This window comes from Pinus tabuliformis, chromosome Q (assembly GCF_031772625.1).
Source record: "Pinus tabuliformis cultivar Carrire ecotype Pingquan chromosome Q, CPIR1, whole genome shotgun sequence".
NCBI classification, from domain to species: domain Eukaryota; kingdom Viridiplantae; phylum Streptophyta; class Pinopsida; order Pinales; family Pinaceae; genus Pinus; species Pinus tabuliformis.
The window spans coordinates 107,841,853-107,986,031 of record NC_142296.1 but is presented as its reverse complement, the minus strand read 5'-3'; the positions used below and the strand labels follow the sequence as shown (position 1 = coordinate 107,986,031).

Genomic DNA, 144,179 nt, shown 5'->3' with positions numbered 1-144,179 from the left:
TATGAGGGAAATTATCCCTAGTACAGGATCCCTAGATTGTTGTATTATTAGTTGATTAATATAATGAATTTTTGTTATTGTATAAATTTGTAAAAAGTTGTGTATATTTTGTGCACTAGTAAATTTACCGTTGTATCTTATTTCGCTATGCAAAGTAGTCTTGTTGTGATAATTGGATTGGTAACATCAATGATTTAAGATTCTATCCTATACCCTAGTATCATGGAAAAAAACCATGGAATCAGAGCTACTTTGAAGGGCCAGTGAATCAGAGTGTGCACAACGAAGCAACGAAGAGGGAGTTGTGGGTGTCTAGATCATGGAGCGTAGGGTTCAGATGAAGACATGGATATGTAGTCTCGATAGAATACATGGTGAGATGGATTTGGAATTCTGGTGGATTGGTGGAGAGCCTATTGAACAACAATTTATTATAGGGAAGATTGTTGATCATGGAATTCCTATGTCTTTCCATGGACCGTTGGGACATCTTGAGGATTACTTTTCCATGGAAAATATTAGCGTGATCGAGTTTCCTTCATGTGATGGACTACATATTGGCAGCATAGTTTCTTCATTGGATCGTGATGTTTCATATCCGAGATTGGAGGGATGTGCAGGAGTAGTGTTTTCTCTAGGAGGATAAGTGATTGCAAGACTGGGTTGCGGTGATGATGGCACATGTTCAACCGCAACTCGGACTAACCTTAGAGGAAATGAGATCAATGAGAATTTGAGCCAGTGAAGATCATGTACACTTAGAGGGATTCTGACTTTAGAGGTAGAATCCCTATAGAAGTTTGAGGTCTTTAGGTTCAGATGAGATGAGGCAAATGCAATACCGAGATTGCAGGGTTAATTCTACAGAGTATGCTGCAGTGATGGATGATGATGATTTGAGATGATAGAGGACCTCGAACGAAGAAAGAGAAAGTGAAAATCAATCAAATCTGAGTTGTAGAACTTGAGATATTAATTTTTGAAATATAAGTGTGGGTTTGCACATCAAGAGTTCAAGTTAACCTAGTGTTAAGAGGCCTAATGAAAAATATTCAAGCCCTAAAGGGTAGACGTTTGAGCTGACCTTGAGGAAGAATTTAAATAAGTGTTGTGTGAAGGAGTCACTTCACATCATCCTTGAGCAACACAAGAGAGAAATTTGACTACTTTTGGATCTTTGTTTGGGCTGCAATTTAAGAGTAGCCAAGCTAAGGAGGAGAAACCTTGTTTTGGAGATTTTCTATAGGTGTTGAGTCAACCTTGTAGCAGGGCCGCATAGGAGAGAAGTGTTTGTGGGATATTTTTGGTGTGTTTTGTGGGACATTATTGTGCGGGCATACCTCTGCTAATTGAGCCACAAACCTGTACTGAAGCCTGAATTAGGGTCAAGCCCTAGATCCCTACTTGGAGAGAGGTCGTAAGATTATACAATTGGCTGGAAGGAGCCCTACCAACCAAGGAAGGATTGAGAAGCCACATAAGAGGGTAGTCGCAACTGTTAGAAGGGTATTTGTGCATAAGTTTAGAGCTGAAGTTGATTGTGATTATCCCTAACCAGGCTAAGACCAATAACAGAAGAAAGCAACCCCAAAATAGTGATGCATAAAGGTGTGTCATGATGTTTTGTAGTTGATTTGTTACCAAGTGTTGGATCCTAGTTTGGATTAGATTGGATGGAGGTCCTAGTTGGACAATGGCTGGCACTTCCTTAAGCAAATTCATCTACAATAGTCACATGTATGTCAAAAGGAGTAGCAGGAGGTTGTAGGATATTTTGGTCACCCTCTTGAGTTGATGAGATTTAGTAGGAGGATGGTGTCCTAGAAGAGGACAATTTGTGAATTCTATTAACAGCCAAGAGTAAGGGTGATCATGGTGGTTGGATGCCCTAATTAGTGAGGAGATGTTACAACAATGTATTGGATGCTCGTGGTCTATTAAAGGGAAGCATGAGAGTGGACAGAGAGTGGACCGAGTGTGGGACTAGAAAAGGTATAATTGGAGCAGCCTAAAGAACAACTTGGAGGATTATAGAGGCTTGCTTCAAGCCCTAAGAAACAAGTCCCTTGAAGGACTAAGGGATTATTATAAGTGGCAGAAGAAGAGCTCATATGTCTTATCCACCAGGAGCAATTTGTGTAGCCCTAGACTTGTCTTGTGGAGAAGGACATCTATAGCAAAAGTTGGGCAGTCCTCCTAGCCCATGTTCATTGTGGGATAAGGATATCGTGAAGTGATAGGTGGCAACCATCCCTACCCTACGTTACTCTTCATTGGAGCAGCGAAGGAATATATTACATTGAAGTCCCTAAGTAGCTGAGGAGTAGCAGTGGGCAGATGAGAGTCGTTCAAAAACAGAGTTGTGAACAACTCGACAAGAGTCTCGATGTGTTGATGCGTTGAAGGATTAACGATCAACGAGAGAGAAGATTGGAGCTGAGATTCAATGGCCAAATGGACTTGGTGCATTAATAGAGGTAGGAGTTACAGATCTGGCACCGAAGGACCAGGCATATGTGTATAGGTTATGACCAAGGCAACTGTGAGGATCTCTACATCAACTAAACAATCATAATATCTTGTTTAGGGTAGATTGGTGATCATCATGATAGACACCAGGCCCTAGTTGTTATTGTCTTGTATTAGTGGATGTATGAGGGCCATTATCCCTGGTACGGGAGCCCTAGATTGTTGTATTATCAGTTGATTAATATAACAAGTTGGGTTATTCTATACATTTGTAAAAAGTTGTGTATATTTTGTGCACTAGTAGATTTAATGTTGTATATTATTCCGTTGTGCAAAGTAGTCTTGTTGTGATTTGGATTGGTAGCGTCATTGATTTAAGATTTTATCCTAGACTCTAGTATCATGGAAAAACATAAAAAATATGCTTGCATAGACTCCCCTTTATCCATTTCGATATCCCTTAACTTGTTCTTGAGAAAGAGAATTTGATTTGTGTTGTTGACTTTGACCATCCCTATCAACTTATCATACATTTCCTTGGAAGTTCCCAGATCATAAATATAAGAGATTAAATGCTTTTGAATGGAGTTAACTAAGATTTTCTTAGCTTTGACTTCTCCTTTTCTATACTTTGTTCTAGTAGTAGCAGGTGCATTTGAAGGAGGCTTCATCACTTTCCCTTGCACATAATCCAACACTTCATGTTCCTCCAAGGTCAAATCAAGAGTCATCTTCCAGGCATGATAATCTGATTTTCATTGAGCTTATCCTTTGCCTTGAAATAAGAGTGAGTAACCATGGAGACTTTTTCCAACAGACATTGTTCAACAACAACAAATATTCAACAGTGATTGCTTTGCCTGTTCCTTAGGCTTGTTTTCACTTGGTCTCTCATACCATGTTAAATTTTATGGCATGTTTTATGCTTGCAACAATTACTTCAATATCTTAGTATCCCAATACCAACTTTACTTTAGATTCCAATAGCAAGCACAATAAAACTTCAGTAGCATTCACTTTAAATCATCATTGATCGTAATTGTAGATAGAAGATTAACAATAAGTGCAAGAATATATGAATGATATGTGAATTGTGTAAAATGAAAATTTTCAAGTGAATTTTATACTCAAGATGCCTAAGAGACATGTCCCTTTGTAAATTGGATCACATATCTTTGTAAATTAACTTCTAGTAAGTTTTCACGTTTATATTTTTACCCATTTAGTGTTGAAGAAACCATAAATAATGGTGGGAAATAAATCCTAATAAGTATATTTATTTACACCTTTTTCCTTATCCCATCTTTTATGCAAATACTTTCTTAAATTATGGTGGGTAGTAACTTATGGTAAATATGTTATTTACGTGAGTATGAGCTATTTTCAATGAATGGTCATGTCCTTAGAGACATGACTCTTTAACACTAATTATTAGTTAACTATATATATATATAATACTTCTAAGAAGAGTAATTAGCCCCCAGTTGCACTCTTTAACACTTTAGAAGAGAGGCATTGCAATAGGGTTGAGAAAAATCAGAGGAAGAGTGGCTTCATCATTAGTACAATGAGGGGTTTGACAGTTGAAGAAGATAGAAATGCGAATATAAAAGGTTTCACTTTGGCATGAGGATGTACCTTCTCATGAGTTGGGTGTGACTGGAGGATTAGCTACCCAATCATTCTAATGCATTGGGGAAGCTCAATATGAGGAGGCATGTCCAAGACATTTAGATTACAGATGCAGGAATATGTTTTCGGGGCTTGAATAGAATAACTTCTCAAATTTGAAGACTTGGCGTTAGATTTCCACCTATGATACTCTAGTTGGTGGACTTAGAGGAGCAGATTTACTAGTTAGAAGGTTATTGAGGATGGACACAAATTGGAGTGGAGGAAAAGGTAAGATTGTCAAGTTGAGCATGACGTGCAAACATGTGTAAATGCAAAATCACCACATTGTTGATTCACACCCTTGGCTACAACATGTGAAAGTAGTTGCACCTTGGTTGAGACCAAGGGGATTCACATGAAAGCATTACATGAGGCAGAGAGGCAAACATGTTATCTTAGGTGTGTAATCATGCCAAGGGAGCTTGCATAAGTATGAGCATGTGGACAAACATTGTGATGGATGGGAGATATATAAGGCAAATGATTTGTCGACTTGAGCTAAATGAGTTGCAAGATTGGGCGCCATGGAGTTGGCTTATAAGGCACAATGGGTTAGTTGATGAGTGTATGGACCAACACAAAAACGAGCAACGTGAAATGTGCAGGGTCAGCTAACTAAGGAATGAGCCCATGTGAGAGTGATAACACATACACGGATCAACGAAATAACATATGAGCATGTGTGAACTTGGAAGTGTGGGAATGTAGGTTGACTAAACACAGACTAGATGGAATGGAACCACCAAACGACATGATGATTGACTGGAAACTATTCCAAGAGGAGGGTGAGGAAAACATATAAATAAAAGTTCATTTGAGGGGTTATGAAACAAGACCAAAGGGTGGAAGCCGAGATAAGAAAAGAGGAAGTCACAAGATGAGTGGGTGAATAGGTTGCACAAGTGGAAGAGTCACATGGATGATTTCTACTATAACTAGTGGGTGAAGTTGCAAGGTGAGGAGTCTTGGGGAAAAACAAAGAGGAAGTCAAGGGTTCATAGGGATACCATTTTTTATATGTGTAACCACTTGATTCTAGAACCCATTTAGTTGGTTGAACAGGGTATGAGATGCCTTGGTACGATTTGTAAGCCAAGAAGTGGCACTAATTTTATATTAGGGAGTCACACAACTCTAGGGTAATTGCAATATTTGTACAAGCTCTTGTTCTTGTTGTATTATTTCTACTTGGTATTATAATTGGGTGTTAGGCAAGGTTGGCTTCTGTTGAAAATAGCAACAAGAAATGCTAAAAATAGAAATGTTAAAATTAGCATTGCTATAGATAGCATTTTAGGATATATTCCAATTTTAATTTGTCCTTGAATTAGAATTGTGAATTAAAATTCGAATTTAGTCTCACGAAAATAATTAATTAATTCATCTCGAGTTAATTAGTTGGAGAAATTCAAACATGAAGTCTTTGTGAAGACATGCAACAGTTATCCCTTTGATTGAGGAATTAATCCCTTAATTAAGGAGATAAGGATGAGTTGTATTTGAGTTGTAATTAGTTAGCTTAGTTAACTGAATTATGTCCAGTTAAATTAGTTCCAAACAGTTTGAGGAACTAATTGTGAGTTCAGTCAGTTAATGCATGCATGCATGAAACTAGTGTACTCCATATAACTGAATATTCTCTCATAAATAACTCATGCATGTCAGTTCAGAGAAAGACCCAGTTGAGATTAAAGACAGGGACATTGTACTATCAGTTGGAGGAATTTTCCTATAAATGAAACTCATCCATGCAGAAGGAACAAGGTTCCTTGAGGATTGCGCAGTTTTACAGGGTGTGAGATCAGTGTGAGTGATCAGTGTTACACTTGGTAACAGTAGGATCACCCAAGAGAAACAATGCAAGGAAATAGGAGGCTTGGAGGGTAGAGGAGAAGGCTTGTGAGAAGCTTTGATTGCCTATGAGCATCCAAGAGGATTGTACTGAGAGCTAGCTAGCTGTGAGAGCTAAGGCTTTGTGTAATCTTGATGTATTTCCACTTGTATGATAATACAGATAGCAGGGTTTTTAGCTGAGGCTTTCCCCAGAGTATTCTTCTGTGTTTCATGTGTGATTGATTCATCTTCTCTGTTATATGTGTTATGTTTGATCTTGCTCAAATCAATTAAGCTTCCGCAAGTTTGATAGTAGAAGTAGATCAAGTATTTTGCTTTAGTACATTGCATTATTAGGCGATCTACAGTGAGAATTTCTACATGGTATCGAAACAAAGGTGATCAAAGCAGAGAACAGTATACAAAGAAGGGAGAAGTTCGAAGTTTGAAGTTCTTGATTGTAGGTACAAAATCGATTTCTTATCACATCTCAAAGTTCACCAATGGCGTTCAATGGCTTGAGACTCGAGTATGCCCTGGATGGCAGCTCGAATTACATAGCATGGAAGGATCGCATGGAAGCGGTATTAGAAGACAATGGTTTGAAGGACTTCATTGATCAAGAAGTCCCCAAGCCAGCAGCAGCTAATGCCTAAGAATTGGCGGAATGGAAGAAATGTGTGGCAAGAGCGAGGAGGATTCTTCTGGAGGGAGTTCGAGACCATATTGTCTTGAGTCTCCATGGGAAGGAGACTCTGTTTTCAATGTGGAAGACATTGAAGGACCTATATCATAACAACAGCGACCAGAGGAAGCTGACGCTGAAGGACAAGCTTCGGAAAATCAAGTGTGAAAAGGGCGACACGATTTCTACATATTTGAACAAGCTCACCACTTGCAGAGATGAGCTTGGAAGTGTAGGAATCACGACAGCCAATGATGATATGGCGAGTCTTGCTCTCCTCGATCTTCATAAGAGCTGGCATAGCTACCATGACTCAGTGAATGGAAGAGAGAAACTATCGGATTTGGAACGACTATGGTCGGATCTGATGCAGGAGGAGCACCAGAGATGGTTCTTCATCTAAGCATGATGATGAAGAAAATCTAGCCTTAGCCAGTAAGGCAAGGAAAGGGAAGGAGAAGGATTCTCATCCCAAATCGAATTCTTCTCATGGAGGGAAGAAGGTTGACAAATCTAAAGTGAGATGCTTTAATTGTCACGAGATGGGTCATTATGCGACTAATTGCCCATCGAAGAAGTCCAAGAAGGGATCCTCGGATGGATCGGAAGGTGAGGCATTAGCCTCTCAGTTCAAAATGGACTTCACCCTCATCGCATGCATGGTGTCTTCGATGATGGGTTGTGGTTGGTTTCTTGACAGTGGAGCCTCATTCCACATGACCGGCGATAAAAGTTTATTCAGTACCTTGGAGGAGAAAGACCTCAAGATACTCATAGAGATGGGTGACGATGAAAGGTATAGTGTTTCAGGAGTGGGCACGGTTTCTTTTCAGAGGGAGCATGGAGCTTCTATCACCTTGACAGATGTGAAGTATGTGCCTGGACTGAAGAAGAACTTGGTATTGATCGCGATGTTGGAGGACAAAGGCTACGATGTTGTCTTCAGTAAGGGAAAGGTTTTCCTTAGACACATCACCACGGGACAGGTGAAACAGATCGGTTCACGGGTACAGAACCTGTATGCTCTTGAGGTTCAAGATGCATGCAAAGCCTTGAGGAGCAAGGCCAATGTTAGAGACTTGGTGGTTGAGAGGGAGAGTAAATTACCTCTCAACATGCAGCCCCAGAAGAAGTCTCAGACAATTGTGGAGGAGCCACAATTGGAGATGCTGAGAGGAGACTGAGTGGAGGCATCCACTCATGCAAAGACCTCCAGTAGGGGGGAATTTCGAGCCAAGTCAGTAGAGGGATCACATGCAACCATACCTCTAGGTGTGAGGTGGGGCGATGTGAAGTGATAGTCCCAAGAAGGCTGAAATTGGGAGGGTTCATTGAGAGGTTTCATCTCATGGATCATACCTCGCTACGGGAGCCCAAAGTACATAGTATCGAGAGGAATCAGTGGGATTGATGCAGTCAGAGATCAAAGTGACAAAGACTAGAGCAGTTAGATACTGAAGAGTGCAAAGAAGGATTGAAAACAGTGTAGAAAGGCAGAATCAGCCGAAGCACAGAGTTTTCAGTCGACAGAGGCAATAACAGTCAGAGACTTTGATGACAGATGCATCATACTGATTCTGGTTGGATATTTTTTTTGTTTCTGGAGTTGCTGGAGCTACAACACTAGAGAGAAGTGTTGCATGTAGAACATTCCAAAGGTTCAGGATCGGGATCAAGTTGAATTCCTTTCTTGTTGAGAGGGAGTGTTGAAAATAGCAACAAGAAATGCTAAAATTAGCATTGCTATAGATAGCATTTCAGGATATATTCCAAATTTAATTTGTCCTTGAATTAGAATTGTGAATTGAAATTCGAATTTAGTCTCACCAGCTGCTTGGAAAATAATTAATTAATTCATCCCGAGTTAATTAGTTGGAGAAATTCAAACATGAAGTCTTTGTGAAGACATGCAACAGTTATCCCTTTGATTGAGGAAGTTATCCCTTAATTAAGGAGATAAGGATGAGTTGTATTTGAGTTGTAATTAGTTAGCTCAGTTAACTGAGTTATGTCTAGTTAAATTAGTTCCAAACAGTTTGAGGAACTAATTGTGAGTTCAGTCAGTTAATGCATGCATGCATGAAACTAGTGTACTCCAGATAACTGAATATTCTCTCATAAATAACTCATGCATGTCAGTTTAGACAAAGACTCGATTGAGATTAAAGACAGGGACATTGTACTATCAGTTGGAGGAATTTTCCTATAAAGGAAACTCATCCATGCAGAAGGAACAAGGTTCCTTGAGGATTGCGCAGTTTTATAGGGTGTGAGATCAGTGTGAGTGATCAGTGTTACACTTGGTAACAGTAGGATCACCCAGGAGAAACAGCGCAAGGAAATAGGAGGCTTGGAGGGCAGAGGAGAAGGCTTGTGAGAAGCTTTGATTGCTTGTGAGCATCCAGGAGGATTGTACTGAGAACTGGCTAGCTGTGAGAGCTAAGGTTTTGTGTAATCTTGATGTATTTCCACTTGTATGATAACACATATAGCGGGGTTTTTGGCTAAGGCTTTCCCCAGAGTATTCTTTTGTGTTTCATTTGTGATTGATTCATCTTCTCTGTTATATGTGTTATGTTTGATCTTGTTCAAATCGATTAAGCTTCCGCAAGTTTGATAGTAGAAGTAGATCAAGTATTTTACTTTAGTACATTGCATTATCAGGTGATCTATAGTGAGAATTTCTACAACTTCCCAATTGTAAAAATACTTGCACACATATTCTTGTACTTGTGGTTGCATGGTGTAATTGTTATTCTTATACATAACTGCTAGTTAAAGAAAACACAAGTGTATAACATAATAATTGTGACAAGGCTAAGTGTGATAGAGTAGGCATAGTCTAGACTTGCAAAATCTTGGATGATATAATCCAACAAGACAAAATGACCCACGATGTCGCGTTTCCCACAATGATGAGTGACTTGGAAGTGCCCAAGTTGATTTGGGTATCGAGGAAACTATGGGGGCATGACACCCCCCTTCTTGACTTTATTAAACTAAATTTTGATAGGGCTTCCAAAGGATATTTTTGGCATGTTTCTTACAGTGGGGTCTTCTGCACTCACTCAAAAGAGATTATCTGGATTCATGTTGGCTCCCTTAGCATTGAAAGTAAAAATGATGCTAAGCTCTTTTCTTTTGAATATGGCCTTCACATTGCAACTTAGGAAGGATTCTCTAGATTAGTTGCAAAGGGAGACTCTTAGTTGATTATTCATATGCTTAGAAGATTACAAAATGGATCAATCATAAGAAAAATCTCAACCAGTTGGAGATTAGAAAGTGGCCTTGAATGCATTCAAAATTTCCTCCTCCAACTTCATATACTTATTCCCTCTCATCTCTAGTGTAAAGGCAACAAAATAGCAAGCATTGTTGGAAAATGAGGGTGTCCCTCTAACTAATAATTCATTGGATTGAAGATGGTTTACAACCAAATCTAAACCCTTATCCACCTAGTGTTTCTCGCTTTCTCAAGAGGATACCAAACCCTCAGATGGGGTGAGAAGGGACAAGTGACCCTGGACATGACCACAGACGACCACTGCTACAACCCACCTATTGAGCTCATGACGCAAAAACTAGAACCTCGACATTGCATTCAAGCTCCATGGCTTGGCATGATTTATGGCACGTACCAAGTTGAATTCAAGGAATTTATGGAAACAACACTTAATCATGTCCGTTTCCAAGCTATCCCAATATAGTATTGATTCTTTGAATCCATTCCAACCATCATCTGTCCACATGGAATTTTTGAGTGGACACTCATTGTAGGTTCTAGTTGACGCAACGTGGAAGGTATGTATTAATTGGGTCATTTTAGTTCATGGGTTTTCCATGAATTCAAAGGCATTTTATCCTCAAAACAATTGGTTGCATTCCACCCCATAATATCCATCTACTTTGGATATATACACTCCTTTTAGTCTTCTATTTATGGTCTATCCATCGTTGTTTTGGTTTATCTTTGTCTGTGTCACCATGCCTCAGGGAAAATATCTGCATCCAATTCAACGAGGAAGATCAAGGTTTATCAGTACCTGTGGAGCCCAAGCAAGTTCTTCCACCTTTCACATTCAACTCGAGGCTCAAAGACAAATTAATTCTTTCTGGGAGCAGGTTCCTTTACACATTCATGAGTAAATAGAATTGAATCTTGATGGAGACTAGAATACTATAGGAGAAAGGTACCATACATGACTAGGATATTGATGCAAAGTTGGGAAATAGATCCCTCACACAAAGAGTCCAAGGGCCCATGAAACAAAATAATAGAAGACGATGAATCGTTAATAGATCACGATGAAGCCAAGGAGGGAATTCGACTACAATTGGACGAAATTTAGCTTCAGCTTAAAGACATCAACTCCAAGTTGCCTGCCTCTACTTAGCTAGGTCCTATCCACCAGATCTTCAGGTACTACTATAATGTGTTGTTTTCTATATCATAGAATAATTTCTTTTATGACTAAACTTATAGTTAATTTTGTTTATAATATATAGGCCTTTTAGCTCCCTCTAAGTATGGGCTATTAAATCTGATTTTTTTTTTCCTCAAACTTCTTTATTTCAATATTACCGATTTAATTTTCCCAAATGGCGATTTTCTAAATAACAAGCTAAAAACACTGAAAATTTTGTATAATATTTCATCTTCCTAATCAATAAAATTCCTAATTTTAAAAAATAATATTAATAATGCAAAAATTAAAAAAAATATATATATATATATTCTAAATAGCTCTCGACAACCTAGTATAGGAGTGATTACACAGGAGTGATGTGTAGGTGTAATGTAAGAAAATTTGTCTAACATTTATAATACATAAAGGATTGGTAAACATTTACATGTCGGTTAAAAGTAATATAGAGCCCAATATAGCGGAGATGTTGTAGTGTTTGTAAAAAGTTAAAAATAATAAAATTCAATTTGTTACATTGTAATCTTGTTTTTATTAATAAAATTACAAATAATTTTTTAGATAAAAGAAAATCATAATATACATATTACATTTTAATATATAACTTATAAGTAATAACAATAAGTTTAGATCCATTTTACCTTATAAAATAAAATAATGATTCTGGAACCATATTTAAATTTAATTAATAAACACATCAAAAATTTAATACTTACAATATAACAATATGTTTAACCATTGGTATTATTAGCTTGTAGATAAATTCTTTTACAATACCATGGCTCATCAATACAACACGCCCAAAAATCATCCCTCATTTCACAATCAAAATATTTTATTTAAATTTATTTTTATAACATTATTTTGAGTAAATTTAAAAGAAAAAATTATAATTACTTTTGAGACATATCTATACCTCTATCACATTAAAATATATCAAATATAAATAATAGCTATAAATTAAGATCCATTTTACCATATAAATTAATAAAATAATTTTATAACATATATAAATTTCATTAATAAGCACATAAAACCTTAACACTTAAAATATAACAAGATATTTTAACCATAGATATTCACCCCCATAAAATATAACAAGATATTTTAATCATGGATATTCACCCCCACTTTACCATGGATATTATTAACCATACCATACCATGGGCCAATATGATGGCTCATCAATACCACATGCCCAAAAACCATCTCTTATTTCATAATCAAAATAATACTTACAATATAACAATATTTTTAACCATGAATACTCACCCCACTTTACCATGGATATTATTAACTATACCATACCATGGACCAATACCTTGGCTCATCAATACCACATGTCGATTTCACAATCAAAATATTTTATAAATGTGTATATTTTTTAATTTTATTTTATAACATTTTGGGCCGAGAGACACTCTCCATTTCAATGTTGTGATGCCCCATTATATTATGTTATCTAAACATTTTGACTTACATAAAAATAAAAAATAAAATTATTAATTAAAACATTTTCACCTAATGAAATTATATAAAAATAAAAATTAAATGAAAAAATAAAATTAATAATTAAACCAGTTTAGATCTATCTAACTGCAAGTCTATTAAGCTCTTAGAGAATTTAAATCTCTATTTACAAACCTTTTTTCAAATCTCTCGAAGCATGATAAATCCATTACTAAAATAAATCAAAACTGATTTTAAAATTTATATTAATATAATTATATCAAAAACTTAATTTTATGTATTTTTTTTTAATTTGTAAAATAATCAATTTTAAATATTTAGTTTTTTCTCTAGCAACATGCTACCATTCAATTGAAACGAAAACTATTTATGGCACCTATGAAATGTACAAACTTAAATGTTACGCATAGATGGTAAGTCGATATCTTTCCACGTGGAATTAAATAAAAGAAATGACGTCGAACGGTTAAATAAAAAATAGTCCCCCGCGAAGAATCACGTGAGATAATAAAACAACGCCATGGCGCTCGATTTTATCCAACTTCTTTTTTAAATTCAACTCCACGAACCCGGATAACTTGCTGGTTGTCCGTAAGGCGGCATGTTGGCATGTTTTTATTTTTCTCAGGGTCTTGGATCGTTAACCTATTAACTTACGTCCGAGGAAAACAGCGCTTAACCAAACATAAACAATTTTAAGGCATACTCCAAACCCACCGAAAACAACCCTTATGGTAATTAATTTTTTTCTGTTATATAAAATGTTTTTGTGAATATATAAATAGATAAATTTGTTAAAAGGTTATTTTACAAATATAGATAAGATAATATTTTTTATTTTATTTAAAATATGTTTTTGAATGTATAAATAAATTGGGCTGGGAGTTTTTTGCTTGGTTAAGAGTTCGTCTTTTTTGGATGTAAAGGAATAGGGTAAAGACTCAAGATCTATGTCATGAACGAGTAAATAGAAAAACTTATCATAACTCAATGGGGACAATCATCATTAACTATTTGCGAATACACGGTGACTCATCACTATTATTCAAAGAAAACCATGACACCTGAAATTACTGCAGTCAGAACAAGCTTTCACTTTTACCATATATCTCTAATTCATATAAACTTGCAATTCCTATAGGAGTTGTGTAATGAGGCGGAGGAATTGCGGAATGTCAAAAGTGGTGGGAATTTGGACAAAAAAATTCAAAAAATCTTGTAGAGACAGTGTTTGAATAGTGTTTTTGATAGTGGAAATGGATTCAGCACAATCAAAAATGTCAAAGACACCTAAAATTTTGAAATTTAACAACTATAACTTGGATTTACAAAAATCTTTGTTGATTTTCTCTAAATATAACTGAAATTTCCATAACTTTCCAAACAACTCCTCGCTCATTAGACTACGCGATTCCTATATATACCCACCCAATATTAAACCAAATTAATAAAACCATATAACAAAAGAACACCAAAACCTTAAACTGCGGCGGAAGTTGGGTGGTCACTGTCACTTGCATTTAATTCAATGTTCGCTTCAATGAAGTCATGCTGTATAGAATAGGCCGCCAAAATATATATAAATTTTGTTGCAGATTATGACTGGTTCTCGTTACGGTGGGTTAATCCACCGTGATTTTGAAAGATGGAATGAATATCCAGGAAGACCGTAAAATATCTTTAAAGAAGAGAATTTTAATGCATGGCATCTTCCTGAACGAATCTATTTTATTGGCACCATCACTGCCATGCCAGTTTCTCGATTTAACGTTGTTGGGCTTCCGAGGATTTCTTCATCTGGCTCCATCTCTATTTTGGAACCATTATGACCGCATGGTAGGTTTATACTTTTTAAAGCACAAAAATCTCAATGAGCCACTTGATAGGGAATTCTGTTTTTGACAAAACAGGGAGTGACTGCGTTTAGATGATTTGCAACAGAAACATTGGAGAGATTTATGAGATTTATGAGTAAATAGGAAATATGCTTGCAAAAGTGCAGTGATTTGTAAGATAAGTACACAGGAAATGTGCTTTCATGGTTTCCCACATATATAATATATATATATACATATTTTTATTTTAGATAATCTAATTTAATCTAATTTTTAATTTCAACTTCTTCTTACAATTTCAGGAGACTAAGTCCATCCAACTTGGACTATGATTTAATATTAATTTCATTTTATTTTTAACTTTAGTTTTTTTTTTAATTTTTAGGAAATTAAGTTTATTTAATTTGGGTTATGATTTATTTTGGTTTGCTTATTTTGAAATAGAGTTTTAAGAGTTTTAATTTAATTATCAGTAATTACTAGGTTAGATCAGTTTTAAATCTACCAAGCTTCCAGAATAATTAAATCTCTTGAAATGCAAACCTCTTTTAAAATGAAAAGAGATGGATCAAACATCTTTCAAAGTGAAATGCAAACCTCTTTTAAAGTGAAATGCAAACATCTTTTAAAATGAAAAGAGAATGATCAAATCTCTTGAAATGCAAACCTCTTTCAAAGTAAAAATAGATTTGATCCTTCTCAACCCTTTGTAGATCATGTTAAAAACAGAAGAATCAAATCTATTGAATTGAACTTGGGCAGCTCACAGGTGTGGAACACCACCTAGAGATTGCCTCTACAGAACACGCTCTGACATTACAATCATTACATGAGAAATATATAATTCACACACAATTAGGGAAGTTGAAACAACACCCTAGAAATCAGGAACAAACTCCTAATCTAAGGTTCGGTTGAACCGTCACTCCATTAATACATTTCATCATTAATCTCAACACTCCCCCTTAATGGAGAAATGGATTCACACATATGCCTAACACTTCCCTAAACAATTCAAACTTGATTCTACCAAGAGGTTTGGTAAAAATATCAACAACATTGTCACAACTATTACAATACTTAATATGGATCTCTTTTGACTAAACTTTATCCCTGACAAAATGAAAATGTGTATCGATATGCTTTGTGTTCTTATGAAATACTGAATTATTTGCAAGTTTGATGGAGCTCTGGTTGTCGCATTTGATCACTGTTGCAACTTTTTGTTCTTCTCTAGCATCAAGGAGAAGTCTCCTCAACCAAACTACTTCACATGTTGTTGCACACATAGCTTGATATTCAGCTTCCACAAAAGACAAGGATATTGTGCTCTGCTTTTTGCTACTCCATGTAATGACCCCGGATCCAATGCTAAATGCATAGCCTGTTATGGATCATCTGTCATTTACATTTCCAGCCCAATCGGAGTCTGAAAAACCTGTCAATTTAACATCACATGAATCAATATAAATAATACCAAAATCTAAGGTTCCTTGGAGATACCTTAAAACACCTTTTGCTGCAACCCAATGGCTCTCAAGGGGCTTTGACATAAATTTGCTCAATGCACTGACTGCATAAGCCAAATATGGCCTAGTTGTAGTCAAGTAGATTAGACTCCCAACCAACTGTCTATACAAAGTCGCATCTGCCTCCTTAGATCCATCATCATTCTGAAGTTTTATATTCTACTGTAAAGGTACTACTGCAACTTTGCACTGATCCATTCTGAACTTTTCTAGTAAGCTCCTGACATACTTACTTTGTGACAGAAAAGTTTGTCCAAAATCCCTCCAGACTTCCAGACCCAAACAATAATGTAGCTCTCCAAGGTCTTTCATCTCAAAGACTTGTGACATCTGCTCCTTGATTTCTTTAATGAGATTATCAGCATTCCCTGTAATGATTAGATCATCTACATATAAAGAAATCAAAACAATCCTTCCCTCTTTATCAAACACAGTATAAAGATTAGGGTCATTTTTACTTCTTTTATAACCATGCTGCAGGAAAAATGAATCAATTTTGTCATACCATGACCTGGGTGCCTGTTTTAGTCCATACAACGCTTTCTTCAACCTGCAAACTAAATGTTCTTCACCCTGTTTGACAAACCCCTTAGGTTGCACTAAGTAGACTTCTTCTTTTAAGTCCCCATTTAAAAAAGCAGATTTAACATCTAGCTGGTGAATCATCCAATGGTGTTTGGTAGCTAAAGCAATTATCATTCTGATTGTGTTTAGTTTAGCTACAGGGGCAAATGTTTCATCATAATCTATGCCTTCTTGCTGCGAATACCCCTTTGCAACTAGCCTAGCTTTATATTTATCTATGCTCCCATCTGCTTTAAATTTAGGCTTATACAACCATTTGCATCCTATGGGTTGTTTTCCTTCAGGTAGTTTAACTAAATCCCAAGTTTTGTTTTTGAGGATTGACTCATATTCCTCTTCCATAGCAGCCCTCCATTCACTATATTGACTAGCTTCTTTATAACTAGAGGGTTCAACAACATTCATCATACTAGTTATAAAATCATTTTCCCTATATCTTGTTGGAAACTGAACCTTCCTACTTGATCTCCTAAGTGGTGGGGTAGCTTCAAACCTTATCTGATCATCATTTTGTGGACTTGGCTTGACAGCTACATCATCTTCTTCCCCTTCCTGTTGCTGCTGCTCATTGTTGTCACCTGATTCATCACTTCCTTCTTCCACCAGCAAGGGCACGTGCCATTCTTCATTAGCACTCTCATGGCTTCCATCATTAACCTGCTCATGAAACACTACATCTCTGCTCACAAAAACTTTATGAGTAGAGGGATTAAACAGTTTGTAAGCCTTAAATTCTGTACAATACCCAACAAAAATACATTTGATGGCCTTTGAATCCAGTTTCTTTTTATCTTCCTTTGGGACATGAGCAAAGGCTTTAGAACCAAAAACTCTCAAATGCTTAACTGCAGGCTTATAACCAAATAAAGCTTCAAAAGGAGTTTTGAAATCTAAACTTCTTGTTGGACTCCTATTCTTTAGATATACTGCAGTATTAATTGCTTCAGCCCAAAACCCATTAGAAATATTCTTACCTTTTAACATACTGCGAGCACACTCCACAAGGGTTTTGTTCTTCCTCTCTGCAACCTTGTTCTGTTGAGGAGTGTGGGGTACTGTAAACTGCTGTTGTATCCCATGATCTTTGCAGTATTTGAGGACACAAGCTTTCTTGTACTCTCTCCCTTGATCCGAGCGGAGAATCCCAATGCATTTAACTGTTTGCTTTTCAACCATAATTCTGAACTCCTTGAAGTATTCAAAAGTGTGGCTCTTCTTCTTGAGGAAATGCACCCATGTAAATCTAGTACAATCATCAATAAATAATAAAAAAGTGTATGCACCACCTAATGACCTTGTTTGCATATGCTCGCATAAATCTATGTTTACCGGCTTGAGTATTTCTCTCCTCCTTCTATCAACATTCACAAGAAATTCACCTTTGTGCATCTTTCCAAGTGCACATGCATCACAATCAATATGGACATGCTTTAAAACAGGAAGACCTTCCACCATACCTCTTTTCTATAATAGGAGTAGATCAGTGAAGTTAATATGTCCGAAGCTCTGATGCCATAAGTCCACTGTAGTCATGGCAGATGATGCCAATGCCTGATGTGGTGTGCTTTTGACATTTAGCATGCACAATCCTCCCACACAAATACCTGATGCAATAGGCTTCATATGATCCAACAGGTCTTTAATAACACAATATGATTTATAAAATTCTACCTTGAGATTCTGATCAATTATCGTAGAGACAGAGATCATATTATTTTTAATCCCAAGTACATACATTGCATTATGAATATGTCTAATATTTCCATCAGGCAAAACAACAGGAATATAACCATAACCTTTGATTTGGTACCCTCTATCATAGCCAAGATAGATGTTTGCTCCATTGTTGGTCTCTTTGAAGTCTTCAAACCACTGACTGTTCCTTGTCATGTGGATGGATGCACTTGAGTCCACAAACCAAGTATCTGCTTCACCATCCTTAGTCGAAAACACAAAGTCAGATATGAATAGTCTAAGGTTATGACTTTGTTCCTCATCAGCAAAATGACTTGCATGTTGTTTATGTCTCTTCCGGCCTTCATCAAACTTCTTCTTCATGCAATATTTGGCTATATGGCCGGTTCTACCACAATAAAAACATTTGGTCGCAGAGTCATTTCTATTGAAAGATGTACCTTGAGGTGGGGGAATCTTTCTCTGTGGGGTTGCACTGCTCTTCTGTGCTGCATTTGGCTTTCCTCTGAAGGGCTTCTTCTTCGCCATTAAGGCCAGATCTGAACTCTGAGGTTTATGAGTTAGCTGCCTTTCCTCCTCTTGCATGAGGATCCCTGTCAATTCTTCAAACACGGGGGCTTTTTCTCTTGCATTCAAGCCAGTGATGAACATCTGATACTCGTCAGTCATACCATTCATGGTAATCATGACCAAATCTATATCTGACACAGCTTCACCGATGTCACCCAGCTTGTTCTTGAGCTCCTTGATCCGTGAAATAAATGCTACAACTGTCTCATTCTCCTCCATCTTGATGGAGAGAATCTTGCTCTTCAAGAACAAAAATCGATTGGTGTTCTTGATCTCATAGAGATCCTTGAGCGTCTTCCAGATTTTTGGTGCAGTCTTGCAATCACAGATATGGGGAATAATGCAATCTTTGACCAACAATTTCAGGAGCATTCTCACCTTAGTCTCCCGCTTATTCCAGTCTTGGATTGTTGCTGGTGTTCCTCCTGCAAGCACGTTTAGCTTCACCTCATCATTATTCACAACTGCACATGCATTGTGTGCCTCAAGCAGGTTCTGCAACTTAAATTTCCAATTAAAATAATTGGATCCATCCTGCTTGTTATTCTCATTGAGGTATGCTTATGCTAACTGATTATTCATCTTGAAGAAAAAAAAAAATCAACCCCAACAACTTAAAAAAAACAACCCCAGATCTTAAAAAATACTGCAAATGCCAGATCCAATGAAAACTTCAATTAAAATTGAGCCCAGATCCCTTTTTTAAGAGATCACTCCAAATTCCTTCTTTAAAAAGTTCGCCCCCTTTATCAAATAATGAGCCCCCTTTTCTTTTAATTAAAGAATTAAATTAAAAAACTTTTAATTTAAAAAAACTTTAATTAAAATCTTAATTTTAAACTTAAACTCCACTCCAATTCATTAAAATCAACAATTCAACCCCAAATATAGATATAGAGATGGCTGTGGATTTTATATGCCTTCCCTATTTGACAGGTGACAAAGGAGGCACCAGAAGCCATGACTCCAACAACTTTAGCGTTATGGTTCGTGGTATGATACTGAAGAGAAACCTGAGCACACGTTGGGATGGGCTTCAGATACACTGTGTCAGGCGACGCAGAAGCACTGAAAAAGTTGACCTTCAAATTTACATTCTCATCATTACATGGTTTACAGTTATTTGTGACTTGGATTTCATATGTATAACGAATTATATTGTCGTTGTTGCTGTTACCCGTCTCCTTCCAAGTCGCTGATATGTCGCTCACCCAATTCATTGCAGAAGCAATGGTCCACGACTCCTTGCGAACTTGCCCTACTTTGTGGCCGTCTGCAAAGAGGGATTTTGGAAGCACCCGTCCACACCACTCAACCTCCCGTGCATCTCCACCGAAGCGTCACAAGATCAGGTCGTAGTGATGGATTTCCTGGGGATCGAGAAGGGCTTTGTGAAAAACGAATCTCAAATGGATGAAAAACCTGTCACTACACAGACAAAACAAGAACTTGTCGCTACTGAGAAAATGACGAGTCTCACTACATCTGCCCCTGCATCCTCTTCTCACACGGCTGACTCGATGCCCTTTGACTGCAGTAGAGCCGCACCGTCAAGAAAAATAAAAAAAAGAAGTGTAAAACAGGATTGTATCGGCGCGATTATGGCGCTGGATCGCACGCTGATCGACGCCCAATTGCCCTTAAAAACTGCGCCTCCCAGATCTGCCTCCTAAGCACATAGATCTTCCTCCCAGCCTTCACTATAACTCCTCCACTCAGGGTTACAAGTAGTCCTCAGCCCTGTAGCTCTGATACCATGTTAAAAACAGAAGAATCAAATTTATTGAATTGAATCTGGGCAGCTCACAGGTGTGGAACACCACTTGGAGACTGTCTCTACAGAACATGCTCTGACATTACAATCATTACATGAGAAATATATAATTCACACACAATTAGGGAAGTTGAAACAACACCTTATAAATCAGGAACAAACTCCTAATCTAAGGTTCAGTTGAACGGTCACTCCATTGATACATTTCATCATTAATCTCAATAGTTCCGGAGTTAAGACAAATATAGACTGGTTTAATTTCCCCATTTAAACAAGCTATATTCCACATGAATACCATGGGTGAGTACCATAAAGTTATTTTTATTTTAAAGTTTTTTATTATTTTTATTTTATTTTGACAAAATAAAATGTTTTTATGTTATTAATTATTTTTTATTTTTATGTAATTTGACAGAGTATGTTTATAGGACAGAGCGTTACAACATCTCTTCCATACTGGATAGTAGGGATTTAACCTCCATGGAATATTCTAAAACATTCTTAGTAGTATTGACAAATCAAAGGTTGAGATTTATTTGCAAAATAGTTATCCCCTTTTAATTGAATTGATTAATTAAAAAAAAGTGTCATATGAACAAGTGTAATGTGAAACGAGTCATGATTTTTTTTGGGCATGTGGTATTGATAAGTCATGGTATTGGCCCATGATATGGTGACAAAGCCTATTTCCATATTAAGAATCTCCATGGTAAAGTGGGAGTGAAGGGCATGTGGTATTGATAAGTTATGGTATTCACCAATGGTCTTGTAACAAAGTCTATTTACATTTTAAGAATCTCCATGGTAAAGTGAGAATGAATCTCAATGATTAGGAATCTTGTTACATGTTTTTTTAAATGTATACATATATGTTTAATTGATATATTAATTCATTTTGTAATTAATAATAATAATAAGACTAATTATTTAAAATAAAGTTATAATTTAGTTAATTTTTTTTTTTTTTTTTTTTAATTTTTAATTTTTAATTTTAGCAATGTGATTTGTATCATTAAGTAAGTATGCATATCATGAAATGTTACTTATTGACATTTGCAAGTGAATTAATTTATATGGCTACACTATTTTATTAGAGGTTTTAGAATTTTAGTTTGTATTTTTAAAAATTAAAATTGTGATACAATACATATAATAAATATAATGAAATAGTATAATTACATTTTATTTTATTTTTTATGCTTATATTAGTTGTGTAATTGTTATTCAATAAATAATTATATTCATTTTTTAATTTTTATTATATTTTTATTATATATATATATTATTTTTTAGATGCAAGAAAATTATAAAAACACATAGCATTGAGGGTATTTTTTCTTTTCTAAATGGGTGCAAGGGATTATAATAACATAGTATTAGAAGAACATGTACTTTAGTTTTTCTTTTTTTTTCCTTTTACTTTTGGGTTGGGTACATGATACATCGATGTCTTTTTAAAATTGTTTTTCACATTATGAAATGTGAGGTTGAATTTTTTTATATATCTAATTTATTTACATCAAATTGGTAAATAAATTAAAAATATATGAAGTGTTCCCTATTGTTAAGTTATGGGGCTTAAGATCACATTTTTCATATCATTTTTTTTTATTTTTCTATCAAACACTCAAAGCAATCAAGGAATTGATTCAAATTTTATGAACTAATTTACATTATGTAATTTGTAGAAAAGTTCATTTTTGACATTCTCACAAGATTGTGTCTTTTATGTTGCTTCATCAATATTAATAAAAAAATAACTCTCCATAAAATTCTGATTAGTACAACCTTATGATGGCTCATAACTTTAGATGCCAAGCCTAAGTACGGAAAAAAAATATAAAGCACACCACTACGTAGTTATTAATGAAAAATAAAGACAATAGATATCTAAACTCTCCTTTTATACAAAAAGTTTTTATCCACTTTATTGCAATTAATCAAAGAGAAAAAATAATTGTGATTAAGAATAGACATCTTCACCCTTTCAATAAAATTCAACACTCCCTCCTAATAATAAAAGTTTTTTTTTTTTTTAATTTCATTAACTTTCTTATTTAGTTATATGCATACCCATAAAAAAAAAACATTTACAAATTAAATCATTACCTCTCTAACTCCATCCATAATGGAGAATAGAAATAAATTTCTCATCTTATATTTTCCATTTACTCATTCTATAATGATTTTGGAGTTTATATTAATATATAAACATTGGTAAAGCCTCTTTCTAAGCAATTTCTAACAAATTAATATACAATTCAACTCCGTTATCACATTTTTCTTCCGACCACTAATTTAAAATATACACAATAACTTTACTATGAGTGTAAAATGCCTCCCACTCCACAAACCCGCTCAAAATATCCCCAAGCCTTTGTTTTGAATTCAAAATTTTAAAACTCTTTTATCTTTTTAAAGTTTCGATTTCGCACATGTTAGCTTTAAAGCATGACATCAAACTTCTTTCGTGCAATGTAATAATATATATATATATATATATATATACAATTGACATTTAATATTTTTTTAACACAAATATTAAAATATTTTATTTTTTATTACTATTATAACTATTTAATTTAAATAGCTAATAAACTCTGATATAGCCATCAAAATATTTGTATGTTATTTGTAACCATGAAAATGAATGCCAAAACATGAGTGGATGAAATCTTTGATTTTATTGGTTGAATAATGTATACATGAAGAATATTCTCAAATTATTAAATCTAGAACATCCATGATGTTTTGTATTTTAAAGAATGAAAATTTTAGAAGCCTTATTCCAAAATAGACCAAAATCCTATTTCAAAATAGACCAAACCTATTGACATAATTATTGTGAAATGCAAAATTATAGTGAGATATGCAAAATATGGTTTTGCAACTAAACCCTAGCAATTGCACTTATGGCGGCTCTGCAATTGCTCTTCCTACGGCTAATGCCAGTGAAAGGAGTGAATCTCTTTAGTTATGGGAAATATTATGCTTCTAACCCCATTCTCTGGCCAAAACCCTAATGGGGAACAACTAAATTTCTTGTAGTCCAATACTCACTTAATGCCTAAGAGATGTCTTCCTAAAGCGACAATAGACCCTAAATTTGAAGTTCAATCTAGCCATATGAGAAAATATATCCAATCAATGCATAATCAAACCCAAACTAGAAATTTTTTTGGCATCTTGCCTTCAAAGAAAGCACTCTCCCACTTGATCCAGTTAAAATGGACGCCCAAGGGCACATTAAATTGGAATTTGGAGCCAAAACTTTTTTCACTATAGTATTTTGCTAATATTGAAGATAGAACTTGAGTCTGCGAAAATGGCCCGTACTTTTTCAACTAGGATATGTTATATCTTTGCTTATGGATGGAAAGATTTGTACCTGATAAGGAAGATTTCATAGTAGCTCCTATCTGGATTAGGATGTACTCATTATTGTGAGAATTTAATATACAATTTTGAACTCTTGTGTACTGTGATGTTTTCTGCTTTTTTAAAGAAGGTGAATTTTTGGATATGTTCAAGTTTTCCTTGTGATTAGTTATATTTTTGTCTACTTTCATGTAAGTTGTGGTTTAGAAGTCCATGCAATATTTACCAAAAAAAACATATTGTGAAATGCAATGTTAAAAACCCAAAATGTGATCTTTGTGCTCATGGCAACACGAAGAGTTAGGGCCTGGAGTATGCCCTAAAAGTGTTTTTGCTTGGCTATGGGCTCATCTTCCTCGGAAGTATGCCCTAAAAGTGTTTTTGCTTGGCTATGGGCTCATCTTCCTCGGACATAAGGAAACAAGTTAACGACCCAAGACAGAGAGGCATTTGGTAGGAGTGAAACCCTGCCCCCCTCACAGACCACCAACAGGTTATTCCAGGTGGCGTGGTTTTCCTTGAATAAGGGTATTCCAGGTGGCATGGTTTTCCTTGAATAAGGGTATTCCAGGTGGTGTGGTTTTCCTTAAATAAAGGTGATGTGTCAACTTCGCGGTTAGCAACAAAAGATGATTGTCCTCCGTGCTGATTTGACAACTGAATTATGATTGGTTTTCCCACTATATAAAAAAAAAAATTATAATAAATTTTCTCCTTACATAATATAATCCTATTATTAGCGTGACATGCAAATAAGGAGGCTCCATCAAAATATCCGAATTTGGTGCAATGGGAGGGGGACGATACGATCCATCAGAAAATACGGACCTTGTAATTGGTTCCGATAACCAATGAAGAGCAACGCGTGTGCAGACATATTTGGCCCAGGTTTCATTGCCCTTCATGTTGCGAATACGGACGCTACGCATCCGTCATTGAATGTCGGTTGGGGTTGTCGGAGAGGCATAGATAAAGATTACATACTAGGTGGGTACTGGGCACATGTATCATCCACACCAGAGCTGAGCTGCTGGACTCCTCGTGGTGTCTTTGGGTGAATACGAGGGATTGGAATTTGGTTTCACTCTGCAAGGCTCAAGAGTTGGTAGAGGGCATTATCTATGGGAACATTTGTTTTACTTCCAGGTTTCAGGTTCCATCCCACGGACGAGGAACTGATCTCCTGTTACCTCAAGGGAAAACTCAATCATAGCCTCACAGAAGCAGAGCTCGACGTTATTCCCGAGGTGGACCTTTACAAATGCGAACCCTGGGATTTGTCTGGTAACTTCCATTTCCCTTTCCTGATCGACAAATTCATGGGTATATCTCGCTAAATAATGCAAGTGTGTGTGTGTTTTTTTTTCCGGAAATGATGGTCCATGGATTTCCTTTCTGATTCATATTCACAGGTCATGTTAAAGTAGATTTCAGCAGTAACTTGACTGTTAATCGATTCCTCCCACTAACCCAAACCTAGGAACTGTAGGCTTCAGGAACGCAGGATATAACAGTAGGTTACTAGACATAGTGAAAAAAAATACATTTCTGAACAATTCTAGTCACAGAAGCCTAAGTTCAAAAAATATTGTATTCGTTTGTCACAAGTCTTCAGCGCCCTCAAATTGTTTTGTGGGAGGTTGAGAATCCACATGAGTCCGCATGAAAGGTGCCTGGGCCTCTGTGGATGCAGGCCGAAAGTATAGCCGTGTTGCGTTTTATATTTGAAGTGAGCACTGCCTCCTATGGAACATTTGAACTCAAGAGTTGTGTCTGATTTGCATCCTGTTTGAGTTGTGTCTGTATCAATTATGGTGGGCCACCGCTATATGTTACAGTTTTATCATAACTGTAAATGAGGCATACTGGGAGGATTTTACGCTTTCTGAGAGATCATTGATTTGTTTTTTTAAAATAAAAATCTTAGAAGAACAAATAAACTAGCAACTACATGATTAACAAAGGTCATGAATATACCATTAGAGTTGATACAAAGAATTCTTGCATGGTGTTTAGAGGGTTTGTTAGCATTTTCATATGTTATTTTATTGAGTTCACGAAGAATATGAAACCACTCTATAACTTCAACCTTCCAATATAGATATCAAATTCTTGTGATGGTGGTCAAGAAATAAATGTGTAAGGGAGATGACTCTGAGACCATATATTTGACAACTAATCTTGAATCTCATAGCATTTTGATTTCTTAATCTTCGAATTTAAAGCCACAATGAAATCTTGGAAAAGAGTTTTTTTGCCATATTATTAGACAAAATACCAAAACTTTATTTATATGTTAATTCAATAGTTCTCTTGAGGTTGAAAATTGCTCCTTTCTTTTAAATTAAAAAAAGGGTTCCAATCACCAAAAAAACATATTCAAAAAGGGTTCCAATCACCAAAAAAACATATTCTTTATTATTAATTTTATACCTGTATAATATATTTTAGGATATAGTTTATAAAGATTATTAATTATTATTACTTTTATACACAAAAATATTATTATTTTTTAAGGTATACTATATAAAAATTATTCTTTTTATGCATTTATACAATTTTTAAAATTATCCAATAAAAAATGTATACATGATTTATTTTATTCAAATAAAATTTAAAAGATATAGTTTATAAAGATTATTAGTTAGGATTACTTTTATGTACATATATATTATTTTTAAGGTATAATATATAGGGATTATTCTTTTTTAAAATTATCCTTAAAAAAATGTATACATGATTTATTTTAATCAGATAAAATTTAAAAATTATACTTTGTATAGTTGTAAATTGTTTAAAAATTATACTTTGTATAGTTGTAAATTGTTTAAAAATTATACTTTGTATAGTTGTAAATTGTTTAAATATATTTCAAAGTGCGAAGTAATTTCAATAGGTTTATATCATTTATCAAATTCGTAGATTTTTATAAAAATGTCATATTTCAAAGACATTGTTTTCTTATAATAATAATAGGAAGCACAACTTTCAACTTCACAATGTCAGGGTGCATATGAGGTATATATCTCTCCACGTGGACCTTTAAGATAAATGCGTGCATATGAGGTTTATATCTCTCCACGTGGACTTTTAAGATAAATGCGTGCATATGAGGTCTATATCTCTCCACGTGGAATTAAAAACAAACGCATGCATATGCGGCATATATCTCTCCACGTGGAATTAAAAACAAACGCATGCATATGCGGCATATATCTCTCCACGTGTAATTTAAAAATAACAGCGTGCATGTGAGGCCTATATCTCTCCACTTATAAAAGATGGTTTGGAACTATTTAAAAAACTCTCTTCCACCGCCATGAATCATGTGGGTACGGCTAAACAGCAAAATCCATACTTTAATTTAAGGCCACACGATTTTATCAGCTATACTTTATATTCAACTCAAGTAACCCAACCCTCGCCGCCGCCTTAGTTTTAGTTGAATCGAGGATTGGATTAAATGCAGGTGACAGTGACCGGACAGTATGATTTTTCTGGGTCCCTGACTCCTTTTGGGAGTTTCCTCCCTGCGGTCTACCGCTGTTTTCTCAGTGGCCGCCACCTGACCGCCACCTACCGCTGTTTTCGCTATCAAGAAGGTCAAATATTCGTATGATCAAAGTTTCTGGCAGTAAAATGGGTGAAATATTCGTAACATCAAGGTGGCGTGATTGCGAAAACAGCGGCGGATCGCAGGAAGAAAACGCCAAAATCACAGTTGGCTGGTCACTGTCACGTGCGTTTAATTCAATCCTCGATTCTGGGAGAGGCAGCCAAATTGAATGTGGCACTGTCCACAGTTGAACGAGCTGCCAAACTATTCAGATATTTTGTTGCACCTTCCACTTGTTAAACACAGCTGGATTACTGCAAAATATATTTTATAATTTATTAACAAACTTTTACTAGTTCTAAAGATTTATTGCGCCTTAATGACATGACTAGTTTTATCTTTGTAAATTTTTGGGATATTTTTAAAAAGTTGTTTTTAAGTGTGATTTTTTGGACTTTATAATGTTGGAATCCGGTGGAAAATTTTGAAACGAAATTTTGATTTGTGTTATTTAAATTAGTTTTTTTGACTATATATATAGATTAACACTTTTTTAATGCCATCATTACTGCCATGCCACCTTCTTGGCCTTCAAAAATTTCTCAACTGACTCCCTTTTGTCTTCGTAAATATTTCCTTTTTGGGGATATTTTTAATCCCTGACATCTTCTTGAATATATCTATTTTAATGCTACCATTACTGCCATGCCACCTTCTTGGCCTTCAGAGATCTCTCAAGTGGCTCCCGTTTCTTTGTCCGAGTCCTACGTTTGTATTTTTTTAGAAGACGACATTCCCCGAGGGTCACAAATACTAGGAAATGAGTTTTTATTGAATAGAGAGTTCAGGTTGCAACATGATTATATATATATTCAATAGTTAAGGTTGCAACTATATATATGCAAAATTAGATCAAGGTTAATAATATCTAAATCAGAATTATATTATGATTTTTTTAATAATATGATACTTATTAAAGGGTCCCTTTTCATTATTTTTGTTTGACAGTGGGGAAAACCCAAGGTTATGTATTTTTAATGGTTGATTTTTATCGATTTGTTAGAAATTTGGGGAGAGTAAATATTATCCATTTTAAAATAGTTTTGATAGATTTTAAAATTTAAAATATAATGTGTTTATAAGTTTATAATATCAATTTTTTGGGTTTTTAATATTATTTTTAGGTTTATTAGTATTTTAAATTTATAAGATTAGTTTTTTTGGATGCATAAGTTTATAATATTAAATTTTTGGCTTTTTAGTATTATTTTTTGAGTTTAGTAGTACCTTGAGTTTATAAGATCAATCCCTTGGGTTCATTAATCTAAGGGTTCATATTCCTAGGGTATAATATTATTGATAAGGTTTATAATATAAATCTCTTGGGTTTATAATCTATTAGGTTTATAATATAAATCTCTTGGGTTTATAATCTTTTAAGTTTATAATATAAATTCTTTGGGTTTATTAATCTTTTGGGTTTATAATATTAATAATTGCTTAAATTTATAATGTTAATTCAAAAAATTTATAATATAGTCTCTTAAGTTTATTAATCCCTTGGGTTCTGAATATTAATCCCTTGTGTTTATAATATTAATCCTTTGTGTTTAATATTATAATGCATTAGGTTTATAATATTAATAATCCCTTTGGTTAATAATATAAAGATTTATTATATTAATAATATTATCATATTATTATAATATAATAATTATTATGATAAATGACCATTATAATTATTATATTTATAATATAATATAGTAATATTTTACAATATAATTATTATTATTGTATTATTATTATATTTGTATATTTATTAATATATTTATTTATTGTATGTATTTATTTGGTAATCAAAAAAATTTACATTTTTTTCCTTTGGAAAATAATTGCAAAAGAATTATAACATCATCATAATATTGAAAGAATCACAAAAATTTACACTTTGTTATTTATTTATTATTTTTGGTGAATGAGTGTGAGCAATGCTATAATAATTACCCTCCCTTGATAATCTCAGAAGATTACTTTCCACATTATAAATAGTATATGTAGTTTCACACATTTTTAATCCCGTATAAGAATTTGTTTACATTTTTATATGAATTGTATTTTGTAAGTTGTTTTACATTTTTAACTAAGCATAAGACTTTGAAAGATCTTCAATTGGATTTACTTTATTTACTTAAAGATACATATTATATTCATCCACGGGCTTTGATAAATAAATTGTTTTCTCTACCTTATCCATGGGCTTTGATAAGTAAATTGTTTTCTCTATGTTATTCTTTTTGGTTTTGGTATACACTCCTTTCACAAACATAGGTAAATCCAATCAAGGGGATTTGAACCTTCAATCTATTAGTACACAACACTTCCTTATCATAGAAATTGAGGATTGGACTGCCGCCAAGGCTTCTGCATGTTATTTCTCTATCAAGTGGACAAAGAAATAAAGGTATTGATTCAAATTTGAAAAACTAAGTTGCATTATATAATTTTGCCTCTTGAGAAAATTCTCTATCAAGTGGTACATTATACAAATTTTGCCTCTTCAGATAATTTTTCCAGTAATTCCCGTGATCGTCTTAAATAGCAAGTTGGGGAACATATTATAAGTTTACATTAGTAATATAAATACAAATATTTCTATCCTTTTTCAATGTTGTTTCACAAGATTAAAATACAATAAATGTAACTTAGAGAATTGTAATTTTTTCACTAAAATAATATTAATTTTGTAGATTTTTATTTACTAAAACATATATGCCTATTGTTTTTCATCATAATAATCCTAATGATGAAGCACATTGGGTGTCAATGTGATTTTGTCAAAAAAAAATCAAAATATATACTTATTATTATTTTTAAATATGTTTTTTACACTTGAGGTTAATACTTACTACAAATTTATCAATATTAATTACAAGTTCTAATTTACTAAATAAGAAATTAAGCATAGATAAAAAATATTATACATAAAAATACAATAAAATTTTCACTAAATTAATATCAAATTTGTAAATTTTCATTTACTATATCAATATATATATTATTTTTTTACATTTGTACAAAATTTGTCAATACTAATTACAACTTTCAATTCACTAAGAATATTAAATAAAACATACCACACAACTTAAAAATACACCTAAACTTTATATATATATATTATTTTTTTACATTTGTACAAATTTGTCAATACTAATTACAACTTCCAATTCACTAAGAATATTAAATAAAACACACCACAATGGTAATCAGCGTGAGGATAGACCATAAACCTGATGCATAAAAGTCAAAAACAGAGTACTCAAACTAATGCATCAGAATATTTATTAAATTCGAAAGATATTTAAAATTTAATACATATGACTCATACTACACAACAATATAATAAAACTAAACTAAAAACTCAGCAAAAATCCCTGCATTTAAGCGAGCGAGAGCTGCGCGGAGAAAGAGAGAAAAACAAGTTGGTAAAGGAGCCCACCTCTGAGAGACTGACTCAACTGCTAGATAAGAGTGAAACGAAGGGATAGACTTTTGGTAGATCCGCTCTCTGTTGTACATGCTTGAAGAAAGAAATGGAGTAGGCCACTTGAGGGGTGCCATCGAGGTAGGCGGGCTCAGAAGCCGGGGAGGGTGAGCTTGACGGAGTTTTTATCTATTAAATAAAATTTATTTTATATATATGATTTTAAAATTAAAAAAAATAGTGTCATCCAGGTTGGAGGGCTCAGAAGCCGGGGAGCGTGAGGAGCAGGAGTGGGAGTGGAGGTTTTATATATTAATAAAATTTTATTTTATATATGATTTTAAAATAAAAAATTATTATAGTTATTAGAAAGATATTTCATTATATTTTATTATTATTATAAAATGTAATTAAAATATTTCTGGAAAAGCTTGATATCTAAGTATTCATGGTAGTATAGAGGTGATGTTATTTTATGTATATAAAAAAGTAAGAACATTATTGTAAATTTTTCTCTATTTATTATATTTTAATAATTTAAAAAATTATATATTATTATTAATATGTATTTAAATTTTAAAATTGTTATATATATATATATATATATTTTTTTTTTTTTTTTTTTGAATATATCTACTTTTATATTAATACAAAAATATTTTACACCGAGGTCATGGCCTCTTGAGAGCTAGTCTGGAGAATCGGCATGTTTACAAGCATAACTTATCAGTATTCAGTGAAAAACCAGCTGAGTGTTGCTCTGAAGAACTGCCTAGAACTTGACTATGACTTGTGCAAAAAATAAAAAAGAAACCCCATTGTTGAACATGGAATTGAAACTTGAACAGGGGCCTTATGACAACAGTGACTTGTGCAAAAAATAAAAAAGAAACCCCATTGTTGAACATGGAATTGAAACTTGAACAGGGGCCTTATGACAACAGTAACTGGAAAAACCGGACCATAACGAATAAGCCGAGAGACACTGCTTGAAACATAAATCTGAGTACTAACTTCAAAAGCGGCTGAGTCTGCAAACGAGGCCAGAGACCAAAGGCTAGCAGAGTGCCTCCTTCGCGGTATAAACTGGCTATTAGGATTGGAGCACTTATCGTGACTGTGAGGCAGATGATAAGTAAAAAACCTCGAGCGCACTGAATTTCCAAAAAACCAAAGAGCACCGACCTGTTTAAACACCAAGGGAGGAATCCGGCTGCTCTTCGATGATGCGGCAACCAAACTGGTAATTGTCTTCGTCCTCAGAGGGGTGGCCCTCTCTACATGTTGATACGCTCGGGCCTGCCTGATCTTTCATGATTTGGGTAGCCGTGCTTTTGCCTGATCCTGTAGCCTTGCTCGGCTCATATTTCATCTGGACTATGCCATGTCTATCTTCCGCCGGCCTTTTCGTCGTCGCCCCAAGGGAACCTACAACTTGACCTGAATTGATCTCCTTGAGCTCTATGGTAACAGAGGCCATGAAGAAGAGATTGCCGTGACTGCAGGGGAATTGAAACTGAGCGGAGTTAGAGTTGAGGGAGCTCGCTACCATATTGTGCATATCTCTGCCCCTGCCCCGACCACTTCTTGTAGCTGGATATCGATCCATGCTGAAGTCCGAATAGAAAGTCGAAGAATCCGTCGTGGAGGAGGATACCTGGCGGCTTGTTTGCCCCCTGGAGCTACCCCTCTTGCTGCTCATCCTTTGGCGAAGTTTCGGCATAGCCGGCAGACCAGGATGTTCCCCGCAATTTGAGAGTCTAAGGCGGCAGAAAAGGTTTAGCGTAGGCTTGGCCTCAGTGTCCAGAAAGTCAAGATGAAGAACGAAGACTAAGAGGCTGGCGAGATAGCAGATGAGGCAGGGAGGGATCTGTAGGCGCAACCAACAATTCGCCCAACGAACCAGGGCCCAGAGTATCCCTGGAAAGGGTTGAGGACGAACCTCGGCTGCAGCAAAGGAGGGAATTGAGCGAAGAGGAGAAACTCGAATGTCGCCAGTGGAGGGCGTCATGCTCAGAAGATAAACCGGTGGAGGAGGAGGGTCAGGCTGCATTAATGCAGTGTTAAACTTGTATGCAGGGGAATTAAAAGCAAGTGTTGTGGGAGATCGAGAGGCGGTGGAGAGGAGCCACGTGCCCACCCAAGCTACTGTCCACGTGCACGAATCTGTACCTTGAGCAGACACCCGGATCTGGGATATATATATATATCCCAGACCCGGTTTGGCAACTAAATTATGATAAATTTTCCCACTATATATATATATATATATATATATATATATATATATAGTGGGAAAATTTATCATAATTTAGTTGTCAAACCAATAATGAAGATGATCATTTTTATCTGCTATATTATCTCTTTGTTATAATGCAAACTGACTCATCACTGTTATTCAAGGAAAACCAGGCCACCTGGAATGACCTTAGTGGTGATTCGTAAAGGGACACTATTATTCAAGGAAAACCAGGCCACCTGGAATGACCTTAGTGGTGATTTGTAAAGGGACAAATTTCCACTACTGCTAGATGCTTTGGGTCTTGAGCAATTAGATAAGCTCTTAGCCAAGCAAAATCAATTTTAGAACATACTCCAAACCCAATATATATCTCTATGTATTTATATATGTGTTTATGTATATAGTTATACAAAATAATATTTATAAATTTTAATTCCATTTTGGTAAAAACAAATTAGTTGCGTGAAAACTCATGATTAAGTGAAGCGAAACAATTCTTTATTCCATGTGATAGACTCCTAAATTTTGAAGGCTGTCCCACACAATCAGTTATTCATTTGTTCTCACGGGTCATGACTTCACTTATACTTTTTATTCACTTATTATGTGTACTAGTTAATATTTTTAAAATATAAGTATGTAAAATGTCTAAAATATTTAGATATTAATTAAAATAATGATTAATATTTGAGATATTTATTAGTATAGATTTATCTAAAGTATAGATCAAATTTCTTTTCTAGAGTACAAAATACAATGTGTAATTTTTAGTTATTCAAATTGTATTTTAGAGTATATAACTTAAACTTTGAGAACACTTCAAATGTTTTATCCATAATTTTTTTCAATAGCTTTATTTGATATATATTAATTATTTTAAAAAATATATAATATAGGCGCTATCTAACTTATAGATGAAATAATCTGTTTTACCCAATCTGACCATAAATTTTCACGCAAGAATGTAATTTTTGTAATTTAAAATACATTTTTGAATGCATAAATGGATTTAGCACCCTTCGTTCAAATTCTATAGATTAAACAATTTAAATTCAAGTTTTAAAAAATCTTTGAGAGATTTTGGTTAAAATTACTCAGAAAAAAATATTGTGAAAAAACCAATTTCTCCCATAAGTTAGACTAGCCTATAATATATACATAGTTGACATTCAAATATTTTGCATAATATTTGGACACTAATACATATATATATATATATAGACATTTTATGAGCACACACTAAAATAATTTTTTGTTATTAATCTATTTTTAAGTATATGTCAATATTAATTCTTATTAAAATATTTTATTGATAACCCACATTGAATATTTTATTATATATAACATAAAAATACTTTATTTTAACAATCTTTTTGCTATAGATATATATAAAGTTGATATCGACATAAAATAGTTAACGTAGATCTTCAAATAGTTTATTTAAATCTCGTGTTGAAATATTTTTGAAAAATATAAGGTTTAAACATCTTATTCACACATTTTTTTACTTCTAATTACTTTACATGAAATTACATTACGTGATATTTATTTTTGTTACATTGCTTTTCTATTTAGAGAATATTTTGTTTTTAATCTAAAAAAGACATGTATCAACTCCACATTGAGCACAAACAAATTTAAGCATAACCATCGTACTAGATTGCAGAATGATCCTCTCCACCCAACCACTTAGAAGAGAGAAAAAAATGGCAATTCCAGTTAGTGCTAGAATGACTATTCTTGTTTATGTGGTTGGATTTAAAAGGAATTAAAAAATAAAAAAAAGTTGGAACCTCTTTTTTGATGTTTTTAACAATTTAAATGGTATGCTAATTACTATATTAGATTAATTGTTAAATTTTATGTAAGTTTTAGAATTATATGATATTATGTTAAATGTAGGTAAAAATATTGATAAAATTTATACTCTCATGAAAAACATTTTATATAAAATATTTAAATTGTTTTATTTTTCCAATCAATATTGAAATTTTAATTTTTAATAAATTCAAAGTTTCAAAATTGCTCTTTGTTTACCATTTGAATTTTATATTTATTGAAATTTTTACATTTTACTAAAACTAGTGTAACCATATAAATCGAATCACTGGTAAGTCCATAATAAGTTTTAAAACATTTATTTCATCCTATATCTCAATTGGCTAAAATTTTAAAAATCCTAAAAATTAACTAAATAATAATAATAATAAGAAAAAGTTAAATATATACACATTTAAAAAAAACATGTAACAAGATTTTTAACCATAAAGATTTACCCCATTTTATTATGGAAATTTCTTAATTTGTATATAGACTTTGTTAAACTATAAGCTAATACTATGACTTATCTATACCATACACACAAAAAATCACAACTCATTAATTCACGTAATATTTTTTAATTAATAAATTTAATAAAAATAACAGCTACTCTAAAAATAAATCTGAGTATTTGATGTGTATACACTATTAGAATATTCTTAAAAACCCAATTCCAAAATAAAAATATCTGGTCAGAAAAAAATTAATAAAATTTAAATTTAAATTTACATCATTTAATTATTTAATTTTTAGATAAATTGAAGCTTAAAAATTACCAGTTATCTCACATGGCTATTTTACGTTACTGAAAATTTTGACAAAAAATTCTGTCAGAAATTTAGTATAGAAAGAAAAGAAAAAAGTCCAAGAGGCTTAAATTAACTTGTAAGAAAAAATGCTAAGTTTGGATTCCGGTGCAGAGCAAGTCGCGCGACGAGATGGATCAAGGGTCAAGCTATTAAGCCCAAATACGGACACTGATTGTTCCTGGTAAAGAACTAAGACCGACACATGTGCACAAAATATGTGGCCCTAACTTTCATTTGACTTTATCCTGCAAATATGGACGCCTAGGTATCTGTTAGGGTACATCGATCAATCCGAAATAAGAACCTTGTTACTGTTCCCGGTAATTACTGGTAATTGCTGAAGAGCGACACGTGTTTGCAAAATATCTGGCCCAATTTTCATTGGCTTTGTATTATGCAAATATGGACGCCCTATATCATAAGTCGGTTGGGGTTGGCTGAGAGACACAAATAATAGGCGCGCGGAGGCATTATAAGCCACTAGAACAGAATAGAAAGACAGCAGATAATTTATCAACACCAAAAGAAAAGGGAGAAGAGAGACGACTGGAGAGTTTTGTCTGTGTGAATATGAGGGAGTGGAATTCGGTTTCACCTGCAAGGCTTCATCGCGAGTTTAAGAATTAGCAGAGGGGATTCGATAGCCCTTTCTTTGCGCATGGGAACATTAGCTTTACCTGCAGGTTTCAGGTTCCATCCCACGGACGAAGAACTTATCTCCTGCTATCTCAAGGGCAAACTCAATCATGGCCTCAAAGAAGCAGAGCTCGAGGTTATTAGCGAGGTCGACCTTTACAGAAACGAGCCCTGGGATTTGCCTGGTAACTTCAATCTTATTTTCCTGATCGACAAATTTATGGGATGTCGCTAAGTAGTAGTAATTTGATTATGCTTTTGAAGTAATTTCTCTTTGGGATTAGTTCTCATGGCGGCTGTAACGAAATTTTAGACTTACATTTTGACCCATTAAGTGGGGGTTAGCATGTGGTAGACTTTAAGTGGAATTGCGAGCTGACATGATGACGGCAACTGCGGTATTTTGTAAAATGACGGTCCATGGGTTGCCTTTCTGGTTCCTGTTCGCAGGTCATGTTAAAGTAGATTTCTGTAATAGCCTACCTGTTAATGAATTTCACTCACTAACTTGAACCGTTGTAACTCCAGGTTTTAGGAACATAGAATGTAACTGCAGGTTATAGTAACGTAGGATATAAAGGTCGTGTGAACAGAATCGATGTTACTGAAGTACTGAAAATTTCAATTAGAGTATACAACGGAAGTTTTAAAGTCAATTTTGTTAAATAGTAAATGCAAGGGCTTACAGATTCCTAGTGCTTCCAATAGTAAATTCTGCTCTGGTAAATATAGACACGGTAACCTTTTGGTTATCGTAGCAACTTTTTGATTATCGTAGCTTGTGTTAAAGTAATTAAATAAACTTGAACATTCCACCACAATGGCTCTTCATTTTAGTATTTACAGTTAGGCACATTAAAATAAATGTCGGTTGTATTACTCCAAAGAAATATTCGTTTATTCCCACTGACGGTTGAAATGTTCTAGAATACAATTGAATAACTATTATTGTGACAGCTTCCTAGCTTAGAATATGTATATCGATAATAATGACAGTGGACTGATGCAGCTTATGTTCAGTTTTTTCGGTAACAGTAGTTAACGGGATAATCTGGATTTTCTCAGTTGGGTCTGCAGAAGTGTAAAATTCTGGTAAGAAGACGTATGATGATTTACTGTTGCATAGTTTCCCAAAGATTATCACGTTAACTACACGATTTTCATGTAACTGCAATTCAGTAATTAGTAGACAAGGACTCATGATCAAAATGAACCTCGTGCAATTCTGCACGGATTATTCCTGACAAGTAAATTTGGGTGTTAAAAAATTGCCTTTGCATAGGTTGACCGTTGACACCTATTTTCTTTGAACTAAATATACATAATGTTTCATATTTGAAATGACCTTGTGTGTTTTGCATACGAATCTTTCTTGTAAATTAAATTTTGGTGTTAAGAAACATGATGTTGCACATGTTCCTGGACCTGATTATATGATAGGTAAAATTCAGCAATGAGTACAATGGTTCATGCTTGAATCTTTTGCAATTTTGCAGGGAAATCCTTCCTGCCCAGTGGTGATATGGAGTGGTATTTCTTTAGTCCTCGTGATAGGAAGTATCCGAATGGTTCACGCACTAATAGGGCTACTGAAGCTGGGTATTGGAAAGCCACAGGAAGGGATCGTAAAGTTTACTCTCGAGCAAGCACAATAGGAATAAAAAAGACTTTAGTTTTCTATAGAGGCCGGGCTCCACAAGGTGAACGAACTGATTGGGTAATGCATGAATATCGTCTTGAGGAAAATGGATGTGAGGCAGTGCCTTGTTTGCAGGTATTATTAATGAATTATTCATTCTTTCGGGTGCTGTTTTTAACTGAAATGTATTTGTTTGGATACCATCATATCGAAAACACCATCAATATTCATATGCATAGACAGAGACATCTGCACATACATACACCTCTTTTGTTTTTAAGATATTTACTTCAAGGCTAAAATGTAATGAATGAGCTAGAAAAGTCCCATTTGAGTTCCAAGGAACTGGATTTATGAAAATTAAATGGTTCAATAGTATGATATGTGTAATTGGATTGTGAGTGACAATTAAATATGGCATGCAGTTACGGAAATGCTCTTATATAGTTGCCATCCAATCTGAAATAAGTATTGGGCAAATAGGAGGTATTAGGGTTTTCAAGAAATGTAAGTATTGTTTATTTAATACTCTATGCTCAAAAGACTTATTCATCTAGCTGTTATATGAGGCATGCCATATCATTTAATAACACTCATACCCTATCTTAAAACAACTCGCTAATCTATCTAAGAGGTCTCAGGAAAGAGTATTGAATTTTTGTAAATCTTATGTGCCTTTCTATCCTTTGCTAGTACGTTTCCTCCCATCAACTAGTTCATCATGGAAGTATCCAAAATAAATGTAACAACATAAAGCAATTCATATGGATAAATATAATGTGTTGAATATATAATGAGAGATAATTACATTAGCATTTGACATTGTGTGTGTGGAGTATATGGTCACTTTATTTGAATATACACGCATTTTAGACATGTGACCTTTGGTTATTTAATATTGTTTATTATTATTGTTATTATTAAAGATGTATTTATGTATGCTATAGTGACACATTGAATAGCGCTTTGGTCAACAAATTTGACATCAAACTTTCCAATCTCAAGATGGGTGATATTGAGAGTGTTGAGGGGTATATGGAAAGCTCTAAGAAATTTAAGGTTCACATCATTATGTCAGGAGGAAAGGTGAAATTGAATTAGAATATGTAAGTATTGTATGAATAATAGTATTTCTCTAGCAGGGGTTGGGTGGGGAGAGGGGGCGCATTATTTCATCCCGGAATAAGTATAGAAATATCATATTCTTGGAGCCTTGGTAAGGCCTCAAACAATATGGTAGAAGGATATGCATTGATCCAAGGCTTGAGTTTAGATCTTTCTAACTACATCTGGAAATTAGTCATAGTGGGGGATTGAAAAATCATTCTTGGCCACACTATTTTGTCTCCTCAAATGATTTGGCTTTGAATTCGCGAATCAAAAGACTTTTGAATTTTTTTGAGGAGTGTGCTCCTCCAAATCGTCTCTCCACATAAGAGTGAGGAAGAGTGATGGGTATGACATGAGTGAGTGAAGTACTCTCTCCTTTACCTATATATATGAGAGGTAAGGGAGACCAACAATACAATGTGGGCCAAATCCCTTTCAAGCAACGTACAATAATCACATGTATATTCACACATGTGAAGTGCTTCACTTTGAGGGTACACATGTAAAGCACCAAGGTGATATCATACACACTGAGGGCTTTGAGATGATGTAGCTACACAAGGTGTGTCCATGCTCCTCCGACCAAAGCTCACATGAACTCCATTGCTCCTTTTATGCTGTGTACTCTTCTTGGTCCACTCCCCTTGCATAAACGTTGTTGCAACCTAGGGCATCTCAGAGGTAACTCTAAGCCTCCATATAGGAATCCAAGCTAGCTCATGCTATCTAGTGCTTGATGCCCTCTAAGATGCACAACACTCCTCCTTAACAGGGCATTCTCAAAGAAACTAAACCTCCCCATGTGACCATCATAAAGGATGTCTCCCAATCTATTAAGAGAACTCCAATGCTCTAGTGCAGAATACCAAGCAAGCACCTAATTGATGTCAAGAAACTACTAAGCTAGTTATCTCTAATATGCAAATCCATCATGAGCCATCTCTCATTTGCCAATCCATCTTGAATCATTTGAGGGATAAACATGCACCATGTACCTCAAGTCTCATGAAACACCCCCAAACATGGTGTAAACACTTTTAGAGTAACTTGAAAGCTAACAAAATGCATTATTCATATATGAAGAAGGCCTAGGGGATACACCTTCGGTCGAACGAAAACATCTATGGATAAAAATATCATTTTCCCTTTTTAAATGCTAAAAGGGATCAAAATTCAAATCTTGGTTTGGAAGATTCATTTTCTAGAGGCATGGTTAAGTGTGGGAGATCCCTTCCAACCTTAGTTGAATATATTTGGGAGGAAGAAGTTAAGGGGCATTTCAATGTGAGGTTCTTTCATCTTTTTTTATTTTTATTTTTCTTGGGTTGATTCGATTGTTGGAAATCACTAATATAAACATGTTGGTATAATCTAAGGGTGAGTTTGTTCCAATAATTAAATGTTGGGGTTGAGGTGAAACTCTCACATTGTTTTGTTGTAATCATTGTGTTTAGTGAAGAATATTTGGTGTTGCAATTTCTTGATTAGGTCTCTCACTTTATTTTCTAGAGCTTCCCTAACTAGGGTTGAAGGTTAGGTGTGGCACAATTAGGCCACTTGATATTGTGGTGAAATCACACTTGAAGAATGATGAAATTACTGGTTGTTCATTAATAAGAACATAATCCTACTTTGCCTACTTCGTTTGTGGTTTCATATGTGGCCTGCCCTCGAATTGCTCATGATTGCACACTATTACTTAATTGATTTTGTACTTGTTGTGGGCAACATCTTTGGAAGTGACCTCCATTGGGTCAACTAGCACCCTGCAAAAACATTATGGAATTTCTAGGCATCTTGAGGCCATCTCTCCAATCCCTCAAATTCTAAAGCAAGTTGCCACATGTCACATAGGGCTTGAAGCCCTCCTATAGGATGCACAAATCTCCACATCCCTTGCAAGGTGCGCTCTAAACAAAGTGGTTCCTCCATGAGGGCTCAATGAAGGGCATCTACCAAACTATAAAGAGATGTTCAATGGCCAATGGAAGAACACTAAGCTTGTAATCAACCAAGTTCAAGCTCATTGAGCACGCTGTCCCAATTTTGCATATCCATCATGGACCATCTCTTATGCTACATCCCATCTTGAACCATCCAGGGATTGGACATACACTATGTACCCGAATTCTCATGGAGTGTCCCCAAACATGGTGTAAATACTTTCGAAGTAACTTGAAAATCTAACAAAAAAGACTCTTTCCTCCCTTTTTATGGAATAGGTAAGGAAGGTCAACAATAGTAAAGTGGACTACATCCAAAATAAACCCTAACCTATTAATCAAATTTTGAATATGACTTTTTAGACTATTGATTTTCTTGTCCTTGGGAAAATTTCTCTTGAGCTCTTGCATTCCATGTTGTGAGTTTTGCTAATTTTGATGATATTTTTCTATTTCACATTTTACCTCGTCAACTTTTGTAGCAAGGGATCTTATTTCTCTTGTTAATTTCATTTTTTTTTACATATTCTTTAATTGGCTATATTAGGAGTTTCCTTAATCCTTTGTTCATTTATACCTATTCATTTCGATATGAGTATGCCTTTTTTACATTTGATCAGATGAATCTCACTCATATTTGATAATATTCATTTGTTGGGTTAGTCAATTTTGAAATGTACCTTATCGATATTATCTCTTTCACACCTTGGTAATAACCTTATCGTTATTATCTCTTTCACACCTTGGTAGTATTTTTTGGACATTGCTTTGTACCTTTTTCTTAATATAATTTTGGAGTAGAAGAAGGATACTTTTAATATATTGTTTTTAAACTATTTAGAATCAAACTGTGGCTTATATACTAACTTATATATTTGACGTTATGTTATGACCTTCATATTTTTTTAATTATCTTTTGTTTTGTTAATCAACAACCAAAATATTTTCACAATGGTGAAACATGTCATTTGACCCTAATAATATTTTGATTTGGCATGACCCACCTTCCATGATGGCATGATGAATTCCATCTATTGCAAAAGGAGAAATGGCTAATCTCATCCTTTTGTGATTATTCCTTATATGTCACTTGTTATGGTTGATTGTGATTTGAATTACTAATTTCCGTTACAGTGAGTTTGAAATCATTGTTTGGTGTAGGGCTTTTCGTGGTAACCTTAGGACATAAATGATTTTCAAGACCAGACAACAATTCTCATGTGAGTCACCCCTAGTTGTATTTATCACCTAATTTGCAGCCAAGTGATTGGTCATAGATGCTAATTTGGTAGCTTAGATACACTGTGATGAATTGTTAAGCGATGACGAATGTAAAAAAAAATGATGTCTCCTCTCTTAGGTGTGCTGCTAGCCTTGTCTACTTTTATTGAATTGAGACAATTAAGCTTGCTTGGTGTCTGCCTCTCTTATTTATTTTCTTTTTGATTATAATCTTTGAAAATAATTCCAAAGCTAGATCTATTTGTAGGCGATGTTTGAATTGTATTTGCAATGATTTCTAGTTTTCTCGTCAAATTCGCATCCTAATTTTTTGTGATAGTGTTTTTGGAAACAATATGGCCTAGGCTTGCAATGATGCATGCAAAATGTGTTCTGGCCACATCTTTGTTCTTGCACAAGAAGATTTAACATTAAATCTACAATTGATCCATGAATATCAACGCAAGTTGGGATTTGATAACTTTTACCCACCAAAAGTGGGTAACCCAAAGGAGAAAATATTCTCCTCATTTGATAGCCAACGAACAAGCAACCTATTGCTCGATTCAATGCTCTCACCTGTCTAGCATTCTTCTTGAAGAAAGTTGGGTCAACTATTAGTAGGTACTCTAACCATTTTAACAATCATGCGATTTCATTTAATGTTATGGGCATATTAATATGAATCATGGGGCAAACTGGATGATTTATTGCTCTTGATTATATCCTTGTTCCCACACTTCACCCGGGAGGTTAGTCTTTGACTATAGTGCAATGGGACCCGCTCTGAGGACTTATAGTTCAGGAAGGGCACTACTGGGGAGGCATTGATTGATAAAGCGTGTCAGGGTGATCCATAATTACCTCTTTCCATCTCTCTTGATTTATCATCTCCAATCTTTGGGTTGAGAGACATTGGTCATTGGATTGGCACCCTATATCCACATCCTTCAGTCATGACCCAAAAACTTTGCCTTGGAGGTTGATGCAACTGAAATAATGATAAAAGCATATAGCGAAAATAGAAAGAAAATGTAAAATGGAGAAGATGGTTGTGACTTATTTAGCATGTGGGCAAAAGCCTATTATGAGTTCTACCCCACTTGTTAGCCATCACTCAGTTCCTCAAGCATTTAATGCTTCATCTAAAAGAAAGGAACTCTTGAATGTCCCAACTCGGATGAGCGAAAAAGTGCTATATCTTCAAGGGATATTGGAAAATCACAAAGCAAGCTTGGGCTACTAAGGTATGTGCCAAAGAAAGATAATTCATTAAAGCAAAAGGCACACTTGAGGAGTGGAAAAAGCAAGCGGAGTAAAGGGGTAACTCATGCCACCATGATTTCTCCCTCCTTACATCATTACACACAGGATGTTGGATCCCCATTAGTTGGTCTCATCGTTGTGGCATCTTCCATGAAGTCTTTCCCATTCCATGACCACCTTATCACACACACCTATGGATTGATGAGTCTACTTCGCAAATGTCACTCCCCTTGGGGGCTAGAAATATCTAATAGGGTTTAACCTAATCAACCATAACATAAGTGAGGTAACTTGTTTACATACCTTGAGCTAGTTAGACATTTGAAGGTCAGTTTTGCGTGAAGTATTTTTGTGTCCTTAGCATTAGATATGGTCCATTATGATGCTTTAATGGTTTTATGTCCCTAATGATGTTGATACTTGATATCACTTGATCTTAAGAGGTTTTGTTTAGGTGGTATCACATGTAGGAAAGATCCCTTGAGGGATAGCTTGACTCCTTCCCAACACCTTCTAGATACTTTGCCCTGTTGTGAGACCATATATGACCTTGTGGCCGCAATGTTGCCCCGCAAAATATGAGCGTTAGGGACTTGAGCAAGTTCTACATGATTCTACACCTATTGATGTGCCTCTAGATGTTGAGATTCAGAGCTTGAAAGCTCGGGCATTGGATTATTTGATGATGTGCCAGATGGAACGAACACACCCCTAGGTTGGCGTTGACCCTGTTTGGTGGTGATGCCTTGTTTCGAAGCCTAGATGAGGGTGGTTGTCATTGATATGACTTGGGGGGGCTAGCGCATTTTTCCTTAATGCCAACGCTTACCCTAGATGGTGCCACATCACTCCTACATGCCTTGGAAGGGTAACGTAGGCCTCTTTTTGGATGATATCATGTGGAGGAGGTGCCTTTTGGAGATGCACACATGCACTTTAAGGTTTCCTTGGAGTGAGGATCATTCTTGGACCACTGCCTGACTTGGTGCATTATTGACCATTCTTATAGGATGATGTCATGGTTATCATTTTTCCCACACTTGGGGGTTATTTTTGGCATATTATTATATTTTAGAACTATCTCAAGGTTGGTTTGTGACCTTTGACCTAATTGAATGCTCAGATTAACTTGTTTTAGGGATTTTGCTTGTAAAATTAGTGAAATGAGACTTGGTTGCCCTCATATAAATAGAGGGGGGTCTCACTCACTCATTCATGATCATCATTCATCACGCTTCTCTCTCTTTGCAAGTGTGCATTAGTTACTGTTGACTTTTATACTTGGTCGCAATGTAGTTTTATGGAGCGAATTATCTTTTGGGAAGGAATTTTGCATGAGGAAACTTCTTTGGTATTGATTGAAGAGATTCTTGTGGAATATTTTAAGTTTAATGTTGACCTTCAATTTTTTCACGCTATAACATGTGAATTAGGGTTTTAATGTTTGCCATGTCAAAATTGTAATTTTTTTCCTAAAATCTTGATTTTTCATGGTATGTGAAATTGTTTTCCTTGAATTGTTCAAGAGAACTTTGATATATGCATTTCTTGAACTTTGAATCTCCCATCTAAGGAAGTAGCTAGGGTTTCTAAGTAGAGATTCTTACTCTCCTGCTCTCTTCATCAAGGCTCTCTTCATGGAGTTTGCCCTAAAAGACTCTATTGCCCAATTAGATCAATGCAAGGGTCTAGTAGGTGTTGATCAACCCTTCCATATTACATCTTTTATCTCTCCTCTCTAATTCCTATGTTTCTAGGGTTAGTGTTTCTTCTTGAAACTGTATTTATTAGTAATTTTGTTTGATGTGTTTTTGCCCTATTGATAGGGATTGCATTTAATAACTTGAGAAAGATGAAATCTAGCATTAATTGCATGGTAAAACACTACTAGGGCTAACATCATCTCTTTTATCACTGTGTTATCCCTGTTTCAGCCATAAAAACTCACTTTTCCGCCCTATAACATTCTTACCTAATTATTCGCTGTGTTCCTCTATTGTTTTATGCTCAAAAGACTTCATTGAGCAAGTTGTCTCAATTGTGTATATCCGTCATGGACCATCTCTTATGCTACATTCCATCTTGGACCATCTAGGGGTTGAACATACACTATGTACACCAAATCTCATGGAGTGTCTCCAAACATGGCGTAAATACTTTCAAAGTAACTTGAAAATCTAACACAAAAGACTCTTTCCTCCCTTTTTATAAAATAGGTGAGGGAGGTCAAGAATAGTAAAGTGGACTACCTCCAAAAGAAACCTAACCTTAATCAAATTTTGAGTATGACCTTTTAGATGATTGATTTTCTTGTCCTTGGGAAAATTTCTCTTGAGCTCTTGCATTCCATGTCATGAGTTTTGTTAATTTTGTTGATATTTTTCTATTTCACATTTTACGGAGTTAACTTTTGTAGCAAGTGATCTTATTTCCCCCATTAATTTCATCTTTTCTACATATCCTTTAATTAGTTGTATTAGGAGTTTCTTTAATTTTTTGTTCATTTATACCTATTCATTCCGACATGAGTAGGCCATGATTACTTTTGATAAGATGAGTCTCACTCATATTATATTCATTTCTTGGGTTAGCCAATTTTGAAGTGTACCTTATCATTATTATCTCTTTCACACCTTTGTAGTGACCTTATCATTATTATCTCCTTCACACACCTTGGTAGTATTTTTTCGACCTATTCATTTCAATATGAGTATGCCATGATTACTTTTGATAAGACGGGTCTCACTCATATTTGATAGTATTCACTTCTTGGGTTAGGCAGTTTTGAAGTGTACCTTATAATTATTATCTCTTTCACACCTTGGTAGTAATCTTATCGTTATTATCTTTTTCAAACCTTGGTTGTATTTTTTGGACTTTTCTAAGTACCTTTTTTTAATAGAATTTTGGAGTAGAAGAATGGTACTTTTAATATATTGTTTTAAAACTATTTAGAATCAATATTAGCTTAAGTAACCTTATAAGATATCGTTATTATCTCTTTCACACCTTGGTAGTATTTTTTCGACCTATTCATTTTGATATGAGTATGTTGTGATTACTTTTGATAAGACAGGTCTCACTCATATTTGATAATATTCATTTCTTGGGTTAGTAAGTTTTGAAGTGTACCTTATCGTTATTATATCTTTCACACCATGCTTGTAACCTTATTGTTATTATCTTTTTCACATCTTGGTAGTATTTTTTGGACTTTTCTTAGTACCTTTTTCTTAATAGAATTTTGGAGCAAAAGAAGGGTACTTTTAATATATTGTTTTTAAACTATTTAGAAGCAATATTAGCTTATATACTAATTTACATAATGGATGTTATATTATCACCTTCATGTTTTCGTAATTATCTTTTATTTTGTTAATCAACAACCAAAATATTTTCCCAATGGTGAGACACGTCGTTTGACCTTAATATTTTTTTAATTTGGCATGACTCACCTTCCATAATGACATGATGAATTCCATCTATTGCAAAAAGAGAAATGGCTAATTTCTTCCTTTTGTGATTATTTTTTATATGTCACATGTGCAATAACATTGATTGTGATCTGAGTTACTAATTTTGGATTTCAATGTTTGGTGTAGGGCCTTTCATGGTAACCTTAGGCTAGACAACAATTTTCATGCGAGTCACCTCTAGTTGTATTTATCACTTGATGTGTAGCTAGGTGATTGATCATAGATGTCAATTTGGTAGCTTAGACACATTGGCTTGAATTGTTAAACGATGGAAAATGTCAACAATAATGATGTTATCTGTCTTAGGTGTGCTGCTAGTCTTATCTACTTCTATTTAATTGAGACAATTAAGCTTGCTTGGTGTCTGTGTCTCTCTTATTTATTTTTCTTTTTGATTAGAACCTTTGACAAGAATTCACAAGCTTGATCTATTTGTAGGCAATGTTTCAATTGTATTTGCAACGATTTGTAGTTTTCTCTTCAAATTTGTAGAATAATTTTCATACCTTGTTTGGATTTTTTCGACCTATTCATTTCGATATGAGTATGGCATGGTTAATTTTGATAAGACAGGGCTCACTCATATTTGATAATATTAATTTCTTGGGTTAGTCAGTTTTGAAGTGTACCTTATTGTTATTATCTCTTTCACACCTAGGTATTAACCTTATCGTTATTATATTTTTCACACCTTGGTAGTATTTTTTGGACTTTTCTTAGTACTTTTTTCTTAATAGAATTTTGAAGTAGAAGAAGGGTACTTTTAATATATTGTTTTTAAACTATTTAGAATCAATATTAGCTTATACACTAACTTATATAATGGATGTTAATATTATCACCTTCATGTTTTCTTAATTATCTTTTATTTTTGTAATCAACAACCAAAATATTTTCTGAATGGTGAGACATGTCGTTTGACCTTAATAATTTTTTAATTTGGAATGACCCACCTTCCATAATGACATGATGAATTCCATCTATTGCAAAAAGAGAAATGGCTAATCTCATCCTTTTGTGATTATTTTTTATATGTCATGTGTGCAATATGGTTGATTGTGATTTGAATTACTAATTTTGGTGACGATCTACTGGATTTCATTGTTTGGTGTAGGGCCTTTCGTGGTAACCTTAGGACATAAATGATTTTCAAGGCTAGACAACAATTTTCATGTGTCACCCCTAGTTGTATTTATCACTTGATGTGTAGCTAGGTGATTGGTCATAGATGTTAATTTGGTAGCTTAGACACATTGTCTTGAATTGTTAAACGATGGAAAATATCAACAAAAATGATGTCATCTCTCTTAGGTGTGCTGCTGGTCTTATCTACTTCTATTGAATTGAGACAGTTAAGCTTGCTTGGTGTCTGTGTCTATCTTATATATTTTTCTTTTTGATTATAACCTTTGACAATAATTCACAAGCTTGATCTATTTGTAGGCAATGTTTCAATTGTATTTGCAACAATTTGTAGTTTTCTCTTCAAGTTTATAGAATAATTTTCATACCTTGGTTGGATTTTTTTGACCTATTCATTTTGATATGAGTATGCCATTATTACTTTTGATAAGACAGGTCTCATTCATATTTGATAATATTCATTTCTTGGGTTAGTCAGTTTTGAAGTGTACCTTATTGTTATTATCATCTCTTTCACACCTAGGTAGTAACCTTTTTGTTATTATATTTTTCACACCTTGGTAGTATTTTTTGGACTTTTCTTAGTACTTTTTTCTTAATAGAATTTTGGAGCAGAAGAAGGGTACTTTTAATATATTGTGTTAAAACTATTTTGAATCAATATTAGCTTATACACTAACTTATATAATGGATGTTATATTATCACCTTCATGTTTTCTTAACTATCTTTTCTTTTGTTAAACAACAACCAAAAGATTTTCTGAATGGTGAGACACGTCGTTTGACCCTAATAATTTTTTAATTTGGAATGACCCACCTTCCACAATGACATGATGAATTCCATCTATTGCAAAAAGAGAAATGGCTAATCTCATCCTTTTGTGATTATATTTAATATGTCATGTGTGCAATATGGTTGATTATGATTTGAATTACTAATTTTGGTGACGATCTATTGGATTTCATTGTTTGGTGTAGGGCCTTTCGTGGTAACCTTAGGACATAAATGATTTTCAAGGCCCGACAACAATTTTCATGTGAGTCACCCCTAGTTGTATTTATCACTTGATGTGTAGCTAGGTGATTGGTCATAGATGTTAATTTGGTAGCTTAGACACATTGTCTTGAATTGTTAAACGATGGAAAATGTCAACAAAAATGATGTCATATCTCTTAGGTGTGTTGCTGGTCTTATCTACTTCTATTGAATCGAGACAATTAAGCTTGCTTGGTGTCTGTGTCTTATCTTATATATTTTTCTTTTTGATTAGAACCTTTGACAAGAATTCACAAGCTTGATTTATTTGTAGGCAATGTTTCAATTGAATTTGCAACGATTTGTAGTTTTCTCTTCAAATTTGTAGAATAATTTTCATACCTTGGTTGGATTTTTCGACCTATTCATTTCGATATGAGTATGCCATGATTACTTTTGATAAGACAGGTCTCACTCATATTTGATAATATTCATTTCTTGGGTTAGTTAGTTTTGAAGTGTACCTTATTGTTATTATCTCTTTCACACCTAGGTAGTAACCTTTATTGTTATTATATTTTTCACACTTTGGTAGTATTTTTTGGACTTTTCTTAGTACTTTTTTCTTAATAGAATTTTGAAGCAGAAGAAGGGTACTTTTAATATATTGTTTTTAAACTATTTAGAATCAATATTAGCTTATACACTAACTTATATAATGGATGTTATATTATCACCTTCATGTTTTCTTAATTATCTTTTTATTTTGTTAATCAACAACTAAAATATTTTCTGAATGGTGAGACACGTCATTGACCTTAATAATTTTTTAATTTTGAATGACCCACCTTCCATAAATGACATGATGAATTCCATCTATTGCAACAAGAGAAATGACTAATCTCATCCTTTTGGGATTATTTTTTTATATTTCATGTGTGCAATATGGTTGATTGTGATTTGAATTACTAATTTTGTTGACGATCTATTGGATATCATTGTTTGGTGTAGGGCCTTTCATGGTAACCTTAGGACATAAATGATTTTCAAGGCTAGACAACAATTTTCATGTGAGTCACCCCTAGTTGTATTTATCACTTGATGTGTAGCTAGGTGATTGGTCATAGATGTTAATTTGGTAGCTTGACACATTGTCTTGAATTGTTAAACGATGTAAAATGTCAACACAAACGATGTGATCTCTCTTAGGTGTGTTTCTGGTCTTATCTACTTCTATAGAATCGAGACAATTAAGCTTGGTTGGTGTCTGTGTCTATCTTATATATTTTTCTTTTTGATTAGAATCTTTGACAGGAATTCACAAGCTTGATCTATTTGTTGGCAATGTTTCAATTGCATTTGTAACGATTTGTAGTTTTCTCTTCAAATATGTAGAATAATTTTCATACCTTGGTTGGATTTTTTCGACCTATTCATTTCGATATGAGTATGCCATGATTACTTTTGATAAGACAGGTCTCACTCATATTTGATAATATTCATTTCTCTGGTTAGTTAGTTTTGAAGTGTGCCTTATTGTATTATCTCTTTCACACCTAGGTAGTAACCTTATCATTATTATATTTTTCACACCTTGGTAGTATTTTTGGACTTTTCTTAGTACTTTTTTCTTAATAGAATTTTGGAGCAGAAGAAGGGTACTTTTAATATATTGTTTTTAAACTATTTAGAATCAATATTAGCTTATAAACTAACTTATATAATGGATGTTATATTATCGCCTTCATGTTTTCTTAACTATTTAGAATCAATATTAGCTTATAAACTAACTTATATAATGGATGTTATATTATCGCCTTCATGTTTTCTTAATTATCTTTTATTTTGTTAATCAACAACCAAAATATTTTCCGAATGGTGAGGCACGTCGTTTGACTTTAAATTTTTTTTAATTTGGAATGACCCACCTTCCATAATGACATGATGAATTCCATCTATTGCAAAAAGAGAAATGACTAATCTCATCCTTTTGTGATTATTTTTTATATGTCATGTGTGCAATATGGTTGATTGTGATTTGAATTACTAATTTTGGTGACGATCTATTGGATTTCATTGTTTGGTGTAGGGCCTTTCGTGGTAACCTTAGGACATAAATGATTTTCAAGGCTAGACAACAATTTTCATGTGAGTCATCCCTAGTTGTATTTATCACTTGATGTGTAGCTAGGTGATTGGTAATAGATGTTAATTTGGTAGCTTAGACACATTGTCTTGAATTGTTAAAAGATGGAAATTGTCAACAAAAATGATGTCATCCCTCTTAGGTGTGTTGCTAGTCTTATATACTTCTATTGAATCGAGACAATTAAGCTTGCTTGGTGTCTGTGTCTATCTTATATATTTTTCTTTTTGATTAGAATCTTTGACAAGAATTCACAAGCTTGATCTATTTGTAGCAGTGTGGAAAAAGTCTGCAAAAAATTCTGATTTAATCCTAAAAATGCAATTTTTTAAACCAAACGATTTAATCCCCCAACTTTGTGGCGACTTTTTCAGAAAGGAAAAAATCGCGATTTAATTGTTATACTGCCGATGTAATCGGGAGTCGACCCAAAAAGTCGGCCTCTCTCCAAGACCGCGGATAAAGAGGCCGCAAAGGCAAAAATGATATAATTTTCTGTTGTTTAATCTTAAGGCAGAGAGTGGAATCTTTCAAACATAGCCCTAGAAATTTGATGATAACGTTATGGTGTGCAATTTGTTTTGTTGTTGAATCTTATTTTCGAGCATTATAGTTGGTTGGTGTTACTGAGAAAATTAATTGCTTAGTTGCTATATTTTGTTGAAAGTTGAAACATATACGGCTATTATTGATTTGGTCTTGCTAGATGTTATGTCTGCAAAACAATAAGGATTTATATGAGATCTGCAAAAAAATATAGAAAAGAGACATTAGCCAGAGGCTAAGCTATCAGAAGGCTGCTATAAGAAACTAAGAAGACTGAAAAAGAAGTGCATACCTACCTCGACGAGCATGATTGTGAGACATAAGAGCAAGAGGACAAGGAGTATCCAGACTAGCAAGCAAGGAAGTGTAAATAGCTGAAGAACATTCCCAAGAATCAACACTATTATGAATCATGATCATATTTTTTGTGGATAATGTTGAAAAACCTTCGTGATAAAATGCACTTAGAATGCAGACTGCAAGAGTGTAAAATGCTTTTAGTGGTCAAATTCACATGTAAAGAAGGACATTGTAGTAAAACACTGAAAACACCTCTAATCTATGACTTCGATTCTAGATGTTGAAAAAAATAAAAAAAAATGAATAATTTTGTGTTTTTTTAATTTTGCCGACTTTTTCAAAAAACTCCAGACTTCAACGAGTTTTTCAACTTTTGGACCCTTGCCGAATTAATCTCGACTTCGACTTTTTCCACATTTTTTTTTTCTCAGTAAAAACTAATTCTATTAAGAAAACGTATGGTACAATGCGAGGTTACAAACAAGAGAAGCAAGAACATAGGCAGCCGGAAAGGATTGGTTGTCCACCTCGGCTCCTAAGAGAGAAAGAGTAGAGAACAACGCTGAACAAGAAGAAACAAGAGGAACAAAAGAGCAGGAACTGAACAGAGGATTCTACCCAACATGTGCGGAATCCACTATTTTGCATTTTTTCCCTTTCTTTTTACCAACTTTGACCCACTCAGGAGGATTTTGCTGAGCTGGCATGATTTGCAAACTGAGATGAGCCGACGGAGAGGTCTCCTTGTCTGAGTCCGAGGTGGAGGATTCATGGTTCCTTTTCTGAGAGGTTGGTATGACGGACGAAACCACAGGACCTGCCGAGGACGGATCCGGTTCCGACGCTGCTGCCTCACCTTCCTTATTCTCGTCCTCTTCATCGGAGCTGAAGTCAAAATCGTCCATGGGAGGAGGATCATGAGGCTTCCAGCTTTTGGATTTCTGCTTAGTATTGGCTTTCTTCTTTTGGGCTGGCATCGTGGGACAAGAGCTCTGAAGGTGGCCTATATGATGGCAGTTGCGGCAGCGGAAGGCTGTGTTCTCGTAATCCAAAGTCTGAGTCCAATGGAAATCTCCTATTTTGAGATTGATCTGGTCCGAGAGACCTTTGCTTATGTCTATTTCTGCACAGATCCTGGCAAAAGTGTATAAGCCCTTTTCCCCTCTAGAGACGTCTGTGTCTAAAAGGCGGCCTAGAGAGTTGCCAATCCCTTGGAATACCGCAAAGTGCCATAGATTCGCTGGGAGGTTTGGAAGTCTGACCCAGATGGGGAGTTTGGTGATAACTGCTGTAGAGGGATCGAAATCTGGGAACCAAGGAGTGAGGAATAAACCAGCTGCACCCCAGAACCATGGGCCACCAGTTAAGGCTTTTTGATAGTCCTCATCGAAGGCAAACACTACGATGAAAAATCCCTTTGAGCATAGCAGAACCTTGCAGTTGTTGGTCCAGTTAGATTGGATCCATTGGTAGAGGTCTGCTGTGCGTGGCCATAGCCCATTAAACCTGCAGATAATGCCATGTTCCGCAAAATGCTGGGTTTGCTCATCCAGCGATGGATGCTTTATTTCTATGGAGGGGGTTTCCTCCAGTTTATCCACCAGGAAAGGCTTGGGAGCTTGAGCAGGTGGAGCTGTTCTCTTAGGCATCTTAGCATGGACAGCATCCTTGTAAGAAAACGCCTTAGCTGAGGATGACTGTCCTGTAGCGCCCCCTCTTAGACGAAGGGTGAGAGCAATGGTGGAATTTCTCTGAATGTTGTAAAAAAACAGGGGGTAGAGATCCTCGAGTTGTTTACCTTCGTGGAGAAGTCGTTGTGCTGCAGAGGGAATCCCCAGCTTGATTTCTAGAGCCTGCTTGAGGTCTTGCACTAGATCCGACGCTCTCACCCATTGTAGCAGGGTTTTGCCAGATATAAGCTTGATCTGGATCTGAAATGAGGCAATGCCAGGGCTTCCTGAGCTTCCTAGAGCAGATCTGCCGTAGTTATTTCCCATCCTGGGGAGCAGGCCTTCAGGATCTTGGCCGATCTTAACGGGTCGCTTGGGTAGCTGCATGCAAAAAGCGTAGTTCAAGCTCTCGTCGAACATCTCCAGCTTCTTTTTCGGCGTGGCCTCCCGATTGGAACCTTTGACCTCGCCGCCGCTTCCTTGCTGCTTGGAGTATCCTCTGGCCAGGAGCTCTTGCCTCTTCCTTGCCTTCTCATCCTCGCTAAGATTCAGATTCGCCTGGATCGCCCTGATCTGGCTTATCAAATCGTCATCAGGCTCGCTGGAAAACTTATTAACACCGACAGGTTGAGAATGGTTGTCCTGAATTGGGAGAGGACATTCGGGACGGAACCAATCTCCGGTAGGGGGAGCCATCGAAGGAGGGTTCAGGCACTGCATATGCCAGGAGCTAACGCCGCCATTGCAGAACAACGCGTCGCTGTCTGGCGGGACAGTTTTGCAGACCATGCAAACTCCGACTCCATCATAGGGTAAATCCGCATAAACCTCCCTTCGCTTAGAACCGTGGCCGCACCTCCAGGGCGGCGCGAACCAGCAAGCGGCGGCAGCTATCCTAACCTGAAACCCTAGGGCTGGAGAAAAATCGCCTGCACGCTCCATCGTCCTCTTCCCCAAGAACATATGAACATTGACAATGATACCTCCGACTCTTTCCACATTGATTTGTAGGCAATGTTTCAATTGTATTTGCAACAATTTGTAGTTTTCTCTTCAAATTTGTAGAATAATTTTCTTACCTTGGTTGGATTTTTTCGACCTATTCATTTTCGATATGAGTATGCCATGATTACTTTTGATAAGACAGGCTCACTCATATTTGATAATATTCATTTCTTGGGTTAGTCAGTTTTGAAGTGTACCTTATTGTTATTATCTCTTTCACCCCTAGGTAGTAACCTTATCGTTATTATATTTTTCACACCTTGGTAGTACTTTTTGGACTTTTCTTAGTACTTTTTTCTTAATAGAATTTTGGAGCAGAAGAAGGGTACTTTTAATATATAGTTTTTAAACTATTTAGAATCAATATTAGCTTATATACTAACTTATATAATGGATGTTATATTATCACCTTCATGTTTTCTTAATTATCTTTTATTTTGTTAATCAACAACCAAAATATTTTCCAAATGGTGAGACATGTCGTTTGACCTTAATAATTTTTAAATTTGGAATGACACACCTTCCATAGTGACATGATGAATTCCATCTATTGCAAAAAGAGAAATGGCTAATCTCATCCTTTTGTGATTATTTTTTATATGTCATGTGTGCAATATGGTTGATTGTGATTTGAATTACTAATTTTGGTGACGATCTATTGGATTTTATTGTTTGGTGTAGGGCCTTTCATGGTAACCTTAGGACATAAATGATTTTCAAGGATAGACAACAATTTTCATGTGAGTCACCCCTAGTTGTATTTATCACTTGATGTGTAGCTAGGTGATTGGTCATAGATGTTAATTTGGTAGCTTAGACACATTGTCTTGAATTGTTAAACGATGGAAAATGTCAACATAAATGATGTCATCTCTCTTAAGTGTGTTGTTGGTCTTATCTACTTCTATTGAATCGAGACAATTAAGCTTGGTTGGTGTCTGTGTCTATCTTATATATTTTTCTTTTTGATTAGAATCTTTGACAAGAATTCACAAGATTTATCTATTTGTAGGCAATGTTTCAATTGTATTTGTAAGGATTTGTAGTTTTCTCTTCAAATTTGTAGAATAATTTTTTGTGATAGTGTTTTTGATAACAAAATGGCTACATGCTTGCAATGATGAATGCAAAATGTGTTTTGGCCACAAATTTGTTCTTGCAGAATAAGATTTGACTTTAAGTCAACAGGTGATCCCATTGAATATCAACCCAAGTTGGGATTTGATAATTGTTACCCAACAAAAGTGGGTAGCCCATAAGATAAACTATTTCTCCTCATTTGATAGCCAGCGAACCAACAACCCTATGATGGTCTTTAGATAGCATTATGGCATAGTTATCCACCTACTGCTCCGATCAGTTCTCTCACTAGTCTAACATTCTTCTTGAAGGAAGGTCGATCGGCTATCAGTAGGTACTCTAACCATTTTAGCAATCATGTGATTTCATTTAATGTTATGGGCATATTAATATGAATCATGGGGCAAACTGGATGATTGATCGCTCTTGCTTGTATCCTTGTTCTTGTACTTGACTTGGGAGGTTAGTCTTTGACTCTAGTGTAGTGGGACCTGCTTTGAGGAATTATTGTGGAGGCATTGATTGATATACTGTGTCTAGGGTAATCCATACTTATAACATTCCATCTATATCAATTTCTCATCTCCAATCTGAGGGTTGAGAGTCATTGGTCATTGGATTAGCACCCTACATCCACATCCTTGTGTTATGACCCAGAAACTTGGCCCTAGAGATTGATGCAACTAAAATAACAATAAAAGCATATAAAGCCAGAATAGAAAGAAAATATAAAATGGAGAAGATGGTTGGGACTTATTTAGCATGTGTGCACAAGCCTAACATGAGCTCTACCCCCTCGTTAGCCATCACTCAGTTCCTCAAGCATTTAATGCTTCATCTAAACCAAAGGAACTCTTGAATGTCCCAACTCCTTTGAGCGAAAAAGCGCTACATTTTTAAGGGATATTGGAAAATCACAATGCAAGCTTGAGCTATTAAGCAATGCACCAAAAAAAGATAAACCCTTCAAGTAAAAGGCACACTTGAGGGGTGGAAAAAGCAAGCTGAGGAAAGGGGTAACTCATGCTACCATGATTTCTCCCTCTTTACATCATTACATTTAGGACGTTGGACCTCCATTAGCTGGTCTCATGGTTGTGGCATCTTCCTTATAGACTTTCCCACTCCATGACCACCTTATCACACACACCTATGGATTAATGGGTCTACCTAGGACATGTTACTCCCCTTGGGGGCTGGAAACACCTAATAGGGTTATTGACCTAATCATCCTTGACATAAGTGAGATAACTTGTTTACAGGTGTTGAGCTATTTAGAGATTTGAAGGTGAGTTTTGTGTGAAGTATTTCTTGTCCCTTAGCATTAGATATGGTCCAATATGATGCTTTAATGGTTTTATGTTCCTAATGATGTTGATATCACTTGATCTTGAGAGATTTTGTTCAAGTGGTATCACATGTGGCAAAGATCCCTTGAGGGATGGCTTGACTTCTTCCCAACACTTTCAAGAGGGTACTTTGCCGTGTTTTGAGAGCATATATGACCTTGTGGCTCCAATGTTGCTCCTCCAAATATTAGCGTTGAGCCTTGAGAAACTTCTACATGATTCTACACCTATTGATGTTCTTCCATATGCTAAGATACAGAGCTTGAATGCTTATTATTGGATGATGTACCCAAATAGAACCAACACACCCTAGTTTGTCCTTGACCCTATTTGATGGTCCTTGTTTCGTAGCCTAGATGAGGGTGGTTGTCATTGATATGACTTGGTAGGGCTATTGAGAGCATATATGACCTTGTGGCTCCAATGTTGCTCCTCCAAATATTAGCGTTGAGCCTTGAGAAACTTCTACATGATTCTACACCTATTGATGTTCTTCCATATGCTAAGATACAGAGCTTGAATGCTTATCATTGGATTATTGGATGATGTACCCAAATAGAACCAACACACCCTAGTTTGTCCTTGACCCTATTTGATGGTCCTTGTTTCGTAGCCTAGATGAGGGTGGTTGTCATTGATATGACTTGGTAGGGCTATCACATTCTTCCTAAATGCCAACGTTTGCCCTTGATGGTGCCACATCACTCCTACATGCCTTTGAATGGTAACATAGGCCTCTTTTTGGATTATATTATGGAGAAGAGGTGCCTTTTGGAGATGCACACATGCGCTTTGAGGTTTTCTTGGAGTGAGGATTATTCTTGGACCATTGTCTCAGTTACTTGATGCATTATTGACCATTCTTGGAGGATGATGTCATGGTGATAATTTTTCCCACACGTGGGGGTTATTTTTGGCATATTATTATGCTTAGAGCTATCTCAAGGTTCACTTGTGACCTTTGACCTAATTGAACACTCAAATTAACTTGTTTTAGGGATTTTGCTTATAAAATTAGTAAAATGAGACTTGGTTGCCCTCATATAAATGGAGGGGATTCTCACTCACTTATTCATGACCATCATTCATTACGCTTCTCTCACTTTGGGAGTGTGCACTAGCTATTGTTAACTTTTCTACTAGGCCACAATGTAGTTTTATGGAGCGAATTATCTTTTGGTGAGGAATTTTGCATTAGGAGACTTCTTTGGGATTGATTGAAGAGATTCTTGTGGAAATATTATAAGTTTAATGTTGAACTTCTTCAATTTTTGCATGCTATAATATGTGAATTAGGGTTTCTATGTGTGCCATGTCAAAATTGTAATTTTTTTCCTGAAATCTTGATTCTTGATGGTATGTAAAATTGTTTTCCTTGAATTGTTCAAGAGAACTTTGATATTTGCTTCTCTTGAACTTTTATTCTCCCATCTGGGGAAGTCATTGGGTTTTCTAAGTAGAGATTCTTACTCTCTCACCTTCTTCATCAAGGTTGTCCTCATAGAATTTGCCCTAAAAAACCCCATTGCCCACTTAGATCAAGGCAATGGTCTAGTAGGTGTTGATCAACCCTTCTATATTACATATTTTTTCTCTCCTCTCTAATTCCTATGTATCTAGGGTTAGGGTTTCTTCTTGAAATTGTATTTATTAGTATTTTTTTTGATGTGTTATTTCCTTGTTGATAGGGGTTGCAATTAATAACTTGAAAAAGATGAAATCTAGCATTAATTGCACGGTAAAACGCTATTAGAGCTGACATCATCTCTTTCGTTGCTGCTCTATGCATGTTTCAACCATAAAAACTCACTTTCCTACCCTAAAACTTGCTTACCTATTTGATAGTCGTGTTCCTTTACTTCTCTATGGTCAAAAGACTTATTTTTCTAGCTGTTATATGACATTGCATGCCATATCATTGAATAACACTCATATCCTAACTTATAACCCGATAAATCTATCTAAGAGGTCTTGGGAAATAATACTTGAACTTTGGTAAATCTTTTTCGCCTTTCTAGACTCCGCTAGTATGTTTCCGCCAATCATAAGACCTTGCATAATGTTAAATCCTCTCTTATTAAATATCTTTAGGTGATCTTTATAGGGAATCCTCCCTTGTTGGATTCAATTCACCACTAAAGAACTAGAGAAACGCTGTTGAGGTGACAGTGGAGGCTTGTCTATTGTTGCCATAAGGTCTAGATTTGCGTAGGGGCTGTGCACTAGGGTTGCTAGATTTTGTGGTAACAATAACAATGTAGTAAATCAACTAGTTCATCATGGAAGTATCCAAAATAAATATGATAGCATAAAAATAATTCATATGGATAAATATAATGTGTTGAATATATAATGAGAGATAATTACAATAGCATGTGGCATTGTGTATGGAGTATATATTGGATGGTCACATTACTTGAATAGACATGCATTTTAGAGATGTGACCTTTGGTTATTTAATATTGTTTATTATTATTGTTATCTTTGGTAAGATAATGGAAATATATCCAGATGACTTGACTGTGGCATCAAAAGGAAGGAAAGACCATTGTTGACATTTGAGGAAGGTTTTAGTGTAGAAAATATGGGTTGACCAAGGGAAACTCCTAAGGCATGTTGTCTTGAAAGAAGGAATTAGCATTGATCCCGAAAGAATAAAGGCAATGGTATAGTCCCCCCCCAAGATAAGAAGGCCTTGAGATCTTTCTTTGGTGAGATAAACTTCATAAGAAGATTTGTTTTGAACCTTGTTGAAATCGCCAAACCAATGATTGGTCTCCCTAAAAATGGATGCTTCCTTCATATGGGACGACAAGAGAACTAAATCCTTTGAAGAGATCAAGTAACGATTAACAACGACCCCTATTCTAATAAGTCTTGACTACACTAGAGACTTTATCATTTAGTCCTCTGTATCTAAAGATATGATAGTAGGAAGGGAATGGAAGACCCATTTACTTCATCAGCAGAGCTTGCAGGAAGCTAATGTTCGATATACCATCATTGAAAAGCAAGCTTATGCCCTGGTCATATCCTTCAAGCATTTCATGGTATATGTTGGATACAATAAGATTCTAGCATGTGTCCCTTACCTCGTCGTCAAGGATGTCTTGACCCAACATGATTGTCTGGGATCTAGAGGATAATGGGTATCTAAGATCCAAGAATGTGATTTAGACATTAGACCAAAAACAATTATTAAAGGTCAAGGGCTAGCCAAGATGTTAACTGAAGAAAATGACAGAGCTTTCCAACGAGGAGAAAAAGAGCAAGTTTGTGTTCCTGCTATTGAGTTGGAAACTAGTGAATGGTATTTTGATATCATATACTACTTAAGGAATTTGTCTGCACCCCTTGAACTAATTGACCATAAGAGGAGGGCTTTAAGTTTAAGAGCTATGTCGTATTGTTTGACACAAGATGGTTTAGGGTGGAAAAGCCTTGATGGGGTGATCCTTGGGTGCGTAAATAAGGAAGAGGTAGAAAATTTGATTATTGAGTTTCAGGCTGGATTTTGTGGAGGACATTGTGCAGCCGAAACTACCACCCACAAAATTTTGAGGGTAGGCTATATTGGCCTACAATTTTTGTTGATACACACAAACATGTAAGGGTCTGTCAACCTTGTAAATTATTTGCTGGTAAGAAAAAACTCCTTCCTCTGCCTTTGAAATCTGTAATCATTGAATCACCATTTCAACAATGGGGTACTGATTTCTTTAGTGAATTCAAAGATAATTTGAGTAATGGTCACAAATGTATTTTAACAACCACTGATTATGTGACCAAGTGGGTGGAGACCACTCCTACTAAAAAGGCTGCAATTGAAGTGGTGATAGATTCTTGGAAGATTGTATTAGTACAAGATTTGGCAAGTGGTGATAGATTTCTTGGAATATTGGATTATTACAAGATTTGGTGTGTTAGCTAAGATTGTAATCGAGAATGCTAAAGCCTTTAACTTTATGGCCTTTGCCTCTTTTTGTTGTAAATATGGGATTGTGCTAGCCCATTCTTCTAATTATTATCTGCGGGGAAATCGTCAAGCTAAATCAAGCAACAAGAATCTTATGGCAATTATTAAAAGACAGTAGGAGATAAGAAGAAGAGGTAGGCTAGTAAAGTCAAGTATGTTCTTTGGGTTGATCACATAAGAGTAAAAGCATCTACGTGATTTAGCCCTTTTGAGCTTGTATACAGGATGGAAGCAAGGCTCCTAATCTAATTACAATTACCCATTCTACAATGCCTAAAAGTTTATGCTGATTAAGGGGATGTTGTGCAATCTAGAATTGACCAAATCATAGAGTTATATGAATCTAGATGCCTCGCTTTAGACCAAATGGGTAATAATCAAGAGAAAATCAAAACTACATTTGATCGAAAAGCCAGGCAAAGATAATTTGAGCCAGGAAGTATGGTGCTATTATGGGACAAAAAGAAAGAAACACTTAGAATGCATAAGAAATTTAACAAATTTATGACATGACCTTACAAAGTCACTGAGTCGACGAATATAATGCATAAAAATATTTGGGTAAAATGAAGGGATAAACCCCATAAAAATAGAGGATCCCTCCACTTCATTTAGATATCATCACATATGTGAATTTGCCTCAAAGAGAGTGCAAATTTCTTTTCCCTAATTCGCTATTTGGAAAATTGTGATTTTTTTGGAGGATCTTGTTATTGGAGATTGATTTTTGCATCTTAGACATCTTTTTGGGACTCAAAGAAGCCTTTTCTTGGAATAGTTTGTAAGTTTATTACCGATTTTTCTATATTTTACACGTGAATGAATTTATACTAGGGTTTCTAAATGATCCATATCTAAATGCATATAGTTTATTAGAAATCTCGGGGACATTTTGCATGTTAAAATTGTTCTTCCTTGAAAGTTGAAACCTATAGAAGACCTCCTAGGGTGCATCTTCCATATTTAACTTCTCCCCTTACAATAAAAGTTAGTTAGGGTTTTACAAGAGGGAAATTATTCTTTACTCCAATCAAATTTCATTTTAATTTTTTTTTTTGTGTTAAAACTCCATTTGCCCGAGTAGGATTAGGCACTGGCCAAGGTTGTGTTGATAAAAAATTATTAAAACTTAAATATTTTCCTTTCTTTTATCTCTCATAGGCTTTTTAAGACAAGCCACTAGGCTTTTCTAGGGCCGATTTGCTTGTAGGGTTGTTTTGGGTGGATGTTTGTGGATGAAATTCCATGTTTTGCTTCTATAAACCCTTCTAACACAAAATCTAGCATTGATGGTGGTGAAACTTTCGTAAGTAGGGTTAGCATCATCCTTTCCTAAATTCCTTTATGCTTGGGAAACTCTATTCGCTAGCCAAGCTTCAACTTGAAGCCTATTTGAGGGTTTCCCCTATTGCTTTATTGATCTTAATCATCAAGTGAACCCTTTCTTTGACTTCTACATGCTTATATACTCCTTTATGATTTCACATCAATAAACCTTAACATGTAGTAGTGCTTAGCTAATCTAGGGTTAGAATACTTGCTCTTTTATAGAGAATATTTTAGCCTATTCCATCTTTAAGGTATCTAGCCTATTTATATGACTTTGAGCCCTCTAATTAGAATACCCTTGTAGGTGAATATAGGGAAGCGTCCCTTATGGTGAAATTCCACTAAACAACAAGAGGAAGATTGCTGAGGTGACAGTGGAAATCCTTCCTCATTGTTGACATACGGTCTGGCCCTCGCCTTGTGAGTCCCCTCACAAGGCTTGCTAGATTTTGTGGCAACAGGCAACGTCCTTTATGGTCAAATTCCACTAAGAAACAAGAGGAATATTGCTGAGGCAATAGTGGTAGTCCTTCCTCATTGTTGCCATAGGTTTTGGCCCTCACATCGTGAGTCCCCTCAAAGGGCCTGCTAGATTTTGCGGCAACAGACACCATGCCTATTGCAATTTACGTTGTCGTTGGCTTGGATTCTTTTCTTTTCAAATCAATTTCTTGTGCTTGGCTATCTATTCTCTTTCTTGCATAGTTGTGCTTGGTTTGTATTGCAAAATTTGGGTTTGTTCTTGGTTGAATTTGATAGTTTATCTTTTTTGAATCTTGAAACCTATATTAACCATCATTGCCTTGTCTCAGCACAACTTGACTCCACCCTCTCCATACCTCACATTTTGTTAGTTAGTGGCCTTCCTTGTTAGTCCGCTCTTCTCTACACTGTCTCCCAACGACCGATTCTCCATGTGGTCCTTCCCACATGGAGCTACACTACACATTCCTTTCACACTCTTCCTCCACAACCAACCGTTGTGGGTTGTAATATTTAAAAAATAGTAACAAAGGAACAAGTAGAGGTTGTGATCTATGTCATACTTGTAGGGTCGCTTTCTCTTGCATACCACCCTCATGTCCATGCATGCACTATCTTACATGCTCCTTAAAGGGGGAGTGTTCTACAAAATATGTTGATCAAACCTTTTTAGTAGGGAATAGAGTAAAGAAGAGGAGAGGTGGGTTTGAATCAAGAAAACCCCTTAGTTTGTTAGTTTTTTGTAGCATTGAATGTGATCTAGCCACAAAATTTTGTGGAGAGGCTAGAATACATGAGATCTCCAAAACCCATAAATCGTTTATGGAAATTCCACCTAGAAATGACTTAATAAAATTATTAACCAATTTTTAAATATTTCCTAAGTCTAAACTTAGGGAATATGGTTAAATAATTAGAATTAATTAAGTCAAGGCGAGAATCATCTAGAAACTCACACAAATCGATCTAGAGATGATCCTAGCCATCGATTATGTTTTAGTCTTGGCTGTTGGTGCTACAACAGAGGATTATAAGAGGTTGATGTGGTGAAGGAGAGATACTTGAGAGGTTTGATTTCTGAGCAGATCTATTTTTTGAGTAGCAAAAGTCAGTGGACGGAGAGAGAGCTAGTGAGATCGAAGCAGTGAGAGAGGGGCAGAGACAGTGAAGCTAGAGGAAGATTTCCAGATCTGGTGAGTGCATTTGCAGAGAGGATGAGGAGCCATAGAGAGGTTGATGCTGGGGCAGCGCAGTAGCCTCTAGAGGCAATTTTGATTCTGCCGGGGAAAGACGAGTTTCAGTGCCAAAAGCTGGACAGAGGTTTCAGAGGCCATGAGAGACATTTTCCCAGACAACAACAGACTAGATGGCTTGAGGAGAAGATGGTTCGAACTAAGTGCAGAAGGGACTGCACTAGTGTGATGCAGTAGTTGCGTAGAGCCAGTTTGGACGGCTCACTTGGAGCTGAGGTCAGAGCCCGAATTTTCCTGTGGAATGAGAAATTTTTCTCACTAGATTTTTGCTAGTATTTCTCTATAGGATTGCAAGTTTTGGCATCTTGTTGTACTAGGATTATTTCACTGCTGCTTAATATTAAAACCTCAGTTGCTACACCGATTTTCCCAAGTTGGGGTTTTCTGTGGACTTTTGTCCAAAAATAACTGTGTTATTTTACGTGTGTGCTAGCATTTCTTCCAACGTTTATTTTTCTGCAGTTTTATTTGTGTAGGTTGCAGTGTGATTTATTCGGTATTTGCTGTAGCAAACAATAAACAAATTGCTAAATTAAATTAACAATTAGGAGAATAATTTCCAGTTGCTGCAATAGGATTCCGGTTTGGAATTTTCACAATTTTTTCCAATTTGACAAAGTCACGCCATCCTAAACAAATGCAAGTTACTTTTCACATTATAATAAACATATTTTCATTGTTTCTCGTAAAGTTCCAAATGATATTTTTTTTTAATTTTCCATCATGGGAGAGAATTATTACGATAGGCTTCTCCATAAATCTTCTTAATCTCAATGTGATAAAGTGGGGGATTTTCTTTTTTGAATTCCAAGATAAAGTATAAAGTTTGATTTATTGTAGAAGGGAGCTTGCTTTTATTCTCAAATATGGAGAGGGTGATTTTATCCAATCTTAAAGGGGGTTTATATTTATATATAAGAAAATTCTAACAAAAGTGTATGTGTTAATATTCAATTCAATATATTCCTATGATTGGTATGTATGATGGTAGGGTGATTTAATGCTTATTTCTTTCCAAGGAGATAATATCAGCCCACCCTTGTGTTGAGAAATCTAGGGCATTAGCATTAGGTGATTTCTCTTTTATTAGTGCCTGCTTGTGAATGCTTTTTACTTGTTTAGATTAGAATCTTCTTCATGTTAGATTATTAGTGTTCTTCTTCATCAAACAGTAAGCAATGCATGAACATAAATACACAAGAGACACAGCATGTAGGCTATATGAGCCAGGGCCAAAACCTCTCACTCTTTGAGAGGAAAACCCACAAAAATTCTTCTTATAGAGATTCCAATTGACGAATACCAAGACCAAGATCCTTGACCTAGTAGCCTCTTCAAGACCAAGACACAAGTCCTCTTCCAACTTCTCGTTCACCCTTTCTTGGTTCCTTCTACTTTCAACATACGAGATCACTGCTGTCATGTAGTTATATCAAACTGAGGTCAGTGTAATACTCCTCTTCCTCCAGCAGTAGAACCGAATCCTTTTGTCTGAGATAGTACGGAGACCACCTTCAACATAATATTACCAAGGGCTAGTCACATAGTAGTGATCCTCTTCCTGAATGCTTCTTCGCTGTGAGATATATTGAATCACTGTGGCATAATATTGAACTGTAGGTTCTTAATGATCTTCATGACACGGCACTGTGACTCCTTCCAAGACACTGAACTGTGGTCTTATACAAAGACCAATCTCTTTCTCGCTATCACAGTGATCTTTACCCAAGAGGGATCCGATTCCCTTCATCACAAAATTGTAGCCTTTGAATTGTTTCCTTCACCGAGTAGGATATCCGAAACAGATGTGATCCGAATTCCTTTGCTGCCATTATTCACCGAAATCTCAGAGATATATGTCAGAATTTGACTCTACTGCTACCCATCTGAAAGCCACAGAGATATACGAGGTTCTGTCCCTAGATACTCTCGCTCTCCTTACCTCTCTAAATTCTGCACTGTGGGAATTTCTAAGTCTGACACATTAGAAACCCTTCATGCACTTTACTGATTTATTCCTACCTACTTGTTTTGTTAATTAACAAGTTATTTACCATGTAAATAGTGGAAATAAATACAAATGCGTGCTCAACACATTATAGATCATCAACTAAAGGAAATAGGAACAAGCACACAAGTGACATCGTTGTTTTTGGACTAATGTCCCCCGAAAAACCTAATGCGGGAAAACCGGTGCAACGTTCTGAGGGTTTGATTTATTAAGCACTTTCAAAATACAATCTGGGTGCCAAATGCGGCTTACCCAACAAGAAAAATCTCGGCAATAGCACCTCTCTACTCGGAAGCAGATATTCCTGCTGAAACCTCGGATAAACACTTCGGCAGCTCCACAGCTCCAATCTGCCCCTCGAAACCCCAACGTTAGCCTCTAGGGATTGTGTCAGCCTCTCTCTGGCCCAACGTTTGCCCAGCGTCACTCTGGCTTGGCATGCGTCAGCCTCTGGAGGCACTGCATCAGCCCTCTGGCCCTCTGTGTCACCCACGTTGGCCCTTTGAGGCACTATGCAGCTCCTGGCTGGCTCTGCGTGAGCCCTGGCTGGCTCTGCGTGAGCCCTGGCTGGCTCTGCGTGAACCCTTGGCTGCTTTTGCGTCCCTCTCTTCAGCTACTGCGCTGATCCTCCCAGTGCTATCTTTGCCTCTCTGCTTCTGTATTCACTGCCCCTCAGCTGCAACTTTGATCACTCTCTCAACTTTCTCAACAAACTTAGCCCCAAAAAGTCGAAATCTTGATCTCTTGGTGTGTTCTCCAAGTGACCCTGAAGCCTCCTCTTATACTTTTCTTGTTGACAAATCAACGACTGAGATTAAGTCCCTAATCAACGACTAAGATTAGATTTGGTTTGATCCATGACTTTTCGACCATTCTAACATAGTTTTATATTAATTCACATTAATATTTTAATTTCCTTAAGTTTAGACTTAGGGACTCCATTAAAAATATTAATTATTTTAATATCTCCCAAACTCTTTAGAATCTGCCCAAACCCTTTCTGGGTATTGGAGATCTCATGTGCCTTAGCCTCGCCACCAATTTTCGTGGCTAGAGCACATCCGATTCTACCCCAAATCAACATGCACTGTGATTAGACATCCGAATTCTTCACTGTAACTCCTACCGAAACTATAGAAGAATCCAAACTTTTGAACTGTGATTTATGCGAAGTGTCTTCACCCTATTTATAATCGCTGATCTTCATAAATAAGCCAACATGAGCCATGTGAACCGATGTGTCTCTTAAATAGGTAAGCCGACTTGATCTTCACTTTGTTTGGAGGCCGACTTCAAGAGAGAGACTTGTGCTTGTTGTTGGAGGCCTTTATAGACATATATTTGACACATGCTCAATAAGAGCTCTTCATACAAGACATTGGCTCTTTGAATGTAATGATAAATCCCAAGGCTCTCAATGGGAGCCACTAAAAAATAAAATCTCTTACTCATGAAACCCATGAAGCAAGCCTTACAATAATAATTTCATTTTCTTCTTTACATCATTTACAAAAGTCACAATTATATGTCATTATGAAGACTGAACCTAGTTACACTTTTCAACACTCCCTCCTAACTAGGGAGGTATTCATAATGGTACTTGGTTATTCTCAATCTAAAGAATTTCTCATAAGAAGAATCGGATTGGTAACCCATTTGTTTAACCAACCAACAATGTTACATAGCAAGGCCTTGACTAACAACTCTATCTCTCCATAAGATCTGAGCTCAACGCTGGCGATACCAATGATTGATAGACACTCTCATCATTGTCTCTCTCGGAACATACTCTACCCGGGTACTTAGGGTATGTTCCATGAGGACTATTCTTATCTTGGACTCCCCAACCCTCAAAGAATATCGGTCCTCCACGACTAATCTTCTCTCGGATGCCCTATTTCATCCTCAAAGAGTATCAGATGCCAAATGATTACTCAATCCTCTCATTTTGTCTTCCCAGGTGAAGACCAGAATGATGTGTCTATCTCTCCCTTTCAATTAGGGAGGACATATCTATTCCATTAAAGGAATTTAGTCATTCCTACACAAGGAATGTACCTAAGCTCCCTCTTGGGTTAGGAATTTCCAAGTTTCTTCCAAGTAAGAAACTTTCCAGGCTCCTCAAAATAGTGACCTTCAACAGCTCCTCAGGTGGAGATGATGGGGCAATCCCTTGATTGAAAAGAGCTTCAATACCTTGATCTGCTTCATTTCTCATGTCATCATATGAATTCCACAAGTTGGAGTTCCTGATGAAACACTTGCTTCCTCTCTAGATTAGTGAACCCTCCGATGAGGATTTCATCAGAGAATCTTGAGGATCTTTCATATCCCTATCCAGGAGATGTTTCCTTTCAACTTGATGTATGATGAGACTTGTCTTGGATGACTTCATCCTTTCCTTAAGTTTTCCCATGAGGTTCCCAAGAGCTATATCCTTCATAATTGACTGCGATAGATTTTGTTCTAGATGTCCTTCATGTTTCCTTATGGTGATGTCACGAGCTCTTGCTTCCTCTTACAACTTCCTCCACTTCTTCGATGAAATGGACTTCTTTTCTATCTTGTTATTGCCCTTGAAGTTAGGACAATCTTTCATGTAGTGCTCATAGCATTGAATCTTAGCTATGTTCTTCTTTCCTTTTGACAAATGTCTGAATACTTTTTCCCTCAACCCGTCTTCTTCTATCTTGGATAGAAACACAAGTTGTTGAATGGGATAGCCTTCTTATCCTCATAGACATTGTTACCTTGTTCATCAGTTAGTGCATTTAGAACAATGAGGATTATTTCTTCCAAATCTTGCAATTGAGATCTTATGAGGATAACCCTTTATCCTTTGATACCTTCAATTTGAGTAGATCAGATCTAAGTGATGTGACCTTCTTTATCGCATCTTTAGAGAATAGCTCTACCAGCTCATCATATATATCTCTTTGATGTCTCCAATACTGCTATATGAGGGGACCTAAGTCACCTGACACTGGGATTCGGGATTCGTAGGATACGGGGATTCGAGTGTCGAATTCGGACATGTTGACCCCCCGGAACAGGACACATAGGATTTGTTATATATTATTTTATTAAATATATATATATATATATATATATATATATATATATATATATATATATATATATATATAAAAATTAGATATTTCTTACACATTCTAATTAATGATACAAATTCATTGATTTTAAACATAGATCTTCATCTATAGCATGCATAGTACATACAAAATTCAAATACGTGTCAATGGTCACATAAATCATGATTCATAAATGAAAGACAACTTACAACTACAAGATAGTAAGATAAAGACACTGACAGCTGTAGTTTTCTCATTAAGTCATCATTAAGGCTGATCTCATCATTTAATTGACTGTTATATACTTGGCAATAAACTGCAGTAGTCTGATCTCTTGTTGACAGTGGACTAACATTGGTATATCTCAAAGTCTGGTGCATTCATTAGTCCTTCATTGGTTTTCTCATGCATTATTGTGACATGTTGAAAATATATTGGACAACAGATTGCATTGATTCTTGAAGATAGCCTTGTTGGATTACTATTTGTCCCTCTCTCGTTTCTTCACTAGTTGAATTGCACATTTCTTCTCTCTTGCATTTCATTACATGATTAGCTTATCCTATTGATTGTGCTTAAGAAATCTTGAAGACTTCTCTTGTTCTACTTGATAATCTGGTAAGTAAAAGAGAAATCCTAATAAAGCACACATAGGCAATAGGGAAGTTTTATTATTTGAAATCCTGATTGACAAATGGTATTTGATTAAATTAGATACAAGCACTTTTCACATTTGCAGTTTCATTAAAGTAGATCCTAATTGGGATCTCCTCTTGCATTTCTCTCTTGATAGCTTGTTGTATCTCATACATCCTTGTCATCTCTCATTGATTTGTGAGCTTTTCTAATTCACTTGTAGGTTGCATTTGTCTTATACTTATCACTTATTCTTGTCTTATAATATCCGTTTAAACTTTAAAGTGATGAGATCGGCCCTAATGTCCTGCAGAATCGGGACACGTTGTGTCCTGACTCCTAACGGGATTCGTACGAATCCCGTTAGGACACGATGTGTCCCATTCTAGGATTCGAATCCCCTGCGAATCGTGTCCGAATCCCTGCGAATCGTGTCCGATTCGCAGGATTCAGACACATGGCCCCTATATAGTGAATCTGGTTACTTAGGAGGGGACCTTTCATAAGAATCCCTTTCCATGTATTCAAAGGAAACCTTTCCATTGATATGTTCAATGACTTCACTTTCTTTGAGGACTATGTCTATCCTCCTGTTCCATGCAAGGAATTTCGATGACCTTGTTGAAATTTCTAAGTTAACACGTCAGAAATTCTTCCTGCATTATCTGGTTTAATTCACCTACTTGTTTATTTCTTGACAAGTTATTTAACCATATAACTACTGAAAATAAACACAAATGTAGTCTCAACTCATCTACAGATCATCAACTGAAATAATAGACAAACACGCAAGGGACACCGTTATTTTTGGACAATCGTCCCCAGAAAAACCCAACTTGGGAAAACCGGTGTAGCAGTTCTAAGGGTTTTATTATTAAGCAACTTTTTTGAGTACAACTAGGGTGCCAAATTGGCTCACCCAACAAAGATTTCTATCTGGCAGTAATGCCTCTCTTCGGAAGCAGATATTCAGCAAGTCTGCTCCACGAAAATCCTTGCAACGCTTATCTGAGGCTTTGCGTCAACCCTACTGCCCTTTGCGTAGCTCTGGAACTCCCTGCGTCAGCCCTTTGCTACTCTGCGTCATCTCCCTGGGCTTCCGCGTCACCCATGCAGGCCCTGCTAGCCTCTGCGCAGTCTCTCTGGCCCTCAGCATGGCTCCTGCTAGCTCTGCTTAGCCTCCTTATCACTGTGCTGGCCCTCTGACACTATCTGTGCCTCTTTTCTATGCACTCACTGCCCCTCACTGCAACTCAAATCACTTGTTCGAATTTTCTTAGCAAGCCCTGCTTCAGAAAATCGAACTAACTGATCAATCTTGGTGTATCTCTAACTGACCCTCAAGCCTCCTCTTATACTTTTCAACGACCGAGATTAAATCTCTAATCAACAGCTAAGATTAGATTTGGCTTGATCCATGTCTTTTAGAACATTCTCACTCAGTTTTATATTAATACCCATTAATATTTTAATTTTCCTAAGTTTAGATTTTCCATTAAAAACATTAATTATTTTATTATCTCTCTAACTGGGTGGAATTTCCCCAAACCATTTCTGGGTCTTGGAGATCTCATGTGCTTTAGCCTCTCCACCAATTTTTCATGGCTAGAGCACATCCAATGCTACCCCAAATCAACACTCCCTCTTAGCGAGGAATGTGCTCTAGTAATCCTCCACTACTGAACATCACCTTGATCATCCGACATCGATACTTGTGTTGATGCTTGGCCTGTTGCCCAACATCCTCTGCACTGTTGCCCATGGCTCTGCCACTGCCACTACTACATCTGGCTCCCTTTGCATCTGTGTTGCTGCTGGTCCTTCCTCCCAACACTGCATCTGCACTACAACTCAGTTCCTGAGAAGTAAGTAACCTATCTACCCAACTACTGACATCCTTGTTAGGATAGAATCCTCCTGATGTTGAAGCTCCCTCTCTTGCTATCCTGTGCTCCCTCTGCTGCCTCTGCGCTGCTGCAACACCTCTGTGCCTCTCGCACTGCTGCAACCACCTCTAGGCCTTACTGCACTGCTGCAACTATCTTTGTGCGTCTCGCACTGTGCTGCCACAGATCACTGCACTCTAGCACTGCCTTTTGTTCCATCTGCATGTTGCTTCTATCGACATCCGTCATCCTGCTACTGTCTCTCGGGCTCCCTAGTCGGTTATGATCAAAGAGTTTGGGTACCTTAAGGATCCTGCCCCACATCTTCTGTAGCCCTTTTGGCTAGAGCTTGATGTCTCCCCACCTCTTCTTTAGAGGTGCATGAGCACTCATGGCACAATCATCATCCGGCTCGACTTCTTTCTCTGCCTTAGCTGGAGTTGCCTTGGAGTCAAAAGCCTCTCCCTTATTCTTCTTCCTGGGACACTGGGTTGCATAATGACCTAGCTCGCCACAATGGAAGCACTTCACCTTAGAGATATCCTTCTTCTTCCTCTTCCCCTGCTGTCCCACAGATGCCAGAGCCGCATCCTCCTCCTCTTTCTTGATTCGACCTCCTTTACTGCTACTTCCCACCTTGGTCAACCGTCTGATCTCTTCTTGGCGAAGAGCTGCTCACATCTCTTCCCAACCTGGAAGAGTAGCGCTGCCCAAAATGCTTTGGACAAATGTCTCCCAATCCTCGGAGACTGCATTCAGGGCGGTCCTCACCATGAACTCCTGATCCGACATGGCCCCTATGGAATTAAGTTGGTCCTGAATCTCTTGCAATGTGCTAAGGTATAGATCTATCTGCTCCCCCTTCTGCATCTGATATGACCTCCGCTAATTCTCCAATTGCATCTTCCTCTTAACGGAAGTGCCTTGATACAATGTCGTCAAGGTATCCCACATCTCCTTTGCCATGTTCTTATTGACAATATGTTGTACTACATGATGCTTGACCCCATCAAGGATTATGCACTTTGCCTTGACCATTGCATCCTCATACCTTTCATTATCAGTTGGGTTGACTGGGATAGCCACGATTCTCAAGGCGAAGCCCTTGATGCGATGTCTATCCAGAACAGACAGGATCCTGGCATTCCAGATGACAAAGTTGGACGCCTTGTTCAACCTGTCATGAACCCTCAATCCTTTCATTTCCATCTCTGCTCTTCTATTGGACTCCCTCTAAGTCTCAACTTCCCTCCTGGAAGTTCTCTCCTAGACTCCCTCGAGTCTTGATTTCCCTGCTGGAAATCTTCTCGCCAACTGTTGATCCGCTCCTCTCCAATTCTCTTTGTAACTGCAACTCGGATCTGGATTTCTTGGCTAGAAATCCCTCAAGGCAGCGACTCCCTTCTACCTTGGTTCTATCCCGTTAGGTACTGTTTTGCTTCGACAATAACATCACCCCACCAGCTTCCCAATCCACAATCTGCCCACAGCTCCCTAGGCCCTAGCTGCTGAAGAAACTGAGCCTCTTAGCTCTACGCAATCCCGGCAAGGCTGAATCGCTTCTCTGGCCAACTGTGTCAAGCCCAATGTTGCACGAAGTGGGGACAAAATGGGGATGTTTTTTGGAAGCGGGGACGCGGAAGCGTCATTTTCCAAAAATCTAGGAAGCAAAGCGTCTGCGGAAGTGTTTGCTATATATATATTTTATATTTTTTTGCATTTATACTCGAAACAAACATCCCAAATACCAAATTAGTTGTATAAGACATGAAAACATGCATATTTTTGCATAAATCAAGATAGATATAGCATCCATTGTACATTAATGATTAATTATTCGAGCATCAACCATTTAGATGCATCAACCATCTAGAATCTAGATTCTTCTCCTCTTGTCTAGCCTTTGCCTCTACCTCGATTGTTAGTCAACATTGCCCAATTTTGATCAAACTACCTAATACAAGACTTAAAATATGGTAGAAAAAGCTTAACATGCTTGATCGATGATTTTGACTTGATTGAAAGGTAATTTATTGCTTAAGGGCGTGACAAAGGAGTTCAACAATTAACACCACCAACACTAGCGTACATATAGGGCTTGGTGCTCTTGATTAAATGCTAATTGCGTACCTTCATACTTGATATAATCTAATGAAATGCCAAAATCCCATTGATCCTGGATTCCTGAAAACTGTTAAGTCTGCTGAATTTTGAATAGGATATGAAATTCTATTTTCTCCATATGAAGTCCAATGAGGCTGGAACCACTCTCAAACGTCCCGAGTCATTTCATGGAAATGAAAAATAAAAGAGAATGTCACTTTTACTTTAAGAATTTAACATTACCATGAGGGATGAATGGGGGCTTTATTCCCTTCATTCCTCAACCCTAACCCAAGGTGGACCCACCCCCAACAAGCAAACTCACCAAAAAATAAAAAGAAATAAAAAAACTGATTTTTTTAGGCTGCGCAGTGCACTTTTCCGAAGCACGTACGGAATCGTATGGGAACTGTACAATTCGGCCTCCGAAGCGCCGCGCTTCGTACGGCCGAAGCGTTGTACGAAACGCGCTTCGAAGATTCCGAAACGCGTTTCGGAAGGACGCTTCTGGAATTTCCAGGAAGCGTCATTATCAGTCCGAAACGTGTTTCGGAATTTCGGAACCGCGTTTCGAGAGGCGCTTCTTGGACTCATCCGTACGGACCGCATTTCAGGGGTTAGATCCGGGGGGAACATTTCTTGCAACATTGGTCAAGCCTACCTAACTGAGTAGGATGACGTGGCTCTTCGTGAGCCTCTCCTGTTTCTCTCTGCCTCTGCGCTGGCCCTCTCTTTGGCTTGAAATGATGACACAGGCCCTCTGCGTCACTCCGTCTCTCCTGCCTTCTGCTTAGGAACAACTCTGTCTCTCGGGACAGTTGTTTCTGCTACAAATTTTCTGATTTCGCTGGTGCCTTCAGTTTTCCTATGATCTGCAATGCTCTGATACCATGTTGAAATTTCTAAGTCTAACACGTCAGAATTCTTCTTGCATTATCTGGTTTATTTCACCTACTTGTTTATTTATTAACAAGTTATTTAACCATATAAATACTGAAAATAAACACAAATTCCATCTCAACTTATCTACAGATCATCAATTGAAATAATAGACAAACACACAAGGGACATCGTTATTTTTGGACAATCGTCTCCGGAAAAACCCAACTTGGGAAAACCGATGCAACAGTTCTGAGGTTTTTATTATTAAGCATCTTTTTTGAGTACAACTAGGGTGCCAAAATGGCTCACCCAATAGAGATTTCTATCTGGCAGTAATACCTGTCTTCGGACGCAGATATTCAGCAAATCTGCTCCACGAAAATCCTTCCAACGCTTATCTGAGGCTCTGCGTTAGCCCTACTGGCCTTTGCGTAGCTCTACTGCTCTGCGTCAGCCCTCTGCTGCTTTGTGTCAGCGCCCTAGCTTTATGTGTCACTCTCACGGGCCCTGCTAGCCTTTGTGCAATCTTTCTGGCCCTTTGCGTGGCCCCTGCTAGCTCTGCGTAGCGTACTCAATCACTGCACTAGCCCTCCGACACTATCTCTGCCTCTTTGCTATGCACTCACTGCGCCTCGCTGCAACTTAGATCACTTGATCGAATTTTCTCAGCAAGCCCAGCTCCAAAAAATCGAATTGATTGGTTAGTCTTGGTGTATCTCCAACTGACCCTCAAGCTCCTCTTATACTTTTCCTGTTGAGTCTTCAATGACCGAGGTTAAATCTCTAATCAACGGATAAGATTAGATTTGGCTTGATTCATGTCTTTTAAAATATTCTAACCTAGTTTTATATTAATACCCATTAATATTTTAATTTTTCTAAGTTTAGACTTAAGAACTCCATTAAAAATATTAATTATTTTAATATCTCTCTAACTAGGTGGAATTTCCCCAAACCATTTTTGGGTCTTGGAGATCTCATGTGCTTTAGCCTCTCCACCAATTATTCATGGCTAGAGCACATCCGATGCTACCCCAAATCAACAGACCTAACAAGCTTATAGATCTCCTTGCAAAATGAAGTTATTTTTTTTACCAAATTTGATTATAGAATGAAAGATGCTTACTTGACAAGTGAAGATGAAATCTTCAACTTGATTTCTTTGATAGTGGTTGAAGAAGATGTATTTCCCCTTTTGGATGATCTTCTTCCAACTGAAAAGCCTTTCGTCAATAAGAAGATTGCTTCTTTTATGATGTCAACACCTTTAGATCCAACTTCCTTTGTTAATGGTGATTGATGCTTCTTCGGATGATCTTCTTCAAGGATAAGGAGGGGATCATTGCTGCAATGATAGGGAGCTTGCCTCGTAGCTTTTTAAGATGATGATAATGCCTTCTCGCCTTCAAGATACTTCGACTTCTTTGGAAGCGGATGAGTGCAGATCTGAAATGCTTCTAGGGTTTTGACTTTCTCCAAGATGATGTGATCTTTGTCTTTAAAGTACTTCGAGCTACCTTGCTTTTGATGAGGGTCTTTGTGGTCTTTTGATGATGACTATAGGATCCAACACTTTTGCTGGTGTAGACTTCTAGCTGCTTTGATGTGTAGATCTATTTACCTTGAGTAGGAATAAGGCTTTGGCCTTGATTGATAATATCCCTAGACTTCTTCTGAAGTAGACCTTCTTCTTTGATCTAGGGTTTGATTCTTCAATGTAGATCTTTGAACTTTCGCTTTGATATTCTTCGACTTGCTTTGATGCCATTCTTGAGATTCGATCCTTGAGTGTCCCTTGATGAGATGCCCTTCCTTGAATTTGACACCTTAGCTCTGATACCATGTTGAGAAATCTAGGGCATTAGCATTAGGTGATTTCTTTTCTATTAGTGACTGCTTGTGAATGCTTTTACTTCTTTAGATTAAGATCTTCTTCATGTTAGATTATTAGTGTTCTTCTTCATCAAAATAGTAACTAATGCATGAACATAAATACACAAGAGACACAGCATGTAGGCTATGAGCCAGGGCCAAAACCTCTCACTCTTTGAGAGAAAAACCTGCACAAATTCTTCTTAAAGAGATTCCAATTGACGAAGACCAAGACCAAGAACCTTGACCTAGTAGCCTCTCGAAGACCAAGACACAAGTCCTCTTCCAACTTCTCGTTCACCCTTTCTTGGTTCCTTCTACTGTCATCATATGAGATCACTGTTGTCATGTACTTATATCAAACTGAGTTCACTGTAATACTCCTATTCCTCCAGCAGTAGAACCGAATCCTTATGTCTGAGATAGTACTGAGAACTTTTTCAACACAATATTACTAAGGGCTAGTCACATAGTAGTGATCCTCTTCCTGAATGCTTCTTCGCTGTGAGATATACCGAATCACTGTGGCATGTTACTGAACTGTAGGTTCTTCATGATCTTCATGATATGGAACTGTGACTCCTTCCAAGACACCTAACTGTGGTCTTATACAAAGACCAATCTCTTTCTCGCTATCACTGTGATCTCTACCCAAGAGGGATCTGATTCCCTTCATCACAGAATTGTAGCCTTCAAACTGTTGCCTTCACTGAGTAGGATATCCGAAACAGGTGATCTGAATTCCTTTGCTGCCATTGTTCACCGAAATCTCAGAGATATATGTCAGAACTTGACTCTGCTGCTACCCATCCGAAAACCACAGAGATATACGAGGTCCTGTCCATAGATCTCCTCGCTGTCCTTAATTATCCGAATTCTGCACTGTGATTAGACATCCGAATTCTTCACTGTAACTGCCCATCGAAACTACAGAAGAATCCAAACTTCTGAACTGTGATTTATGCGAAGTGTCTTCACCCTATTTATAGTGGTTAGTCTTCATAAATAAGCTGACATGAGCCATGTGAACCGATGTGTCTCTTAAATAGGTAAGCTGACTTGATCTTCACTTTGTTTGGAGGCCGACTTCAAGAGAGAGACTTGTGCTTGTTGTTGGAGGGCTTTATAGACATATATGTATTTGACATATTCTCAAGAAGAGTTCTTCATACATGACATTGACTCTTTGACTCTAATGACAAATCCTAAGGCTCTCAATGGGAGCCACCAAGAAATAAAATCTTTTTACTCATGAAACCCATGAAGCAAGGCTTACAATAATAATTTTATTTTCTTCTTTACATCATTTACAAAAGTCACAATTATATGTCATTATGAAAACCGAACCTAGTTACACTTTTCGATACCTTGTACACTTAAGTGAAGAATGGGGGTGTTGGTATTTGTTGCCACACAAACTAGCAGGCTTTCCAAGGTCCATGCAAGCTACTAAGATGGCACATATAGGACAAGTGTCCATCGTCACCTTGACACAGGTCCCCACTCGTTAAACCCAACTCCCTACTTGAATGGTTCTGGGTGGATTCACTGTAATAGGTGCTTCACCCAATGATCAGTAGACTAGTGCATTAAATGGGGTGTAGGGTGAAGATAAGGGTTAATTCTTTCTAATTATGCTGATCTAGAAATGATATCTACGTAGAAAAATAGTGCATACCAACAATATAACTTACCAAATATAAAAGTTATCCTGAAGTGTACGTTTGGTAAGGGGTTGTCTTGTGCTATTCTGCCTTGCTGTCTTATGACTGCAGATCTGAAAAAAACACAATATATACAAAGAAAATCCGTTTTCAAGGCCACCGAAAATTGTATATAGACTTTATAATCTAGATTGATAATTAGGGGTGGAGGAAGTTAGGAAAACTTCAGATCTACAACAATTCTATGTTTCAACGATGCTGGGAACTTGTTGCAGAGGTCTGGCGGTCAAATCCCCACTGGGTGAAAACCGATAAAATTATTGCAACAATTGATTTCTTGTGGCTGGAAATTATTTCAGTGATTGATTTTAGTTTCAAGTGGTTGGAATAAGCTCTAAATGTTCCCAGAATAATGATGAAACTTGGAAAAACAAATATGGAAATTTTGACAAGGGTGTGGATAGTTAATATTTACTTGGAAAAGCCCTTGTGACTTGAATTCAACAAAATTTGAAGAATGTATGACCGTAAATAACACAGATTTGTAAAAATAACTGAAAATACCTTGTGAAATGCACATGTTTAAAAGCCCAAAATGAGGTATATTTTTGCCTTGGATAAAATCTAATTTGCTGGCTTAAAACTCCAAGGGTTGAATAATTGAATAGCTAATCTTAAGATGAAAATCTGAAATTGCAAGCTACTAAATATTTTTCTATTTTGTTTAATAAATAGAAAATTAAAAGATCTGGGTTTTCTTGAAGAAAGATGGTTGTTGAGATATGCTTACCTTGGCTACAATTTCGCCTCTCAAGTTCTGGGTTGTGAATTACATTAACTTTGAAGTGAATCTTGCAATTTGGATATAGTAGATGGGTTTAGATTCGGAAGATTGTGTAGTCCCCACTTTTTTCTAAGATACTTCACAAGCTTTTAGATCCAATTAGGAGCCAACTTCTAGCAAAGTGTCTCCAATTTTCGGGTCAATTGTGGGTAGAAGAGATCTTCAACCTCCAACAAGAGAAATAACAAAGACTAGTGCCTTGGTTATTCCCTCTATGTGTGTAATGTCCCTTCCTAAATTATTTTGGAACATGATTAATTTCTACATTTTGGGGCCAATTTTGGAGGGGACGGGGCCCATTCAATTTTTAATAGAAGACTTAGGAGTTAGAAGTATGTTATTTTGGGTTTTTGTTAGTAGCATGTGGGGGAAACCCACACAAGGAAATACACACTCCCTAAGCCTATGGTTTGAAATGCATGAGAGGGATAATTGTAGGCTTGGTGAGGGACCCACGAACGAGGGAAAAAGGAAGGAAAAGGTTCCATGAAATCTATAAAAGGGGGGCAACACTCTTCATTTGGACATCTTTGGCAGATCAAATTTCTTCTTAGTTGCTCGAGCTGCTTAGCCAGGTCACTTGTTGTTTAGCACGGGTTTTCCAAGCGGAGATCTCACCCTTTCTTTTGGTGACTTCGAGTGCTACCCTAGAGAGGTTCATTCACAATCTTTTGGAGGTGATTTGCTGTGTGATTTCCAGCAGTTGTATTCAGGTTCTCCAGGTGGTGCGTATTTCTGGAGGACATAGTGGGGGAAGCCGAGTTGAGATATTTTGCACTCTTTCGAGGAGCTATTGTCGAGAGAAATTCTTAGAGAGAAGCTTTGGTGATTCGCTGCCATTTGGGTGAGTTTTTGGGTTGGAGGAGATAACCTTCTTCAATGGGGATTTAGTAGTTCCTGGGGCCAACGTAGAAGGGAGAGATTGGGCACACGTTGGTAGTGGAGACTCAGCCATTGAGCTATTCTTTGCCAAGAGAAATAAGGAAAGTGTTGGTGGAGGTGCTTGCTACATTTCCAGAGTGTTTGAGGAGGATTCTGCTAGTGTATTTACAGTGAATGTGCTTCAGCAGTTTTGGAGGGCGTAGGGCCTTTTGGGGGTCGATTTTGGAAGGTCAAAACCAGGCCAAACCATTTCTGGGTTTTTGTGGGTTTTGCCCGAGGAGCCTAGAAATAATTTTACAGAATTTTTTGAGCACCAGAGATGGGGTTTTCAGCCATATCTTTGCATCAGACAATGCATAATTGCTGGGGACTGCGTAGTATAGCGGTTGATTGTAGCTCCAGATTGTCATTGCTTCACCTGGGCTTTGCTCCGCTTGCCTTTGAGGCAAGCCTAGGTGCATTCCTTCCATATTTTGTACTCTTGCACTAGTTTATAATAAAATGGCTCAACTGCTTCCATATTTTTGATTGTTATGGGTGTGTTCTAATTGTTTTGAAATTTCTGTGGTGAAAAATTGTTATTTGCTTGCATATCACTATTTTTCCTATTTTGGAACATTACAGTGGTATCGAAGCTTAGATCTTGGCTCAATCGTGGGGAACTTTCCTATGAGTGAGGTGGACAGAAAAGATATTACCTACAGGAGGCAAAGGTACCGGAGCAGGGAGAGGGAGCTAGATATCACTCCAGACACTGAGGATTGTGGGAAGGCATTGATTGTAGAAGACATGGGGGAGTTGAAGAGAAGAGAGGAGGTGGCCTTTGACAGTCTCTTGAAGGTCCTAAGTGATTTGGTAAAGGGGCAAAAGAAGATGTTATGAGATCAAAACGTAGAATCGAGAACGAAGCACTCACCGAGATTTTCTATTTGGAGAAACTTCAGGAGCTTCCCAATAGTCTAATCACCCTCCACCTGCTGCACGACCACAATCCTCTAGTGGGCCAACTAGAGCCACATTACCTTCTTTCCTACCTTTGGCACCAAGTGAACATGGAGGAATTGGTGATTAATCGCCTATGGGGGAGCATTTCAGGGAGTGGCAGTCCATGGGAGCATACTTCAGAGAAGCACTATCCTTTAGAGATTTTTGCCAGCTCAAGCAGAATGAGAAGGGAAAGGGCTATGGAGGCCATGGCACGTAGAACTATGAGTTGCAGCGCACCATTGGGAAGATGTACTTCCCCACATACAATGGCACTACCAAATGCACAACTCGTGCTTGGGTGGAGAAGTTGGACACATATTTTCAGCTCAACAGGGTGACAGAGGTAGAGGCCATTAAAATGGCCACTTTGCATTTGGAGAGTGAGGCACACAATTGGTGGTTTCATGGTTTGTCCACTCTGGGGCATGCCAATGTGACCTCTTATGAGGATTTCACACGGAAAGTAGTGGAGCGTTTTGATTGGAGGGATTCGAAGGCTCACTTCAGGGAGTTGAGCCAGCTTAGGCAGACAAGACATCCAGAGCATTATATTTCGGAGTTCCTGAGGGTCTCAATCATGATAGCAGATTTATCGGATGTTAGGCGAGTATACACATTTGTAGAGGGGCTGATGGAAACACTGCATGCACTGGTCAAGTCATGTAGGTCCTCTACTCTATTGGAGGTCGTGACTTGTTCGAGAGACTTGCAGGGGGCCATCCCCAAGACCTAAGCACCCTTTCAACCATGCACTCCCTACCTGCAGAAAGGGAGTGACACTAGAGAACCTCTAGTGTAGAGAGCAACCCAAGGGTGAGGGCAGCTAATGATGAGACCAGGAGAGACCTTAGGAGGAGGAAGTTGTGTTTACATGTTGGGAGCCATGCACTAGGCCATTGGTGCACAACGGGAAAGGCCCATTATATCGAAGTCTCTTGGACAACGATCAGGAGGATGAGGTGGAATTATCAGGAGGATGAGGTGGAATTGGAGTTTGGTGGGGGAGACAGTGAGGGTCTGGCAGAGAGGGCACCACCACCACATGGGGGAGCATCTTTTGCACCATCCAAGGGAGTCCTAGCCTCTTTGTGCGGGGTTCCCAAATTTTTGACCATGAGGATCAGAGAAACAGTGCAGGGGCAACGTGTCTCAATCTTAGTAGACGGTCCATAATTTAATTGATGCTTAGACGGTCTAAAGGAGAGGCATCACCACTGCAGAGTTTGAGTGGTTTTTAGTTCTGGTACCAGGAGACAGAACTATGCAGTGCACTCGATATGCCCCTACTTTGACAGTGACCATGGGGAACTATTCGATGATAGATCATTTCTTTGTGGTGGACGTACCAGACACCAATGTGGTGATGGGTGTCCAATGGTTGTATTCCCTTGGTCGAGTTACCACCGACTGGAGGAAACTGGAGATGGAGTTTACCGAGTCGGATGGTAAACTAGTAGTTCTTGGGGGCATGCATTCATATCCTCCACAGACAGTTTCGACTCATAGGATGGACGCTGATTTGAGGCATGGGGACATAGCATGGGCAGTAGAGTTGGGGATTTTAGAGGCTAGGGGACGGACCAAGCCACCACATCCAGACATATAGGGGACAAATATCTGGTAGTTTTTGGAGATATACCACCAGGGCAGCCAGCTGACAGGGGGTTTGAGGACACTATAGAGTTGGAGCCTGGTGTGCTGGCAGTCATTACTACACCCTATAGGCATCCGAAAGCCTATAAGGATGAGATTGAGAGGGCCAGCAGGGAGCTATTGGCGTTGGGCCACATCAGACCAAGTTCTAGTCCATTTGCTTCTTCAGTCGTGCCGGTGAAGGAGGAGGATGGCACTCTATGCATGTGGATTGACTACAGGGCCCTCAACAAGAAGACATTGAAGAGCCGATATCCCATTCCGCGTATTGATGAGTTGATGGATGAGCTTAGAGGAGCCAAGTACTTCTCTAAGATGGATTTGCGGTCTAGGTATCATCAAATTCGGGTGAGGGATCAAGATATCTCGAAGACGACTTTCAAATGTCATTATGGGCATTTCAAGTTCTTGGTCATGCCCTTTGGGTTGACCAATGCACCTGCCACCTTTCAGTCCTGCGTGAACCATATGTTCAGAGGTCAACTGAGGAGATTTGTGCTGGTATTCTTTGATGATATCTTGATCTACAATAGGACGTGAGAGGAGCACTTGCAGCACCTAGAGGCAGTGTTACATATCTTGGAAGAGAATCACTTCTACGCCAAGATTTCCTAGTGCAAGTTTGGGATGACGGAGATGCTCTACTTGGGACACATCATTGGTGTAGATGTTGTCAAGGTGCATGAGGAGAAGATTACGGCCATTCGGCTTCTTGGGCATCTGCCCTTATTACCGGAAGTTCGTTAAGGGCTTCTCACAGTTGGCAACACCCCTCACTGATCTGACAAAGAAGGGGGATTTTGCATGCACAAATGGAGCTCAGACAACATTCGATCGCCTCAAGGAGGTGATGAGTTGTTGCTCGGTATTAGCACTTCTGGACTTCACTCTACCCTTCACATTGGAGTTGTCGATTTTGGGTAGCATCGGATGTGCTCTAGCTCCGAAATTTTGTGGAGGGGCTAGAACACATGAGATCTCCAGGACCCAGAAATCGTTTGGAGAAATTCCACTCAGATGAGGAGTTATTAAAATAATTAATATTTTTAATGGGTTCCTAAGTCTAAACTTAGGAAAATAAAAATATTAATGGGTATTAATAAAGATATGGGTGAGAAGCTTTTAAGAGACGAGGGTCAAGACTGTTTTAATCTTAGCTGTGATTAGAGACTTGATCTCAGCCGTTGATTCATCAACAAGAAAAGTATAAGAGAAGATTTGAGAGTCATTTGAAGACACACCAAGCAAATACTCAGTACCCCGAGGGAAATCGATTCTCAAGGAGTTCGATTTCAGAGGGAGAGTTGCAGGGTGGAGGAAGAGGAGGGCATTAACAATAGTCAATGACTAAGGAGGAGGTGACGCAGGGCATTCGAGAGACAACACAAAGGGAAGAGCAGGCAAACAACACCATTGGAGACGCAGTCCTCACGCAGAGTGACGCTGAGTGACGTAGAGGTGAGTGAAGGGTCTCCAGGGTGTCAGAACTTCTCTAAGAGGAGGAGAAACCTTGTCTCAGTTTCTTTGTGAAATCATTCCTTGTAAAGCGATTGTTGCTGAAGATTAATAAAACCCTCATCTGTTGCACCGATTTTCCCACATTGGGTTTTTCTGGGGACAATTGTCCAAAAACAACTATGTTGATGTTATTGATTGTTGTGCTTGTATATCAGTGTTATTTTCTCTATGTAATTATGTGATAACTACAGCAGAATTTATTTTAATGTTTATTGAAGGGTTTTCGTAAATAACTTATTGTGAGAGATAAGCAGGTGAAATAAATCAGTTACTGTAGTAGAATTTCGTATTAGAAATTTTCACAGGAGTGCGATGCATCGGGTGAGGGGATTGAGGTAGTATTGTCCAAGGAGGGCACCCCATTGCTTTCGAGAGCCGAAAGCTCCTACCTCATGAGAGGTCGTATTCCAATACGACAAGGAGATGTTGGCCATAATGCATGCATTGGCCAAGTTTCAACAGTACTTGGTGGGTAACCGATTTCGGGTGAAGACAAAGCACAACAGTGTCCGCCACTTCATGGGGCAACAAGGCCTCAAAGACAGACAACAGAGATGGGTCAACAAGGTGCAGGCCTATGATTTTGATATTGAGTATGTGCGGGGGAAGCGCAATGTGGTAGCCGATGCACTATCCAGGAGACCTGTTGACTTTCACTCATGAACGTCTGCCATGATTGGATGGCACAACTATTAGTGGAGTACTCCAAGGATCGCTGGGCATGCGAGATCTTGGAGGGTAGTTTTATAGATGAGCGTTACTGGGTGATGGACGAGGTTATATATTACAAGGGGTGCATATTTTTGGTTCTGGGGTCACAGTTGAGAGAGCGTATCCTACGTGCACCTCATGATTCCCCTTTGTCTAGGCACCAGGGATTCAAGAAGACCTACATGGCAGTGAGAGAGCGCTTAACCTGGAAGGGCCTCAAGGGGGATGTATTGACATATGGGCAGGAGTGTGAGGCTTGTCAGAGGATCAAGGGGGAGTTGACCCACCCAACAGGATTGTTGTAGCCTCTCCCCATTCTTGAGGGGAAATGGGAGAGTATCTCTATGGATTTCATCACAGGGCTTCCCTCGGTGCAGGGAAAGGATTGCATTTATGTGGTGGTCGATAGACTGACTAAGTACACACATTTCTTTGCCATTTTGACACAGTATTCAACTTCTTAGGTAGCATAGCTATTCTTTAGGGAGGTCTTCCGCTTGCACGAATACCCTAAGACTATAGTCAGTGATCGAGACAACCGATTTATGGGGGGATTATGGAAGGAGCTTTTTAGGTTAGTGGGCACAAATCTCACCCCGAGCACCAGCGACCATCCATAGACCGACGACTAGACAGAGAGGGTAAACAAATGGCTAGAGGGTTATCTCAAGAACTATGTGACAAGGCAGCAAAGGGCATGGATTCGATGGTTGCACTTGGGAGAGTACTGCTACAACACCACACATCACATATCCATTGGTATGACTCCTTTCTGTGCTCTATGTGGTTATGATGCTTTATCTTTTGTTAATGTCGTTTTTGGAGACAGTTGGGCCCCAAAGGCCAAAGATTAGATCCTAGAGAGCCAAGACATCCTCAAGGATCTTAAGGATAATTTGCAGACAACTTAGAATCAACAAAAGATATATGCTGATAGACACCGGGTTGAGAGGCATTTTGAGGAGGGGGACTTGGTGTACCTTCGATTGTAGCCGTACCTGTTGATTTTTGTAGCATTGGATGTGTTCTAGCCTTGAAATTTTATAGAGAGGTTAAGACATGAATTCTCCAAGAACCATAAATTGTTTGGGAAAATTCCACCTAGAGATGGTTTAATTAAAATAATTAATCATTTTTAATGTATTCCTAAGTCTAAACTTGGGAAATGTGATTAATTAAAGGGTATTAATTAAATCTGGTGTGAATCTTCTAGATAAAGACGAGGATAAACTCCCAGTTAATCTTAGCCCTTGATTATGTTTTAATCTTGGCCGTTGGTGCTCCAACAAGAGATTATAAGAAGGAGCTTGATGGGCACTTGGAGAACACACTGAGATAGTGAGATGTAGAGATCGAATTTCTCAAGAGTAGCAGCGCTGAGTTGCCGAAGAGAGATTGAGTGATCCTCTTGCAATGAGGGGCAGGGATAGTAGATTGGAGGGGATTTTTCCAGTTCTGGAGAGTGCAAGGCACAAAAGGCAACGAGAGGTTTATTGAGGCAGCACAATGCTTCAGAGGGAGTTCGTAATTTTGCTGGGAGTAGTTAAGATCTAGTGCCAGAAGCCAGGTTGTGAGACCAGAAGGCTAGAAAGTCTAGTTCCAGTCAGCGCAAATCGATCAGCTGGGAGGATGACACAACTCCTAAAAGCTGTGACAGCATGAGCCCACGCAGGCTAGCCATCCAGAGCTTGGATCCGATTCAAATCGCTAGTGACAGTGTGAGAATATTTCTCACTGCCTCTTTGCCAATTTATTCTTTGTATTAGATTGCCAGTTTGGGCATCTAGAGATTTGTACTCAGAAACTACTGCATAATAATTAAAATGCTCAGCTGTTGCACCAGTTTTCCCACATTGGGTTTTTTTGGAGACGTTTGTCCAAAAACAACGATGTGTTTGTGTGTGTTTATTTCTCTCTTGTGCAGTATTTTGTTTCCGCAATATTTTATGTTGTGAAGTCTGCAATAGATTTTATTTCGATGTTTACTGTGTAACACTGTAAATAACTTGATTACAAAATTTAATTAGTTGCTGCAGTAGGGAATCAGGTCACCGATTTTTCATATGGTATCAGAGCATAGATCGTAAGCTAGAGAGCTCAGTAACAGAAGAGGAGAAGGAGGTTCGAATTTCTACATAGGCAACAATTCGTAACCCCAGAGGCAGCGCAGTCCTTGGGCCAGGAGGGTTGAGTTTTTGAGGAAAGATCTATTTCTCTGAGAGAGTTGACAAAAAAATTAGATTTACCAGATCAAAGGAAGACAGAGACACTGTATTTTTCCTTGCAGAGCGGATCTTCAGCTAGGACGTAGATTTTGCAGCAGTTTGCTAGTGTAGGATAGCGACAGGAGGAAGAAAGAGCATACAATGAGGGAATTCTTTCCTTAGGGGACTTCTAGCCTAGAAGTTTGAATTTTCCTAGCAGAGCAAAAATAGTTGTGTGCATATATTCTCACTCTAGAAGGGGGTGCAAATAGCTGGGCAGTAGCTGTGCAGAGGAGAAGAGGAGGAATTCGACTCTTTGCTAAGATGGCCACAAATGGGCAGGATCCATGGAAGAGCAACAAATTAGATCCAGTTGCTGCAAATTTCTTACATGGATCAGTATCCTTGCTACGAGAGCCCAACAAAATCAATAGCAGGAGGATCACAGTGTCAACATACGCAATTAGTCATTCAAATGACAGTTGCATAGCTAGTTGCAGTCAGTTTTCGAAAGACGGTTGCAGAACTAGTTGCAGTGACACAGAGAGTGTGAATTGCCCAGTTGCAGTATGCAGGTGCAGTTCCAGCCAGGAGATTCCCAGCGTAGAGCTTCGTAGTCTAGTTTCCAGTGCAGGAATACTGTGTGAGTTGCCAGGAGGGAGTAGAGATATTTCCGATAGGGAGATCGAGACTCAGAGGGAGTCTAGTTTCAAAGGGAGCAATCCTATGGAAGCTAGTACTTCTGAATCTAGGGAGATCAGATAGATTATTGCAGTAGTTGCAGCAGCAGTGCAGAAGCAACAACAGAGTAGTAACAACTGCTGTATGAGTAGATCATATTTCTCCATGTTGACAGCCATACCTCCAGGAGAGAGGTGGGGTAATTTGGTTTTGTAGCCCTGGAGAGCTATAGGATGGGCAGGATTCTTGAGGAGGTCCACCTCTTGAATCAATACCTTGCTACGGGAGCCCATAACATGCAGTAGCAGGATGGACCAGTGGCAATTGCTGCAGTCAGGTGCCAGAGTGACAAATGCAGTAGCTAGTAGCTCTTAGATTCTAAGCAATGCAGAGTAGAGTTGGCAGCAGTGTAGAGTCAGTAGCAACGCAGAGGCTTCAGTGACAGCGCAGAGTCTAGCAACAGTCAAGACTCGGGTGACAAATGCATCATACTGACCACAATTGGTTTAATATTTTGGATGCTTTTCCATTGCAGTTGCAACAACAATAGTTGGAGAGGGTTGCGGTGCAGATGCAGTGTTGGCAATAATTCAGCGGGGCCAACAACAACATGGATGTAGCAATCAGAGTTGCACAATACTTGATGGGCAACAAAACCCAACATCAGTAACACAACAAGAGATGGTGTAAAGACAGAGTGATGCTTCAGTGGGTTGTAGTATTAGAGCACATTCCTCGCTATGAGGGAGTGTGGTTTCTGTAGCATTAGATGTGCTCTAGCCTCAAAATTTTGCAGAGAGGCTAAGACACATGCATTCTCCAAGACCTAGAAATCATTTGGGAAAATTCCACCTAGAGATGGTTTAATTAAAATAATTAATCATTTTTAATGTATTCCCAAGTCTAAACTAGGAAATTTGATTAATTGAAGGGTATTAATTAAATCTGGTGTGAATCTTCTAGATAAAGACTTGGATCAACTCCCAGTTAATCTTTAACCCTTGATTATGTTTTAATCTTGGTCGTTGGTGCTCCAATGAGAGATTATGAGGAGCTTGATGGGCACTTGGAGAACACACCGGGATGGTGAGATCTAGAGATCGAATTTCTCAAGACTAGTAGCGCTGAGTTGCTGGAGAGAGATCGCGTGATCTTCTTGCAGTGAGGGACAGGGATAGTAGACCAAAGGGGATTTTTCCAGTTCCGGAGAGTGCAAGGCAGAGAAGGCAACGAGAGGTTTAGAGAGGCAGCGTAGTGCTTCAGAGGGAGTCCGTAATTTTATTGGGAGTAGTCAAGATCTAGTGCTAGAAGCTGGGGTGGGAGACCGAAGGGCCAAAGAGTCGAGTTGCAGTGAGCAATCGATCAATTGGGAGGGTGACGTAGCTCCTAGAAGCTGTGACGCAGCTCCTAGAAGTTGTGATGCAGCTCCTAGAAGCTGTGACGCAGTGACAACATGAGCCCACGCAGAGGCAGCGTGGGGCTAGCCATCCAGAGCCTGGATTAGATTCGGATCACCAGTGACAGTGTGAGAATATTTCTCACTACCTCTTTGCCAGTTTATTCTCTGTATCAGATTGCTAGTTTGGGCATCTAGAGATTTGTACTCATAAACTATTGCATAATAATTAAAACCCTCAGCTGTTGCACCGGTTTTCCTATGTCGGGTTTTTTCGGGGATGTTTGTCCAAAAACAACGGTGTATTTGTGTGTGTTTATTCCTCTCTTGTGCAGTATTTTGTTTCCACAGTATTTTATGTTGTGAAGGCTACAATAGATTTTGTTTCGATGTTTACTGTGTAACACTGTAAATAACTTGATTCATAAATTAACAAGTAGGATAAATTTAATCAGTTGCTGCAGTAGGGAATCGGGTCACCGATTTTTCATAGTACCGATAGTCCACTCTGAAATAGAAGGGGGTCGAAAAGCTGAAACCACAATTTTATGGGTCCTACAGGGTAATCAGGAGGGTTAGAGAGGTGGCTTATGAGTTGGAGCTACCACCAGGGAATAAGATCCACAATATTTTCCATGTTTCATGCCTTAAAAGGGTGTTGGGGCAACAGGTTACAACCACTATGGAGTTGCCTCCACTTGATGATGAGGGGCATCTGGTTTTGGAACCGGAAGCCATCTTGGAGACCAGGGAAAGGAAGTTTAGAAGCATGACAATCAGAGAATATCTGGTGCGTTGGAAGAGCTTGTCGAATGAGGATGCTACTTGGGAGGGTGAGCACATACTTGAGCATCCAACACTAAAGTTGCTTGGGGACAAGCAACATTTGGGAGGGGAGGACTGTAATGTCCCTTCCTAAATTATTTTCGAACATAATTAATTTCTACATTTTGGAGGAGACCATTCAATTTTTATTAGAAGACTTGGGAGTTAGAAGTAAGTTATTTTGGGTTTTTGTTAGTAGCATGTGGGGGCCACCCACACAAGGAAATATGCACTCCGTAAGCCTATGGTTCAAAATGCATGAGAGGGAAAATCGCAGGCTTGGTGAGGGACCCACAAAGGAGGGATAAAGGAAGGCAAAGGCTCCACGAAATCTATAAAAGGGAGGCAACACTCTTCATTTGGACATATTTGGCATATTGAATTTCTTCTTAGTTGCTCGAGCTGCTTAGCCGGGTCACTTGCTGTTTAGCACGAGTTTTCCAAGTAGAGAACTCACCCTTTCTTCGGGGGACTTCGAGTGCCACCCTAGAGAGGTTCATTCACAATCTTTCGGAGGTGATTTGCAGTAGTTGTATTCAGAGTCTCCAAGTGGTGTGTATTTCTGGAGGACGCAGTGGGGAAACCGAGTTGAGATATTTTGCACTCTTCCAAGGAGCTATTGTCGAGAGAAATTCTTGGAGAGAAGCTTTGGTGATTTGCTGCCATTTGTGTGAGTTTTTGCTCTGGAGGAGATAGTCTTCTTCAGTGGGGATTTCACAGTTCCTGGGGCTAGCGCAGAAAGGAGAGATTGGGCACACGTGGGTAGTGGAGACTCAACCATTGGAGCTATTCCTTGCCGGGAGAAATAAGGGAAGTGTTGGTGGAGGTGATTGCTACTTTTCTGGAGTGTTTGAGGATTCTGCTGGTGTATTGACAGTTAGTGTGCTTCAGCAGTTTTGGAGGGCGTAGGGCCTTTTGGGGGTCGATTTTGGAAGGTCAAAACTAGGCCAAACCATTTCTGGGTTTTTGTGGGTTTTGCCTGAGGAGACTAGAAATAATTTTGTAGAATTTTCTGAACACTGGAGGTGCGATTTTCAGCCATATCTTTGCAGTAGACAGTGCAGAATTGCTAGGGACAGCGCAGTACAACAGTTGGACAACTGATTGTAGCTCCGGATTGTCATTGCTTCACCTTGACTTTGCTTCACTTGCTTTTGAGGCAAGTCCAAGTGCATTCCTTCCATATTTTGTACGCACCAGTTTATAATAAAATGGCTCAGCTGCTTTCATATTTCTGATTGTTATGGGTGTGTTCTAATTGTTTTGAAATTTCTGTGGTGAAAACTTGTTATTTGCTTGCATATCACTGTTTTTCCTATTTTACAACATTACAATGTGGCTATGTAGCCCCTCAATGGATCATCCCTCCAACTTTTATGTAATCTGGATGTATTTGCAATTATCTTATTTGCAACTATTATGACAAGAGCCGAGAAAAAGCAAGATAGAAGAAAACCAACCCACAAATTGTACACAAGATGCTTGTAAATAAGAGTTCTATTATGGCATAGAATGATCTCATAGTTCAATGACAACTAAATGGGTGGATGATCTATTTTTTATAATCTTTTTTGTAATGGCTAGTTTGACTCTCTTCCAAAATAATATTTTTTTACTTGTCATCTACAACCTGGAAACTAAGTAAATTCAAGAGAAATAATTTTATTAGATAATTTCCACATGAGGAGTTTGACTTGACTTGATTTGACTATGAAATTCACTTGAGGAGTCAATGTTGCCTTGCATTTGACCTCAAAAAGGCATAAAATAATGAAGCCAAAATATTTTCAATGTCTAACTTGACTCGACCTAACGGCTAGTTTGAGGAAGTCGTGTTGTTTGCCTTAGCTTGTCTTGGTTCAAGAGAAACTCGCTTTGCTAAGGGAATGAGTTTCTCCACTTTGCAACGCTTACTTTTTGTTCACAAATCATCCACCGTTCCACCTTTTGACATTAAATGGCTAGTTTGACCTCACATGTTACAAAAGGAGAACATCACCGTCCATAGATGCTAGATCTCCAATGCCCTTGAGAATTTGAGGATTTGCCACATGGGTTCTGCCCAGCTAATTTTTTACCTAACTTTTGACTTTATGTTTGCCGCTTCATTCCAAGTCTTCACCTAGTTTTGCCACTTAGTTCACTTATTTTACTGTGCCACCTTTGATTGTCATTTTCTGACTGATGCCTTCACGTTTTGCAAAATTTCTGGGTGGCATGTCGTTGTCTACATTTTATTTTGAGCATTTTGAGCCCACATTGAATTTTTGACTTCTAGGACGAAATGTATTGGGAAATGTGCACTGCCTCAGGAAATATGATCCATTGAAACTGTGAGGCTGTCGTGTTGAGAACTAGCTGATAAATACTGCAACATGGCCAAGGATGCATATAGAGTCCCTATGACACATGAACATGTGGTAACATATAGGTGTGCACGACATGGGCTAGACTGGGTCCTACAACTGCAATTACCCCTACATAACCAGATGCTGCCATAAACCATGAGTCCCGATGTGATCCACTCCAAATCCTCTAATCCTATCCAGGATGAAAGAAGCTAAGAGTGGGAACCAAAGAAATTGGTGATTGACCATAATAGGCCTAGGACATTTCAGTACAAAGACTTACATGGCTTATAAGGCTTTAACTTACATTCATGGCCTTACAATGGTGTTATGCGTAGTGAGAAAATCTTTGTATGTACCCCAGTTGAAATGAGGGGTAACAATATTATGCTAGAGCTTGTAGACCTCTCTATGTTCTTTCTTGGAATTTTTAGAGGAAGGTAGATTGACTGCGAGTTGCATAGGCCACTGGTAAAAGCAAATAGGATTGGATGAAATTTGACCGTGTGACCTCTATAGACTTAGCAGAAGAGCATCTGCAAATTGAGCTAACCCTTTGGGCTAGGTTTAATGTTGTATATTTATCTATATGGGTAAATTGAGTGAAACAAATTTCAAGGGGCTTATGGCTGATGTAAAGTGGAGAGGGACTTGTTACCAATCCGATCAATAGAGTTTTTAGTGTCCTGGCATCCTGCTAGGATTGACACACATAGGGTAGGGATCCACTGTTTCCTTGGCCCAAGCCCTTGATATTTAGACCCAACTACCTCCTAAAAGGTCAAGGGAGGAGTCCCAATTGATATTCCAACCAACTCCAAATAAGGCTAGTGCCTTAAATGGGGTCAAGGAGAGGTGGAGTTAATTCTTGGGGCTGTCACGTTGTTCTGTGTATGATTATGTAGCAGAAGTCTAAACGTTGGTTTTTCAAGGAGAATCTGATCTAATCTGGTAATTACTTTCCAATGATTTATTAAGCCAATTTTACTTTTATGTCACATTCATCATTAAGCAATTATACATAGAAAATCTCAACAGTAAAGCAATAATAACATAGGATGATAAAGAGACAAACAAACACAAATTTTCATGTGGGAAACCCAAATTTGGGAGAAAACCCAACAATCTTTTCTAGGAGAAATAGTTCAGTTAAGTAAAAGTACAATATGATATTTCAGTCAAAATTTGGTTAAACTGACCACAATAACGCAACAAGTCAAATCTGGTCACAGAGACCAATTTCGGCCTTCCTGCTGTTGCCTTAGAAATTTGGTCAACCCTGGTCAACAGGGCCTAATATCGGCCTCCTACAGCTCCTCTGAAATTTGGTTGTCCTGTGGTCAACTGCCCAGAAAATCTCAGTCAAACAGTCAAACTCTGTGGCCACACATGCAAGCTAGTCTGCTCGTCAACACTGGTCAAATAGAAGATAAACTCTGCTGTGACAGAAGATTGTAGTGGGCCGACCTATACTTATAGTGGGTTGACTTTCCTTTTGGAGGCAAATTAAATTCAAAATTAAATTTTTAAATTTGTTCTTTTGATTTATTTTTCAAGGGCCGACTTGAATACGACTGTAGCTACCGAAAATCAACATAAAACAGTAAATAAGATAACACCAAATGATTTTAAATATAGTGTGTTAACTCAAATTTGATGTATAGGAAAATCGTAACAAAATATGGTCATTTATCTCAGTTTAGATTGTTGGTTGAGACTGCAAAATTTGCAGTAAATGACAAGAACAATAAACTATTTTGGCTAATTTATCCACCCAACAAGTGCCAAAACACTCCTAGATTACAGATCTAGAGTTTAATCTAGAGGTGGGGAGGTTGGTGGATGTTAAATGAATCCTTTAAGCCTACTTGCCAACTTGTAACAACAGAAAGAGGGAATTTCCAGCAAGTTGGAAATTGATTTTTTCTGAAGAGTGGGATTAAATGCCTCTAGGAAAATTGCCCAAGAATTTTCTAGATCTAAGATATTCTTTAATTATTGCTGGAAATTAAATATTTTGACTCTAAAATAGTAAAATCAGCAAGTAAGAAGAGTATAGAGTCACTAAACAAGATTTCTGAAGGTGATTTAATATTTATTTGTTGGGAGCTTGAAATCTTGGAGTTTGGTGCAGATTTTTTATGGTACAGACAATAAAGTGTTCATGTCTGCATTCAATTTACTATATACGAAGTGTAATCTATGCCCAATAATATCCAAAAGTATGTATCTAACCTTGGCTTCAAATCTATTGTTATTTATCAATTTTCTCCAATGTAAAACTTACTGTTAAGAGAAAACAATGTAAAAATCAACAAGTATAATTCCTAATCTAATGCGGAAAATAAAACTTTTTGGAGTTTTTTAGAGGTAAATGGTTATTGAAGATTATATATTGTACCAAGCAATGCTTACCTCAGTTGCTGGGATGTGAAACTGGTGCCTTCTTGAGTTGATCTTGCAATTGGTCAGGGAAGTGGGCTTGGTCCCTTAGAGAATTCGCCCACGCTTGTGACTTAACAAGCTTTGTACCTTTTGCATCCAGCTAGGAGAAACCACTATGTGGCATTTTTTGACCTTTGACTTGAGTGAGAGGTGAAATATGATCTTCATTCTGGTTGAAGCTTTCTCACAGAACAGTCCCACGTGTTGAATCGATCTACTTACAAACAAGAAATCAAAGTGGGGTTGCCCCCTAGTTTGTTTTCTCCATGTGACTGTCTAGCCCCTCATTGACTCAAACTATTAGTTTTTGTGTGATCCTATTAATTAAAAAACTTATTAGATTGTAGCCTGGATATGACAATAAATTGAGAAAAAACGAAGAAGCAAAATCCACCCCACACAATGAACAAAATAAAAATAAATTGGACAATGGTTTACAAAATGAACTCTTTATTGATGGCACTTATTTCATAAGTCAACAACAACTGTTACAAGAGGGTAAGCTAGCATTTTATAAAATATTTCTAATGGCTAGATAACGGCTAGCTAATGGCTGTTTGGATGACTCTAATAATATTTTTTTTACTAGTCATCCACATGTTGGAGACATTATTTTCCATAAAATATTTACATTACAAAGAATACGTTGCCCACTAAGGGGACAATTTGGTTCACAATGCACAAGTAGGTCGAAGGTTCCCTTTGCTAATGGCCCGGAATGGTCATCTTAGTTGCCCAACGTTCCACTCTTTGGTCCTTTATGAAACTCGACTTTCTCCAAGAGCAATTCAACTTGGTTAGGAGAGCCTAACTTGGTTTTTGAGATGGTTATTTGACTTCTTAATGTCTATTTTATAGGTCCATCTCTCGACTTATTGGTCGAAGGCATCCCCAATGACTAAGACTTCCCAACGGGCAGTTGACTTCATTACAACTAGTTTTCTTTGAATCTTCCCTTTAGTAAACACGACTTAGCCTATGGACCTCACGATCTCCAACGCCTTAAGGAATTTAAGTAATCTGGCACGAGTATGTTGAAATTGGCCCTAATCTGAACTGGCTATGCCTCCAAATGTTCATTTATTTCCTAGAATTGCCACATCATCATTGCCCCTTCCACGTCATCTACCCATTGTTCTAGTTCTCTAATGCCTTGAGGGATATGAAAATTTTAACACTTGGTTTTTGTACCTCTCACTCTGTAGACAACTTATGACATAATGAATGTACCATACTGCTCAACATTGACCCTATTTTGCAACATGGAAACCTGTTTGACTTGTTTAACGAACTTTGATCCTACTGTCACTGGTCACTACCTTTACTGTTTGGAAAAAATCTGTGGCATGGAATCCTCTCATCAAGTTGAACAAATTGAGACCAACTTGAATTTTTTACCACCGAGACCACTTTGCATTGGGAACCATGCCTCATGAATTGTGAAAGTTGTTCATATGAGACTTTCATGTGTGAAAGTTGTCTAAGAGATATTGCTCCAAAGCCAAGGCCACTTATAGACTCCGTAGACTCTAACTGTGTGGTATGGCATAGGTGCACCTTGACACGGGCTAGCCCAACCCATACGTCAAGGATCACCCGTACAAAAGCGAGCTCCCATAAAACCATGAGTCCTTAAGTAAGCCCACCTAATGCCCTCCAATCCTATACATGATGAACTTGAGATAAACTACAAGGAACCGACCATGGTTCGACCAAAACAATAAGATACAAACAATAAGAACAAGACACCAGGGCTAGGATGCCTAATACACTGGTTGTGACAATGCTTTTGACTTGTGACCTTGGGCTTACCATGGTGATGATATTTATTACAAAATTTAGTATGTACCCCGGTTGACATGAGGGGTAACAATACCCTTATTTCATGGTAGGGGGTTATATTTTCACAAACATAAGGGTGATTCTATATTTTATTAGAGTCATGGCCATGCATGAATTCAGTTGTTGCAAAGAGGCCTTTATCTTGTAGCCTTGGTAAACAAGTAGCTATTTGTTCTATAGAAGGTTGTGGGCCTTCTTATATGGTTTTGTAATAAGGGGATGATTTTGTTAACATATTTATGTGTTTGGGGAAGTTCAGTTGATGAGCAAATATATAAGGGGAGACTTTTCAAAGCCTACTTAGTGGGTGAGTCTTTTATTGTTCTATAATCTAAAATGGGGGAAAGCTTATTTTCTATGCTGACATATGATGAATTCTTTTGAAAAGATTTGATTTTTGGAAAAGGGTAGAGATGAATTCAACCCAAGGATAGTTTTTTAAACCTTAGCTAGAGGTTTGAACTACCTTTTTTAAAGCTTATAAATAGAAGGTAATTCTTGTAATAAGGACATTTTCATGAAGTTAGAGCAATGCAGGATTTCGGTTAGATTCTCTCTCTTTTTGGTTGTTTGAATGTTTCTTTCTTGCTGTCATGTTGTTCATAGCTTGAGTTTGTGCATTTTTTGGTCAGAAGACATGATTTATAGATAGGTCAATTTATTAGCTTATTTTAGATTTCCAAAATCGAATATCTTACTCATATTTTAGTGGTGGCAATGAAAAAGTTGATATGTGAAGCAAGGTTTTCTATACGTTCTCAAGTTGTTTAAAAGTTGAAGTTTGTGCATCTTTGCTAGGAGTGCAAGATTAGTAAGTTGTGAAATCTATCAACTAGATGCTTACATGCATTCACTACCTTAGTTTTCATTTATTATGTTGAAAAACTTGTGGTTGATTTTGGTAAGCTTAAATTTCATTTCAATTTCAGAAAAAGAATTTGCACCTTACAATAGTTGTGGGTTTGAAAGAAGCTGATTTTCCTCTTTCCTCACAATCTTTTAAAGAAACAACCTAAAGCAAATTTATTTTACTTTGTTAATTGTTTCTATAGTATATTAATTGCAACAATTGTACTTTTCATTATCTTTCAATTTCTTACATAAGTTTTGGTAGAGTTACGAAATGAGTTTTTTGGTTTTCAAGGCTTTACGACAGTTTGGATCTGCATGACCATTGTTCCTTTGGGCTCTTGATCTCATTTCGACCATTTGAATTGATGCTTGTAGCCCCTAGTAGGGCTATCAAGGATTCATTTCATCGGTTCACTTAGATAACAATATAAATTCACTAATAAAACGAATGATAGAATAGGTTTGTATTAGTTATACAAAAATCACTAAGATTAACTTTCAATCTTGAACTATTTGCATACATATTGTCTTTCAATCATTGATTCTTTTAAAACTCCATTCAAACACAAGTTGCAATTGTTGGTTTCCTTCATTAAAAAGGAATGATAGAATAGATTTGTATTGGTTAATAAAAGGAACCACTAAGATTATCCATCAATCTTGAATTATTTGTATACATATCCTCTTTCAGTGATTTATCCTTTGAGAACTTGGTTCAAAAACAAGTTGCAATTGTTGGTTCGCTTAATTAAAATAAAATAATGGCTTCTATATCAAGTTTCATGAACTAATCTCAACGTGATTCAAGTTAGTTTCTTGCTTTGGTCCTTTGGTTTGAGCAAGTTCTTCTTGCTTTACTTGGAGGTTTTCTTGTAGGTTGGATATCACTATGTTTTATGTCGTGTAATGTTAAACTCACATGAAATAATAGACAAAATTGATAAATTGTGGAATGCTTATTATTCGCAAGAATGTACATATAAGTACATTGGTTGGACTCTTTGTTTCATATTCCAAGAGGTCTGTTGGACTTTCGTGGTTGTTGGAATTCTTACACACTAACCCTTACGGATTAGGTGTCCAGCATTCCCCCCATTAATCCAAAGGGGTGTATATGAGTCCAAGAAGAGAGCTGTAACACAAAAATGCATGGCAACCAATCGCTGAATGTGCTCTCTTAAAAGGTGGTTTTTAAGGAAGACCACAAACCCATTGAGGTGGGAGACTTGAGGTCTCAACTAGTGGTGGTTTAACGCTGATCACCAACTTTGGAACTAAAGCTTGATGTAATTCCTAGAACAACTCTGAATCTTGCTAGAAGACGAAGTCTTCTACTAGTGGAAGTGCTCATTGATGTTCGTTTAAAGTTGAGTAGAAACTGAAGTCTTCTGCAGGTGGTGGTTTAAGGCCGACCACCAACCAAAGGGCATGCTCATGAAGCATGAATTCATCTCTGGATACAACTATGAATTTGGCTATCACTGACTTTGGTTCTAGGCCCTGACAATTGGCTCTGGTTTAGGCTTGTGGCTCAGGCTCGTCTAATTTGGCTTTGAATATGGTAACTGACCATTAATCCCCCCCTATCCGATACAAGGCGAGAAGATGAAGAAATTTCAATTGCAAGACATGTCAAAACTCGAGAATGAATTCTAAAGTATGACCGAAATATCTTCTTGGCTGTTGAAGCCCATTGCCAAGAAGTGATTCCTCCAAGGTGAATCTTTGTTCTTGCATGAGACTTGTTTCTGGAACATATGTTTGAATGATGATTATTTTACCACAATGCTCACACGGGTGAAGATCAAAACACTGATCTTGCACATGGCCAACCTGATCACAATGTTGGCATTTGCAAATCTGTTGTGGCTGTGGAAGAGGAGCGGGATGTTGAATAGGTGAAGATGAACCATTTTGAAGAAACCTAGCACTTTGAAACTTGATGGGTTTAGAATAGTCTGGAATATGAAAGGACACATCCTTGTCATATCAATCATTGGTTCCGTTCTTGTTTTTAACAACTTCTTCCTAAGGTCTAATGATGGGCTTGGGAAGAGCAGCCTGAACTTTTGCATCTTCATACAGATCTGCGCCTGAAATTGGCACTTGATGTGAATCAACCTCAACCTTAATGATTTTGTTAGGCGTTGGCTACTCATAAGACTTTGTCTCAAACATAGAATTTTTTTGAACAATAACCAGTTCATAATGATGAATCGTTTGTTGTAGCTCATCTTGTTGGAATTGAGATTCGAGTTGCAGGAACTCAATATTTTGGTATGCATCTTGTAGACATATCTGAATATCAGCAAGATTGGTTTTGCTAATTTTCACTGTGTCATCAACAATAGATAGTATTAGAATATTTAGTAACTCTAATACTCCAATAAGTCTAGCCATTTTTCAAACAGTTCAAGCTCAACAAATGGAGATGTATTGGCTTCTTAAGGTTGCATTTATTGAGCACAATTCATTACGATGTGATAGCGCTAATGATGAGAAATCCAATGCTAGCCATAGAACTAGCTCAAACTACTTCAAGCACAACCTTCCTCTCGCTCTTTCAAACCGACTTTCAGTGAATTTCATTTTCAATAACAATGAATCAACCTCAACCTTACTAATTTTATTAGGTGTTGGCTATTGATAATAGTCTGTCTTAAACTCAAACAGAGAATTTTTCTGGAAAATAACTAGTTCAGAATGATGACTCTTTTGTTGTAGCTCATCTCGCTGGAATTGAGATTCAAGTTGCAGAAACTCGTTCTTTTTGTGTGCATCTTGTAGACATATCTGAATATCAGCAAGAGTGGTTTTGCTAATTTTCACTGTGTCATCAACAATAGATAGTATCAAAGTATTTAGTAACTCTAATACTCCAATAAGTCTAGACATTTTTCAAACAACTCAAGCTCAACAAATGGAGAGGTGTCAACTTCTCAAGGTTGCATATATTGAGCACAATTCATTCAATTGTGATAGATGCTGAGAAATCCAATGCTAGCCAACAAACTAGTTCAAGTATATCCTTCCTCTCATTATTTCAAAGTTACCTTTTCATTTAGACCAACTTTCAATAACAGAGTAAAAAACCCCTGTGATCCAATGCTAATATCAATCTCGAATAAGACCACTCCTGCAAGTTGGTAATGCAAGAAGACTAAACCCAAATAGACTTAAACCCATAAAATCCAAACATTTATCAATGGCTGAAGTGCACAACTTTATAAACAATACAAAGTGGCTCAAGGTCAACAAATTATCTTGTGTACCCGCATTATTGACTTGCGAGGATGATGCCAAGACGCCGAAACATCAAACATATAGGGCCAATATACAACACAATTATAAATATGCCTGATTCAAAATAGTCCAACAACGCCAAAGCTTCACACGTTGCTCACCAAAGTCGACCACCTGAGTCAACCATGCTGCTCCAAAGCTCATACACTGCACCACTCTGAAGGGACATACGTTGCTCAACAAAGATCACACATGTTGCTCCGAAGGGACATATGTTGCTCAACACAGCTCACACATGTCATTCACACTATGGTTGTTGCATCAAAATTCTAGGTTTTCATGTCAGCATGCCTGTGACATTCAAAACTCGAACTTGACACTAAAACCCTTCTCCCAATTTTACTTCTTCAACAACTATCACTTGAAATCTCTGTTCTTTTAACCTTGTACAAAAAAGTGCAACAATTTGAACATGCTCCCTCGTGAATAAGCATTTCACTGCATATGAGGCCGGTCTTCACTGCTGATAAGGATCTATTTGGTTGTTAGTGCCACCTGCAAGATGACTAATATAAGTTGTAAAGTCAGAATGGGGATCAACTAGGGCTCAAAGAGGCCAAAATGCTTACATTGTTTGGGGACACTTACAACAAAATCTAGCAAGCCTTGGAGAGTGAAACCCTTTAAGACAAAAAGCTAGACTAAGTGCTAACAATGGGGCAATGGTTCACTGTCACTATAGCCAAGGTCCCCTACTCTTTACAAATTTTCATTGATGGGAGGAGTCCCAATAGGATAGGATCACTTATGAAAGGTCTTCTAAGGTTAAGGCATAGTATTCAAAATCAGAATCGGTGATCAGATCGGTCCACCTAATAAACTGGGTTTCAAACTAGAACTAGTCAAACCAGGGTTGGTCAAATCTCAAGGAATTGATATTTTAAAAAATACATGAAATAATTATTTTTTAATGAAGAAAACTATTTTTAAGATTTAAAACCATGATTCCAAACCAATAGAGACAAAATAGGCAAATTTTGCTCATCTACATACTATGTAAAGGTGAATATATCAAAATGGCACCGAGTTCAATACATATCATCGACAAAATACATAAGCAACGAGGCTCTAAATGGCCTCTAAAGTCCAAAAACAATGCTACAAGCTATGGGGCCATTGGCCTACTACAAGACTACAAGTCTCTAGGTACATATCAGTGATCAACATGATAATTCCTCATCATGATCAAACTCATCACCACTGCTAGACACCGGATCATCAACATAAGCTACATAAACATCATCTGGATCAGAGTCTCAGGATGCCTCAATGTCATTTGCAACCTCAGTAGTAGCACCAATAGCAATAGAACTAGACCTAATGGAAGCACAAGTTGGTCGAGCTGCATGACTAGTGCCTTCCATTGGTTGCTTCCTTTGCTTGCTCTGACTACTAGTTTTGGTTCTAATGACACTACTGGATCTGCATTGGGATCAACCCCCCTAATTCCATGTCAATTTCAAAATCAAGATCAACCTCAACTTCTTCAGTTTCGTACACCCATTCTGATGTTGGATCAATATTGTCCAACACAATGGGATCTAGATCAAGTCTTTTATTCATCAATTGGTTGTGCCTTAGTCGAAGATTGTATTGGACAAAGACAAGATTATTTATTCGTTTTTGTTCCAAATAGTTTTTCTTTTTGTGTATGCGCTCACAACCTGAAGCACTGCAAGTTTGGCTAAGGACACTAATTGCAAACTTTTGCAATTGAGGACATTGGCTGCCAAATGACTCCCACCAATGTGTTGCAAAGAAAAAGACATTAATTAGTATCTTTGTTCATTTCATTACTTATTTACAAGTATTTACAGACAATTTGAATTGTAAATTTGTAAACAATTGAACTTTAAAAGAAAAATAAATTGGAATTGCTTCCTTGGTTGATCCACATCTCTTGCCATCTGTTGGGTGAAACTATGTTCGTTTAATTCCGTTGTAGTACTTACCCAACTATTTAATTTGTCAATCCGAGGTCCGTAGACTTACGAGACACATGCACTATATATGCAGGACTGAAGTGGAACTAATCTAATCTAAATTACTGAAATCAAATTAATCTAAGAAGGCATTGAAACATTAACTATGAAAGCAGGAAGTTGCATAAAAGAAAAGCAATACAACATGTGAAGAAGTGAATGGCGAACAACAGATGTGAGCTCACAACAATAAAACTATGTTAAATTATATTACAATAACTAAATTACAAATCATGAAAGCATAACAATAAAATAATCAAAGTTAATCTCCATTCTCTATTATTCATTATTCCAATGAAGAGAGAGCACTCTCTTATATACATGAGGAATATAACCTTTCCATAATTACATATCCAATATTCTCTCAAGCACTCTCAACTAGTTTCCCGTTATTACAAGATATCATCGCACAAATCTCTCACATATCTTGGATAAGATATGTCTCCATGATTTTCTCCTTAGGATAAGATATGCCTCCATGATTTTCTCCTTAGAAAAAGGCTTGCATAATTATCTCCTTGATATGGTGGAGGAGATATTAATTCTTCACATATTTCCTACACATCACAAAACTCACATATTCTTGAGATATATAAAAATATGTACATTTTCTAATAATTAATCATAAATTCACTTATAATACAAAAATGAATAAAATGGAAAATAAGAAGGTGAGACCCAAATGTATGTATGAAAGTGATATGATAACAGGTTAATGGGATGATGAAATGCAAGGAATAGTGAAGAAAAAGGTGGATGAAAATATGACATTTCTGAGTCCCAACATCCTCCCCAACTGAACTTGTTGCATGTCCTCATGCAACCATGCATGGGTATCTTTTAAGAACATTTGGCATATTGAACTTTGGCTTTACATGATGATGTCTTAAATGTTTCCAGGATATGTGAGAGACATGAGTAACAATTTACATTTTCTTATGGTTGGTTCTTGTGTGACAACCATGAATATGGTTGGTTCTTGTGTGACAACCATGAATACAAAGAATGTTGGTTCTTGTGTTAACAACATTCATTTCATTTTCTGTTCTCTTTTCTTCAATACTGATGTAAGCACTCACTGGAAATCATAATGTGCATAAGAAAGCCTTTTTGTAATATTAATGAAACATGCCAATATTGTGTATGAAGCAAAGTGCAACAAAGTATCATTGGAAACTGAATGTTGGTGAATCGTAAATGGAGTGATAGTGGTGAAGAAATGGAATCATGGAAGTGAATATGTAGTGAATGTAGTTCTCCCCCCCCCTCAACTGAATGGGTTGCATGTCCGCGTGCAACTTAACATGGCTCATGAAAGGAAATGTAGCATGGTGAGGGAATTTTCCAAAATATTCAAGTTAGCATATAAGGAATTGCATGATTAAAGATTAGAAAACAACATACCTCTACTTACCCAAGAATGATGAACTATGCAATAGGAATGTAGTTGCTGCTGCTGCTGGATCAGGAAAATGTGACTGATGTAACCGGATCCTGGGAAATGAAGGAATCTGAACTGCTGATGCTGAATCATGGAAAAGATAAACGCTGAAAGTGGTACTGTGGTATTCTCATAGATGAGAATGCATGCTGCTGTAACTGTTGAGGGAGTCATGAAAAAGTGTATAGTCTTCACCCGCTACAAACCCGATGGTACAATTCTAAACATGCGAATGAATGTGTCGATGTCGAGCATGAATAGAAATCATTGGATTACCGGCCATTGATGTATGCCGTTAACCAATGCGAGGCAACTCACCATTGATGTCAATGAGTGCCAAGGTACCAGAGTACATCTTGCGAAGTGCGAATGGATGTGTCGAGGTCGAGCCACTTGCAAGATCTGAAGGTCAAGGGACATTGATGTATTCCCATGATCGCTAGCGAGAGAACTTGCCATTAAGGCATGCAAGCCTCTAGGTACTCAAAATGAACTCTAGTCTATTTCCCAGATAAGGTGCTGATGTCAATGGGGCAAGACTTGTTGAAAGGTGGGCCTTAAGGAATCCCACATCAGTCAACACGAGTTTGTACAAAAAGATTTGGTAGGACTACAAATGGAAAGAACCCACGGACAAGCAGTGTGGATCAGCATGGATAGGAGATCAAGGTAATGTGATCATGGAAAGGGAATGAGTTTTATTCAGAAGGCAAACTAGAAGGAAAAACTAAACTGAAAAGGATAAAGGGATGTATGTGATTCAGAAACATGAAGTTGTGAAAGATAAGGAAATGGAAGATGGGCTGCAACACAAGGATGGTCTAGGTATGTGGAAGGAAAAAGGGAAGTAATCATGACGCAAAAGGTGTGTAGTGGAAAATGTCATGATATGTGGAGTGAAGAATTTGTTCCTTCAAGCGTCCAATGATGCATGTTTCATTGTGATTTCGAAAAATCACTTTGCATACTCTGAAAAACTTAGCACCATTCCTGCATAAAAATTGTCATCTTCGTGTGCCATCTCCATCGATCATTCCTGTATGAAGTGACTTCAAAAACAAATTAGCTCATTTTCAAGAATTTATGAAATGTCCATTTGTAAATTATTTTTCGAAGTTACACTAATTGTGGATGAAAAGGGTGTCGTATCGTAATGTTGAGCTTTCTGCATAAGCTTCTCGTTGTCCTACACATAACACCAATCTCATTTCACTTGTTAGTATATGCATCCTAACTTTTGCCCATAAATTCACAAAAAAATCCAACATACTTTGATTTCCCCCCAACTAAAATTATTGCATGTCCCCATGCAATTTACTCAAATACTTTTTCAAAATGTTTTTATTGTTTTGCACGAAAATTGATTTAAAACATTTGAAAAAGCTTTTGTATTTCTTAGGGAACAAGTATTATGAATGAATGAGGGCAATTTTTTTTTATTTTTTATTTTATATAGATATATATATATATATATATTTTATTTATTTATTATTATTATTATTATATATATATATATTTTTTTTTGTTTATTTATTTTTTTTAAATAAAAATTTCCAACTATATTAATGTACTCCAACCCATACACTTACATAGATAGAAAGTTCCCACTATATTAAAAACAATAATCAGTGTACTCCAAACCATGCACTCAGTAGATATGCGCAACTTTGTCTTCGACTGTGGGTCATACAAAATTAGAATTGATACATGGCTATCATTTTACCCTCACGGGAATCAGTGGCAATGGTTACCAGAAGCGCACACTGATTTTGGGATGGATATAGGTGTCGCCCCCGGGATTTGTAAAACAATCGAAGAGAGGGATTTGATGATGTTTGCGGAGACATATAAACTGAGACCCGTGATGGCAGCAGAGAGCTTTCGCATGAAATGCACCACCACTACCTCATTCTTCATCATACACAATCTTTTTTAAGCAGAAAGCAGAGGCCCGTGAGCCTTCAGCGGGCCCGCTGACTGGCATAAAACTGTCACTCTCTCTGCACAATTATCTATGTCATTTCTTTCGTGCTTTAGAGGCTTTCCAAACATTTCCAGCAACACCCAGAATCATGACCACAACTAACTAGAACAAAAAGATTGCACCAGTTAACTTGTCAATCATTGCATCTACAGCTGTAAGTTTGGGTTCTGGAAGAGGAGAATTTTAGAAAGGCAGGGGATTGATACAGTCTTGACATTCCGATCACATGACTTCGGGTGAATTTTCAGTTGTTTTGGTTGAAATCCCAGTAATTGGAATGCTGCCAGCAGTGCCTGCTCATCGACGGTCTTATCTCAGAGCCGTGCCTTTTGCTAATCGCAGAGCTGCAAGCAATCCAAGGACAAGACCTATAACCCTGTACCAGACAGACCAGAATGATAATGATCACCTCAATGAAGTTATACTGGAGGCACGGGAGCGATTGGAGAAGAGACTGAGGGCATCATCAATATCGAATAGGAGGGATAAGTGGGTTAATAATAGAGAACAAGTTTATGTTGGTGGTTTAATTGCTGAAGCAAGGGAACCATCGGAGCTTTGTGAAAGACCTGTAACGATGGTGGCAGGGGCGTATTTTTTTTTGGGGCCGATATCAGTGCCATCGAACAGTCGGAATGCAACATTTTGACAAGAATCAACCATTGGATACACCCATCCAAGACTTGGACGCCATATCAGAGAGATCAGCTCAGAGGTCGAGCAGTGATGGTAGCACCATTCGGAGGCATCAACAATTTGAATCTCAGTCTCAAGATTTTGTGGTACAAGAGAAGTCTTATGCTAAGCGCTCTCATCAGAGTGTAAATTGGTCTCGTTGCATTGGATGGTGCCGCAACAATAGTGGTCAGTGTTCTCATAGGGCAAAGCCAGGTTCTTCCTATTGCGAAAAGCATCTTCCAAGTTCAGTTGGGCATGGCGGAAAGATTAGCGATAGACACATCTCATCAGAAATTTTGAACAGGCTTTTGAGAAATACATGTTCAGGAAAAGACAGGATCCATTTGTGTCGGGCTACAGATCTATTGCGTGAATTCATGAATGTTTGTCTTTATCAATCAAATTCGAAAGCCAGAATCCTGGATTGGATAATTGAAGAGGTGTCAAAAGACCGAAAAGCTGCAAAAGCATTGTTGGCAATTGGTTGGAAAGGAAAAACTCGGGAAACATCTGGGCATTGAAGAAGGACAAAATAGTTTCACAGCAATAGTTCCATGGGTTCCTGAGATAAAGGCGGAATTTCCTGTTGATGCATCAATAGATGATGGAAGACTGAAAGCAAGTAGAGAGAATGGAACACTGGATCATGGGATAGAAAGCGAAATCACAGGAAATCAGATAAGGTTCTGGTTTGATTTGGCAAGATGCACATGATTTTTATGAGGATGCGATGGCAGTTCCGGCTCCATTGGTCTTTTACCGTGCTCGTGCAAAGCCCTGGAAATAGAGAATAGAAAATTCGAATCCCGAAGCCTCAAAGCCTTAGATTCAGATAAATACAAAAGACAGATCGTGTGTCACCAAAGGCCCTGCGGTAAAGATTTACATGTTCAGAGGGGATTGGCAGACTAATATTGTTATCTTATTTTACCTGAGTTAAACGTCTGCATTCGTGGTGGTGCTCTCTACCCGGCATGACCGCATTACTAAAAGGTCTCAAGATGTTCAACATATTGCGCGAATAATGTAAAAGTTCAGTGCACGAATTGGAATTGGTTTCGCCCACTTTTAACCTTTTCATCGTTTATGTTGAGGAACACGTATATGTGGACAGATAGAGATCGCTATGCCGGTAAATAAATTTGGACACACAGGTGACACTCAATTATATGTGTTTCTTTGAATTATTTAATAGGGAGGAAGTAACTCAAGATATAGATTGATCGAATGATGAGGAAAAGAAAGTACTGATCCGAGTTATGAATAATGACTGCATGCGTGATGGTGGCGGCAGGGACTAAAATTTCAATAGATTATTAATTTATATGTAGAACATGTGTGAAGTGATAGTGGTATAAGATCAAGATTTTCTCAGTGAGAGTCCTGTGGCATCTGGGGACGAATTCATCAATTAGAAGTCCTTCTTCTCAGAATCAAAATTTTCACGCAGATCAATTGATCAGGACACGACTCTCAGGAAGAGATGAACTGATTGTCAAGATGTTCAAGAATACTTTCCAGTCCGGTTTTCTTTCAATCCTCTACAGCCTTGGGAGCAAACCATTGCAAATATGGGACAAAGAAGTTGTAAATGGACAGATTAAATGGTTACAAGATGAGGATATTCAGTCCGATGTTCTGGAAATTGTTGGCCCAAATGTGAACATCACATGCCCCACAGATCTTGCTGCGACACTTGGTATTAAACTGCCATTTTTGGTGATGATTGTCAAGAATCTGAAGAAATATTTTACATTTGAGATTCAAATCCTAGATGACAAGAATGTTCGTCGCCGATTTAGAGCTTCCAACTATCAAGCTATAACCCGTGTGAAACCATACATGAGTGCGCTGGTTGACTGTTTTATTTTTTATTTTTATTATTAACAGTCTAGAAAATGAAATTAATCCTATCTTTAAAAACAAAAATGGTTAGTTTTTTTTGTTTGTTTGTTGTTTTTTGTTTGTTTGTTTGTTTGTTTTTTTTTTAATATATATATTTTTTTCTTTTAATCAATGAAAAACTAAAATTTAGAAAGAAACTAAACTTTCTTTAGACTAAATTTTTTTAACAAATGGACACAATGATTTGCATATTGAAAGATGTTTTTTGATCAAGCATATTGCAAAACATTTATTTATTCTTGAAATTTGTCTAAATCATCCCTATTTTCTGATCCTCGAGATCGTACAAAGACGCAGGAGGAGAGCATACTTATGAAAGCAAACGCTGAAACCTATTTTCTGATCCTCGAGATCGTACAAAGACGCATGAGGAGAGCATACTTATTCTAGGTAAAAGCATAACTGAAAATGAAAGCAAAAGCTAAATCTGAAAGCCTACCTACTCTATACTAATTAGAATTTACAAATTAGTTACGTGTAGTTAAACTTCCAATGAAGCCATTCACGCAGCAGTAACAACAATAGATTCAGTAGAAATTTTTCAAATGAAAAATGAAAATATTCGAGAGTGGCTGAGTCTAGTTGCTGTAACTGCAAATCAACTAAAAAATAAAAAGATGAATCTAATCTAATACTTACCTGGAACCATTGGTCGATAAAGCTTTGATAAGCACAATTACTCTCACTCAGATTATGCTGTAACTCCTGTTCTTCTTCTCTGATCTACTGCTCTTCTTCCTCGATCTCCTGTTCGAATGGTTGTTCGCCATCAGATACGCAGGATTCTTTAGATGTTGAATCTTCATTTATTTCTTGGGGAGTAGTTGAACTTTCAATTTTTGTCAAGATCTCCTTTTCCAGGGAAGAGGAGATTCCAACTTCTGCAAGGATCTGAGTGAGTAGTTCCAAGCTGACACTCATTATAAAACCATGTTGAAAGAGAAAAGCAAATAAAAATCAGCACACTAACAATTGAATTAAAAACAAAAGGACCACAGAAATAATCTTGAATTCAATACTCAATTAAACCCTCTTACAAGGACTGCTCATTAATTGAGTAATCGAATGCTTCAATTATAACCATGAGCCATGAATTCATCAAACACTCTTCACAGTTGAGAAAATCAAACACACTTGCAGAAATTAAAATTCACACTTGCATAAATGTAAACACACCCTACATGCCCTGATCCATAAGAGGTCGAGCCCATTACGGTATCTCGAATGCGATGCGTAGGTTGTTCCCCACGTCTTACCGCCTTAACACCTCGGAGTTAGGAACATGTCTAAACATACTTGCATAAAAATCAAACTAAACTTCAATCCATCGTGCCTCCCCGGCAACGGCGCCAAAATGTTGGGTGAAACTATGTTCGTTTAATTCCGTTGTAGTACTTACCCAACTATTTAATTTGTCAATCCGAGGTCCGTAGACTTACGAGACACATGCACTATATATGCAGGACTGAAGTGGAACTAATCTAATCTAAATTACTGAAATCAAATTAATCTAAGAAGGCATTGAAACATTAACTATGAAAGCAGGAAGTTGCATAAAAGAAAAGCAATACAACATGTGAAGAAGTGAATGGCAAACAACATATGTGAGCTCACAACAATAAAACTATGTTAAATTATATTACAATAACTAAATTACAAATCATAACAATAAAAGAATCAAAGTTAATCTCCATTCTCTATTATTCATTATTCCAATGAAGAGAGAGCACTCTCTTATATACATGAGGAAGATAACCTTTCCATAATTACATATCCAATATTCTCTCAAGCACTCTCAACTAGTTTCCCGTTATTACAAGATATCATCGCACAAATCTCTCAAACATGATCCCACAAATCTCTCACATATCTTGGATAAGATATGCCTCCATGATTTTCTCCTTAGGATAAGATATGCCTCCATGATTTTCTCCTTAGAAAAAGGCTTGCATAATTATCTCCTTGATATGGTGGAGGAGATATTAATTCTTCACATATTTCCTACACATCACAAAACTCACATATTCTTGAGATATATAAAAATATGTACATTTTCTAATAATTAATCATAAATTCACTTATAATACAAAAATGAATAAAATGGAAAATAAGAAGGTGAGACCCAAATGTATGTATGAAAGTGATATGATAACAGGTTAATGGGATGATGAAATGCAAGGAATAGTGAAGAAAAAGGTGGATGAAAATATGACATTTCTGAGTCCCAACACCATCTTTGCCAAAGGTACCTGCTACCATACTGAAAAGAGAAAGTTGTTTATGTATTTCCAACTGGTCGAAATGGTTAGGGTCCATGCACTCCAAGCAATCATACAATCCATCTCTAACCTCCCCAACCTACACATCTCCTAACCGAGCTTTATAATGGTACTTTGGGTTCAAAAAATACCCAACTGCATGTATAGGATGATGGGGTTGATTGTGCCATCTGTTATCAATGATCTCCCAAATACGACCATATTTTACTAATTTATCCTTGTAAGTTGCACGTATATGCTCCTTTGCCTAATCCATAGCCTCATAGATGTATCCCATGGCCAATTTTTCCCCATCCACCATCCATAACACCTTAACAAGGGGCTCGATAATTTTCAAAATCTTTGCAGAATTTTTCCAAAAATAATTGTCAAAAAATTTCTTTGTGGTGTCTCTGCCATCTTGTCTATGAGCCCACTGAGATGAAGTCCATTCATTCGAAGAAAACATTTTTTGCAAGTTTTTTTGTTGAGAATTGAGGCATTGCAACATAAGGAAGTGAGTTGCAAATCTCGTAATTGTAGGCGTAACAAGCTCTTTGCCACCAATGTTTTTCCTCATTAGGCTCAATACCCATGAGTGGTTGTAGATGTATTTTGTGATGCACTTGGCATGCTTTACAATGTTTTTTACCCACTCCACTTTACACATGTCCTCAAGCACAAGGTCTATGCAATGTGCAACACATGGAGTCCAAAATATGGTCTTATATTTACTCTAGCAACTTTCCAGCAAGAACATAGTTTGAGGCATTATCTTTGATGACTTGCAACACATTCTCCTCCCCCACTGCTTGAATAATCTCATCCAAAACTTCAAATAGAAGGTTTGCATCCTTCACCTTATCAGATGCATCCACTGATCTCAAAAACATGGTTCCTTGAGAGAAAGAAATAAGGTAATTTACATTCGTGCGATTCTTTCCATCGGTTCATCCATCTAACATGATGGAACAACCTGTTTTGACCAATGACTCTCTATACTCAGCCAAATACTCATAAATGGAACAAATATCTTTTTGCAAAAGAGCTCCCCTCAAGTCATGCACACTAGGGCCTTTGAAGCCCTTGCCTGCATCTATAAGAGAGTCCCACATGGCTTGGTAATAAGGTGAGCAGGCAACATTAAATGGGATATCTGCATCATACAACCATCTAGCAATGTATTGAAAAGAAGATTCTTTGCATTGCTTTTTCCAATGGTCATCCAAAGTGGGTTGACGTTGAGTTAGACTTGGTTGGGAGAGACTAGGATTAGCAACGAAAATGGTGGCAAAGGTTGAGAAATAACTCAAGATGTTCATCCTCTTTTTCCATTTAGATTGTTAGCCTTGATGATAAGACCAAAGAGCAGGAGGAACATAGTGAAAGGGGTCATTGGTGGAAGGGATAGAAATGGAGTCTTGAATTTAAAAATCATCATACCCACCATCTCTCATGGCTTGTAAAATTTCCTTCTTCCTTGCAATTTCTTCTTGGATAGCCTTTTCCCTAACCTTATTCTCCTCAAAATTCTCAAACTTTGCAAGGCATTTTGCCGTAACAATACTGAACACTTCCTTTGGTGCATCACATGGCTTTACTTAGCCTCTTATCCCAACCAAATGTTGTTTCAACCTGAGAATACCCCCTCCAATAGATTTGTTGCAAAATTTGCATAACATTTTTCCATCAATCACATCATAATGAGCCCACGCAATCTCCTTGGCTTTTGGAGGCATGGTGGCTATAAATATTTGAAATTTGCAAATGAAAGAAATCTACAAATTAAAAAAAAAATTGCAACGAAGTAAAATGGAAAGCCTAAGATATTTTTGGGAAAAAATTGGGGGATATTTAAGCTATAAAATTTAAGACTTGAAAACTAACCATTGAACTTGAAATTTGATAGCATAGAACACAAAAAAAATACATGGACAACAATGAAATATAGATTTTTCCAAGTGAAAATTCTTACCTGGAAATGCAAACTAGCTCCTTTAGCCTCTTCTTGAAGATGCCAACTCAACTAACAACTCCAAACTAGCTCCAAAATAGCTCCAAGTCCAACTCCAAGCCTCTAAGATGACTACTCCAACAAAAGCTCATCACTCTTCTGTGAAAATTCCTAAACCCGGAATCCCTACTACAACAATTGATGTTACTTCTCCTACTTGTTAATCCATACAAGTTATTTACTGTGTTCTACGATAAGTATCGAAGTAAATACAACTGCAGCATTCACTATTTAAAATAATATGCCGAAACAAGAAATTGAACAAGAAAGAGATACAACACAAGTGACAAAGTTGTTTTTTGGACAAATATCCCCAAAAAAACCCAATGCGGGAAACCCAGTGCAACAGATCCGAGGGTTTTTATTATTAAGAAGTTATTTCTGAATGCAACCTCTAGATTCCTTGCTGACAATCTAGTACAGAGAATATCACTCGGCAGAAAAAATTAATGAGATTACCTCACTCTACACTGCAAGTCCCGACTAATTCGACAGCTGAACCAACGAGTCCCCGACTACCTCTACGCTGCCCATACGTAGTCATTGTGTGGGCCTGCGTCACAACCTCTAAGGCCCTGCGTCACCTCTTTGCTGGATTGATTTGTTCTCAGGAGCTGACTCCAGCCCTCCCCGCTCAAAACGTCAAACCCATAACAAATCTTGGACTTTTGCGTGAAGGGTCTACGCTGCTCTGCGTGAGCCCTTCCTGGCTCTGCGTTACCCTCTATGGGCATTGTGCTGCCTCCTCTGTGTGTCTGTCTGCCTCTCTACCGAGTATTCTTGGCTTCGGAGAAGATACTCCAGCCAAAACTCTCCCTGCCCCTCTCTGCGTGATCACTACGAAATCACTGCGCTGCTCTAGCTTCAACAATTCGATTTGACTGATGAACTCTCTGTGTGTCTTCCAAATGATCCTCAAGCCGCCTTAAATGATTTTCTCGTTGACATTCAACGACCCAGATTAGAAGCTAATCAATGTCTAAGATCATTTCTGCTTGATCCTCGTCTTCTTCTAGAAGTTACACCCATAATTAGATTAATACCCATTAACTATTTTAATTTCCTAAGTTTAGACTTAGGGTGCCATTAAAAATAATTAATTATTTTAATAAAACTGTCTCCAAGTGGAATTTCCCAAAACACTTTCTTGGTTCTTTGGAATACATGTGTCGAAGCTTCCATGCAAAATTTGAGACTTAGAGCACATCCGATGCTACCAGAAATCAACACTCCCACTTAGCGAGGAATGTGCTCTAGCAATGCCTCCCACTAAAGCATCACCCTGACTTCATAACATCGTTCTTTGCGCTGCTGATGTCTGACATGTTGTCCACCAACTACTGCGTTGCTGCTGTAATTGTACTGCTACTGACACTGCCACTGTCAATGCTGCATCCGTACTATAGCCTTGTTTTATTTGTGTTGTTACTAGCGCTACCGCTGCTAACACTTCATCTGCACTGCAACTGAAAAACATCCCAAAATCTGAGCAAGTGTTCAGCTTAGATGCATCTCGATGTTGAAGATCTGACTGCTGCTAGTCCCATGGCATCCCTCTAAAGCCACTGCGCTGCCGCTGTTACTGCACTGTGCCTTCCTGCACTGCTGCAACTTTGCACTATGCTGCTCAGACTTGGCGTTCTAACCACTGCATTTGTGGCTCCTGTAGCAAAGAATAGATCCAAGAGGTGGGCTCCTCAAGGATCCTGCCCATCTGTAGCTCTTTCAAATTACAGCTCCAAATCAGCCCACCTCCCTCCTGGAGGTATTTTGGCTATCATGGAAAACTCCTCCTCCTCGATCTTCGCGGGTGCAACCTTTAGATCGTGCTTCTCATCTTTGTCCTTCTTCCTGGGAAGACACTGTGTTGTGTAGTGCCCCATTTCACCACACCTGAAGCATTTGATCTTCGAGACGTCCTTCTGCCTTTGTTGCTCCTGCTGCCCCTTGGATGCAAGGGTTGCATTCTCTTCCTCCTCCTTGGGCTTCGACCCACTACTGCTGCTTCTGTCAAGCTTACACTTGACTAGATCTCTTCTCATCTCTTCTTGCTTGAGCTTTGCCCACATACTATCCCAGTCAGGCAAAGTTGCCCTGCCCAGGATGCTCTGGACAAAGACTTACCACTCTTCTGAGACTGAGTTTAGGGCCAGTCTCACCATCTCAGAACCTTGAGGTGTAGACCCCACATCTTCTAACTCATCCTGGGTCTCCTGAAGCTTTGTGAGGAACAAATCTATGCGCTCCCCCTTCTACATCTTGTGAAAATCTCAGTTTCTTCTCTAAGTACATCTTCCATTGCTTAGAAGATCCTTGATACAACGTTGCCAAGGCATCACACATCTCCTTGGCAGTGTTTCTGCCAGCTATGTGACATACTATATGATCCTTCACTTTGTCGAGGATCATTCTTTTTGTCTTCGCCATGGCTCCCTTGTACTTCTTGATTGGATTTGGATCCGCGAGCTCAGCTCCTAGGTTGTCGACATAGACTTTGAGAAAACGCTCATCCAGAAGGCATGACATCCTTGCCTTCCAGATCACATAGTTGGATGCCCCATCCAACTTGTCCTGATCTCTCAGTGCACTGGCTACCATCTCTGCCAAATAGAAAAATGTCGAATAACCTCCTCTCTCCTCTGCACAACACTGGACTAGCCTACGCACTCCCTTCTGGAGCTTGTAGATTTGCCCCTCCACTACTGCTCAGCAAGAATTTAGACTCCTTGGTTGGAAGTCCTATGAGCAAGAATTCCCTCAACCATAGCTCTCTCTTCCCTTTGATGTCTTTCTGCCCAGCAACTAACTGCAGAAACTGCGTCCCACCAGAAAAACCCCTGTTCGTTGAAGCTGCTGCGCTGCTCCCTTTGACACTGGCAAACTTCAATCTGGAAGTCTTTATCTCTCTGTCGACTCACTCAGAGAGAGACCTCCCTCGAAAATCAACTGCGCAAACCCTCCGGGGATTCGAATTGCTGCCTCTGCAGGAATTTCGAATTCCCTTCTTCCTTCAACGTTGGGTCTCTCAGCTCTATTCTTCTTGCTTCACATGTGGCTCTGATACCATGTGAAAATTCCTAAACCCGGAATCCCTACTCCAGTAATTGATGTTGCTTCTCCTACTTGTTAATCCATACAAGTTATTTACTATGTTCTACAGTAAATATCGAAGTAAATACAACTGCAGCATTCACTATCTAAAATAATATGCCGAAACAAGAAACTGAATAAGAAAGAGATACAACACAAGTGACAGTTGTTTTTGGACAAATGTCCCCTGAAAAACCCAATGTGGGAAAACCGGTATGACAAATCTTAGGGATTTTATTATTAAGCAGAGGTTATTTCTGAATACAACCTATGGATGCCTTGTTGGCAATCCAGTATAGAGAATATCACTCGACAGAAGAAGTTAGTGAGATTACCTCACTCTACACTGCAAGTCTCGGCTGATCCGATAGCTGAACCAACGAGTCCCCGACTACCTCTATGCTGCCCTACGGAGTCACTGTGTGGGCATGCGTCACTACCTTTAAGGCTCCGCGTCACCTCTTTGCTGGAGCGATTTGCTCTTAAGAGCTGACTCCAACCCTCCCGACTCAAAACGTCAAATCCCCAGCAAATCTCGGACTTCTGCATGAAGGCTCTACGCTTCTTTGTGTGAGCCCTTCCGGGCTCTATGTCACCCTCTTTGGGCACTGTGCTGCCTCCTTTGTGTGTTTCCCTGCCTCTCTGCTGAGTATTCTTGGCTCCAAAGAAGATACTCCAACCAAAACTCTCCGCCCCTCTTTGTGTGATCACTACGAAATCACTGCGCTGCTCTAGCTTCAACAATTTGATTTGACTGATCAACTCTCTGTCTGTCTTCCAAATGACCCTCAAGCCTCCTCAAATATTCTTCTCGTTGCAATTCAACGACCCAAATTAGAAGCTAATCAATGGCTAAGATCATCCCTGCTTGATCCTCGTCTTCTTCTAGAAGTTACATCCACAGTTAGATTAATACCCATTAATTATTTTAATTTCCTAAGTTTAGACTTAGGGTCCCATTAAAAATAATTAATTATTTTAATAAAACTGTTTTTGGGTGGAATTTCCCAAAACACTTTCTGGCTTCTTTGGAATACATGTGCCCAAGCTTCCCTTAGAGCACATCTGATGCTACCAGAAATCAACATCTTCAAGCTCCCAATGAAGCTCACGAAAACTCCAAATGAGATGTGTGAGGCAAATGAGAGGGGAGACCTTTTATTGGCTTGGAGGGGTTATTTTTTTAGGGAAACAACCCTTAGTTTCCCTCAAAACCACCTTAAAGCTCCAAAAATCGTGTTTGGTGGGTCTGTGGTTGGCCTGGCAGTGAACCAGTTGGTTTATGATGGAATCGACCGGTTTATGGGAAAACTGATCTGTTCCATCATAAACTGGACGGTTTATGCTCAGTTTGACCCAAAAATTGGCGAGGAGGGAAGTTTAACGAAGTTTTTCTACCGATCAAGTGGAGTTTGCTAATGAACCGATTGGTTTCACCAGTTTCGGTTCGAACTGGCTAGTTTTGAATACCATGGTTTAAGGTATAAGGTGATAGGCTAGAATCTGTTAAGAAAGACTCAAATTTCAGGTATAAGGCTTCACTAAGAAGCAATGTGCTTTCTATAAGAGACCTAGGAAGCAAATACACAAAACCTAGGGTTTGTTGATTTTGCTTTGAGTATTAGGGTTCCCAAGGTCATGCAATGGAGAGAAAAGGCTTCTTAAGATATACTTCAACAAGTACAAAGTTTATACAACCTTCAAGGAAGCCCTTAAGTTGAGGAAGAGAAAGCTAGGGTTTCTCTTAGGGCCACACCTGTGGAAAGAAATTTTATGGAGGAAACTTAAGCGGATGCCCCACAAATTTATAGGTCACGTAGCCAAGACCCTCCGCTAGACCCTCCACAAGACCTCTTGTCCTAGATGTTGCCCTAAGAGAAACCCTAGATTTGTCTTCGTCAACTTGAGGTCTTCCTTGAAGGTTGTATGAACTTTGTACTTGTTGAAGTATGTATTAAGAAGCCTTTTATCTCCATTGTCTTGACCTTGGGAACTCTAATACTCTAGCAAAATCAACAAACCCTAGGTTTTGTGCATTTCCTTCCTAGGTCTCTCATAGAAAGCACATTGTTTCTGAGTGAAGCCTTATACATGAAATTTAAGTCTTTATTAAGAGATTCTAGCCTATCACCTTATACCTTAACCTTAGAATAACTTTCATAGGTGATCCTATCCTATTTGGACGACTCCCATTGGTGAAAGGAGTAGGGGGTCTTGGCTGTGGTGACAGTGGGCCATTGCCCCATTGTTAGCACTTAGTCTAGCTTTTTGTTTTAAAGGGTTTCCCTCTCAAGGCTTGCTAGATTTTGTTGTAACATAATTGTCACTATTGCCAGGGAGGAAGCAAATCTACCTTCCCTTGGTTGAATCATTTGAAGAGGTGTTCTCTCTAATGAAAAGATAGATCCTCTTTTGGTGACTTCTAAATTGCTTGGTTACAAATCCTTTGAAGACAACATAGCTCCAAGTACAAGAGCTACTACAAGGAGGGGTGATTGTAACCTATTAGACAAACCATATTTCTCGACATGGATAACACCACTAATCTCTATCCTAACCCTAATGCTAATCCCAATAACCTTGGGACGAAGAAATGTTTACATCATTCAAACCATTGAACTTTGATGCCTTCCTTGGTGCTCCTCACCAATTACCTGAAAAACATCATGAATGGCTGCCTAATTTTGATGGGAGTGGTATTATTAGTGCCGAGAAGCATGTGGACAATTTTATTTGGGCAATTTGTCCTAAGAATATTGATGAAGATGAAGATGTCGTTATGATGTTGTTTGCTTTTTGACATTTGAGGAAAATGTTTGAGATTGGTATGCCAATTTACCTCGAGGAAGCATCACCAAATTTGATCAATTTGAAGATGTCTTCAAGAAAAGATGGGCCAACCATGGGGGTATGGCTCTGGGCAAGTTTCTCCAAACAGATAAGATAGATAATGAAAACATCAAAGATTATATCCAATGATTTGAGAGACACTTCAAGAGATCCTTGATAGCCGTAAACCATCTGATGGCATTGTCTTAGAAAGGTTTATCCAAGGTGTTCGCGAGCATTTCACGTATGTTTTATAAGGGATAAGGAGCTTGCCACTTTGGAAGAAGCAAATAACATTGTCATAAAGGTGGAGCAAAACATTAATTCTGCTCATCGATTTATTCAATTATCGGAAGGCTAAGCTTTAAGCTGCTAAGAACGAATCTGACCTTGGTATGAAAAATGTGGTCACTACTTTAACAAAGGAGCTCAATGATATTTCTAACAGCCAAAAGGTCTCCATAACAAGCTAGCCAACCTTGGGAAGGAAAGAAGGGATGGCTATCTTCCAAGGAATCAATTCAATAAAGACAAATCTTTTCCCAATAAGGATGACGAAGCAAAATGTGTTGTTCAACAAAATGTTGTAAACACCCTTGCCCCAACCAACATGGTAGGACAAGGAGAATCCTATGGTCAAATTTCTGAGGAAAAAGAGGATTCACAAGCAAAAAGTAAAGGTGAGGAGGCTGAGCAATTGAATAATGTAGATGAAGCTAGCCCATTCAACATATTACTCGCTGACACATACATTCATCCAAAATTAGACCAAGTCAAGCATCATGATGAGCCAAAGGTGGAAGTCTTAGTAGAAGATGTTAGTTTTTGTAGCGTCGGATGTGTTCTAGCCACACAATTTGGTGGAGAGGTTAGAATACATGAGATCCCCAAAACCTAGAAATCATTTATGGAAATTCCGCTTACAAGTGTCTCAATTATTAACTATTTTTTAAATATTTCTTAAGTCTAAACTTAGAGAATATGGTTAATTAATCAATGTTAATTGAGATAAGTTGAGAATCATCTAGAAACTCACATGGATCAATCTAGAGATGATCCTAGCCATTGATTAAGTTTTAACTTGGCCGTTGGTGCTCCAATTGTGGATTATAAGAGGAGGTCGATGTGGTGATGGAGAACACACCAGTGCAGATACTCAGTTGTCCAAGCAGTTTGATGTTCTCAGTAGCAGTAGCTTAATAGAGAAGATAGAGCCAAAGGGTGAGTAGCAGGTGGAAGAGGAGGGCAACAACATTCTGGGAGGAAGGTTTCCAGTGCCTGTAGGAGGCAAAGGAAGGAAGGTCGAAATTCTCATAGGGCCAGCGTAAGCTCTGCGTAGAGGGTGACGCAGCAGGCTCAGCGCAGATGCTGGGGAGGTAATTTCAGAGGCATAAAATAGATGTGGGGTGAGAGAAACTTCCTCACTAGATTTTTCCAGTGTTTTCCTTAGATTAGATCGCCAGTTGGGCACTAAATTATTGTACTCAGAATTGCTGCTAAAGAATAATAATAAAACCTTCATTTGCTGCACCGGTTTTCCCGCATTGAGCTTTTCTGGGGACAATTGTGCAAAGAGAACAATGTTAAAATTCTTGTGTGCGCTAGAATTTCTCAGTTTCTAATATTTTATTTCCCACAATATTTTTATGGTGAAAATTATAGTTGTGATTTTATTCATTGTTTGTCGTAGTAAATAAACTGCGTAATTAAATTTTCAGTTAGAAGAATAATTTCCAGTTGCTGCAATAGATAAAAATTTCACATGGTATCAGAGCACATTTGATCAACTAGAGAGCTTAGAAGCGAAAAGAAGGAATTTCATTGCCCAGTGTGGGCATCAAGCCGAAATTCCCAAGGGGCAGCACAGTGTTTTTGCCAGGAGGCCGAATTGCTTGAGGAAGACTGATTTTTCTGAGAGGGGGAGGAAAGTTTGATACTTCCAAAGCAAGTGATTCTAGAGGCAAAGTAAGCCACTCAAATTTTCTCCTTGAGCAGATCTCTAACCGGACGCAGAGGGTTTTTACAGCAATTCGCTAGAGCAGAGCTAACGTCGGAATGGAAAAGAGGAATAACACACTATAAATTCTTCAACATAACCATGGACAAAAGTAACATTCAGGAGACTTCAGATTTGTCTTCTAGATTGGAGGACGAATTTGCTTGCTTATCAAGATCAACTTCACAAGGTGTCTGGTATATAGATAGTGGGGCATCAACTCACATGACAAGGGTTAGAGAATATTTCTATAGCTACAAGGAGCAACAGATGGACTTCCAAATTACTATGGGAAACAGAACGAAATTTATACTCCAGTAGGGAGAGGTGCCATAGATTTTCTGAGGGAGTCAAGAGCTAGCACCAACGCTACAAATGTATTGCATGTGCCAGGATTGGGTATGAACTTGATTTTAGTATCCTAGTTACATGATAAGGGGTATGATATTCACTTCGTAGGGAAGAAAATGTATGTCAAACACCTGAGCTGGAAAAAGGTAAGACATTGGAGTTCGAAGTAACATATTGTATTGGTTACAGATTGATTCTCCAATGGCACTAATAGGCGGTGAAAGTAGCAGTGGGAAGGCGCTGAATGAGTTTTGGCATAGGAGAATGGGACATCTACACCATGGAGCACTCAGGATGCTCAGAGAAACAGTAATAGGGTTCACCAAGTCAGGGCCAACAACATCTTCACATAACTTCTTGAAGTTCATTTCCATCAGAGTGCATAGGGACTTGCATTCTACCGTTCCAAGTCTTTCAAATAGTTTCACGACATATTTTCCTTGAGAAAGGGAAATCTCCCTAGGTGTTTTCCACACTTCTAATCCTAGGAAGTAATGCATCAAACCATGGTCCTTCATTTCAAACTTAGAGGCTAGCTCCTTCTTACACTTGAGCATCAGAGGCTCACTACTTGTCAAGAATAAATCATTAACATATAAAACCAAAAGCAAAGGCATACCTTGGATCACTTTGACGTAGAGGTTCAGGCAACACTGCTTCATGTGAATCCAAGCTTCTCTAGGTAACTGTCAATGCGAGCATACCAGGATTTGGGGGCTTGCTTGAAACCATATAGAGCTTTCATCAACTTGCAAGCATGAGTCTTCGTGTCCTTCACTTCAAATCCTTGAAGTTGCTCAACATAGACTTCTTCCTGGAGTATGCTAGGAAGAAATGCAGTCTTTACATCCATCTAGTGAAGGGTCCATCCTTGACTTGTAGCAAGGGCAACAATAGAACAGATAATAGTGTATCAGGCAACTGGTGGAAAGATGTCATCATAATCTTCGCCCTCTTTCTGGTAGAAACCTCTAGCCATGAACCACGCTTTATATTTTTCAATACTCCCATGATCCCATCAGCTCCATGCTTGATCTTGAATAGCTATTTCAAAGTCACAACAAACTTTCTTTTAGGTCTCAAAACAACATCCCATACATCATTCTTCATAATAGACTCATATTATTTGTCTATGGCATCCTTCCAAACTTGCTCTTTCACTACTTCTTCAAAAGTGGGAGGTTCAACTTGTATGATGGAGCTCATATCTACAACATACCCCTGGTATCGACATGGCTTCTTGGTTTCTCTAAAGATACCTATGGAAGTGACATGTTTCTCAACATCTTGTATCATATCACGAAGCCAAAGGGGTCTTTTCTTGGATAGGCGATCACTTGGAGGAGAATCCAAGGGGTCCATAGGTTCCATGGGATCATGTTAAAATTGGCAACTAGGGCCAAACTCCATGTGGGTCTTCTTATTTATGACAGCTGATATTTTTCTTGGATTCCTCTCGTCGGGAGGTGTAGGATTGATCTAAAGATCATCCGATTTCGACATGTATTCATGGAGATATGAATTTATTTGTATTACTTGACAAATTGTCAAGGTCGGCCAACAACCAAATTAACCCCAACGTAATCCAACGTTGCACTATAAATAGAGGTGGCTTGCTAGTCATTTGAGACTCACACTTCTCCTAAGATCTCTCTCCACTCGTTTGGGTTTGGTGGCTAGAGAGATCTAGAGGGAGAAGCCCTAGACGCAGTGAAGGAAGGAGCCCTAATTGCAGACCTAAGGAGAGACCTCTACGCTGCCCTAATGAAGATTAAGCTTCAGTCATGAAGGAGACTTATATGCTGTCCAAGTAAGGTCATCTAGCTGCAAAGAAAAGAGGGTCAAGCCATGCCCTTACCGCAGAGAAAAGGAGGACTAATGCAGCCCTATATTTGCAATTGAAGGAGGATCCTTATACTTTGTTAAAGGAAGCCCTAAATATCCCTAGCCGCAGATAAGAGGAAGGCTTCTACACACAATTTGATGCAGTCAAGGAGGGAGCTAGTTGATGTGCTTAAGAGGCTCCCATCCGCAGTTCTAAAGAGCCCTATATGTTGTTCTAAAGTACCCTAACTGCAGGTCAAGAGGTGCCCTAAATCCGCAGTCCTTTGAGCCTTCATTGACAGTTAAAGAGTGATCCTATGATTAGACCAGTGACTCATTCCGCAACAAAGAAACCCTATGCGCAACAAAGAAAGAGACTCCTTATCCGCAACAAAAGATGGCTCTTATTCACAAGTATAAGGAGGTATGAAAGGACAACATATAAATTCAGATTGCTGTAGGTGACAACATGATGATAAAAGACATTTAAGACATGCCTTAAGGATTATGTGCAAGGTTGGTAAGCCACTGTTACATAATGAAGGAATGCGTTGAATAAATTTGCCCTAGATCAGCTTATGTAAATGGTTGGATGTTTGAAAGGGCTGACAACAGAGTCAAGTTCTTATAGGATAAAATATTGTTGCGTTGATGGTGCTTGGATGTTGTCTGATAAAGCACTGGAGGCCTAACTTCTTGTTGGGCTAGGCCGCAGGCCATAGCCAACAACAAAGGTTGTTCTCAGGGTTGCCAATGAAACCTGGACAACGTTGCAGTGGTGGAATCTCTCCTTGGTTCATCATAGCCTTAGAAGGCCTACCTTATTGACCATATGGAGAATGAAGGATGATGTCCTATCTTATGAAACAAGGAAAACTTATGCAACAAGAAGAATACAACGTTTTGGTAATTATATTGAGTCAAGGCTTGACTATGTTTGGCTCCGTGTGATGAGTTTCCTGTTGATGATACTTGGATCAAAGATTCTTTCTAGTTTGACCAACGTTGACTTGTCTAGTCAAGGGTTTTCTATTGCTGTCACAAAATCTCAGATTTGTATATTTGTACTATCTCTCTCTCTCTCTACTGAACTATTGAAGAATATAAAAAGAATTGATCAAGGGTTTCCCCACATTGAGGTTTTTCCTTGGCTGGTGCCACATCTTATGTCCTCTTGTCTTGGCTTGTCTTTTCCTGTTTATGTTTATGTTCTATCTGCACTTTACTTGAAGAAATTTCAACCCCCACTCCGGTTATCCGTTTTCCTTATCACTCCATGCATTTAGTTTTAAATCCAAGCATGATAAAAATTCTAAAATCTGGAAATGACTATTTTTCTGAAAACACAAATTTAAAGCTGAAATTGTAGAAATAAAACACAGCAAAATTATGACAGCCACACATAGAAAAATAACACAGTGATTTTTGGTCATTGTGACCTTGGAAAAACCCCCTACAACTCTTGGGGAAAACCAGTTTGAGAGCTCTTCTTTATTTTTGAAAATGCTTTTACAGAGAAACTGAAATACATAGTAAAAATTCTAGCAACCGCGATTTTCGTACCTGCATTCCGCCTCGAAAATTGTGCCAATCAGCAACCAGCGAAAACCGAAATTTTTCCTAGAATAAAACAACATTAAATGTTGTACGACTTGCCTTGAAAAATATGCCAGAACTTACTGTACGAACTGTACAGACCATATGGATTTCAGCAGTACGTTTGCCTCGAAATTCATGCCCAAATCCTTTGTCCTTCTTCCTCGATATCTGTGTCTTTCTCTTGCTATGCGGTTTTGCCTTGGGATATTTGCCAATAAAGGCTACTGCCTAGATTTGTTGAAATGTCTTCTTGCTGGTCTCCTTCACTTCCTCACTGCTCAGAAATTTTTCCCTTGCTCTCTCTTCTCTTCTCTCAAATGCTCATGAAAGAATGAATTGATCTTTTCCTCTTCTCTTCTCGTTTTATTCTTTAAATGACCTTTTGGGTTACTCTAAGATCTAATGGCTGAGATTCATTTAGATCTAGGGATGAGAATAAATATGCTTTTAATTCTCACTTTCTATATTTTAACTCACCCACTTAAATAAAGACCCACTTAGCCTTTTATTTCCATAATCACTTTTTCACTTTTTAATTCTTCATTGACTTTAATAAAGTCACCTTTAAATTAGAATGTAACTTTACCACTTATAAAGTCACTTTTAAATTAAATTGACTTTACGACTTATAAAGTCACTTTAGGAGAAAAGTAAAAAATAAATTTGCACACTTTTCCCTAGGCCAAAGATCAAAGCCTTAGGGAACCACTTGTCCTTTGGTACCCAAATTTTAACATTACTATCATGCTGATGTGATTGCTAATCTGAATATTGACATTGGGCTAATATGAAAATTTGAAGTAAATTGCGCTAAGCATACAACATACTGAAATTTAACAGATCATCAACAATATCATTCTAATATTCTAGCATAGAAGGACCTTCCAGTAGGTCTATATCATCATTCTTCTTCTCAACAGGAGGAGGTGGAGAAAGTTCCCTTGCTTTTCCAAGGGTAGCGTCTTCATCGAAAGTTACATCCCTGCTAAACTCGATTTTTCTTTGACCAGACGAATATATTCTAAAGGCTTTAGAATTTTCACAATATCCAACAACATACCTTTCTTTCCGGTGTCTTCCAACTTGTTCCTCTTGTGCTTTGACACATGAAAGTACACGGCACAGCCAAATATCCTTAGATGACCAACATCGAGCTTCACTCTTGTAAACACTTCTTTGGGAGATTTGTTACCCAGGGCTTGATGAGGAACCTTGTTTTGAACATAGACTGTTGTATTTGTGGCTTCTCCACAAAGGAACTTCGACAACTTTTGATCATGCAACATAACTCGAGCAATTTCCATGATAGACCTATTCTTTCTTTCAACCACACCATTCTGCTTGGGATTATATGGTACATTAGTCTCTTTCTTGATTCCAACCTTGTTGCAAAAGTCAACAAACTCATTTGAGGTATATTCTCCACCATTGTCGGACGTAAAAACTTTTATTCTCTTTCATGTTTGATTTACTATCAGTGCCTTGAAGTCCTTGAACATGTCAAATACTTCGTCCTTATGCTTTAAATAGAATATCCATGTTTTCCTTGGAGAAGCCTGTTACCCACCACCAATGGGTGACACCCATAGGAGAATTTTTTCTCCTAGATTGTCTCCAACATGCAACCAACAGCCCCTTGCAGCCACTAGATAGCTTGATGTGCCACCATTCTCTACCACCTAATCATTATGCACCCTCGCCCACCTGTTTTGATCGTATGTTTGAAGGTGGGCCTTCCAACCTTGAAGATATGACCTTTCATAATGTAATTGGGTATTTTTGCTTACTTATCATGGACACATCTGGACATGGATTAGTGGGGGGATTCGACGGAAATAATGGGCTTGGTTTGTACTCTTGTCCCCTTGTCTAATTTAGTGGTTAGTCTTGTATCATGGTCTCGTGGAATCTCCTTTATTGACTACTAGCTTTAGGAATGGAACTACATGGGAAACCCCAATTTTGATTGCGTGGTCTCGCTTCCCGACACCACATACATCACTCCCCTCTGCTCGTTATAACCCCATTCCACATATTTCCCATCCGGGTCTATATTTGTCCATTGGGTCCACAAGGAGTTAGCTTCCTCTTCCCCTTGTCCACACTTTGGATCGGGCTTGGAACGCTGCCCCAGAGGTTGATGCAGCGAAAAAGAAAGTTAAAAGCACAATTTGGCCATTTACAATAGGAAATGTACCATAAAATGCAAAAGATGGTCGGGACATAAAATTTAGCACATGGGCAAAAGCCAAACATGAGCTCTACCACTATCATTATGGCTATCAATCTAGTTCCTAGGGCCCCTATGTGAGCCCCCTGCATTATTGATGAACCCATGATTATCCCAACCCTCGGAGGCAATGAACTACCCTAACCTAAGGGTGCATCCATTGCTATATCATTCACATCATGCTCTCATTCCTGGAACCCTGAGCAATTAAAAGAAAGAAAAATCAATAAAAGGAAAAAGGCATATGAAAAAGGGTGGAAAAACAAAGGTTAGGGTAACTCATGTACCACGATTACTCACTCCTACATCTATACACCCAAGTGTGGGCCTCCCTCGTTATAGCTACCCTTGTACCATGGCATGTGGCTTGAAGCCTTCCTGCCATCTAACGGATGTAACATGGACTTGTCACTCCCTTCGATGTTGAAACCACCTAATAGGGTCCTTGATTAACCTCCCTCTTGAACCTGGGGATAACTCTACATTCTAAAGCTCATTATGGAAGGGCATGCCACTATGAAGTGTCGACTTGGTTCTCTGACTCGTAAGCTCATTTACTCGATTGCACTAATGAATTGTTCTACTGGAAAGTGAGGAAATGTATTGGATCTTATACAGGATTGTAGGTGGGTCTTCATCTTGGGGTTTGGTCTCCCTATATAGGATCAAAGCCCTTTAGAGGGTCATAATGGCACTTGTGAAAATTCCTGAATCTAACACATCAGAAACACCTACTGTAATTACTGGTTTACAATCTCCTACTTGTTCTTTTCATTAACAAGTTATTTAATTGCATAAACATCGAAGTAAACACTATTGTAGTCTTCACAAATATATAGATCATGCACTGAAATAAATTGAGACAATAACACAAGGGACACCGTTATTTTTGGACAATTGTCCTCGGAAAAACCCAATTCGGGAAAACTGGTGAAACATATAGAGGGTTTGTATTACTAAGCAGATTTCATGAAAACAACTAGGGTGCCAGAAATGGCTCACCCAACAGAGAATATCCTCGGCAGTAGTTCTCTATCCAGAGATAGATATTCCGGCAAATCAGCAAACGGATGATCAAACCCCACAACGACTCCAGCGATTCCCTATGCTGGACAGCGAAAGCTGCTCCAAGCACTGCCCTGGAACTGTGTCACTCCTCCAGGGGTTGCGCCGCCCTCTCCTGGCTTAGAATCTGTTGATCTGCTCCCAGTCTGCCCCACAGAATCTCCCCATTGCTGTATCTAAGGCCCAGCGTCAGCCTCTACGGCTTCTGCGTCTCACTGTGTTGGCCCTCTGCGTCAGTTCTTCTAGAGCCTGCGCAGTATTTGCCAGCACTGCGCTGCCTCTTTGCTATGTATTCTTCAGTCTCAGATGAAAATCCCTTGCTGAACTGCCCCACTACAACTCTGATCACTAACTCAATTTCCTCAGCAAACCTTGCCCCAGAAAATCAAATTCTTTGATCACTTGGTGTGTCTCCAACTGACCCTCAAGCCTCCTCTTATACTTTTCCTGTTGATGAATCAACGACTAAGATTAAGTCCCTAATCAACGACTAAGATTAGAACTAGTTTGATCCTCGTCACTTGGAACTTTCTCACCCATATTTTATTAATACACATTAATATTTTTTATTTTCCTAAGTTTTAGACTTAGGAACTCATTAAAAATATTAATTATTTTAAGAACTCCTCATCTGGGTGGAATTTCTCCAAACGATTTCTGGGTCTTGGAGATATCATGTGCCTTAGCCTCTCCACCAATTTTCAAGGCTAGAGCACATCCGATGCTACCCAAAATCAACACTCCCTCTTAGCGAGGAATGTGCTCTAGCAATGCTTCACCATAGAAGCATCACATTGATCCTCCGCATCGATCCTTTGTGTTGATGCTTGGTCTGCTGCTTCCTATACTGCTGCCCATGACACTGCCACTGCCACTGCCATTGCTACATTTGTACTCCAACTCCCTCTCAAAAAATGTTGCCCATGCTGCCCATAGCACTGCCACTGCTAACTGTTGCACTGCAACTTAGTTACTGAGAAGTAAGTAACTGAATTCACCCAATCACTGACAACCTGGTCAGTCTGGAAGCCTTGTGATGCTGAAGCTACATTAGCTTCTATCCTGTGCTCCCTCTGTTGCCACTGCGCTGCTGCAAACACCTCTGTGCCTCTCGCATTGCTGCAAGTTGCAACCTCCACTGTGCTGCCTTAGATTTTGACACTCTAGCTCTGCCATTGTTGCTCCATCACACCTTGCTCCACCTGACCTCTGTTATCATGCTACTGTCGTTAAGGGCTCCCGTAGTCGTATGTGATCCAAGAGTTTGGGCACCTCAAGGATTCTGCCCCTGCTTCTGTAGTCCTCTCGACTACAGCTCCAAGTCTCCCCACCTCTTCTCTAGAGGCGCATGAACACTCATGGCACAATTATCATCAGTCTCGACATCCTTCTCCGCCTTTGTTGGAGCAGCGTTTGAGTTGGAAGCTTCTCCCTTGCCTTTCTTCTTGGGCATTGAGAGGCATAATGTCCCAGATCCCCACAGTTGAAGCACTTGACCTTGGAGATGTCTTTCTTCTTCCTCTTCTGTAGCCCCTGCTGTCCTGCTGATTCGAGAGCTACATCCTCCTCCTCCTCCTCCTCCTTGATTCGAACTCCCTTACTGCTACTCCTCGCCTTGGTCAATCTCTTGAGCTCTTCCTGTCGAAGAGCTGCCCACATCTCCTCCCAACTGGGGAGAGTTGCTCTGCCCAAAATGCTTTGGACAAATGTCTCCCACTCCTCGGATACTGCATTTAGGGCAGTCCTGACTAAGAACTCTGGATCTGGAGTAGACCCCATGGAAGTAAGTTGGTTGCGAATCCCTTGCAACCTGAGAAGGAAGGGATCTATCTCCTCTCCTTTCTGCATCTGATATGACCTCAGCTGATTCTCCAATAATATTTTCCGCTGCACGGAAGAGCCCTAGTATAAGGTGGTTAGGGTGTCCCACATCTCCTTTGCAGTGGTCTTCTCAACAGTATGTGGTATGACATGATCCTTGATCCCTCGTCTAGGGTCATGCATTTCGCCTTCGCCTGGGCCTCCTCAAACTTCTCAGCTGCATTATCGTCAACTGGGACAACTACTACTTTCAAGGCATAGTCCTTGATGTGATGTTTATCTAGGATTGCCAGGATCTTGGCCTTCCAGATGAAAAAATTGGAAGCTTCGTCCAATCTGTCTTGAGCCCTCAATCTGTTCACTGCCATATATGTTCCTCTTCTTTAGACTCCCTCTGAGTCTTGATTTCCCTCTCGAAAATCCTTTGGCCAACTATTGAATCACTCCTCTCCAATCCTCCTTTGCCGTTGAAACCTGGATCTAGATTTCTTGGCTAGAAATTTGTCGAGGTAATGCTTCCCTCTACCTTGGTTCAATCTCCTTAGACACTGTTCTGCACCGACAGAAACAATGTCCCACTAGCTCCACAAATCAAAATTTGCACAACTCCCTTAGCCCCGACAACTCGAAGAATCTGAGCCCTTCAAGTTCTGCGCAATCTCTGCGTGCACTGAATCTGCTCCTCCCGGCCAACTGTGTCAATCCTTCCTAGCTCAGAAAGATGACGTGGCTTTGTGTGAGCCTGATCTGCCCTCCTCTGCCTCTGCGTTGGCCCTAATGGCTGACGTAGCTATTGCATGGGCTCCTCCCAGCTATTGCGTCTTCCTCTCCTGGCACAAAATGCTGACACAGGCACTGTGTGAACCTCTGTGTCACCTCTTCTGCACTGCGTCACTCCTCCTTCTGCCTCTCCAGCTCTAGAACAACGCTGTCTCTCGGGACAACTGCTTCTTTACTGCAAATTCTCAAATTTCTCGGCTAGTGTCTTCAATTGTCTATGATCTGCAATCGCTCTGATACCATGTGAAAATTCCCGAATCTAACACATCAGAAACCCCTACTGCAATTATTGGTTTATAATCTCCTACTTGTTCTTTTCATTAACAAGTTATTTAATTGCATAAACATCGAAGTAAACACTATTGCAGTCTTCACAAATATACATATCATGCACTGAAATAAACTGAGACAATAACATAAGGGACACCGTTATTGTTGGATAATTGTCCCCAAAAAAACCCAATTCTGGAAAATCACTGCAGAATATAGAGGGTTTGTATCAGTGTTGCGGGGGAGGTGCCCCCCCCCCCACTCGATCTCGCTCCCAATCTGCGCTCCGGGTGGGGGCGACTCGGGAGCGCGCTCCCTGAAAAAAACGCTCCCTGCCTTTTCAGGAGCGTTTAGCCTTTTTTGCAATTTTTTTTTTGCAGTAATGTTCCAAATGCAATTTTTTTCAAAGAAACAAATAAGTTTTGAGTGGGGCAACTTAATGATCAAGCCTATGGCCCTTTTACTTAAATTTTTAACATTACCATGAAATGACTCAGGATGTTTGAGAGTGGTTCTGACCTTATTAGGTTTCATATGGAGAAAGTAGAATTTTAGATTTCATTCAAAATCCAGCAAACTTATCAGTGTTTCAGGATAGCAATGTTTCCATTGAATTTTTTCATGTATTAGGGTATGGAGCTCGTATTTAATCAAGAGCACCACTCCCTCTATGTACCTTGATGTTAGTGACATTGGTTGTCGAACTCCTCTATCATAACCCTCATAAAAATGTACACATCACTCAAACAAAATCTTGACTTGACATGCTATGCTTTTTCTATCTTATGTTAATGCTTAGAGGGTAATATTAATGACAAAGATCCCTATACAGATACAGAGGTAATGACAAAGATACCTCTAGATATTAATGCTTAGAGGGTGATATTAATGACAAAGATCCTGATTTTCCAACAAGACTAAAAAACTAGACATTTCTCATGGTGGCAAGAGGCCCAAGCATAAGCAATAAATAATAGATTTACTTGTCTTTTCTAGTTTCTAGTAGTTTTTATAACTATTGACTCTTTCATATTTATTATGATATTTTTTCAAACAATATATGACAATTTAAGTTTGAAGTTGGCAATTATAACTCATTAGTAATGAATTATGAATATGATGCTTCATGAAAGTTGAAAGTTGTCTCATTTCATGTTAGATATTATTTGTTGTAATGGTTACACTTAGCTTACAAGTACAACTTTGGTGATTAATGATGATAAATGTTATATATTGAATTTTGAAATCTTGAAACTTTAAGATTGATGAATCACGAGACTCAATATGTTGTATGTTACTATGTTACTAACTTGTGGACGTGGTTGATGAAGATTATAACTTTTAGATGATTGTTGTTATATGGTTCAATCTATGTTTTTTTTTATGTTTTTTATATCTAATTCATAATTCTACATGTTTTTGTTGACATATATGTATCAAAATATAAAAATATAATATATATATATATATATATTATATAAAAAACGCTCCAGGATTCGCTCCCAAACCGGGAGCTTTTGAAAATGTCACTCTCGCACCCTTTTTTGCTCCCGCTCCCTGCTTTTGCTCCCGCTCCCAAGTAACACTGGTTTGTATTATTAAGCAGATTTCATGAATACAACTAGGGTGCTAGAAATGGCTCACCCAACAGAGAATATCCTCGGTAGTAGTACCTTATTCGGAGACGGATATTCCGGCAAACCAGCAAATGGATGATCAAACCCCACAAAGACTTCAGTGGTTCCCTATGTTGGAGAGCAAAAGTTGCTCCAAGCACTGCTCTGGAACTGCGTCACTCCTCTAGGAGCTGCGACACCCTCCCCCAGCTCAGAATTTGCTGATTTGCTCCCAGTCTGCCCCACAGAATCTCCCCAGTGATGCCTTTGAGGCCCAGCGTCAGTCGCTGCGGCTTCTGCGTCTCATTGCGTCAACCCTTCTAGAGCTTGCATTGTCTCTCCTGGCACTTCACTGCCTCTCTGCTATGTATTCTTCAACCTCGAATGAAAATCCCTTGCTGAATTGCCTCTCACTGCAACTCTAATCACTAACTCAATTTCCTCAGCAAACCTCGTCCCAAAAAATCGAATTCTTTGACCACTTGGTGTGTCTCCAACTGACCCTCAAGGCTCCTCTTATACTTTTCCTATTGATGAATCAACGATTGAGATTAAGTCCCTAGTCAATGGCTAAGATTAGAACTAGATTGATCCTCATTACTTAGAACTTTCTCACCCATATTTTATTAATACACATTAATATTTTTATTTTCATAAGTTTTAGACTTGGGAACTCATTAAAAATATTAATTATTTTAATAACTCCTCATCCGGGTGGAATTTCTCCAAACGATTTCTGGGTCTTAGAGATCTCATGTGCCTTAGCATCTCCACCAATTTTCAAGGCTAGAGCACATTCGATGCTACCCAAAATCAACACTTGTAGGGTGCGCGTTGAGAGACATGGGCTTCCACCATAGCAAAGAGTAGATAGCCACACCATGGGATCATTTAGAACCACCCATCACTTGCTCGTGTCCCAGTTATTCGATGATGATGATGATGCACTTGGACCACATTGCCCAACTGGCTACACACTTGCACCACACACTTGGCAATTGATCATTCATTTAGGTACATAGTTTAGATCATAGTTTAGGTGTCCTTTTATATGTTTTTGAAGGGGTTCTAACATGAACGTTGTGCAATGATAACCATTTAAAAGGGGTTTCAATGATAACCATTAGAGGAGCCAACGTTAGGAATTAAGAAATTTGAAAAGAATAATATATCAAAAGTGCCTTGTAGTCCAAGGTAGGGAGACCGCTAGCTTTGAGAGATAGGAGGTTTCTAATGCCAATGAATGAATATACTTGGGCAGAAAGCATTAAAAGTATTAATAATGCCCTTTCTTAGATTATAGGATAATAAACAACCTTCTTACAAGAAGTTTAAGTGCCATGTCATCATCTCATGGGGTTTTAGCCCACTGATGAGGGTCTCCATCTTCAAACATGAATAACTTACAAACTGTAATGAACTACGTGGCATGCCACATACCACTAGAAAGATCTTTTCGAGGAGAATCTAACTAGAGCGATTAGGAGATGAGAAACCATGAATTTCCATGGCAAATTTTCTGATGAAGATTGGGGTAGCTCTTGGTGCTGCTTGGGTTGACATCAGTGACAACCAACTATCAACATGAACAACATAAGAGAAGGGGACATAAAAAAGTTCTAATGCCATCCAATCATCAAGTATGCCCCCATAACAAATCCAAAACATGAAAATCCAAGACATGAGAACCATGTAGTATGTCCCCTACCCCTAGTGACAAATTGACATCATAACGTCACCATACAAAGTCATTAAGATGCTCCAAGAAGAGGATGAAAGATGAAATAGCAAACGTCCACATGCCAAGAGAGTGATCCAAATGCATGAAAGTAGCATCTACAACCCATGAGAAGACCTTCAACCATGACCATCAACCAAAGAAGAGTTGAGTCCTCCCCAACCCAGAACACTAACTGAAGTCTGAACCAATAAGTAGCATCTCCAAGCAGGGAAAGACTACATACTCACAAATATCCAAGCAGCTTCAAGGTACCACATCAAACTCCATCAATGTGTTCAAAATTGCAATGTAAGATTGAGGTAGAGGCAAAGGGCAGATAAGAGGCAAAGGGTGATACTAATGACGAGGATCCCAATAAAAGTGATGGTGGAACATTGCCTGTCATTTATGTTTTCCATTTAAATGTTCTTGCTCATTTGTTCATAATGCTTTCTTTCAAAGTCTCAATATAATGTGCTATTTAAAAAATTGTGTTTCCCCATTTCCAAAACTTAAAGGGGTAATGTTTCCAACACATTTCCATTTTGGAAACTTGTACCAATTTCCCTGTATCATGCAACTTAGGGAATAACTGACTGCACTGATGTAGTGCCTATAATTTTCTCTCCTTTTTTTGAGAGTCTAGAAGTTATGTAAGTCCTTTAAGTAAGTACTGTTCATTAATTAAGTGTGGAATTATAACTATCAGCAGTCTATGAAGTGGCTATTGATTATAATTTGCTATTGTTTTGCAGAATGCTTTTGTCTTATGTCGTGTTTTCAAGAAGAGTGGACTTGGTGCAAAAAGTGGAGAACAGTACACGGCACCACTTGAGAAGGGTGATTTATCTCCTACAAAGAAAAATCCCTCCCCTGGTTACTCTGGTGACATTGAAGTGCAATCAGAAGATCCGTCAAAGCCAGTGGAGGGGATTGATGCAAATTTACATTTACCATCAAAAATATCATCGAAGATTTTAATTGATACAACTGGAGATAGTGCGCCACTTAAGAAATGGTTAGACATATTGCTGGATGACTCTAGTTCAAACTCTTCAAGTGTAGTAGCTGAGGAGGACACAATTCACACACAGGTTTGTTGTTGGTTTTGTATGTCTCCTTTTCTTCTCTGAAGGTTTATTGTATGGCTTATGTTTAGGTCTTGTTTAGATTATTTTCAGGTTTTTGTGGAGCATGAAAATTTGTTTTCTTCATCCAAAGTATTGGTGAATCCCTTTTCTGTCTTTGTTGTGTCTGTGATTTTAAAGCAAATTGAATTTTCAAGCCAAGTGTAGTTTTGTCAAAGTCTTCTTCATACCTATACTAAATAATTTTTATCATCCATGTGGAATCTGGATGAGGTCTTTAACATTTAAGCAAGTTCGTAACACCCACGTCATCATCTTTGTTCATTTCTGTATGAACCAATGTGTATTATTTTACCCATCTGACTTGTTGGATTTCACCTTTAAGCAGCAAAGTTTTTTTATATTGCAATTTCATCTCCACGCAAATACTTTAGTGGCATTAGTGTTGCTTGCTTGCTACTTTCCTGCTTTATTGTTTCAAATTGTTATATCTCATCAAATGAATTCTAGTTTCTTCCGACTTCCTAAGGCCTTCTGAATTTTTAGGCAGGTTAATCAAATGCACATCAGCCCCTTTCGTCGTTACTGTTTGAACAAGGGTGTATAATTTTACTCGTTTGACTTACTGAATTTACTTTTGAACAGCATGAATAGACTTACATTCCAATTTCTTCCTTCAATTGGCTTGTCGATTTCACATTGGTTACCTGTTACTTTCCTGTCTGCCTACTAGTTATACCATGTCCAATAAATTATGAACTCTTTTTGTGTTACAGATTTTGAGAACTATCTTGATATTTTTCAGGTTGATGCTATTATGCCAGACACTCCAAGGATGCAATGTGAATCTGCATGTCTTCCATCTGTCGAAAGTGAGTTCCCAAAATTTCCAGTTAATATAAGCTTTTCTCAGTACAGAGTTCCAAATGGACGTATGGATGCATATTTTGAAGAAGAAAGAATGCTAGGGGAAATGTTGTCTGTGGCCTCACAGGACTATACTAATTCTAAAGCATATCATACTTCCCTTGGAGATAGCTGTGCTGATATTTTGAATGGAGGTTATATAAAAGTCAAGAATCTAATACCTTCCATAGGGGAGCTGGAGAATCATGATTCTTGTTTATGGGAGGCCCCTAATCCCTCGTTTGATAGTGAGGGAACTGGAATCCAGATATGCTCTCGTAGTCCAGTTTTGGAGAGTCATAAGCAAGGATTTTCATTTGAGGGTACAGCTGCAAGAGGAGTTTGTATGCAACTCCACAAAATGGAAGATTCCTCAGAAGGAAATGAAAACGATGTAACTGTAAGACACACACAGAATACACCAAATGATTGGTCTGACAGTGGCCCAGAAATGCAGCAACTGCACTTCGATTGATTTGCTGGGCAGAAATGGGACTCAGAGGTGAGAAAAAGAGTCAATAAAGTACGATGACAATGAACAGTCGTTTGCTGAAGGTTTTAGACAGCTCAAAATAGATGCTTCTGATTTTCAAACACGTGATATTTTTCTATCTGACATACTTGGCACCTGCCACATCCACATTCTTGTGGCTGGGAAAGATCACCAGCTTTGCTGTGAAGATGGAGGCAGCAGTAAGTGTTGCCATTGTTTTCTCATTAAATTGGTGAACTGTGGGATGTATCAATAGGTTTGTTTGCATGTATGTACATTATTAATTTATTAGGTCTTGATGTTCATTGGTTGCACAAGAGGAGCAAAAGGGATGGGAGTTTTCCCCACTCACCAAGTATTGGATGCAGAATATCAGGGAAAATGAATATTCTGTGCTTGAAGCTTTGCCAACATGTATGGTTGGTCAAATTGATGGTATGTGCATTTTAAAGATTTTCTCAACACTAAAAAAATCAGGTTAGAATGACAAAACTTATTGTTCTTTGATGATTGCTGTATGATACTACTACAGGTGCAAAAAAATAAATAATTAAATTCGAAAATTTAACTACTTAAGTCACGTCTGTTGGGTGCAGGGCTGTCTTTTCAAAAACATGATCAAATTGTAGATGCTGCAAACTCTGCTGCTTTTATTTATAATTTTGTAGATGTTAAAAGCATTTCTGTTATTCATAACTTAACATCAATGCCTCAATATTTGTCTTCTTATGGGCTATTTGTAAACGAGGAACCTTCAGAGATAATTGAGGTGCCCACTAATATCTTTCAGACAACTACGAAAGATGAAACCAATTGTGTGAACGATTTCGAGTCACTGTCTCTGGATTTGACACCATCATCAAGCCCTGGGAATTCTTGCCCAGCTATGTCTATGAGAAATAAAATGTCCAATCCTAAAACAAGTGATCAGTCTTTGTCTGAACGATATTTATTAGATTGCAATAAGCCAGCAAGTATAGATCACGTTCATAAAAGTGAAAACTCCGCATTTAAAAATACTATAGGAATACTAACATAACCAGCATGTTTAGGTAAGGACCCACTACCTGAAAAGGTTCTACATAATTCAGGAACTTCCTTGGAGCATGGACCACTGAAGCACGAATTGGAACTAAACTCATCAGAAACAGTGGTGTTCGGATTGCATATTGAAGATCCCAAACCCTCTAAAAGCCTCTCAAAGTTTTTAAGCTGCATTCCTTCATGTCCAGGTTCTGCAACGGAGTGCAATGCTAATTTGAACCCTGCCAAGGGCATTCTGGATTCAAATGTTGCTATTAATTCTGGATTAGTATGTGTTGCAACTACTAATGTTCATGCTACTGCTACATCATTGATCAGTACGTGCTCCATTGAAGGTGTTGGATTCCCTGCATCAGATACAGTCTCATCTAGATTGAGATTGAGAAGGAAAGTAGAACCGAAAAACATTCCGTTTGTTGATGAAGAGAAAAGAGGGGTAGTTATGAATGAATCTCATGGACGTTTTGCTAAATGGCATATTGTTGTACCAATCTTAGTTTTGAGAGACCAAGACAGTTCTTCAGTTTTCTGTCAGGTTAGAAAGAGGTCGTCATGGACAGGCTCTCTTGCTGTTTTTCTAGTAGCCTGTCTTTTTGACACACCAGTTCTTAACTTCTTTTTCTTCCTGTCATGGGGCCTTTGGCGATTTACTATAACTTTTCCGCTGCTGTATTTTATTAAAACTTACTGTCATTACAAGACATGCACTGAATACACTGTGGTTGCCCCATTGACAGTCATCCTATATGCTGGCTAAACTTAGATATCATATTCTGTTGGAGTCATAAATTTAAGTTAGAGGCTATTGTATATTTTGTTAGTTCTCTTACAGCACATCAGTTCACTCACACCTAGAGCATCAGAGGATTTAGTACCAGACAGTTCCCGAACAGCCCCCCTCTCCCCCAATGGGTTCCTCCCCAGCGGTAGCAGAGCAGCCAGAGACTTATCCAGGGCTTCTTTCCTTTGGCCTCAAATGTTAGGAGTATCCCTTGCTCCTACATTGCTTCCAGGGTCATGCATTTAGACTCCTTGTTGGATCCAGAGGACTTCGATTGCGAACCAGTGCCACTGTTGCATTCCTTGTTGTTGGCTATCACACTCGGCATTCTTGACATCATTGACCTCCAGCCATGGACTTATTCACTTAGCCTTCTACATGATCCAGTGATATATATTTTTTATGAGGCTGTCCTATTATTGTATCCTTCTTTATTTCATTTTATCCGAGATTTAGCTTTGGCATTTTCTAGGAGCTGCATTTGCACTTCCATATTGTACTTGTTACCACTCAAACTAGTAGGGGTCCTAAAAGGGAATCCTTGAAGGAATACTACTAGGCTAAGGGCAACAACGGAGCAATAACCCATTGTCACCTTGGCTAAGGCTCTCTTCTCTTTATGGACTTTCACCAATGTGAGGAGACCCTTATGATAAGGATCACGAAATGGATGGACCAATGATAGGGTGAGGGGTGATTCTAGAAGCCTATTCACAAGAGAGGCTCAAATATCCCGCTTGCTTGTTATGGGAGGCAAGGTTGAAAGCTCTCAAGGAAGGGCTTAAAGTGAATTTCAAGGTTTAAGTTTAGGGTATGTATCTTATGATGGAGGTCCCTAGGCCCCAAAATTCTTGTGAAAGCTTGGATTCCAAGTGATTCTTGAAGTTTTATCCTTAATAGTGTATGGGACCACACGGGGCCAGGGGGACTCGGGGTTAGGTCAAAGGGATAGGGTTTACCAACAAAGGATATGCTTGACCTATTCTGGAGGGTGAAAGGGATCAAAGGAAGAATTTTTAGTGCAAGACAATGTGAGGATCCCAATGAGGTCTTTAGCCTAAGGGAACGAAGGGTAAGATTGATCTTGAGGCTAGGGCTTGAGGTATCTCACAATCCCACCGTCGGAATTGCTTCAAAATTGGAGGGTGCCCAGTGTAGAGGATGCCAAGAGATTGATTTTTTTTTATTTTTTTATTTTTTTATTTGGTTGTATCTTATAATTTTTATTTCATTTTTGTTTGTTCTTTATATTTGTTGGTTCTTTCAATTATTCTGTGGGTGGTTTGCAAGTTAAATGATGCCCTAGGATACCTAGAGGGCCAAACTTAGAAGAGAAAGGGTAAGAGAAGGAAATAACTTTAAGGTGATCACCTTTATGGTGGACGAGTGCCTAATCCTTTGGGGAGATTTGGAGTCAAGAGTAATTGTGACTATGGATATTGAATTTTCTATGTCAAGGAGGCCTCAAAGACAACTTCACATAGCATTAGGGCAACATCAAAAGTAACTTCAAGAGCTTTATATTTCATTTTAAAAAATTGATGGCTTATCAAGATGAATTTCAATGAAGAAGCATCTCTAGGAACATTCACTCATAATACATGGCCCATACATGAAGCATCGCTATCTAAAAACTGAATTTCCACAACTTCGCATAAACAGATGCAGTAAATTAGCCCTAGTATAGCGAAATCTCAACAACAATGTATGTGACAAAATAGAAAAAGAAAATAGCATTAAATTGCACTTACATGTATTAAGAGTATATCCAACCATCAAGAATTTTCCAATCAAGAAGCTCCAAGACAAGAGAAAATCATCCAAACATCAAAATTTATTCCATGCTCCAATATTTGTCCTCCAAGAAGGATAGAAAAATTCTCAAGAGAGATACAAGTTCAAACCAAGTGATGATGCTAAAATGAATTCACATCACTTGTATTTATACACTTCTAATGAGTTCGATTTAGCTAATTAGGCCTACATTAGCCCCTAGAATAAAATAATGTGCAAAATAACTAACTTTTGGTGACAAGCCCACCGAACTAGCTTATAAACAAAAGAATAAGCCTCTCAATAGGTCGAATGATCAATAGTACATGTCATTGGGCCTTCTAAGAGACCTAATGAAATCCATAGGTACCATAATGAGAAATAGGACTCTCGGAAGTAGTGGATAAGGGGTTGGACCCTTGTTCTCCAAATAATAAACCTGTGGTGCTCCCAATGGGTGTGGGGGCACACAAGTGTCTTCATGGGTCTCCAAATCGATCAAAGATGCTTGTAGACCATCTGCAAGGTCTCAGATGATAGTATAAGTGATGCCACATCATCATACAGGCATTGGGTCATCTGCCAAGTGCATGATACAACTGTGGGGCTGGATGGGCATGGTGAACTAGGTGCATCTTCCTAGTCTAACAGATGAAACTCTAGCAATCTTTGAATATCTTTGGGATCCATGGAATGTTGTCTACTGTTGTGGAGGCCCATGGCTCTCTACACACACCCTACATGTGCCAATGTAGCCCTTTGCAGAGTTAGGACCCCGTATAGGGATACCAAACCCAAAATAGAGACCATCTGCAATCGTGCATAAGATCCAACGCATCCCCTTGCTTTCCAGTACAAGAAGTCATTTAAAGAAATCGAGTTAAAGAGCTTACAAACCATGGATAACATGTGGGCACTTCATAATGGCATGCCCTTCCTGACAAAAAATGAAGAGAACAAAAAGATGGAGCAAAGGATTGCTCTTCCCGGTATTACAAATCACTTGAATAAGATTACATTGGAAACATCAGTAATAAATGATTCGAGTGAAACTCGACTAAACTTGACTAATTGAAACTAAACTGGGACACTTGGAGGGACGGTTCTGACACCTAAAAGGTGGTTGGAATTAGATTCTCCAACACTCCCCCTCAATTACAACCACATAAAATTTAATTAAGATACTTGATGGTCTATGTCTCAGCTAGGCTTACAATTTTAAAAAATTGAGTTTACTTTTCTCCTCTTTTTTCTGGATCCTATAGCCTTTAGATTGTTTCAACATTTTCTTCTTGTTGTAGGATTCAAATTTCATTTTCTTCAGTTGTTGGAGCAGGTCTTCCATCATTTTAGGTTGTCTAAGCAAGTCTTGGACTTCTTCAAAAAACGACTTGTATGTGGGCTGCTTCCACATATTATCTTATGTAGTGTTCTTTTCATCATCTATCTGTTGCAACATATAAAAACATATTTTTTCAGGACTCCAATATCTGAAAATTTTATTGATTTTCTTATCATCGATGTTGTCTTCAACATTCATTTCTGCAATTTCTATGTAGAGTTCATCAATGCATGGTGTTGCAAGCCATGCTTCAAGGAAATTTAGCTCTTCTTCATAATAGTTGTGTGTACCTACACATTGGAAATCAATGTTAGAATTAAAAATATTTGCAGAATCACATTGGTTATGTTCCTTCTGCTCTGAAATGAGAGCTTCCTTCTGTTGCACCTCTAGATCTGCTTTTGCCTTTGTCTCTATTTTCTGTTTGTGGGCTTCCTTCTTTGCCTCTTCTTCTGTTTCTTTCTCTCTCTCTTCGACTTTTACTAACATGTGCTGTTGCAAACAGGTTGTCTTCCATTGACTCAAGTGGGCTTTTCTCATTGAATATAATAATGTCTATATGATATTTTTGTTGCATCCCCTGCAACCATTTATCATTAGCGAACAATTCTTCATCAAATTTTACATCAACAATATTAATTGTTGGATTCACCATAGCATTGACTGCTCCAATGGCAACTTCATTGTTCTCAACAAGTTTTGTTGCTGGATTCACCAAAATTTCATCGACAAGCTTTGTTGCTGGATTTACCAAATCTTCATCCACTTGTGGCTGTGCACAGTGGGGTTCGTGAGCATCTATGTGCTCCTCTCTTGCTTCTGCGACTTCTTCACAAACATCATCCACTTGTGGTTGAGCACAATGGGATTCAACAGAATTTTCATCTCGTTGTAGATTTGATGCTATAAATCCACCTTCATCTTCAACTTCAATGCTCCCCCTTACACCAAAACTCCTCTCAAGGGTATCACAAACCTCCTTGGTTGTCTTGGCATATGAAATCAGGGGAAAAATGTTGTCGTCTACAAATTCTGTTATGCATGTCAATGCAAAGGAATCCTTTTGCCTCTTCACTTCCAAATCTAAAAATATCTGAAAGATCTCTTGTTGTTGCTTTGACCTTCTTAGCCTCTTGGCTTTTCCCATTTCTATGTAGCCTTTGTTTCACACAAAGATTGAACATTGCTTGTCCAACACTTTTCACTTTATCGCGGCTTCCATATTTTTTGTAAGAAACAAAAACTCTTCACTCTTTCAAGAAAAAAAGCTCAAGTAATGATTCAATTCTTTTGCTTTAACTCAAATGCACCATCTCGATTTATCTTTTTCTAAAAAAATATTATCATGAAAATTTTAAATAAAAACATTCAATTGATGCGGTGTTATAAGAACTTTTATAACATGTGAAACCTTTCAAAAAAAATTACCTTTTATAAGAACCTTCAAAGAACCTTTTATAAGTTAGTGTTATTTTCGTAAGAACTTTCATGAAACTTTTTTTTCATACTTTCAAAAAGGGAACTTCTAAAAGCATTCTCGGGCTTTGAATTTTTGTGCCTTGGCTTCTGGTGCAATTTTTTTTAACCTTAACGACTTACCACATGTAGATCTTGTAGACTTTTCAAAACAACTTCGACGACTATGTTCGATCCTTTGTATGAAGACCACTCTTCAGGCTTTTGTGCTTTTCAATGGAATTCGTGGTGGCATCAACAGAATTCGGCTAACGATGGTTTGGTGAAGAGGAGCTACATGTGGGAAAAATGAGCGCCAGGCATTGAAACTAACACGACTCTTCAAACTTCTCAACTGCATAGTAACATAGTGTATACAAATAACACATAGCGTTATTGTTGGATGATTTAATTGAGTTAAATCCATGTCATTAATTGTCAATCCGAGGTTCGTAGAACTAACGAGGTATACCTGTACTATATGTACTAGATGGTTATTTATTAGAATAGATTAATCTAATGCAATTAAAATTAATTGCAAAGAAAATTAAATCAATCTAATCCAAACTAAATCAAACCAAACATAAGAAATTGAAATCACACTTGCATAAAAGAAATCACACTTGCTTGAAAATGAAATCACATCACACCACACTTGCATAAATGAAATCATACCGCACTTGCATAATTGAAATCACACATGCTTAATTGAAATCACACTCACACCTGCTGAAATGAAATCACACTCGCTGAAAGGAAAATCACAGTGGCATAAAATGAAAACACACTTGCTGAAAATAAATGAAATAAAACAACTGTACTATGTTACC

The 144,179-nt window shown here is 37.9% G+C and overlaps 1 protein-coding gene across 4 annotated transcripts; it reads left to right on the top strand.

The window, feature by feature from the left end:
- Positions 1-24,991: 24,991 nt before the first annotated feature.
- Positions 24,992-137,245, top strand: LOC149218456 (NAC domain-containing protein 74-like). Of its 4 annotated transcripts, none has more exons than XM_089384060.1 (5): positions 36,516-36,654; positions 37,490-37,561; positions 37,966-38,243; positions 135,223-135,561; positions 136,361-137,245. In XM_089384060.1, exons 3-5 carry the CDS (start codon positions 37,992-37,994, stop codon positions 136,934-136,936), a joined length of 1,167 nt encoding a protein of 388 aa, XP_089240186.1. In that variant the 5' UTR covers positions 36,516-36,654; positions 37,490-37,561; positions 37,966-37,991; the 3' UTR covers positions 136,937-137,245. The 4 variants fall into 4 exon arrangements, with proteins under 4 accessions (XP_089240185.1, XP_089240184.1, XP_089240186.1 ...); XM_089384061.1 differs by having other exon boundaries at positions 36,518-36,654; positions 37,479-37,561; XM_089384059.1 differs by lacking the exons at positions 36,516-36,654; positions 37,490-37,561 and adding an exon at positions 24,992-25,208.
- The last annotated feature ends 6,934 nt before the right edge of the window (positions 137,246-144,179 follow it).

Coding starts and splice junctions, on each gene's coding strand:
- LOC149218456 (XM_089384059.1), top strand. CDS start 25,046: ATGGGAACATTTGTTTTACTTCCAGGTTTCAGGTTCCATCCCACGGAC. Junction 25,209..37,965: donor CGAACCCTGGGATTTGTCTG/GTAACTTCCATT, acceptor GCAATTTTGCAG/GGAAATCCTTCCTGCCCAGT. Junction 38,244..135,222: donor AGGCAGTGCCTTGTTTGCAG/GTATTATTAATG, acceptor ATTGTTTTGCAG/AATGCTTTTGTCTTATGTCG.